The sequence below is a fragment of the Meles meles genome, chromosome 5 (assembly GCF_922984935.1).
Source record: "Meles meles chromosome 5, mMelMel3.1 paternal haplotype, whole genome shotgun sequence".
In the NCBI taxonomy this organism is placed as follows: domain Eukaryota; kingdom Metazoa; phylum Chordata; class Mammalia; order Carnivora; family Mustelidae; genus Meles; species Meles meles.
In genome coordinates, this window is record NC_060070.1 from 84,862,089 (window position 1) to 84,981,679 (window position 119,591).

The window sequence follows — 119,591 nt, forward strand, 5'->3', positions numbered from 1 at the left end:
ATTGGTTTCCGTTCAGGTCCTGATCTCAGGGCTGTGGGATCCCGCCCTGTGCCAAACTCTGTGCTTAGAGGTGAGTCGGCTGGAGATTCTCTTTCTCCTCTTCTATGCTCCTCCCCCTGCTCTCACTCTTTCTCAAATAAGTGAATAAATAAATCTTTAAAAAAAGAAAAGAAAAATGGGTAGAGAATATAAAGACCATTCCAAAGCTGGAAATATATAAAAAGAGACTCAAGGTTATTAAAATCAAAAGAACAGCAAATTAGCCAAGAATAAAGGGATTTTTGTTTTGTTTTGGGGGGTTTGTTTTTGTTTTTTTAATCTAGCCACAATAATGAAGATCGGTGATTCTAATCATTGGTGAGCATGTGAGGAAAGAATCATTCCTTAGTATTTGATGAAGTATAAGTTGACAGATTACAGAAGGCAAGTAGGTAGTAACTAAATATTTGGTAATCAATTAAAATATTTGGACACTTTAATTTGAAAATCCCATTTTTAGAGGAACATCTCACCAGATCAGAAAGTACAGGGAAAGATCTATAAGACTGTGTTACTAATTTAGGGAAAGTAAACGACCATGAATTTCAGAGTAGATGGCAAAAGGGAGAAACTGGAGCATTTTCTTGAAAATCAGTAAGAATAAATTTTTTTTGTATTGATTTAGGCTCCAATGTATCTTTCAGCAACATTAACTACTCTACAACATTGCTTCAAGGGCACCAATCACCCTGTATTCTAAAGAGCACATATTAGGGGGTGCCTGGGTTGCTCAGGCAGTTAAGCATCTGCCTTCAGCTTAGGTCATGATCTCAGGGTCCTGGGATGGAGCCCAGCATTGGGCTTCCTGCTTAGTGGGGAGTCTGCTTCTCCTTCTGCCCTTTCTTGTGCTCGCTTGCTCTCACTCTCTCTCTCTCTCTCTCTCTCTCTCTGTCTCAAATAAATAAATAAATAAATATTTGTTTGTGTTGTCCATAATTATTCACCTAGAAGTAAAAACAGATAAAATTCTTTTCAACTCCTTAGGACTTTATAATAATGACTAACACTAAAGGAATATGCAGTATGGCCATATACCATTCAAACGTCACCTGTGTACCAACTCATTGACCATACTAAATACTTTCACCTAACATTGCTAATAGTGTTGTTATTTTTTTACTGTCTTATAGATGAGGGAACTTAGATACTAAGTGGTTAAGCAGCTTCTCCTAAAACTCAGGGGTGGAGCTATTATCATGATTTCAAACATACCGATGTGGAAAGCAAGGCACAAGGAGGTTCAGCCAAGAGTTCAAGGTTGCCAACTATCAAAACTGGCAAGACGTGGTGACAAACAACTTGGGCACAGAGTTCATGCTTTTTATCTCTTTACCATGTAGGTTATTGGAATTTTATATTTTTTAAATTGTTGTAGAAATAGAAAATGTTTTAATGAATGTACTTTTTATTTCTTTTTCTTTTTTCCCCCTAGAACATGAAGAAGCTGCTATCTCTGAAAATCAGTTTCTAAGGCTTTGAAATCTGATGTGCCTTTTCAAATGTGTTGTGGGAAATGCCTTGTATGAGTATAAGAATCAGTTTTACTATGGAAATTTTACCCTCATATAGTTGCAAGATATTGTATGGTAGTTACTATATTTTCCAGTAAATGTTTTTTCAGAAATCTGAAATAAATCTATAGAAGAAAGTAAAAATAAAAATAGGAAGCAAATAATCTAAAAACATATACATTTAAAAATTGAGCCAGCCAAGCTTTTCTTCATTAGCTCTGAGAAATCTATTCTTTTTTTTTTTTTGAGAAATCTATTCTTGAATCAAATAGATGAGACAATCTCAGAAATTTTAATATTAGGTTAGAACGAGCATATATTTCAGTTAGATAGGTTTTTAAAATCTTTGTGCCATCAAGAAAATGAACTTGTTAAAAGTTTTGTGGTGGGTGTTAAGGAGGGCACGTTTTGCATGGAGCACTGGGTGTGGTGCATAAACAATGAATCTTGGAACACTGAAAAAATAAAATAAAATAATTTTTTAAAAAATTTGCAAATATGGCTTTTCTAAATCGCACATCAAGCAATATGTACAAACTGTGTAACTCACCTGATCAATAGAAAGATGTTAGAGGTTAGAGTTTTGCCGAGTCAGAGTGGAAAATCACTTGTGTTAGAATCATCTGGGTTTCTAGGTGAATGTTCATGGTTCTAGGTCCTACACCAGACTGGTAGAATCAGAATCAGGGGAGTGTGACCTAGAAATATTCATCCTGACAAACTCTCCATGACAACCCAAAAATGAGAAGCAAAATAGTGATAAAGCACTGCCTTGGTTTTAATGAATGTTTTACGTCAACCTCTGTAGGAGCTTTGTGGGATGTTATTTGTCTCCAATTAAAAGATCCAATTAAGTCCCCACTGATCTGCCAGTGGTTCCTCATTTAAGCTGAAATTCAGGAAACCTCAACTAGAGAGAATAGAAAATAGAATAGACTAGCTATAAATCACAAAGAATAGCTTCAATTGAGGTAGGTAGAGAGTTCTTTTGACTTTGGCATCACAAATTTTCCAGGAAAAATCTTGGGAGAACTCAGCCTTTTTGGTGTGGTTGGGAGAATTTATATTATATAACTTGGATAACTGGAGAAACCCGTAAGTAGGAAATACAGTCAAAGTGAAAGGCAAAGGTGAAATTGTGAATCACGGTTCATATTCCTCCTGACACCCCACAATGCTACACACACACATCCCTCCCCACACACACACACACATGCAGGCAAAAAACAATTTCAGAGGGGCGCCTGGGTGGCTCAATGGGTTAAAGCCTCTGCCTTCGGCTCAGGTCATGATCCCAGGGTCCTGGGATCGAGCCCCCCATCAGGTTCTCTGCTCAGCAGGGAGCCTGCTTCCTCCCTTCTCTCTCCCTGCCTGCCTATCTGCCTACTTGTGATTTGTCTGTCAAATAAATAAATAAAATCTTAAAAAAAAACAATTTCAGAGATTCTGAAGGAGGAAAAGAGGAAAAATTTGTCAGCAGCCTGCACAAGCACTCTGAACACCAGTCTTTTGCTACTTATTATGTTTAGTCTGCCTTGCACAGTCTCAGTAGAGAGGAAATTAAAAAAAGCTGCTGTGTCACAGAAACAAGAGAAAAAAAGTGGGTGGATTCATGGAGGATCCATGTTTTTGTTTTTGTTTTAAGTAGACATTACAGAATATTCAGCCCACCTTTTCTGTATTCTACAATAATTGGCATTTATATCAGGACTTTTGCCTGTTCTTCAGTCATTCTGCCTATACAAGCTGCCCTTTGATAATCATTCTTGTGCTTCCACTAAACATAGAATCCTATCCCAGGGTAGAATTTTAATCCTTTCAATGTCCAAATCTTCACCTTTAAGGACATATGGTTTAACCTGTGGATACTTTAAGCTTGGAAAGATCTCATGTTTCACATAGTGTTTGTAAATTGAGACAATCCATTTTGAGGGACTGGCATAGCCTGAAAAGTAGAAATTAATAGGAGTAGACTATATATCAAAAGAAACAGCTCAGTCAAGAATATCTGATTTTTATAACATGAATTTTCATTGAACTGAATGCTTTAGGGCCCTTTTGAGATGTTTGAGATATTTTCCCTGTTCTCTCTCTCTAGACCAGTCTGTAGTGACACCAGAGTTTAAAAGACAGTGCCACATCTGTGACTAGAGGAATTATTTGTTTCATTTCAATACCAAAGAATAACATGGTATATGTAGCAACTAATCTTTTTGTTTTCATGGAAACTTCCAATGCTTAGTGATATCTTAGTTTTCTAACACTTTGGAGGGAGTACCCTATCCTAATAATGGTCTGTCTAATATATAAACTAAAGGCAATTTATATGGCTGATGTCAGCACAGTTAAACTTCTTACCTCTATCAATATGACTAATGACCTACTCTAACAGCAATAATGATCACGTTAAGGATAATGCTAATAAAAATTACAATAAAAAGTTTTAATCAAAAAAATAAACTAAAGGCAAAAAGGAAGAAAAGATTTGGAAATCCCTATTTAATAGTGATACAATAACTTTTCCTCTTCTGTACTCCAAATAATCAATTCATCTTATATTTTTACATCTTTTAAGAGCTCAAAGAATTGAGGGAATTTGGAGCACATCATATCATATTACATTATATCATATCACATCAAATTATATCATGTCATATTTCCTAGCTCTTCTTGCTGGGAGACCCAAAAGCAATGGGAAGTCAGAGCAATTAGCACACCTAAAGCCAAGATCTTGGTTTCTAAATACCATGCTCTATTTAAAGGAATTGGGAGAAATGGCTGACAAGCACTTGCCATGTGTTAAACATTTGTCTTTAAACATGCATTATGTGGTAGGGTAAGTTATGACCTCATCTCCCAAGAAAGTCCCATGGCCTACTCCCCACAGCTGTGGGGAGGCATCTGTGACCTTACATGACAAAAAGGACTTTGAGGAGGTAATTCGTGTTTACTCATTAGTTGACTTTAAAACTGGAAGATTAGCTAACACTGGATTTTCTGGGTGGACCCAGTGTAATCCAAAGACCTTATAAGGCAAAAGAAGAAGGCAGAGGGAAACGGATTAGTCCTCAGAGCCTTCAAGGAGGAAACCCTGCCAACACCTTGATTTCAGCCCTAAAGATATTAAGTTAACTCTGCCATGCCATCCTGGACTTCTGAACTGTAGACATGGTAATCTGTTATGCAACAACAGGAAACTAATACTCATTATATTTTGATTTCAAAGTAACTCGGTGAGTTAGATCTTGCAACATCCCCATGAAAACTGAGATATCCAGAGATTAACTGTCAATCAGACCACTGATAAGTGGTGACCTGGTTTAGAAACTAGATCAGACCATGGAAATCAAACTCAATAATGCTACTTCTAGAATTACTACTATCACAGCAACTGTCCTTGACCTATTCTCAAATTTTAAAAGGCTCAAATCTTTACCTCTTGATGTCCATGTCTATCTGTTTTGAAATATTTTTAATCTTTCAGGTCATTAATTCCAGTCTCAACTGGGATGATCAGTTTTTCCTCCAGTGAAGATAAGACATTCATTAATTGGATAACCATGTTTTTTAAGCTTCAGAGGAACTTTAAAAATATATACACTTTGAGGCTTTTAAAGTGATCTTACTATTTTTTTTTCCAAATTTTCCTCATTTTTCTCTCCTGGCTGCTAGAGTTTCTTACATGAGCTTGAGATCTGGATGCTGGTATGGTATAGTCATTACCTCTGTGGATTAGTGGCTTGTCATTTTGTGTTATTTATGAAATCTTTCTGTGTACAGAAATTTTACATTTTTAGGTAATCATTTCTATTAACCTTTTCATTCATGACATTGAGAGTTGATATCTTGCTTAGAAAAGTCTAACCTAAACGAAGACTGAAAAACAGTGTGTTATATTTACTTATCATTGCTGTTATGATTTTTCAATGTTAGATATTTAGTTTATCAGGAATATTAGTTTCATAATTGATAATGTGTATTATTTAATTTTCTTTCACAACACCAAGTATTCAATAATTTTATGAATAAATCCACCTATGAGTTGAAAACACATATTATTTTCTTATATATAGACTCATTTTTACACTTTCACCTATTTTTGTACTTGTGCTACACTATATTGATATTACTCATTTTATAATATTTTAAATATATAGTAAGATATGTTGCTTATTCTCTACATCACTATTTTTGAAAATGTCCTTGAGTAGTTTTTTTTTTTTAAAGACTTTATTTATTTGACAGAGATCACAAGTAGGCAGAGAGGCAAGCAGAGAGAGAGAGAGGAAGGGAAGCAGGCTCCCCGCTGAGTGGAGAGCCCGATACGGGGTTTGATCCCAGGACTCTGAGATCATGACCTGAGCCAAAGGCAGAGGCTTTAACCCACCGAGCCACCCAGGCGCCCCGTCCTTGAGTAGTCTTATACACATGTTTTCAATGTTTACTTTACATTCAGTCTCTCAAAAAGTTTATTGAGCTTTTGATTGTCATCAAGTGAAATGTATTTTCAAATATAAAAAAAAAACGTTAACATCCTATTTTATCTTATTTCTCTTTCTACAGGAAGTACATCTCACTACAGGAAGTACATTTCAGGCATGTTTTTCTTTTTTTCCAATTCTTTTTATGAAGTTTTTGTAGAATTTTTGTTAAATTTCTTGTGTAGGTTATCTTACAGTTTTCACATCTCTTGTCAGTTTGGGGGTTTTCTTCCCCTATCCTGTTTCTAATTGGTGTTGGTTTCTCTCAACCTTAGAAGTGCACCTCTCTAGTTGCTCTTCAGGAGAACCTATTGTAAAGATGGTAGTTGGTTGAAGGCCTTCAGTTAATAGCTTGGGATCTGCCTCTGCTTCAGTACTGAAGTCACGCACCCCCCCCCCACCCCACACCGGAACCCCCTCTCCCCCACCTCCAGCCCACCCAGTCGCTTCAAGGAAATGACAGTGTCTGGAAGTGGTATAAGTTCCAGGCCATTTCTTCCTGACATAGGGCTCCTGTCATAGAAAATCTTGTCCCTGGCCCTCCCATTGGCCTTGTCAAGAATTTCTCAGAACTTCATGAAAGTTTGAGGCCCTTCTTATCCTTCTTTTCCTTTCTCCTGGCACAGGTATCAGAATTGTGCTACTGTCTGAAGGAACTTCTCACCTGCTCCTGCTCTCTCTCCTCTTCACAGATACATCCCCAGTAAATCATGTGTCTATTTCTTTTTTTTTTAAGATTTTTTATTTATTTATTTGACAGAGAGAGATCACAAGTAGATAGAGAAGCAGGCAGAGAGAGAGAGAGAGGGAAGCAGGCTCCCTGCTGAGCAGAGAGCCTGATGCAGGACTCGATCCCAGGACCCCGAGATCATGACCTGAGCCAAAGGCAGCGGCCCAACCCACTGAGCCACCCAGGTGCCCAATGTGTCTATTTCTGTCCAATTTTTTAGTGATCACTGCTGAGACAACACAAATTGACACACGCCCATGTAATCAATTAATTTTGTATATTTTATTTTCAGCCATCTTACTGAATTTTCTCATTAGTTGTATTACTGTTTTAGCTGAATCTACATATTTTTGTATAAAAGCATTATTAAAATGCAAAGAACATTAATTGATAATTTGGAGGAGCTACCTTTCTTCCCATCAGCTGGTCAGGAGGAAGTACGTGTAAGACAAAGGAAGAGGTAGAACTTGAGGGTACTGGGTACAAAGTTCTCCCTTGGATGTGTGTGTCCAGGACAAGGAATTTTGTAGTAGATGAAAACCACTTAGGCTTCATGTGAGGAATAGCCCTGGTCTAATCTCAGTTCTATGAATTACTAATTGTATGGCAGGTTATCTAAGCTATCTAATCTCAATCTCCAAAACTATAAACTGTTGGGAATTAAAATATATTGTAGGACCAGATGCACAATTCTAAATCTAGCTGTTCTTGGAATCAGTTCTTAGTACTATCCCAAAACTGTATGTCCAAATTTTCTAACAATAAATGGGAACAACTCCACAACTTGATATCTTGGTTATCACTTGGCTTAATTTTTTCACTAGTTTTATTCTACCTACTTGTTTGATTTATTGTTCATTTCAATGATTACAAAATTATTTGGGTGTAGGTTTTAATTTCCTTGAAGGCAGAAACTAGTTTCATGTTCCCAAGTAACCTCAGGGTGTAGCACAAAATGAGCAGTTAATAAATACTTGTTCATAAGAAATAAATAATTCAGTTGTTGTATTCATTGCCTTCTTCTTTTTTTTTTTAATTTCTTTTCAGTGTAACAGTATTCATTGTTTTTGCACCACACCCAGTGCTCCATGCAATTCGTGCCCTCCCTATACCCACCACCTGGCTCCCACAACCTCCCAACCCCCGCCCCTTCAAAACCCTCAGGTTGTTTTTCAGAGTCCATAGTCTCTCATGGTTCATCTCCCCTTCCAATTTCCCTCAACTCCCTTCTCCTCTCCATCTCCCCATGTCCTCCATGTTATTTGTTATGCTCCGCAAATAAGTGAAACCATATGATAATTGACTCTCTCTGCTTGACTTATTTCACTCAGCATAATCTCTTCTACTCCTGTCCATGTTGATACAAAAGTTGGGTATTCATCCTTTCTGATGGAGGCATAATACTCCATGTGTATATGGACCACATCTTCCTTATCCATTCATCCGTTGAAGGGCATCTTGGTTCTTTCCACATTTTGGAGACCGTGGCCATAGTTTAGTTTAGTTTAGTTTTTTCTTTTTTTTTCTTTTTCTTTTTTAATATTCATATAGAGTTAAAATACAAGGTAATCCCCTTTCCCCAATCAATGCTACCCCTATAGGTAAACCAATTTTTAATACCCCTTTATGTTAGGAAAGTTGGTCCTTTAACAAGATATCAGATACATCCAAGAAGAATCAAGATAACCTTCTTCACCCACATTGAGAATTTATAACCACTCTCCCATCTTTTTCTTCCACCAGTTTTTCTGTGTATTTGTGTTTGTCCTGATAGTATATAAATCTTATACTTGGGGTTCTTTTTGATGAGGTTCTTTTTTTTTTTTTTTTGCATATATACATATATATGTGTGTGTGTGTGTGTATATATATATATATATGTATATTCTCTTGTCATATACTTTCATCAGTCTTTTTGTTTGTCTGTTTTTGTTTGTATACTTCATAAATCTTAACTTGGGGCCCATTTGGGCTGAGCCTTCTCTTTTATGTTTCTTTTTATTCCTGTCTCTCTCTCTCTCTTTTCTTTTTTTCTTTTTCTTTTCTTTTTCTCTCTTTCTTTTTTCTTTCATTTGGGTGGGAACTCCTGATTGCTCAGAAGCATTCCAGGGTGCACCTTGACTGCACCACGGTTGATACATCCAGCTACATCTGTTCAGCCATCTCTCACCAAAATAACTAGGAGGAGGAATGCCCAACAGAAGAAAAATTCAGAGGATGGGCCTTCTGCAACAGAGCTAATGGCTATCAACATAGACAATATGTCGGAAAGGGAATTCAGGCTAACAATTATCTAGGCAATAGCTAGGTTGGAGAAAGCCATGGATGACCAAACAGAATTGATTAGGGCAGAACTGAAAGCCACCAGGGATGATGTTCACAATGCTCTCAATGAGTTCCAATCTAATCTGAATTCTCTAAAAGCTAGGGTAACTGAGACGGAAGATAGAATTAGTGATCTGGAGGACAAACAGATAGAGAGAAAAGATCAGGAGAAAGCCTGGAACAAATAGCTTAGAAGCCACAAAAACAGAATCAGGGAAATAAATGATGCCATGAAATGTTCCAATGTCAGAATTATTGGAATCCCTGAAGGGGAGGAGAAAGAAAGAAGTCTAGAAGATATAGTGGAACAAGTTCTTCATGAAAATTTTCCCAATCTCACGAATGGAACCAGCGTTCATGCACTAGAGGCAGAATGCCCTCCCCCCAAGATTATAGATTCTTGAAAGTCCTCGAGACACCTAATAGCAAGAATGAAGAATTATAATTGTAGGCAGGCCCTCTTGAAGGCAGCTAGGACAAAGAAGCTCCTTACTTACAGAGGAAAACCCATCAGAATAATGTCAGACCTGTCCACAGTAACCTGGCAAGCCAGAAAGGGCTGGCAAGATATATTCAGGGCACTAAATGAGAAGAACATGCAGTCAAGAATACTTTACCCAGCAAGACTGACATTCAAAATGGATGGAGAGATAAAGAGTTTCCAAGACCGGCAAGGCTTAAAAGAGTATGCAACCACCAAGCCGACACTGCAGGAAATATTAATGGGGGTTCTATAAAAGAGGAAAAATCCTAAGAATATCATTGAACAGAAATATAGAGACAATCTACAGACAGAAATACTTCAAAGGTAACCAATGTCAATAAAAACATATCTATCAATAATCACTCTCAATGTGAATGGCCTAAATGCTCCCATAAAATGACACAGGGTTGCAGATTGGATAAAACGACAGGACCCATCCATATGTTGTCTACAAGAGACCCATTTTGAACCTAAGGATACACCCAGACTGAAAGTGAAGGGATGGAGAAGCATCTTTCACACCAATTGGGCCTCAAAAGAAGGCCGGGGTAGTGATTCTCATATCAGATAAATTACATTTTAAACTAAAGACTGTAGTCAGAGATACAGAAGGACACTACATAATTCTTAAAGGGACTATCCACCAAGATGATCTAACAATTGTAAATGTCTATGCCCCCAATACAGGAGCAGCCAATTACATAAGAAAACTATTAATCAAGATAAAGAGTCATATTGATATGAATACATTAATAGTAGGAAATCTTAACATGCCTCTCTCAGTAATAGACAGATCATCGAAGCAGAAAATCAATAAAGAAACAAGAGCATTGAATGATACATTGGACCAGATGACCTCATAGATATATACAGAACATCCCACCCTAAAACAACAGAATATTCATTGCCTTCTAATCAAGATCACAAATGTATGAAACATCTTCCCACAAAGATTCTACATCAGTCCATGTCTCTTGAAAGTCTTAAGAATTATTATAGTTAAAGCAATCCATCATGTATTATTCATCTCTAATTCCAACATGTTTTATATTGTTGTCCAGGGTGATTAAGCATGAGGGTTGTGTTCAAATTCCACTTCTGCAAGTCACTGGATCTTGGGTCACCTATTCTTAGCCCCAAGTTTCTTAGTAAGAATTACAAATTATGCTTTTTTAAATGGGAATTATAAGAGCACATATTGTGCTTCCCCCCACAGGAAGTAGATGACACCCTCAGATTGATGAAGTCTCATTAATAAAGACACTTTCCATGCTGATGTGGGCTGGTGGTAAGGAAATCACAAGGGTACCCAAGACTAATTGGGACAAGACGAAATATCTGTAAACAGAACCCAGACAGCTGTGTGTAGAAGGCTTCCTGACAGGACTCAGGGACACAGTTAGTCCTCTGAGATATTCCAAGAGGGGAACCAGGAATAAGCATTCTCATTTCTCCCTCCTACCTCCCTCAAACCTCCATACAAGACCATTGATGAAATTAAACCAGAAGCCAGAAGGTAAGGCTGCCCATTGATATAATGGCTAGCTCCAAGTAAATAGCAGAGTAGAGAATGGTAGAAACACAATTTGAAGGACCAAATGGAAATAATCCAGCCATTTCATGGGATTGTTAAGCATGTATACTTAGAAAATTATCTAGGTCCTCACAAGTGAAACTCTTACACTCAATAGTAAGAAGATAACCAACACTTAAAAAAATGAGCAAAATCAGTATGGTGCTGGCACAAAAATGGATACATAGATTAATGGAAAAGAATAGAGGACCTGGAAATGGACCCTCAATTCTATGGTCAACTGACCTTTGACAAAGCAGAAAAGAAGATCCAATGGAAAAAGACAGTCCCTTCAGCAACTGGTGTGGGGAAAATTACCACATGCAGAAGAATGAAACTGGACCACTTTCTTACACCATACACAAAGACAAACTCAGAATGAATGAAAGACCTAAATGTAAGACAGGAATCCATCAAAATCCTAAAGGAGAACACAGGCAGCAACCTTCTGCGACCTGGGCCACAGCAAGTTCTTGCTAGACACATCTCCAAAGGGAAGGGAAACAAAGGGAAAAGTGAATTATTGGGACTCCATCCAGATAAAAAGCTTTAGCATAGCAAAGGAAACAGTGAACAAAACCAAAAGACAACCAACAGAGTGGGAGAAGATATTTGCAAATGTCTTATCAGATAAAGTATCCAAAATCTATTAAGAACTTATCAGGGATGGTGCCTGAGTGGTTCAGTTAAGCATCTTCCTTGTCTCAGGTCATGATCCCAGAGGCCTGGGATCTAGACTCACATCCCATCAGGCTCCCTGCTCAGCAGGGATTCTGCTTCTTCCACTGCCCCTCTGACTGCTCTCCCTCTCCCACTCTCAAATACATATATAAAATCTTTAATAAAAAAAAATGAAATTGAATTGGGGGAAATTGGAGGTGGAAGACAAACCATGAGAGACTGTGGACTCTGAGAAACAAACTGAGGGTTTTGGAAGGGAAGGAGGGTGGGGGGTTAGGTGAGCCTGGTGGTGGGTATTAAAGAGGGCATGTCCTGCATGGAGCACTGGGTGTGGTGCATAAACAATGAATCTCGGAACACTGAAAATTTAAAAAAATAATAAAACATAAAAAAATTTTTTTAAATGCAAAATAAAACTTATTAGCATACACATTTTCATCCATTAAGAAAAAAACTTATCAAACTCAACACTTCAAAAACAAATAATCAAACCAAGAAATGGGGAAAAGACAGGCACAGATATTTCTCCAAATTTTAAATGTTTTCTCCAAAGATGACATACAAATGGCCATCAGACACATGAAAAAGTGCTCTACAGCACTCAGCATCAGGAAAATACAAATCAAAACCTCAATGAGATACCACAACACACCAGCCAGAATGGCTAAAATTAACAAGCCAGGAAATGACAGATGGTGGCGAGGATGGGGAGAAAGGAGAACCATCCTACACTTTTGATGGAAATGCAAGCTGGAGCATCTACACTGAAAAACAGTATGGAGATTCCTCCAAAAGTTGAAAATAAAGCTAGGGTATGACCTAGCAATTGCCCTATTAGATATTTACCCAAAGGATACAAAAATAGTGATTCAAAGGGACACACGCACCCCTATGTTTATAGCAGCTTATGTTCACAATAACCAAACTATGGAAAGTGCCCAGATGTACATTGACTGATGAATGGATAAAGAGGAGGTTTTAACACACACACACACACACACACACACACACACACACACACACACACACACACAGGAACACTACTCAGCCATAAAAAATGAAATCTTGCCAGTTGCAAAGATGTGGATGGAACCAGAGGGTATTGTGCTAAGTGAAATAAATCAATCAGAGAAAGACAAATATCATATGATCTCACTGATATGCAGAATTTAAGAAACAAGGCAGAGGATCATAGGGGAAGGGAGGAAAGAAAATAAGACAAAATCACAGAGAGAGACAAACTAGAAGATGTTCCTGGGGCGCCTGGGTCGATCAGTCACTAAGAATCTGCCTCTGGCTCAGGTCTGGGATCGATCCCTGCATCAGGCTTCCTGTAGAGGAAGCTTCTCCCTCTCCCACACCCCCTGCTTGTGTTCCCTATCTCACTGTGTCTTTCTCTCCATCAATTAAACAAATAAAAGTCTTAAAAAAAACAAACAAACAAACAAGCAAGCTAGGAGGCACTCCTAATTGAAAGAAACAAACTGAGGATTGCTGGAGGGGAAGAGTTTGGGAGGATGGGGTAACTGGGTGAGGGACATTGAGGAGGACACTTGATGAATTGAGCTCTGGGTTATACATAAGACTGATGAATCACTGAACTCTACCTCTGAAACTAATAATGCATCATATGTTAATTGACTGAATTTAAATTTTAAAAATATGTTGAGAGTAAATAATATTTTAGAGGTATTTGAACTTAAGTTTTAAATAACAGTGCTGTGCAATGTCACCTTGACACCTGAGGTAAAAGGAAAAATCAGTAATATTTTAAAGTTTGGACATTTTATCTGTCATAGATTTTATGTTAATTTAAATATTTTTACTACTGCTTTATAATATTATTCATCCTAATAACTGAATTTGGTCTCTCCTTCAATTGTGCACCCAAGATCAGTGTCTCACTCACAGTACTGTAGTCCTTGGTAGAGCCAAAAAGCTTTCAGTGTTCCCTGGCCTCCATCTTAGGAATACCGGGGAGAAATCTCTGGAGGTGGAACCATGTGGAGTTGTAGGTAAGGGGGCCTTCTTTGTGTAAAGGAAGGTGCTCAGGGGACAAAGAAGATGAAGCCATATTATGGCCCTAAGCAGATAGTTAAGCCAAAGCAATTAAAAGCCTAGAAATCACTCGACTGGGGGCTAATGCCATATGTCAGAGATGTTAAATAAAATAACTGGTATGAGTTGGACCATACCACTCCAAACATATCTCAATCCAGTATAATCATTAAATTAAAATGATTTGGAAAATTGAATTGGGAAAAATCGGAGGGGGTGACATTTATGAGAGACTGTGAACTCTGAGAAACAACCTGAGTGTTTTGAAGGGGAGGGATGTGGAGGGATGGGCAAACCTGGTGGTGGGTATTAAGGAGGGCACGTATATTGCATGGAGCACTGGGTGTGGTGCATAAACAATGAATCCTGGAACATTAAAAAAATTAAATTAAATTAAAAAAATAAAATTAAATGAATTGTACTCTAAGTTTCCTGATATTGTTAATAGAAGGATTTTTGTGGAACTCAGAGTGTTGAGAAGTGTGGCTCTAGGATTTTTCCACCTATATATTTGGGAAAATGTTTTTTAAAAAACTTCTTTACATTAATTTGGATCTATCTTCTGACATTTAAACTTTCTTAATGGTCAGACAGATCCATCTGTATTTATTAAAAGGCCTTTGAACATTACCATCTGTTACTAAAGGTGCTTGTTTTAAAAGGTAAATGTTGACATTACGTCCTTGAAAATTATCTTAAAGGTGAGTGTTAGGCACATTCTCAAAGGTATGCATTAATGTCTGTACTTTTCCTTGTCGTTATAGCTAATTTGGAGGATCCTTCTGAGACAGACGCATCCCTCTGTACATCTTATGAAAGGAGCTTGGGATTCTCTCTGACCTTGGTGCTCCTTTGATAATGAACCAACACACATTGACCAGCCCTAGGAGCTAGAACACCAGAGGATAAAAACGAAGATTTAATGTTTAATACTTCATATTTTAGTTCGCCACTGAAAGTTAATGTCTTGCATAGCATGAAACATGTGAGATGGTTCTGGTGGAAAGCATGAGAAATGGAATAATAGTTTCTTTTCCTAACTGGGAACCTGGGAAATCATGCACTTAGCCTCAGGTCCTCAGTTTCCTCATTTCAAAGGTGAGGATTATAATACTTCCTGAACATGAAAAATTTACTTAAAAATGACTAAAACTAAAAAATGACTACAACTAATAAACGTGTTCAAATTGATGAGTTAACACTGCAGTTATTCATGGGTCCTCGTCTCCAAATCTCCCCACATTTCCCATTCCACCTTGTCCTCCTGTCACACAAACGAAATTGTAGGGGAGAATTGTACTGCCATGGGCTGGTCTTTGTGTTTCCCAGAAATTCATACATTGAAATCATGAGCCCCGTGGTGATGATGTGAGGAGATGGGCTCTGGGAGGGGACAACTGGGATTAGTGTCCTTGTCAAAGATGACTTGAGCTCCCTTGCCACTTCTGCCATGTGAGGTCACAGTGAGATGACCAGGAAGGAAGGGGATTCTCTCCAGACAAGAAATCCTGGTGGCATTGTCTTGCACTTCCCAGCCTCTGAACTGTGAGAAGTGTGTGTCTGCTGTTATAAGCCACCCAGTCTGTGCTGTCCTGTGATGGCAGCCTGAATGTATCAGACAAATACTCTTCATCTTCCCTTTGCCTGTATTTCATCAAAAAAGTGAACCAGGAACAAACAAACCATGTGACAGTGCAGGTGACGTGTCCTTCCACTGTGAGGCCACAGGTGATGCCTTGCATTCCAACTCTACTAGCAAAACTGCCTCAATTTAAAGCAACCTGAAGGGCAGCCCAGCTCCTTAGCTCCCTGCTTGATCACTTGTGGGTCTTACTGCTCTGTCATTGCAGTTCAGTTTCCTCCTCTCCCCAGAGTAGCTGCCATCACTCCCTCACAGGTGGTGTTCCTGAGGGCCCTTCCCAGTCCCCATGCAAATCTCAGTCTCTGTCCTCAGAGGATCCCAAAGGAAAGCATCCTATGAAATGACTTCAGTTAAAGCAGCCTGGGAACCTGATGGGAGAGCAGCACTGGAGTGGATGGGTGTTGAGCCAGGGTCCTTGCTCTCCACAGACCCCAAGTGGTGCTAGGAAACTGGTTCTGAGTGTGGCCTGGAAATATGTGGGTGCATTTCTGTTTGTCACAAGCTATCAGGGTGGGAAGAAGCCAGAGATCCCAAACACGTTCCGTGAGGTGTCAGGACAGCCCCACAATGGGAAGAGCTGTTGCAGAAACAAAAGACACAAAAATAAACAGAAAACTGAAAACCTTATTCCCTTTGATGGCCCCTTGTTCAAGTTATGTCTCCCATACACTCTTTGGTATCTGTGGCTAGTTGTGGGGTTTTGGGTATTTGTAAGCAGTGCAGAGGATCATCGGGGAGAGAAGGGAAAGGTAACTGGGAAGAAACCAGAGAGGGAGACAAACCATGAGAGAGTCACAACTATAGGGAACAAATGGAGGGTTTCTGGAAGGGAGGTGCATGGGGGATGGTGTAACTGGGTGATGGGCATTAAGGAGGGAACGTGATATGATGAGCACTGGGTGTTACATGCAAGTCATGAATCACTGAACTCTACATCTGAAACTAATGGGGTACTCTATGATAGTTAATTGATACAAATTAAAAACAAACAAGCAAAAACCATCAGGGAGATTAAAATTAAAACCACATTGAGATACCCCCTTACACAAGTTAGAATGGCCAAAATTAGCAAGACAGGAAACAACATGTGTTAGAGAGGATGTGGAGAAAGGGGAACCCTCTTACACTGTTGGAGGGAATGCAAGATGGTGCAGCCACTTTGGAGAACAGTGTGGAGATTCCTCAAGAAATTAAAAATAGAGCTTCCCTATGACCCTGCAATTGCACTTCTGGGTATTTACCCCAAAGATACAGATGTAGTGAAAAGAAGGGCCATCTGTACCCCAATGTTTATAGCAGCAATGCCCACGGTCGCCAAACTGTGGAAAGAACCAAGATGCCCTTCAACAGATGAATGGATAAGGAAGATGTGGTCCATATACACAATGCCTCCATCAGAAAGGATGAATACCCAACTTTTGTAGCAACATGGACGGGACTGGAGGAGATTATGCTGAGTGAAATAAGTCAAGCAGAGAGAGTCAAATATCATATGGTTTCACTTATTTGTGGAGCATAACAAATAACATGGAGGATGTAGGGAGATGGAGAGGAGGAGGGAGTTGAGGGAAATTGGAAGGGGAGGTGAACCATGAGAGACTATGGACTCTGAAAAACCTGAGGATTTTGAAGGGGTGGGGGATGGGAGGTTGGGGGAACCAGGTAGTGGGTAATAGGGAGGGCACGTATTGCATGGAGCACTGGGTGTTGTGCAAAAACAATGAATACTGTTACACTGAAAAGAAAGAAAGAAAGAAAGAGTTCAGAAAAAAAAATTTTAAAAAAGAAAACAAATTTTTAAAAATGTAAAAAAGAAAATATATATATATATATATTAGACTGGTGACTAGAACTGGTGACTACACCCACTTCATTTTGGGAGTATTTTGGTCTCTTAGAAGAAACTATCTCCCAAAATTTTAAAGAATGAAAAACATATAAAGGTAAACACAATGAAGGGATGGAATATGCCTATAAAGATGAAAAAATTTTTTTTAATTTCTAAAAAAGGAGTTGATAAAGTAAGTTGGTTGGGAGAATAAAGAAAAAGAAAGTGGAGAAATTTTGCTCGGGCTGTAGACTAGAACAAGCCCAGAGCTAGATTTAGGGCATATTTTGATCTATTAGAAGAAGTTGTACCCCAAATTTTTTAGAAGAAAAAACCCTATGTGTATACAAAAAATAAAGATAGATACAATGAAGGATAAAATATCACTATAATAATGAAGTTTCAAAAAAAATAAAAAAAGGGGCGCCTGGGTGGCTCAGTGGGTTAAAGCCTCTGCCTTTCGCTCAGGTCATGATCCCAGCATCCTGGGATCGAGCCCCGCATCGGGCTCTCTGCTTGGCAGGGAGCCTGCTTCCTCCTCTCTCTCTCTCTCTCTGCCTGCCTCTCTCCCTACTTGTGATCTCTCTTTGTCAAATAAATAAAATCTTAAAAAAAAAAAATAAAAAAAAATAATAAAAAAAATAAAAAAAATTTTTTAAATGAAAGGTATTGTTAAGATAAACTAGTTAAAAAAGTTAAAAGAGGAAAGGGTAAAAGTTAAAGAAATTTAGAAGAAGAAAAAAATAAAATTAAATTAAAAAATTTAAATTAACTGCAAGACTAAGGAATCATGGGGAGAAAGTCATGAATTCCATGCTTTGCTTTTTCCTCCTGGAATTCTGCTGTTCTCCTTGGTATGTGAACTTGATCCTGGCTGGATTTCTTGTTGATCTTCTGGGGGAGGGGCCTGTTGTAGTGATTCTCAAGTGTCTTTGCCCCAGGCGGAATTGCACCACCCTTACCCGGGGCCGGGATAAGTAATCTGCTCCTATTCTCTTTCGGGAGCTTTTGTTAGCTGAACACTTTCCATAGAGTTCTGGAGGATGGGAATGAAAATGGTGGCCTCCCAGTCTCTGGCCCAGAGGAGCCAAGAGCTTGGGGCCCCACTCCACAGTGCACCCTCAGAGAAAAGCGCTCAATCACTCCCATCTCCCCGGCCTCCGGCTGTGCTCCAAGCTCACCCAGCCTGTGACTGGTCCAAGGCAACCCCGAGCTGAGAGCTCACTCCTTGGCTCTGTCACTGTAGCTGGCTTCCCCACTCTAATACCTGCGAGCTCTGGGACACTCAGACATCCCTGATCCTTCTCTGGCCCCGCGGGACCTGGGGCCACGCTGACCCCGCGTGGGCTTCACCCCAGTTTAGCCTCTGGAGTGATGTCCCTCAATGGAGCAGACTTTTTAAAGTCCTGATTTTGAGCTCCCTTGCTCCGCCACTTGCCGGGAGTCAGCCCCTCACTCCGTGGTCTATCTTCCCCTTGCATTGGATTCACTTCACCGCCGGTCCTACCTTTCAGAAAGTGGTCGATTTTCTGTTTCTAGAATTGCTGTTCTTCTCTTCGATCTTCCATTGGATTTGTAGGTGTTTTCAATGTTTAGATAAGGTATCTAGCTGATCTCCTGCTACCTGATGTAGTCTCAGCCTGCTACTTCTCCACCACCTTGACTCCTCCCTCTCACAAATGTCATTTTCAATAGTGAAAGATTTAAAGCTTTTCCTCCAAGATCAGGAGCAAGACAGAATGCCCTCTCTCACTAATCTTTTCCTACTAAAAGCCCTGGCTAGAGCCTTTAGGAAAGACAAAGAAATGGCATCCAAATCAGAAAGGGAGAAGTAAAATAGCCACCACTTGCAGATGATATGACTTTCTATGTAGAAAATCCTAATGAGCCCATCAAAAAACTCTTGAAATGAATCCATAACCAGAGAAAATTGTAGGATGCACAATCAATATATAGAAATGTTTCATTCCTTTAGACTACTAATGAAATATCTGAAAAAGAAATGCAGGTATCTCATTCAGACTAGCAACAAAACCAATAAAATCATTGTAAATGTAACCAGGGAAGTGAAGACCTATACAATGCAAAGTACAAGACATTGCTGAAGGGAGATCAAGAAGACACACACAAATGAAAAAACATCTCATGTTTGTGGATTGGAAGGATGCATATTATTAAATGTCCCTACACCCCAACACCATCGACAGATGCAACGCAATCCTCCTCAAAATACCGAAAGCATCCTTCCCAGAAATAAAAGGACCCTAAAATGTATGTTTTAGTGATTTAACTATGATCCGTGTAATCTTAAATCCCTTCACATTGATGCTGCTTGTTTGTTGAGCTTCATGGATGTGCAGTTTAGTGTTTTCCATCAAATCTGGGAAAATCTGGGCGGTAAGTTCTGCAAAGATTCTTCACTGCCCTTTCCTCTGCTTGCACTTATGTTGGCATGCTTGACATTTCCTCCAGGTCTCCGAGGTTATGTTCAGTTTTCTTCATTCTTTGTCTTTCCAGTCTTTTCATTGTAATTCTTCTCTGTCCTCTTCCTCTTTCCTAATTCTTTCTTCTGTGTGGTCAAACATATTTTTGAGATGGAGTGACTCAAAAAATAGGGTGTATTTTTTATAGCTGTTTTCTTCACTAAGCCCAGGGTTGGGGTCTGTTTAGACACAGTTACCAGGAAGGGCCATCTATCCCTGTACCAATGGATGGAAGATTTCTCCAGACTTTGGTGGGAAAGAGAGAAGGCAAGGAGGGCAGCACTCAGAGAAGAAGCCCCTTTGCTCTTCTTCGCTCCTGCTGTCATTGGTCTTTCAGGATAATTTTTAATTTTATTGTACAATGACTTACAAGAACTAATTCTATGCATAATCCCCAGCATGATGCACACTCTGATGTTACTGCTTAGATTTATTTTTTAAATTCTGGGTTATATTTAAGATGAGACCAATATAGCTTAGCAGTCAGTCAATAGTGGGTCAGAGGTTGTGCTTAAACCCCTTAAGCACATAATTTTCCATTTCTCACCCACATGATTTGGCAAATAATGAAAAGTTGCATAACCTGAAGTTTCAGTTTACTTCCCTCAAGTTAATTATTTTGGGGACTCTCAATGATTGCTTTCTAGGAATGACGACTTTTGCTTCATAGGATGTGTTCCATTTTAATCTAAAGATCACTGTGAGGAGAAGGTTTTCTGAATAACTGCCAGGTCAAATTTCTGTCACATTAAACATTTATTTTCTGGGCAGTAAAACTTCTCCAACAAAAGGGATTAAAGCCTTCCTTAGAGCAAAATTTATTTAATGAATGGAGACAATAGGAAAGATGAAACCAAAGATGAACTCTAAAGTTCCTGAGAGTTGTTCTAAGTGAGAGACACAAGCTACCTTTTCCTGGTGGAGCATTTACAGAAGAGGGGTGAGAAGACATGCGTTAAGAAGGCTTGAGTCATGTTCCAAATCTGATAGTGTGCATGCTATGACGTCAACAAATGCCAGCGTGTAGTGATTTATCTGTGTGGATGTGAAGAGATGTTTATTATTCAGGAAGAGGTAACAATAGAAGAGAAGTAAAATATAGGGTCAATAGTCCACATACATAGAAAGGGAATTTGAATAAACCTTTGAATATCTAGCCTTTATGACCATTCAATTTGGAGGGCAACTAGAGAGAGTGTGGAGCCCCTGAGAAAGAGGACACAAAACAGTCCCTGAGGAGCCAACCCAGGACCTATCTCCCACTCTGTGATATAGTGGTATGAAGACCTCACCAACAGTAAGACTATTGAGGAGTTTAATACAGGCAAGTGGTGATTGGTAGTTAAATGATATTACATTTGTGTCCAACATATTGTGGAATTTGGGAAAGTGCCTAATCCCTCAAAATACATGTACTTTCTTCTTGCAGACATGGATTTCTCCCCTCAACTTCTCAATTCTTCACACTACACTTTCCTCCATTCTGTTCCATAAGACACAACACAAAGAATCAAAGACACCCATACTCCTGCTACTGAATAAGCAGCAACCTTATCCATTGTACTACTGATCTCTGGCCATTAGAGTATCATGAGTGGGACAGCAAGCAAATACATGCATATTTTCTGCTATAATTCAAAAGCATAGGCTTTAAAATCTGCCCAGCATCACTGAGTTGCTTGAAGCATTTATCTTCCATTATTTATGGTAAATGTCTAAGTGCTTTCGACTAGACCTTTGGACGATTGATTGGACAACGCCTGCCTAACCCCTCTGTTAATGATTTATTGGTTCTTGGAACTCTAACTGGCGTAGTGTCAAATCTCTTTGCAAAAAACTTAGTTTTTAACTGTGTCTTTCTCCTTCAGCAGCACACAATTATTCTTCTCACTTGCCTTTATATCAGACGTTCACACTTCATTTCAAAGAACTTTAAAGTGAGTAGCTTCATTCTAGCTTGGGGATGAAACACTTTTCCCTTCTCCCTCTAGGTTCTCTGACTGGTCTCATAATCAAATTGACATAAGTCAGATAAATTCACAGAAGAGAGATGTAACTACATGTGTGTGGGAGACCCACAAAGTCATGATGAGTCAAAGGCAGTCTGAAAACGGAGTCTTATAAATCATCCTAAGGTAAGGAGAAAAGGTTGAAATGCTTCAGAAATGAAAGAAGAGAAAGACAATTCACAGGAAGATGAGGAGAGCCCATATGTGGTAGAGATGTGTACCATGCCACCCAAAGAGTCTTTCTGTAAGAAAAAGCTACATGTGGTAGGAGCTCTATTCCTGACGTAGCTCCCTATCTAAATCCTTTTAGGCGGAAGGTAGAAAGCTGTTGTGAGTCTGCTGGGTCTTAATTGCTTTGAACTAAAACATCTTCCGTGTGCCAAATCAATACTTTTTGATATAACATATTCTCTGCTTCCTTTCTCTTGTCTGTATTTACTACTTATGCAGTTTTAGGTGTTTGGTATTTTTGTAAACACTAGGCTACAAATGTGTAAGGTATCAGCTCCTCTGCAGGAAGCAAAACTACACTGTCCTTCCTGTGCTTTGATTTACAATGAACTGAGCCATTTATCTGATTCTAAATATTTATTTAGAGTTTTTTTTTTTTATGAAATGGCCGGACTTCTTGCAGTCTGACACAAGTTTCTTTTTTCTTTTCTTTTTTTAGATTTTATTTATTTTTGACAGACAGAGATCAGAAGTAGGCAGAGAGACAGGCAGAGACAGAGGAAGGAGGAAGCAGGCTCCCTGCTGAGCAGAGAGCCTGATGTGGGGCTTGGTCCTAGGACTCTGAGATTAGGACCTGAGCTGAAGTCAGAGGCTTTAACCCACTGAGCCACCCAGGTGCCCCTTTATTTAGAGATTTAAGAACATACACTGAAAGAAATATTTAAATCACCACGAGAGTAGTAACTATACTAGGATGTAATATAAGTAGAATATAAGATGGCAGAATTATGTTTCCTTCATGAGAAGGTCAAGATGTTAAGGCTCATTGGTATTGTTTTGATCCCAAGACATGGAAGTGGCTACTGTTAGGGGGCCAGTGCTTCTTGATAATGGAAGTTAACATTAGAGCCTAGTGGGTATGGAGTTGTAAATTAGGTTGTTTCTTTGAACACCAAGGATGGCAAAGATGAGGAACCTTAAATAATAACTCTAGTGGCAGAATAACTTATCTCCTCTCTCTTCCTTTACCCTTCCCTGTCTGGTCCCTCTTTCTTCCCTGGTTACCAATTCATGGTGATGATTCCAACTACTTTGCAGCTTTCCCAAATCTTCTTTGTAAGGAGAGGCTCTCAATCCTCTGTTTTCTAGTAATAGTGTGAGTGTCATATAATTTTTTAAAAATTTCTTATTTCCAGGGAGGAGTCAAGATGGTGGAGAAGTAGCAGGCTGAGACTACATCAGGTAGCAGGAGATCAGCTAGATACCTTATCTAAATAGTGCAAACACCTACAAATCCAATAGGAGATCGAAGAAAAGAAGAACAGCAATTCTAGAAACAGAAAATCAACCACTTTCTGAAAGGTAGGACTGGCGGAAAAGTGAATCCAAAATGACGGGAAGATAGACCATGGTGGGGAGGGGCTGGCTCCCAGCAAGTGGCGGAACAACGGAGCACAAAATCAGGACTTTTAAAAGTCTGTTCCACTGAGGAACATTGCTCCAGACGCTAAACTGGAGTGAAGCCCACGCGGGGTCAGCGTGGCCCCAGGTCCTGCTGGGTCACAGAAGGATCAGGGGTGTCAGAGTGTCACAGAGCTCACAGGTATTAGAACGGGGAGGCTGGTTACAGAGACAGAGCCGAGGACTGAGCTCTCAGCTCGGGGTTACCTTGAACCGGTCACAGGCTGGGTGAGCTCGGAGTGCGGCTGGAGGAGGCTGGGGATACGGGAGTGATTGGGCGCTGTTCTCTGGGGGTGCACTGAGGAGTGGGGCCCTGGGCTCTCGGCTCCTCCAGACTGGAGACTAGGAGGCCGCCATTTTAATTCCTGTCCTCCGGAACTCCATGGAAAGCGGGAACAAAAGCTCCCAAAAGCGAAACCGAGCAGATTACTTAGTCCGGCCCCGGTAAGGGTGGTGCAATTCTGCCTCTGGCAAAGACACTTGAGAGTCACTACAACAGGCCCCTCCCCCAGAAGATCAACAAAAAAATCCAGCCAGGAAGAAGTTCATCTACCAAGGAAAGCAGGTAATATCAAGGACAGAAGTGGAATTCCAGAGGAGGAGAAAGCAAAGCACGTAATTCATGGCTTTCTCCCCATGATTCTTTAGTCTTGTGGCTAATTTAATTTTTTTTTCTTCTTCTGTGAAATTCTTTTAAACTTTTACCCTTTTCTTTTTTAACTTTTTTAAACTAGTTTATCTAATATATATATTTTTCTTTGTTTTTCGTATTTTTTCTTTAGTTTTCTTTTTTTAATTTTTTCTTTTTTATTTTTCTGAACCTCTTTTTATCCCCTTTCTCCCCCCGCCATGATTTGGGGTCTCTTCTGACTTGGTTAAAGTGCATTTTTCTGGGGTCTTTGCCATTTAGTATTTTACTTGCTCCTTAATATACTCTTATCTGGACAAAATGACAAGGCGGAAAAATTCATCACAAAAAAAAAGAACAAGAGGCAGTACCGAAGGCTAGGGACCTAATCAATACAGACATTAGTAATATGTCAGATCTAGAGTTCAGAATGACGATTCTCAAGGTTCTAGCCCGGCTCGAAAAAAGCATGGAAGATATTAGAGAAACCCTCTCTGGAGATATAAAAGCCCTTTCTGGAGAAATAAAAGAACTAAAATCTAACCAAGTTGAAATCAAAAAAACTATTAATGAGGTGCAATCAAAAATGGAGGCTCTTGGGGCACCTGGTTGGCTCAGTGGGTTAAAGCCTCTGCCTTTGGCTCAGGTCATGGTCCCAGCGTCCTGGGATTGAGCCCTGCATGCAACTCTCCCTTCAGTGGGGAGCCTGCTACCTCCTCTCCTCTCTCTGTCTGCCTCTCTGCCTACTTGTGATCTCTGTCTGTCAAATATATAAATTTAAAAAAAATGGAGGCTCTCACTGCTAGGATAAATGAGGCAGAAGAAAGAATTAGTGATATAGAAGACCAAATGACAGAGAATAAAGAAGCTGAGCAAAAGAGGAACAAACAGCTACTGGACCACGAGGGGAGAATTCAAGAGATAAGTGACACCATAAGACGAAACAACATTAGAATAATTGGGATTCCAGATGAAGAAGAGAGAGAGGGGGGAGCAGAAGGTCTATTGGAGTGAATTATTGGAGAGAATTTCCCAAATACAGCAAAACGAACAAGCATCAAAGTCCAGGAGGTGCAGAGAACCCCCCTCAAAATCAACAAGAATAGGTCCACACCCCATCACCTAATAGTAAAATTGACAAGTCTTAGTGACAAAGAGAAAATCCTGAAAGCAGCCCAGGAAAAGAAGTCCGTAACATACAATGGTAAAAATATTAGATTGGCAGCAGACTTATTCACAGAGACCTGGCAGGCCAGATAGAACTGGTATGATATATTCAGAGCACTAAACAAGAAAAACATGCAGCCAAGAATACTCTATCCAGCTAGACTATCATTGAAAATAGAAGGAGAGATAAAAAAGCTTTCAGGACAAACAAAAACTGAAAGAATTTGCAAACACAAAACCAGCTCTACAGGAAATATTGAAAGCCTCTTCAATAAATGGTGCTGGGAAAATTGGACATCCACATGCAGAAAAATGAAATTGGACCACTTCCTTACACCACACACGAAAATAGACTCAAAATGGATGAAGGACCTCAATGTGAGAAAGGAATACATCAAAATCCTTGAGGAGAACACAGGCAGCAACCTCTTTGACCTCAGCCGCAGCAAATTCTTCCTAGGAACATCGCCAAAGGCAAGGGAAGCCAGGGCAAAAATGAACTATTGGGATTTCATCAAGATCAAAAGCTTTTGCACAGCAAAGGAAACAGTTAACAAAACCAAAAGACAACTGACAGAATGGGAGAAGATATTTGCAAATGACATATCAGATAAAGGGCTAGTGTCCAAAATCTATAAGGAACTTAGCAAACTCAACACCCAAGGAACAAATAATCCAATCAAGAAATGGGCAGAGGACATGAACAGACATTTCTGCAAAGAAGACATCCAGATGGCCAACAGATACATGAAAAAGTGCTCCACGTCACTCGGCATCAGGAAAATACAAATCAAAAAAACCACCATGAGATATCACCTCACACCAGTCAGAATGGCTAAAATTAACAAGTTAGGAAATGACAGATGCTGGCAAGGATGCGGAGAAAGGGGAACCCTCCTACACTGTTGGTGGGAATGCAAGCTGGTGCAACCACTCTGGAAAACAGTGTGGAGGTTCCTCAAAAATTTGAAAATAGAGCTACCCTATGACCCAGCAATTGCACTGCTGGGTATATATCCTCAAGATACAAAAGTGGTGCTCCAAAGGGGCACGTGCACCCGAATGTTTATGGCAGCAATGTCCACAATAGCCAAACTATGGAAAGAACCTAGATGTCCATCAACAGATGAATGGATAAAGATGTGGTATACATATACAAGGGAATACTATGAAGCCATCAAAAGAAATGAAATCTTGCCATTTGCGATGACGTGGATGGAACTAGAAGGTATTATGCTTAGCAGAGTGAGTCAGTTGGAGAAAGACAACTATCATATGATCTCCCTGATATGAGGACGTGGAGATGCAACATGGGGGGTTAGGGGGGTAGGAGAAGAAGAAATGAAACAAGATGGGATTGGGAGGGAGAAAAACCATAAGTGACTCTTAATCTCACAAAACAAACTGAGCGTTCCGGCGGGGAGGGGGTGTTGGGAGAGGATGGTGGGGATATGGACATTGGGGAGGGTATGTGCTATGGTGAGTTCTGTGAAGTGTGTAAGCGTGGCGATTCACAGACCTGTACCCCTGGGGATGAAAATACGTTATATGTTTATAAAAAAATAAAAAATAAAAAGATAAATTAAAAAAAAATAGGTAGGGGAATGTTAGGGCTAAATATCCAGAGGTTGGAAGAGGGGTAGCTTAGGCCCAAAGACATGGTAGGAGGGCAGTATTATTGCAACTGCTCATTGAGAGGGTTAGCAGTGATATCTGGGTACTTGGTGATGTAGAAGTTCCGGACTTTGCTGCTCACATAGTTCCCTTGATCAGTGTGGACAGCAAGAAGGCTCTCAGCCTCATTGAGAGAGATGACAGTGGCCTGTAGGTGGCAGGTTCATTGCTCCTTGATGTAATTTGCCACCCTGGCATTGCCAGTGTCATCCAGGGCAGCATCAGTCTCACCCAGGATGAAGGAGGAGACTGGCTTCTAGTTGTAGTTGTGGCAAGGCCTGAGCTGTCCCTGTTCTACCCCCTAACAAGTTGTCCATATACCCAAAGCATTTTCTAGGAGCCACATAGTTGTAGCTGGTGCCATCCCATGATGGGTTGGTTCTATGGGCTCAGAAATGCCTGGACACTCTGTTGCCAGATAAGGCTTGTGGATCTCATTAATGTTGGTGGCCACAGATTCAAAGCAAGCACTAAAGCAGTCAAAGTGCTCCTTCTTGATCTCTTCAAATGCCTGCTTGGCTTCCCTGGCTTGCATTTGGGCTCCCCCCAAACCACCTGACATCTTTTGTGACTTGTCTCAGACACTTCCTAGGATTTCCACGGCTTTCATGTCAGGGGTAGCTAAATGCTGGAGTACACTCACTGCTCATTCAGCTTCTGCTGCAGTGTATTCACCTCCTATTTGATCTCCTCAGCCTGGGCATCCTCGGATCTTCACTCAGGTCACCATAGTCAATCTCAATGAGGGCTTCTCACACAGAGTTACTGGAGGTTCACTGGGAACCACTCACTGAATCCTCCCCCATTAGTGAGGGAAAGCTACACTTTCCCTCACTAATGCCTTCCATAGTGCCCTTAGACAGTGCCCACCTGATGTCCTGCATCTGGCAGGCCTGTAGCAGATTTTCTGTTCAAGCTTGGTCTCAATGGCTGGACATCCTTCTGTAAGTGAGTCATTTCCTTCTTGGTGCCCCAGTTTCTTATGGATCTCATTCATCTCATGATTCTTGTCATTTACCTCTGTTCTTTGTCGTTGTTTTCTTTAGTTAAGAGACTGTTTTATGGTTTCCCTTTCTCTCTTCCCCCCTCTATGTTAATCTCTTTTGTTTCCAAAATTCCTTCTTGTCTCTATGTGGGTGTCCTGGGGACTCCTTTTGGGATTTATAATGAATATTGTTTCCTGAAGTGGAGATGACAGGAACAGAAGCAAATGTGGGGAAGGGGCAAAAGCTGGGAAGTGCCTCCTTACATGGAAATCCTTTTCCCTGGCTTCTTTTGGCTCTTGTTCTAGGAGTGGGATTGGGGAAGGAAGTAGAGAGGCAGGCATAGAAGATCATTTAAAAGTGCGATATATGAAGCAGAAGAAGGCACAGAAGAGTCAAGGAATAAATCTGTGGGACAAATGTGCATGGAGCTTCAAGTGGACCATCTCCTGAAACAGAAAAGAAAGGCCATGTTTGCTTTCTTTCTCCCACACTGCACTTTAGATATCTTAACAATTCCATTCAGATGAAATTATGTTGTACTTATTATAGTAACAAATTCTGATTAAAAATTAATGATACATCACTTCCATTTTGGATCATCATTGAAAACAAAATTATTTCTTTAGAAGAACCATCTGGTTTCAGCAATTATTAAGTCTGATTTATTCTGAGGAGCATTGGAAATGCACTGGAAAACTGGAAACCATGGATCGAGTCCTTTTCTTTGAGTACAAAACTCCAGAAATGGATTTTGGGGAAAGACCATCCCCTCATCTCTTCTCTACCCACCTTCCATACTACTTGGTTCCCAGTGGGCTGAAGAACAAAAAAGCCAAAGTAGGAAATGGACTCTGACTGCTGAGAGCTAACTACTCTTTTGTACTGTTTCATTTCATTTCATGACATTAACACTGTGCACTCATCCACATTCGCAAATGTAGTATTTTACACACCTTAATTTTCTTTTTTATTTTAAAAACTATTTATTTATTTGACAGAGGACGAAAGTACAAGCAAGGGGGATAACAGGCAGAGGAAGAGGCAGGCTCCCTGATCACCAGGGACCCTGGACATGGCTCCATCCGAGGATCCTGGGATCATGTCCTGAGCTGAAGGCAGATGTTAAACCAACTAAGCCACTCGGGCACCCCCTTAATTTTCAATAGCCATCTGTTTTTTATAGTATCAGATTTCTATCTTGCACCCTTTCTTTTCTGATTATGCAAGTAATGCAGACATTAAAAAAGGAAAGAGTATATATGTGTGCATTTAATTTACTGTAAAGTATGTTGTAATATCACATATAATATATATTCATTCTTTTTTTAATGTTTCAAATATCCATTTGTTCATTTTATTACTGTTATGTACAGTTACAAGGTAAATTGCTATTATTTTTTCTTGCTTCTAAAATGTTATATGAAACTTATTCTTTTCCATCGGTAATATTTCATATTATTTTGTAAAATATTTTTAACACTTTAAAATAGTATATTGCTTTATAAACCTATGGTCATTGACATTGCAATGTTGCAGCACTTTTTATTGTTGTTTTTGTTGTTGACATTATTATCACAATTCTTTTTATTTTACATCTTAATTTAATTTTATATTTTTCAATGTTCCAAGATCCATTGTTTATGCATCACACCCAGTGCTCTATGCAATCAGTATGTGCCCTCCTTAATACCCACCACCAGACTCACCCAACCCCCTTCCCTCCAAAGCACTCAGTTTGTTTCTCAGAGTCCAGAGCCTCTCATGGTTCATCTATCCCTCTGATTTCCCCCATTTCACTTTTCCTTTCCTTCTCCTAATGTACTCCATGTTATTCCTTATGCTCCACACATAAGTGAAACCACATGATAATTGGCTTTCTCTGCTTGACTTATTTCACTCAGGATAATCTCCTCCAGTCCCACCCATGTTGATACAAAAGTTGAATATTCATCCTTTCTGATGGCTGCATAGTATTCCATTGTATATATGTACCATATCTTCTTTATCCATTCTTCTGTGAAGGACATCTTGGCTCAGACAACAAAATGAAATAAAAGGTATTCACATTGGCAAAGAAGAAGTCAAAGTCACTCTCTTTGCAGATAACATGATACTTTATATGGAAAACCCAAGACTGCACAGCCAAACTACTTGAACTCATAAAGCAATTCAGTAATGCAGCAGGATATAAAATCGATACACAGAAATAAGTTGCTTTGTTATACAGTGACAATGAAATATAGAAAGGGAAATTAGAGAATCAATTCCATTTACTATAGCACCAAGAACCATAAGATACCTGGGAATAAACCTAACCAAAGAGGTAAATGATATGTACTCAAAGAACCACAGACCACTCATGAAAGAAACTGGAGAATACACAAAAACATGGAAAAGTATTCCATCCTCATAGATTGAAGAATAAACATTGTTGAAATGTCTATACTACCTAGAGCAATCTATACTTTCAATGCCATCCTGATCAAAATTCCACCAGCATTTTTCACGGTGCTGAAACAAACAATCCTAAAATTAATTTGGAACCAGAAAATACACTGAATAGCTCAGGAAATGTTGAAAAAGAAAAACAAAGCTGGGGGCATCATGTTGCGAGATTTCAAGCTTTACTACAAAGCTGTGATCACCAAGACAGCATGGTCCTAGCACAAAAACAGACACATAGACCAATGGGACAGAGTAGGGAGTCCAGATATGGACCCTCAACTCTATGTTCAAATAATCTTTGACAAAGCAGGAAAAAATATACAGTGGAAAAAAGGTAGTCTCTTCAATAAAAGATGCTGGGGAAAATTAACAGCTATGTACAGAAGTATGAGACTAGACCTTTCTCTCATCAAACTCCTTGAGGAGAACATAGGCAGTAACCTCTTCAACATCAGCCACAGAAAATTCTTTCAAGACACATCTCCAAAGACAAAGGAAACATAAGGGAAAATGAACTTTTGGGACTTCTTCAAGATAAGAAGCTCAGCCCGGCAAAGGAAACAGTCAGCAAAACAAAGAGTCAAGGTACAGATTGGAGAAGATACTCCCAAATGACAATACAGACAAAGGGCTGATATCCAAGCTCTGTAAAGAACTCCTCCAACTCAACACCCCAAAAAACAGATAATCATGTAAAATAATGGCCAGAAGGACATGAAAAGACAATATTCCAAAGAAGATATGCTTTCATTTTTCAAACAGCTGTATTAGCAATGATATATACCGTGCTAGCAATTCCTTCTCTTTGCTCTGCGTGCCCTCCCTCTTTCCTTGCCATACTTCCCCTATTTTGCCTACTTCCTCTTCAAATGTACCTTCCTTGGAATTCCAAGGGAACCTCAGAGGAAATCATTCATCTCTACTAAGGAATTTTCTCCCCCTCACCATGGATCATCACCTCTGTCCTTTGATAATTTCAGCTCACATTACCTTCCTCTCTACAAGCACTCCTGTCGATCATGGGAATATTTTTAACTTGATGTGGATGGTGATTTGTCAGCACCAGACAAGGGTGAGCAAAATTGCCCCAGCAGGGTCAATAGGAAGGAGGCACTCATTCTTGGGGTCTTGCAAGTGCAGGATTGCCTCATTCATGTTGACTTCCTCGGCTCTGCACTGGCCTCCCATACCTCTAGGTTTGCCACAACTTTCAGTATTGACATCACCTCCAGCGACATTTTCCTCCACCAACGTCCGGAGTTTATAATGTGGTATAAACCTGCCTTTATTCATGACACCATTTGCCATCTGTGTACCTGTTTATTTATTGTCCATTTCTGGCCAGAGTGTAAACCCATGAGAGAGATGGAGTTTGCAGTACACAGAAGAGTGGCCACAGGGTAATAGATTTGAGTAAATGAACAAAGGCATCACCAGTAAATGAAGCAAAACAAAGGCATCGCCTAACTTGAATCCTGACTTGAAGCACCTTGTTCTCTGAGAGCTGCCTCCTTTGTCTCTTACTTCCTTCAGGTGTCCCTCTAGTGACCAGTCACCACATTCAGGTCTCTGATCCTCTCTCCGCCCCCCACCCCCGACTTCTCTACTCTCTCTCCTCAGTCTCTCATTCATCTCTTCCACTTCTCCGCATCCACCAATGGCTCCTTATTTGACATTCAGATCTCTTTTGTCTCAATTCCCTTGCTCCAGTCAACTCTATTAAGATCAGCTGCCAACCCCCAATTCTGGTGAAACCCAATACTTGTATAATTGTACATATGTTCATGAATCTGATACTGTGGTAGGAAAAAGCCAATACACCTAAAAGTTGTATCTTCTTTTTACTTTTATGCCCTCAATTCCCAAATTTTACCTTTCTTAAGGATTTTATTTTTACTTATTTGACTGACAGAGATCACAAGTAGGCAGAGAGGCAGACAGAGAGAGGAAGGGAAGCAGGCTTCCTGCTGAGCAGAGAGCACGATCCCTGGCTCCATTCCAGGACCCTGAGATCATGACCTGAGCTGAAGGCAGAGGCTTTAACCCACTGAGCCACCCAGGCACCCCTCAAATTTTACTTTTTAAATGTTTTACTCTCTCCATCTTTCTAAAATGACTGCTTGCTATTGTCTTTTGTCTTCTCAAACCTCAATAGTATTCTGCTCCACCTGTCCCAGTAAATGGCTCCCAAAAAACCATTCCCAATCATAGATCTCCACAAAGGAGACTTCCACTCACTGCCTTCCCTCCTTAAGAAGAAAAGAGGAATGGGTTTACCATTTCTGTTCTCATTACAGATCCACCCCTCCACTCATGGTTTGGATCCCATTTTGTATTCCTTTTACCTACCCCACTGTTTCACAAATGGAAGACATTTTGATCTACAGGATATCTGGAATGCTTGAATCATTTTTGGCTAGGGTGGTGATGCTGCTGGTCTTTAGTGGGTTGAGGTCCAGGATGATGTTAAATGCCCTATGATGTTCAATGTTGCCCGTATAACAGGTTATCTGGGGAATATATCTTAGTAAGTTTTTCCTATTGTTATACAATTTTATACTTATGGATCATTGTCGCATGCATTAGCTTGTTGGTCTAGGGACAAGATACTTGTTGCTCTCTGTCAGTGTAAGTTGAGAAGAGGTACCATGGGATATGTGTCTTGAGGAATAATTGATAGTCCCTAGGTCTATCATCAAGGGAGAGGCATGGCTGAGAAGGGGAAACCCAAATACAAAGAGGGCTGAGTATATACATGACATGATTACAAAAGTGTAAAGTGAAGGCCATAGACTTCATCCGACTGGAAGGTAGTAGGGTAAAAATATGAGAGAATGAAAGCCTCAGAAATAATGAATCCCTCCTTTCTTTCCAGATTATCTATGTATATAGAAACCCTAAGGATGTTTTGTGCTCATATTTTCACTTTGCAAAGAATGTGACATCACAATTTACAGATACCTTTGAGGAATTCATGAAACAATTTCTTGGAGAAAGAGGTAACTATAATTTATACCATAAGCAACATGTGTGTCATCCTGTGGTAAATTTTTAGACTTAGTGAATTTGGCAGAAAAAAGATGACTAGATAGAGTCAAACAGGGTCAGTAATCAATGTATCAAGGCAGTTGGTAGGTTGTCTTGGATGACCATGACCAGGCATTGTTACAAATTTTGCTTACTCCTGCTCCCTCTCAGGAGACCATCAAGTTAGTTATATCACCAGAAAATATTTACATCCAAACATGGTAAAGGAGATTCATGAGCTTATAGTTTTCTGTTCTAGCTCAGAGAGAAGCATCTCAATTTCGAACACAGGATTGGGCTGTGCACTGTATGTTACATGGGGGGCTCTATTTGACAAAGTTCTATTCCACATTCCTTTCTCTCTTTTTTTAACTTTTATTAAATTTTTATATATTTTTAATGTCTATGCCCAGTGTGGGGCTCGAATTCACAATCCTGTGATCAAGTGTTTCATACTCTATCCTGGGAGGCAGCCAGGTGCCCCCTGCATTCTTTTCTGAGGTGCCAGTGTGGCTGTTTGAAGAGCAGAAAGGCCTACAGAGATAGGGATGATGATCTGGAACATTAGTCTCTGTGCAGAACTCAAGTGACCCACCAGGGAGCCTTCATGTTGCATGCAGCAGGGAAATAGCTCCCTGTGTCTTTGGGGACAGGGGGAGAAGCAAAAAGGAGAGGATTCCTTCCTCTGTTTGCCAGTTTCAGTTTTTCTCTCCCCATGGGAAGATGATTTGTGTATATGGAATGCATTTTTTAGAGACTGATTGTTCCTTAATTCATGTGATTGTTTCCTAGGGGAAAGGGGGATAGCTCTCCCATAATCAGGTGCTAGGAGAAATCTGAAATTGTGCAACAGACTTCCTTCTCCTTCTTTGTTACTAAAGATTCCTGCACCTCCCACAACTGTAGTTTCTTCTCAACCTATACAACATTTTTACCTAAATATGTATCTGTTTTTCCCAGTGATGGGAAGCCTTTGGTTTGACCACATCAAAGGTTGGTATGAGCACAGAAGCTTCTTCAACGTTCAGTTCATGACCTATGAGGAGATGAAGAAGGTGAGAAACATGACGTCAGAGACTTCATGGCAGCTGAAAGGCACCCTGACCGAGTATATTGATGGTTCATGGGTAGAATACCCAAAAACAATATCAAATTTAAGATCCCGGATTAGGTGTACAGGAGACATTTTTCTTCTACCACTCCTGTACCTTGATTACCAGGTAGTCATTTACAGTTAATTACCTGGACCTACCTTTTCACAAACTGACTGTGTTTGAGGTATTGTCTGTTTACCTGTGTGGGCATGCACATGCTTGACTATTATGAGCAAGATTATTGGTCACACTTCCATGGATACTGAAATCTACTTTTTGCATTATTGATTCTAGTAACATTCTTTTTTTGTTGTTTTTTAAGATTTTATATATTTACTTGAGAGAGAGAGTGAGAGAGAACATGAGAAGGGAGAGGGTCAGAGGGAGAAGCAGACTCCTTGTTGAACAGTGCGCACAATGGGGTACTCGATCCCAAGGCTCCTGAATCATAACCTGAGCTGAAGGCAGTCGCTTAATCAACTGAGCCACCCGGGTGCCCTCTAGTAACCTTCTTAATACTATCTTCATCATTCTGGGATGCATCTCATGAGTAAATTAAATCTTACCTGTACTGTGTATGGTTAAGCACTGCAAGAAAAACTAAATGAAACATTGTATGATTAGAAGGCATCCACATCCCAGTATAGTCATTTATGAACACCATAAAATGGAAGAACTTCTATTACGTGCTGACTGAATCCCAGAGGCAGGCTATTATGATGTTGATTGTGGCAACTCCAACATGTTGTGAATGTCCCAGGCATTTTCTTTCTTTCTTTCTTTTTTTAATTCCTTCCTTAGGATTTTATTTATTTATTTGACAGAGAGACAGAGATCACATGTAGGTAGAGAGGCAGGCAGAGAGAGAGGGAGAAGCAGGCACCCCACTGAACACAGAGCCCAATACAGAGCCCGGCCTTCATTTGAGGCCCATTGGCATGAAAGATGCTTCTCCATCCTTTCACTTCACTTCAGTCTGGGTGTATCCTTACCTTTGAAATGGGTCTCTTGTAGACAACATATGGATGGGTCCTGTCATTTTATCCAATCTGCAACCTTATGTCATTTTATGGGAGCATTTAGGCCATTCATATTGAGAGTGATTATTGAGAGATACATTTTTATTGACATCATGATACCTTTGACGTCTTTCTGTAGACTGTCTCTATATTTCTGTTCAATGATATTCTTAGGATTTTTTCTCTTTTATAGAACTCCCCTTAATATTTCCTGCAGTGTCGGCTTGGTGGTCACATACTCTTTTAAGCCTTGCTGGTCTTGGAAACTCTTTATCTCTCCATCATTTGGAATGCCAGTCTTTCTGGATAAAGAATTCTTGTCTGAATGTTCTTCTCATTTAGTGCCCTGAATATATCTTGCCAGCCCTTTTTGGCTTGCCTGGTTTCTGTGGACAGGTCTGACATTATTCTGATGGGCTTTCCTCTGTACGTAAGGAGCCTCTTTGTCCTAGCGGCTTTCAAGAGATTGTATCTACAATTATGATTTCTCAATTTTACTATCAGGTGCCTAGATGTTTTCTTTAGAATCTATAATCTTGGGGGGAGACCATTCTGCGTCTAGTACATGAACGCTGGTTCCATTCGTGAGATTGGGAAAATTTTCATGAAGAACTTGTTCCACTATATCTTCTAGACTTCTCTCTTTCTCCTCCTCTTCAGGGATTCTAATAATTCTGACGTTGGAATGTTTCATGGCATCATTTATTTCCCTGATTCTGTTTTTGTGGCTTCTAAGCTTTTTGTTCCAGGCTACCTCCTGATCCTTTCTCTCTATCTGTTTGTCCTCCAGATCACTAATTCTATCTTCTGTCTCAGTTACCCTAGCTTTTAGAGAATTTAGATTAGATTGGAACTCATTCAGAGCATTGTGACATCATCCCTGGTGGCTTTTAGTTCTGCCCTAATCAATTCCATTTGGTCATCCATGGCTTTTTATGAAGCCAGAATTACCTGGACCCCCAAACCACACCATAAGGGAGAACTTAAGACCAATATCACTGATGAATATGGATGCTAAGATTCTCAACAAGATCCTAGCAAATAGGATCCAACAGCACATTAAAAAAATTATCCACCATGACAGGTGGGATTCATCCCTGGGTTACAAGGATGGTTCAACATTTGCAAATCAATCAATGTGATAGAACAAATCAATAAGACAAGAGAGAAGAACCACATGGTCCTCTCAATTGATGCAGAAAAAGCATTTGGCAAAATCCAGCATCCATTCCTGATTAAAATGCTTCAAAGTATAGGGATAGAGGGAACATTCCTGAACTTCATAAAATCTATCTATGAAAGACCCACAGCAAATATCATCCTCAATGGGAAAAAGCTCACAGCCTTCCCATTGAGATCAGGAACACGACAAGGATGCCCACTCTCACCACTCTTGTTCAACATAGTATTAGAAGTCCTAGCAACAGCAATCAGAAAACAAAGAGAAATAAAAGGTATCCAAATTGGCAATGAAGAAGTCAAACTCTCTCTCTTCGCAGATGACATGATATTTTAAATGGAAAACTCAAAAAGTTCCACCCCCAATCTACTAGAACTCATACAGCAATTCAGTAACTTGGCAGGATACAAAGTCGATGTACAGAAATAAGTCACTTTCTTATACACTAACAATGAAAAAACGGAAAGGGAAATTAGAGAATTGATTCCATTTACTATAGCACCAAGAACCATAAGATACCTGGGAATAAACCTAACCAAAGAGGTAAAGGACCTATACTTGAGGAACTACAGAACACTCATGAAAGTAATTGAAGAAGACACAAAATGATGGAAGACCATTCCATGCTCTTGGATTGGTAGAATAAACATCGTTAAAATGTCTATACTGCCTAGAGCAATCTGTACTTTTAGTGCCATTCTGATCAAAATTCCACCGGTATTTTTCAAAGAGCTGGAGCAAATAATCCTAAAATTTGTATGGAATCAGAAGAGACCCCGAATTGCTAAGGAAATGTTGAAAAACAAAAACAAAACTGGTGGCATCACGTTACCTGATTTCAAGCTTGTCTACAAAGCTGTGATCACCAAGACAGTGTGGTACTGCCATAAAAACAGACACATAGACCAGTGTAACAGAGTAGAGAGCCCAGATATGGACCCTCAACTCTATGGTCAAATAATCTTTGACAAAACAGGAAAAAATATACAGTGGAAAAAAGACAGTCTCTTCAATAAATGGTGCTGGGAAAATTGGACAGCTATATGTAGAAGAATGAAACTCGACCAATCTCTTACACCGTACAAAAGATAAATTTGAAATGGATAAAAGACCTCAACAGTGTCTCTTTTCTTGCCACTGCTTCTATCAGCCTCTGTGTGTCATCAGGACTCTGTGTCTAGAAATTTAAAGTAAGACTGTTGTTAACCTAAAGTGGGTGAAGAAGGAGTGACTACAGGTGAGCCGATCCAATGTGTAGGACCTCGGGTGGCATTTTCCAAGCCTCTCTGAGCATCTGTGTCCTCACAGTAAATGTTAGCTCATCAATATCTGATTCTATGGAGCTTTTAAAGAACTTCAGAAAACTACCAGAGCCCAAGCTAGCCTGGAACGCAATAGTAACATGTTGCCAGGGTTTTCTTCTTTTCCACCTGGTTGTCAGCTGAGAAGTTGGGCTAATGATCTTCAATTACAGCAGAACTGCCAGGATGAGCTTCCCCCCTGGCCAGGAATGAGACAGTAATGGGCAATGGCCTTGTGCAGGGGTCAGTGGGGGGTCTTAGTGGGGAGAAAAATGAAAATGCCAGCAATACTTCTCCCAACACCACTAAGGTATCATGCCCCCTCTTCCGTGGAATCTTCATTGATGCAATGGCCTTGTTTTTCCTCCCAGGTACCATCGGAGACTGGAAAAATCACCTGACTTTTGACCAGAATGAAAGGTTTGACAAGATTTTCCAAAGGGAGATGAAAGATTTTTCCCTGGAGTTCATCTAGGACATGAATGAAGATGAGAATGCGAGCAAGGCACAGATCCTTTAAGAAAGCACTTTCAGAAGGAAACATATTGAATTGTACACTTTCAACTTTGACTGTCACTGAATCATTGGAAATCATTGGAAAACCTGAGTGATGAATAACTATGAATATTCCAACTCTCCATCAAATGCCATCTGTGCCCTGTTTTCCATTGTTGGGTATCCTCCAGTGTCTGTTCAGGAGGCTGTTTCCTCTTGGTTTTGGCATATAATTAGGGAAGAGTTTTTATTTTATTTCCAGAAATTCCAAAGGTCTTGGGCCAAAAAGGAGGTCATAAAATATGATCAATTTACACCTTATAATAGAAGTCTTGTCATTTACATAAAAGGTACTTATGGCCTTTCTTCATATGTAAGGTTTTAATTTTAATGTACGAGTCAACCTTTCATTTTATTGCTTTTAGGTTTTATGTCTGACATTTTGTGTTGCCATCACAAGCATTTTCATGCATTCATAAATCCTATCTTTCTCTTATGTTGTAAGAAAACTACATTTTCCTACCACATGACAAATTGATCCAAGATCATTTATCCAAAATCCACCATTTTAAATGGGCATTTTAATGAATTCAAAGAGACATGACCTTGTTCCAGTTTCATGCACGTGAGCCGACTTATTTTTCTGCTGGTGTACCTTTCCCATAATCATGCCATAATTTCTTAAATAAGTTAATAAACATCATGACAAGTTGTACTGAAATATTGCTATGTACAAAGTCCAGAGATATCTTTGCCAAGAAGCAAAGCAATGCATTCTTGGATTCAGGAACAAGGAGAATGGGAGTTTTCAATATTTATGTGCTAGCCCATTATTACTGCTACAACACAAGCTTGGCAATGACCTCTAGTAGCTCACAGTGTTTGTCCTTCAGGGATCATACCTATCTGGCAGCAAAGGTAGACACTGTATGATTATATATCAAAACAGGTCACACACTTCCAGAAGAGCAGTGAGTAATTTCAGAGAAACCATTGAGTTCTAACTCCACTGATCTATCACTTTCTGGTAGATAGTGCTCCCTTGATCATGAACCAACACATGTTGCCCAGCCCTAGAGAGCTGGAATACCAGAGGACAAAAAGGAAGATTTTAGTTCACCACTGAAAGGTAATACTTTGCATACTATGAAAACATGTGAGATGGTTCTGGTGGAAAGTGTGAGAACTAGAATAATAGTTCTTTCTCCTAACTGGGAGCTTGAGAAATCATGTACTTAGCCTTGGATCTTCAGTTTCCTCATTTCAAAGGTGAGGATTATAATGCTTCTGAACATGAAAATTTTACTTAAAAATGACAACTAATAAATATGTTCAAACTGGTGAGTAAACAGTGCAGCTGTTCACAGGCTTTGTCTCCAAATCTCCCCACATTTCCCACTCCAACTTTCCCCCTGCTGCCACAGTGAAATTGTAGGGGAGAAGTGTACTGCCATGGGCTGGTCTTTGTGTCCCCCAGAAATTCGTATGTTGAAATCCTGAGCCCCGTGGTGATGATGTGAGGAGGTGGGCCCTGGGAGGGGACGACTGGGATTAGTGCCCTTGTCAAAGCTGCCTTGAGCTCCCTTGCCACTTCTGCCATGTGAGGTCACAGTGAGAAGACAAGGAAGGAAGGGGATTCTCTCCAGACACGAAATCCTGGCGGCATTGTCTTGCACTTCCCAGCCTCTGAACTGTGAGAAGTGTGTGTCTGCTGTTATAAGCCATCCAGTCTGTGCTGTCCTGTGATGGCAGACTGAATGGACTCAGACAAATACTCCTCACCTTCCCTTTGCCTGTATTTCATCAAAAAAGCGAATCCAGGAACAAACAAACCATGCAGCAGTGCAGGTAGTGTGTCCTTCAGCTGCAGGGCCACAGCTGACACCCTGCATTCCAACTCTAGCAGCAAAACTGCCTCATGTTAAAGCAACCTGAAGGACAGCCCAGCTCCTTAGCTCCCTGTATGATCACTTGTGGGTGTTACTGCTCTGTCATTGCAGTTCAACTTCCTCCTCTGCCCAAAATAGCAGCCATTACCCCCTCACAGGTGGTGTTCCTGAGGGCCCTTCCCAGTATCCATGCAAATCTCAGTCTCTGTCCTCAGAGGATCCCAAAGAAAAGCATCCTATGAAATGACATCAATTAAAGCAGCCTGGTGACCCGATGGCAGAGCAGCACTGGAGTGGAGCCCACTGAGAACAGAGTTAGGTGGGATGGGTGTTGAGCCAGGGTCCTTGCTCCTCACAGACCCTTAGTGGTGCTAGCAAACTGGTTCTGTGTGTGGCCTGGAAATATGTGGATGCATTTCTGTTTGTCACAAGCTATCAGGGTTGGAAGAAGCCAGGGATCCCAAACACATTCTATGAGGTTTGAGGACAGCCCCACAATGGGAAGGGCTGTTGCAGAAACAAAAGGCACAAAAATAAACAGAAACCTGGAAACCTTATTCCCTTTGCTGGCCCCTTGTTCAAGTTTTGTCTCCCGTACACTCTTTGGCATCTGTGGCTAGTTGTGGGGTTTTTGGTATTTGTAAGTAGTGCAGAGGATCATAGGGGAGAGGAGGGAAAGGTGAATGGGAAGAAATCAGAGAGGGAGACAAACCACAAGAGATACACAGCTATGGGGAACAAATGGAGGGTTTCTGGAAGGGAGGTGCGTGGGGGGATGGGGTAACTGGGTGATGGGCATTAAGGAGGGAACGTGATGTGGTAAGCACTGGGTGATCTATGCAAGCGATGAATCACTGAACTCTACATCTGAAACAAATGGGGTACTCTATGTTGGCTAATTGATACAAATTAAAAACAAACAAGAAGCTATAGACCAATAGCCCTGACCCGATGTAAAAATTCTCCACAAAAAAGCAAACCAAATTGGGGCACCTGGGTGGCTCAGTGGGTTAAGCCTCTGCCTTTGGCTCAGGTCATGGTCCCAGGGTCCTGGGATCAAGTCCCACATCGGGCTCTCTGCTCAGCGGGAAGCCGCTTCTTCCTCTCTCTCTCTCTGCCTGACTCTCCAACTACTTGAGATCTCTCTTTTTTTTATAAATAAAATAAAAATTAATTAATTAATTAATTAATTTTTTTAAAAAAGCAAACCAAATTCAGTAACACCTTGAAGTAATTTGTGATTTATCTCTACCATGCAAGTTTCATTCAACACACACAACTGAGTAAATGCCCAATACCAATAGAATCAAAGATAACATACAATGATTATCTCAATAGACACAGAAAAAGCAACTCAAAACACACAACATCCTTTCATGATTAAAACCCTTAAAAGACGGAGTGTAGAAGAAATATAGTTCAACATAATGAAGACTATCTATGAGGAGCCACAGCATATATCATTTTCAATAGTGAAAGATTGAAAGGTTTTCCTCCAAGGTCAGGAGAAAGACAAGAATGCCCACTCTCACCACTCTTTTCCTACTGAAAGTGCGAGCTAGAGCCTTTAGGAAAGACAAAGAAATAAATGGTATCCAAGCCAGAAAGAGAGAAGTAAAATAGCCACCAGATGATATGGCCATTGCAGATGATATGGCTTTATACATAGAAAATCCCAATGGGCCCATCAAAAAACTGTTGAAATGAATCTATAATCAGAGTAAACTTGTAGGATATACCATCAATATATAGAAATATTTTATTCCTTTACACTACTAATGAAATATCTGAAAAAGAAATACTGCTCATTCATAGGAGCAACAAAACCAATAAAACCAATAAAATCTTTGTAAATGTAACCAGGGAAATGAAGACCTACACAACGTAAAATACAAGACTTTGCTGAAGGAAGTCCAAGAAGATACACACAAATGGAAAGACATCTCATGTTTGTGGACTGGAAGGATGCGTATCATTATATGTCCCTACCCCCAACACCATTGACAGATGCAACGCAATCCTCTTCAAAATACCAAAAGCACGCTTCCCAGAAATAAAAGGACCCTAAAATGTAGGTTTCGGTGATTTAACTATGATCTGTGTAGCTTTAAATCCCTTCATGTTGATCCTGCTTGTTTATTGAGCTTCATGGATGTGCAGTTTAGTGTTTTCCATGAAATTGGGGAAGATCTGGGCCATAAATTCTTCAAAGATTCTTCTCTGCCCTTTCCTCTCCTTGCACGTACGTTGGCACGCTTGACATTTCCTCCAGGTTTCTGAGGCTTTGTTCAGTTTTCTTCATTCTTTGTCTTTCCAGTCTTTTCATTGTAATTCTTCTCTGTCCTCTTCCTGTTTCCTAATTCTTTCTTCTGTCTGGCCAAACATATTTTTGAGATGGAGTGATTCAACAAATAGGGCACATTTTTTATAGCTGTTTTTTTCGCTAAGCCCGGGGTTGGGGTCTGTTTAGACACAGTTGCCAGGAAGGGCCAGCAATTCCTGCACCAATGGATGGAAGATTTCTCCAGACTTTGGTGGGAAAGAGAGGAGAAGGCAAGGAGGGCAGCACTCAGAGAAGAAGCCCCTTTGCTCTTCTTCACTCCTGCTTTCATTGGTCTTTCAGGATAATCATCAATCTTTAACAGTGATTCTCAAACCCGTGATGTGTGACAAGGGGTCTTACTGGAAGTAGGAGGGTCTGTTTATGGGAAAGATACGATATGCTAATCTGCATGTTTTATGAGTCTGCTCCACATAGCCTAAGGGACAATGCATTCATCTCTCAGATCACAGGGTGGTTGTTTGGCCCAAGAAAGCTTTGGCTAAGAAACCTTTGGGAAAGGCAACTGCTCTCAGCATTCCCAGGGCACAGTGGTCACAGTGGTCTCTGCATTCCAGAGGCCTATGCCCTTCCCAGCAACCTTCCCTGTCCTCAGTGACCTCCGTGTGACCTTTTAGCAAGCCAGTTATTGGGCATGATTTCATGTTTTACATTAAGCCCAACACACAGGTTTGTGTTTTTTGGGGTTTTGTTTTTTTTTTTTGCTTTAAAGTTATATATTTTATTTTATTTTTTAATTTTTTAATTTTTTTATAAACATATAATGTATTTTTATCCCCAGGGGTACAGGTCGGTGAAAACTGGGCACTTTAGGATTCTGAACTGATCCTGGAAGTGGTTGTTCTGCTTTTCTGCTTTATTCTATTTTTAATTTTATTGTATAGTGACTTATGAGAACTAATTCTATGCAGTCTATCTCCAGCATTATGCACACTCTGATGTTACTGCTTAGATTTCTTTTCTTAATTCTTGGGTTATATTTAAGGCAAGGCAAGTATAGCTTAGCAGTCAGCCAATACTGGGTCAGAGGTTGTGCTAAATCCCTTAAGCACCCCTTTTCCCATTTCTCACCCTCATAATTTGGCAAATAATGAAAAGTTGCATAACATGAAGTTTCAGTTTACTTCCCTCAAGTTACTTATTTTGGGGACTCTCAGTGATTGCTTTCTAGGAATGACGACGTTTGCTTCATGGAATGTGTTACAATTTTTTTTTAAAGACTTTATTCGTTTATTTGACAGACAGAGATCACAAGCAGGCAGAGAGGCAGGCAGAGAGAGAGAGAGGAGGAAGCAGGCTCCCTGCGGAGCAGAGAGCCCGATGTGGGACTCAATCCCAGGACCCTTGGACCATGACCTGAGCCGAGGGCAGAGGCTTAACCCACTGAGCCACCCAAACGCCCGGAATATGTTACATTTTAATCTAGAGAACACTGTGAGGAGAAAGTTTTCTGAATAACTGCCAGGTCAAATTTCCTCACAATAAACACTTATTTTCTGGGCAGTAAAACTTCTCCAACAAAAGGGATTAAAGCCTTATGTAGATCAAATTTTTATTTAATGAAAGGTGACAATAAGAAAGATGAATCCAAAGATGAACTCGAAAGTTCCTGAGAGTCATTCTAAGTGAGAGATACAAGCTACCTTTTCCTGGTGGAGTGTTTACAGAAGAGGGGCGAGAAGACATGGGTTAGGAAGGGCTTGAGTCATGTTCCAAATCTGATAGTGTGCATGCCATGACAGCAACAAATGCCAGCGAGTGGTGGTTTATCTGTGTGGATGTGAAGAGATGTTTATTATAGAAGAGAAGAAGCATCTAGGGTCAATAACTCACGTACATAGAAAGGGAATTTGAATAAACCTTTGAATGTCTAGCGTTTATGACCATTCTATTTGGAGGACAAACTAGAGAGAGTCTGGAACCCCTGAGAGAGAGGACACAAAACAGTCCCTGAGGAGCCAACCCCAGGATCTATCTCCTCCTCTGTGATATAGTGGTATGACGACCTCGCCAACAGTAAGACTTTTGAGGGGTTTAATACAGGCAAGTGGTGACTGATAGTTAAATGCTACTACATTTGTGTCCAACATATTGTGGAATTTGGGAAAGTGCCTAATCCCTCAAAAACATGTATTTTCTTCTTGCAGACATGGATTTCTCCTCTCAACTTCTCAATTCTTCACACTACACTTTTCTCCATTCTGTTCCATAAGACACAACACAAAGAATCAAAGACATCAATACTCCTGCTATTGAAAAAGCAGCAACCTTATCCATTGTACTACTGATCTCTAGCCATTACAGTATCATGAGTTTGACAGCAAGCAAATACATGCATATTTTCTGTTATAATTCAAAAGCAGACTTTGAACCTTATCCAGGATCGCTGAGTTGTTTGAAGCATTTATCTTCAAATATTTATGGCTAATGCCTTAGGGCTATTCACTAGACCTTTGGACGATCTAATAGATAAAATCAGCCTAACCCCTCCTTTTTAGTGATTTATTGATTCTGGGAACTCTAACTGGTGAAGTATTAAATCTCAGTGCAAAACGTAGTTTTTACCTGTGTCTTTCTCCTTCAGCAGCACACAATTGCTCTCCTCACTTGCCTTCATATCAGAAGTTCACACTTCATTTCAAAGAACTCTAAGGTGAGTAGCTTCATTCCAGCTTGGGGATGAAACTCTTTTCCCGTCTCCCTTCTACGTTCTCTGGATGGTCTAATAATCAATTGAAATAAGTCAGATAAATTCACGGAAGAGAAATATAACTACATGTGTGTCGGATACCCACAAAGTCATGATGAGTCAAAGGCAGTTTGATATTTTAGTCTTGTAAATCATCCTAAGGTAAGGAGAAGAGGGTGAAATGCTTCTGAAATGAAAGAGGAGCAAGACAATTCACAGGTAGATGAGGACAGCCCATATGTGGTAGAAATATGTACCATGCCACCAAAAGAGTCTTTCTAATAGATAATGTTACATGGGATAGGAGCTCTGTGCCTGATGTAGCTCCCTATCTAAATCCTTTTAAGCAGAGGTAGGAAGCTGTTGTGAGTCTGCTGGGTCTTAATTGCTTTCAACTAAAATATCATCCACATGCTAAATTGATACTTTTTGGGATAACATACTCTCTGCTTCCTTTCTCTTGTCTGTACTTACTAGTTATGCAGTTTTTGGTGTTTGGTGTTTTTGTAAACACTAGGCTACAAATGAGTAAGGTATCAGCTCCTCTGCAGGAAGCAAGACTACACTGTCCTTCTTGTGCTTTGATTTCCAATGAACTGAGCCATTTTCTGGTTCCAAATATTCATTTAGACATTTAAGAACATACACTAAAAGAAATATTTAATTCACCATGAGTGTAGTAATTATGCTAGGATCTAGTATAAGTAGAATATAAGGTGGTAGAATTATGTTTCCTCCAAGAAAAAGTCAAGATGTTAAGGCTCATTGGTATTGTTTTGATCCCAAGTCATGGAACTGGCTACTGTTAGGGAGCCAGTGCTCCTTGATAATGGAAGTTAACATTAGAGCCCAATGGGTATGGAGTCATAAATTAGGTTGTTTCTTTGAACACTGAGGATGTCAAAGATGAGGAGCCTTAAGTAACTCTAGTGGCAGAATAACTTATCTCCTCTCTCTTCTTCTACCCTTCCCTGTCTGGTTCCCCTTTCTTCCCTGGCTACCAGTTCATCATGGTTCCAACTACTTTGCAGCTTTCCCAAATCTCCTTTGTAAAGAGAGTTTTCAGTCCACAGTCTTTTATTAACAGTGTGACTGTTACAATATATTTTAAAGATTTCTCATTTCCTTTTGTCTTATAATGACCCTTCCTGGGTCATCCTGGAATTGCTTTCAAATTGTGGGATGCTGAAGCTCTGATTTTCTCTGCTGTTCCTATGTCCAACTACTTTGGGAATCAGAAAAAAAGTCATCTGAAGAACCCCCAAGTCCACTGGAACCTCAGGATTCATAGCCTTAAAGATTATCTTCCATATGGTTATTGAGGGGTAATAATGAGTGGCAAATAGTACACATAAAAGATGATGCATGAGGCTGGTTTTGCATTTTCTGTGTGTCAACCATTATTTGAGTGTTTCCTCTCAGACTTTTACTTTGTGTGTTTGTTCATTTTGTCATAATGGACAGCTGAATTGCTCAAATGCAAACTGGAAGACAGTTTGTCTTCCAGATAGTCATGTCTGTTAACTAATGCTTGCACTACCCCAATTATTCTAAGCAAGTGGCACGTTAAGAAAGAAAACAAAATTTAAAGTTATCAAAGAGAACATGAATACATAAAAGCTTCCAGAAACCTGCTGGAAGCTAACATATTGTACTTCAGTTATGGGGGAAGTAAAGCCCAGGTCATGAAATATTGCTGGGAGACACGGGTGTCTGAGGCTTGTTCAAGTTCAACTTTTATGTTCATTTGTATGTGAGTGTGTATACATTTATATGTGTGCTTTCTGATTAAAGTATCTTTTTTGCAACTACAAAAATTATTTTTATTTTTTTTAATTTTTTTTTTTTTTATTTGTCAGAGAGAGAGAGAGAGGGAGAGAGGGATCACAGGCAGACAGAGTGGCAGGCAGAGTCAGAGGGAGAAGCAGGCTCCCCGCTGAGCAAGGAGCCCGATGTGGGACTCGATCCCAGGACACTGGGATCATGACCTGAGCCGAAGGCAGCTGCTTAACCAACTGAGCCACCCAGGCGTCCCCAAAAATTATTTTTAAACCATTTTCTCTGTAGCTATAAAAATGGAGCACATACCCATAAAACTAACCTCCAGCCCTTGAACAGCTGGCTCTTGGCATTGGACCAAACTCACACTCAGAATCGAGGACAGTAACTGTCAGAGCCAGCCAGTTTTCAGTGACTGTGTAGAAAACAAGATATCAATTTCTTTTCTCAGCATATGGTCAACAACTGAGAGACAGAAGGGAAGAAAATACAAAATTTTATTAATTTCTTTCTAATCATTTTGTCTCTCTTTTGCAGGTGACTGAAGTATGGGAGACATGGAGAAATTCTTATTCAAATTTAAGGGATATTATTTTAATCGTTCACCACTTGATATTAGCTTTGTAGAAAATTTAGATAATTTTGAAATCAGAGAAAATGATGTCTTCATAGTCACATACCCCAAATCTGGTGAGTTCTCTATTCTAATACTTAATCTAAGAAATAACATGATACTTTTCTAATGTGGGAACTCTGATTTTTAGTAGTATTCTATATGGACATATCACATAATCTATTGGATATTATAGTGTCAACTGAATTTAATATCTTATGAAACAGGTCGATTACAATGTATCTAGAAGGTTTTTGTTTTTTGGGTTGGTTTTTGAGATATTTATTTATTTATTTGTCAGAGAGACAGAGACAGCAAGAGAGCACACAAGTAGGGGGAGCGGCAGGCAGAGGGAGAAGCAGGACCCTGGGATCATGACCTGACCTGAAGGCAGATGCTAAACCAACTGAGCCACCCAGGTGTCCCTAGAAGTTATTTTTGATGTGGACAAGGAAATGGAGAAAATACTGAAGTAACTATGTTGAAGACACCCTATCGAACCCTAAGGTGATAAAATGGGTTTGGAAAGGATGAGGAAATATTTACCATTTAGGCAGCTACTTTGGACAAAGAGTTGAAATTGTATCTAATAACCAAGTGCATGAGAAGGAGGAAAATTAACTTATACTAATTCCATAATGTGTAATAATCCCCAACTATTTGGGTCTACTTTTGCTATAGCACTCAGATCAGACTGAAACATATAGACATATGTATAATGCATATGTTCATCTTTGTGCATGTATATATACATGCACGTCTATTCACAGCCTTTGCTAGTGGTTTTTTTTTTTTTTGGTTATATTCACTGTTGTGTCCTATGAGTTCTTGATACATTTTGATGTAAACCCCTTACCTTAAATGATTTGCAAATATTTTTCTCTCTTCTTCTTCTTTTTTTTAAAGATTTTATTTATTTACTTGACAGAGAGAGATCACAGGAGACAGAGAGGCAGGCAGAGAGAGAGAGAGAGAGGGAAGCAGGCTCGCTGCTGAGCAGAGAGCCCGATGCGGGACTCGATCCCAGGACCCTGAGATCATGACGTGAGCTGAAGGCAGCGGCTTAACCCACTGAGCCACCCAGGTGCCCCCTCTCTTCTTCTTTTTGTGGATAGTTTTCTTTGCTGTATAAAAACTTTTTTGAGTTATGCCTTTTAATATTTATTACATAAATATATAATTAGCACATCAAATCCGTAGTTTTATAGATGTCACTACTTAGGATGAAACTAAAGGAGATAACAATGTTACACTTAAGATAACCTTAAGAAAAATACTGAGTAATAATACAGGAGGGCAATTTAGAAGTATCTATTTAAAACGAAAATAGAGGGGCTCCTGGGTGGCTCAGTGGGTTTAGATCTCTGCCTTCGGCTCGGGTCATGATCCCAGGGTCCTGGGATCAAGCCCCACATCTGGCTCTCTGCTCAGCCGGAGCCAGCTTCCCCCCCTTCTCTCTGCCTGCTTCTCTGCCTACTTGTGATCTCTGTCAAATAAATAAATAAATAAATAAATAATCTTTAAAAAAATAAAAAAAAAAACAAAATTATAAATACCCTATGACTCTGCATTGAACTTCAAGGAAGCAACCATTGGTAAACACACATACACACATGCACACACACACACAGACACATACACACACAATGTTCCTGTGTCATGTTTCGTAATAGCAAAAGCGGAAAACTGTCTTAACTAGTTATCACAAAGGAAATGGTGAAGGTCTGATAGAGCCAAATGATGACACTCTATTAGGCAGTTGCAAAGGATGAGTTGAAGCTCCATTTAGCAAAAACAACATGCATAGATCTCAGAAACAATGTTAAGTGAAGAAAGCAAATTGCAGAATGATTCAATATACCATTTGTATTAAATACACCATAATAGTTTCAATGAACTCATATATATCAAAGTCTTAAAAGAGTCTAGCATATGTAACAGCAGTTTGAGAGGGAAGGCCAATGGTAGTTGAAAGGGGCTAGATGTTTTATAAATCTATGTCTTAGAGAATGGATTCATGGGACACTTGAGTAATTAGATCTCGTTGAACATTTACAAAACAAGAATGCAGTAGACAATCAGGACAAGGTGACGGTCTGACAGTGTACATGAACAAGCAAATGCTGACCTCATGGCAGCAGGCTGTGCTTCCTCTGCACAGTCCCTGCAGCTGACACACCTAGTGCCCAGAGGGAGCGTCACACACATTCAGCCAGGATGTGGCCCAGGCTACCTCTCCTCTACTTCCTCACAACCAGGTTGGAGCCCAGGCACCTGGATACCATACATGACTGAAGCTAGAGGCTTCCTTAGGCCCTTCACTTTCCAGGTAAATCCCAGGTGGGCCCTGGAACTTTCTCAATATCCAAGGCATTTAGCATGTCCCAGATTTGGAGGTTCCTTCTGTCCCCAACAACTGGGATCAGAGCCTCAGGGCTCTACTGATGGGTCAGTAGATAATGGCCTCCAAGCATGGTTAAGGACCCCAGGAAGGAGCTTGACATCATTAAATCCTATGGGGTAGGTCATATTGTTATCTCCATTTTTACAGATGAGGAAATGGAGGCAGAGAAAGGTCAAAAGACTTGCCCAACATCAAACTAGTAAGTGATTTTAAAAAGAGAATAGAATCCACGGCTGTCTTTCCTTAGAGCCCAGGATCTGCTCCTAGTGCCCAACCAAATCCTATCAATTCGTCAAGCTTCAGCTCAGGAAGCCTGGAAGTCATCATCCTCTTCTGTCATTCAAAGCATGTATGAATATGATTCCTCTAACCTGAGAAATCAGGAACCCAATGCATCTCCTCAGTAGGAGGATAGAGATCATATTTGATTCAGCTCTGTATTTCTAGAAAAGTCAAATAAATGCTCAGGATATGCCTGATGGATAACAAATGAATGAAAACACGAATGAGTGAATGAGGGCAGTTTCACCTGACTGATTCCAATGAGTTCCTAAATACCTCTGCCCAGCCCTGGTGTGCTGTCATACAGAGATCTCTTGAGATCAGATTCAACCTAGGCTTTTCTAAGGACTGGTCTCCAATATCTTTATTATTTGGCAAACACATTCATATATACACACGTAGACACATATATACACATATACATACCCATATACAAGTAAGATGCAAGGGGTCCAAGGGACCCATGATTATGGGGGATCATGAGGGGAGAGCGGATGGGCTCTGATGGACAGATGGACCTGTTCAGCTCAGTTCAGCTCAGCACCTCCTTCCAAAGGCCTGGGTCCTCCTTGTAGCTGAGGAATTTTTGCTCCAGACCTAGTATCACCTCTCTTCCACTTGGTACTTGTCAGCGGTGTGTGAATCATGATTATACCAGTTAGGGACAAGAGGTAGGGGAAGGTTGGGGCTAGATATCCAGAGGTTGGGAGAGGTGTAGCATAGGGACAGAGGCAGGGCAGAATTATTGCTACTGTTATTGGGTTAAGGGGAGGCATCTGGGTACTTGGTGAGGTGGAAGGTCAGGATTTTGCTGCTCACAGTTTCTTTGCTCAAGGTAGACTGCAAAGAGGCTCTTAGCCTTGGTGTCGAACTCCTGCTTGTAAGAGAAGACAATGGCCTGGATGTGGCCAGTTGATTTCTCCTTGATATAACTGACCATCTTGCCAATGTTGGTGTCATCCCAGGCAGCATCGATCTCATCCAGGATAATGAAGGGGGCTGGCTTGTTATTGTGGATGGCCAGGAACAAGGCTAGAGCTGCCACTGTTCTCTCAAGCACTGACAAGTTGTCCATAGACCATAAGAGTTTTCCAGGAGCCATATAGTTGTAGTTGGTGCCATCCCTGTAGAACTCCTCAGGGTTCTCAGGGCTCAGAAATGCATGAGTACTCTGTTGTCAGATAAGGCTTGTAGATCTCATTGATTTTGGTGGCCACACATTCAAAGCAAACATTGATGCATCAAGGTGCTCCTTCTTGATCTGTTCAAATGCCTGCTTGGCTTTCCTGGCTTGCATTTGGGCTCCCCCCAACTCATCTGAGGTCTCCTGAAACTTATCTCAGACACTTCCTAGATTTTACACAGCTTTCATGTTAGGGCCAGCTATATGCTGGAGTACACTCGCTGCACATTCAGCTTCTGCTGCAGTGTATTCATCTCCTGTTTGATCTGCTCACCCTGGGCATCCTTTGGATCTTCACACAGGTCACCGTAGTCAACGCCAATGAGGGTTTCTTACACAGAGTTACTAGAGGTTCACTGGGAACTACTCATTAAATCCTCCCTCTGGGAGCTCCACTCTCCCTGACTAATGCCATCCATAGTGTCCTTAGACAGTGCCCACACGATGTCCTGTGTCTGGAAAAGCTTAGCAGATTGTGGTGGTCACTGCATTTCTGTTCAAACTTGGTCTCAACGGCTGGACATCCTTCTGTAAATGGGTTATTTCCCTGTTGGTGTCCCAGTTTATTATGGAACTCTTCCATCTCATCATTCTTGTCATTCAACTCTGTTCCCTGTGGTTCTTTTCTGTAGTAAGAGGCTGTTGTATGCTTTCCCTCTCTCTCTTCTCCCAAGCATGTTAATCTGTTTTGTGTCTAAAATTCCACAATATGAGTGCAATCATATTGTCTTTCTCGGACTGACGTGTTTGTTTAGCATAATATACTCTAGTTCCATCCACATCATAGCAATGGCAAGATTTCATCCTTTTTGATGGTTGAGTAATATTCCATAGTTCATCTTTTTTATCTGATTATCAGTCAATGGATGTTTGGGCTCCACCCATCATTTGGCTCTTGTTGATAATGCTGCTAGAAATATGGGGGGGGGTGCATTTATCCCTTTATTTCAAGATTTTTGTACCTTTGGGTAAATACCTGGTAGTGCAATTGCAGGGTTATAGTGTAGTTCTATTTTTAATTTTTTGAGGAAACTCCATACTGTTTTCCAAGTGGCTGCACCAGTTTACATTCCCACCAACAGTGCAAGAAGGTTCTCCTTTCTCATCCTCACCAGCATATGTTGTTACCTGGGCTGAAATTTCAGCTATCTGACTGGTGTGTGGTATTCTCTCATTGAACTTTTGGTAGGTATTTCCCTGTCTTTCATGTGTCTGTTAGGCATCTGTATGTCTTCTTTGGAAAAAAAGTCTATTCATTTCTTTTGCCCATTTCTTAACTGGATTATTTCTTTTTTGGGTGTTGAGTTAGAAAAATTCTTTAGAGACTTCAGATACTAACCCTTTATGAGATATGTCATTTGCATGTCTCTTCTCCCATTCTGGAGATGGCCTTTTATTTATTTTTTATTTTTTTAAAGTTTTTATTCATTCATTTGACAGACAGAGATCACAAGTAGGCAGAGAAAGAGGGGGAAGCAGGCTCCCCATTGAGCAGAGAGCCCAATGCGGGGCTTGATCCCAGGACCCTGGGATCATGACCTGAGCTGAAGGCAGAGGCTTAACCCACTGAGCCACCCAGGTGCCCCTGAAGATTGCCGTTTAGTTTTATTGATTGTTTCCTTCACTGTGCAGAAACTTATTATCTTGGTGATGTTCATATAATAGGGGACAGAAAGAGAGGAAATATTTGCAATGTTGACAATTTAAAATTATTATCTACAATGTAGTAGGACTACAAATCAAGAAGTAGGGCATAGCAATATGAGTATAAAAAGAGCCAAAGAAACGAGTGGGAAAATGCAGGAAAAAATCACCCTCCACCAATACTAACAACTTCCCCAAACAATGATATGTTCATTTACATCTACTGGACTGACCAATACTGTAGGGGTGGATAACGCTGAATGCTGAGAGGGAGTGCATAGAAATGTGCATGCATTAACATATTCCCCTGTGAGAGTAGATTGAAGCAGCTTCTCCAGAGAGCCATCTGGCACTCCCTGGACAACCACAATCCAGACGTGGCAGGTAATTCCTGTCTTGCTTATTTGCCTCCAAGAAAATCTCATGCAGGTGCATAGGGAACAGGAGTGAGAGTGTTCACTGCAGATTGTTTGGGGTGGGGTGTCAGTTGGGGGTGAGCGGACAGGTCAGTGTGGGAATGCACACCCTGAAACAGCATCTGTTACACACAATGGATCAGACGTAGCATATAAATAAATGTGAAACCACAGTGGCAAACAGAACGATATGATGCCCATGGATTGAAAATACAAACACATACAATACATACTTCATAAGAACACTTTCAGCAAAGAATGCATTTTAAGCCCCAAAGCCTGCTTGTCTGTGGTGGGGATAGGGGTAGAATGGAAGCAGGAGATGAGATAAAGGAATAAACAGATCAGAGAGGGCCTACAGAGAATCAGTGATGTTACTATACGAAGAACTGAAGGGAAAAGTGTAGTATCCCATGCTAACATCTGACCATCAAATAGGTGAGAAAGAAAGAAAGGAAGGAAGGGAGGGAGAGAGGGAAGAAGGAAGGAAGGAAGGAAGGAAGGAAGGAAGGAAGGAAGGAAGGAGAAGAAAGACAGAGAAAGAAAGGAAGAAAGAAAGAGAGACAGAAGGATACTGTGAATGAAAGTGGCATGGGCACTTGGGTGCCTCAGTTAACTTCTGCCTTTGGCTCAGATCATGATCCCAGGATCCTGGGATTGAGTTTCGCATCGGGTCCCTGCTCAGTGGGGATTCTGCTTCTCAATCTACCCTTTCCCCCTATTGTTATCCCTCTCTGTCACTCATGCTCTCTCAAATAAATAAAATCTTAAAAAATAAAAAGAAAGGCGGAGTGGGAGAAGAAGCTGAACACATTTGAATTTTTGAATCTGTGCAGAGATTTTGCATTCTCTCATTGAGTCTCTATAGAACTGTGGCATTCTAGATAACTTCTCAGCCAGCCTGAAACTGTGATCCTTCTGCAGAAGCAGTGTCTGTGATCTGGGAAAGGTGAAGATACCAGAATGCCCTTCAGAGCTTTGTAACAAAGAGTTTTCATTCAGTTTGAGCTCCAGCTGTGGTAACACAAGGGCCTCTGTGTCCTTGGTCTTCCCTGGGCAACACTGGAAGACTACGACACCTATAATAAGGTCCTGGGTGGACCAGATAAGGGGCACACCAGCTGCACCTGCCCCCGGGAATGTATGTCCAACCGTGATCTTGCTCACGGGGTGCTGCTACTTAGCCTGGGTGATGGCATGGTCTCAGGAAGGAAGCCTGGGATGGAATTGACAAGGGACCAGTGGGTTTTCTCATTTCAGAAGCTGATCTGAGTCTTTCTGGGACATGTGACTTTTTGTTGTGGTAAGTCTTTTTAAAGCATTGCCTGGATATGTCAGAAGCATGACCTGTATGAGGTGTATTGTCAACCTTAAAGCCTCATATATGCAGCACATGAACTGTAAGGAAAGTAACCAGGCAATTACACCTACATACTTTGTGACAAATGTACACTCCAAGTGAAATTAGGTGAAATAGTCATCGTAAGAATTGTCACATCCCACTTAAAGCGAAAATGTCCAACATTCTGCATTGTCTTTCCCTTCCTGGCTCCATGTAGGTGTCCAGGAGCCCCCTTTAGGGCCTTATAAAGAACACTGTTTTCTAAAGTGGAGATCATGGATACAGAAGGAAATGTGGGGAAGTGCAGAAAGCTGGGAATTGCCTCCTTACATGGAGTTCCTTTTCCTTGGCTTCTTTTGGATCACGTTCTAGAAGTGGGGTTGGGGAAGGAAGTAGAGAGGCAGGCATAGAAGATCATTTAAAAGTCCTGTATGTGAAGCAGGAGAAAACACAGAAGAGTCAAAGAAAAAATTTGTGGGATGATTGCGCACGGAGTTTCAAATGGAGCACCTCCTGAAACAGGAAAGAAAGGCCATGTTTGCTTTCTTTCTCCCACACTGCACTTTAGATATCTTAACAATTCCATTCAGATGAAATTACATTGTACTTATTATAGTAACAAACTCTGATTAAAAAGTAATGATACATCGCTTCCATTTTGGATCATCGTTGAAAACAAAATTATTTCTTTACAGGAACCATCTGGTGTCAGCAATTATTAAGTCTGATTTATTCTGAGGAACATCGCACAGGAACTGGAAAACTGGAAACAATGGATCGAGTCCCCTTCTTTGAGTACAAAAATCCAGAAATGGATTTTGGGGAAAGACCATCCCCTCGTCTCTTCTCTACCCACCTCCCATACTACTTGGTTCCCAGTGGGCTGAAGAGCAAAACATCCAAGGTAGGAAATGGACTCTGACTGCTGAGAGCTAACTTCTATTTTCATTATTTCATTTCATTTCATTTCATGACATCAACACTGAGCACTCATCCAGCTGTTCGCAAATGTAGCATTTTATACACTTTAGTTTTCTTTTTTGTTTTAAAGACTTTATTTATTTGGGGGGGGAGAGGGAACAAGCAAGGCAGGTTGAGGGAGAAACAGGCTCCCTGCTGTAAAGGACCCCCTCCCACCACCCCTACTCCCATGCAGGGCTTGATCTCAGGACCCTGGGATATTGACCACGGCTGAAGGCAGACGCTAAACCAACTAAGCCGATCAGGCCCCCATTTACTTGAATTTTCAATAGCCATCTCTTTTCTTATCTTATAGTATCAGATTTGTTTCTTGCACCCTTCGTTTTCTAATTATACAAGTAATGAAGCCATTAAGAAATGAAACAGTATATATGTCCATTGAATTTACTTTATACCGTGCGTTATAATATCATGTATAATATATATCCTTTCATTTTTGAATCAGCTATATTAGCAAGGATGTATAAAATGCAAGCAATTCTTTCTGTTTCCTCTCCATGCCCTCCCTCTTTCCTTTTCACACTTCACCTATGTGCCTACTTCCTCTTCAAATGTACCTTGTTCCTTGGCATTCCAGTGGAAGCTCAGAGGAAATCATTCATCTCTGCTGAAGAAATGTATTTCCATCTCCCTGGATCAGTCTCCTCAATCCACTGATAATTTCAGCTCTTGACTCATTTCTTTCTGCTCTCCCTCTACTTCTGTTGCTCATGGGATTATTTCTAACTTGAAGTGAATGGCATTTTGTCAGCACCAGACAAGGGTGAGCCAACTTGCCCCAGCGGGGTCAACGGGAAGGAGTCACTCATTCTTGGGGTCATGCAAGTGCAGGGTTACGTCCTTCATGTTGACCTCCTCGGGTTCTGCACTGGCCTCCCATACCTCTAGCCCTGCCACACCTCTCAGTATTGACATCACCTCCAGTGACCTTTTCCTCCACCAACCTCCAGAGTTTTTAATGTGGTATAAACCTGCCTTTATTCATGACACCATTTGCTATCTGTGTACCTATTTATTTATTGTCCATTTCTGGCCAGAGTGTAAACCCATGAGAGAGATGGAATTTGCAGTACACAGAACAGTGGCCACAGGGTAGTAGATTTGAGTGAATGAACAAAGGCATCACCAGTAATTGCCCTAACTTGAATCCTGACTTGAAGTACCTTGTTCTCTGAGAGCTGCCTCTTTTGCCTCCCACTCCTTTCAGGTGTCCCTGTAGTGACCAGTCACCACATTCAGATCTCTGATCCCCTCCCCCTCCACTTCTCTACTCTAAACATTCTCTCATCCATCTCTTCCACTTGCATCTCTTCCACCAAAGGCTCCATATTTGACATTCAAATCCTTTTTGTCTCAATTCCCTTGCTCTAGTCAATTCCATTATGATCAGCTGCCAGCACCTAATTCTGGTGAAACCCAATACTTGTATATTTGTACCTGTGTTCAGAAATCTGGTAGTGTGGTAGGAAAAAACCAATACACTTAAAAGTTGTATCTTCATTTTACTTTTATGGCCTCAATTCTCAAATTTACATTTTAAATGTTTTGCTCCCCCCTCCCTTTCTAAAGTAACTGCTTGCTATTGTATTCTGTCTTCAAAAAACCTCAATGGCATTCTGCTCCAATTATCCCAGTAAATGGCTCTCAAAAAACCATTCCCAGTCAATGACCTCCACATTAGAAACCTCCACTCATTTCCTTCCCTCCTTAAGAAGAAAGGTGGTTTTGTCGAAGATTATTTCACCATAGATTTGAGGTTCCATATCTGGGCTCTCCACTCTGTTCCACTGGTCTATGTGTCTGTTTTTATGCCAGTACCACGCTGTCTTGGTGATCACAGCTTTGTAGTAAAGCTTGAAATCGGGTAACGTGATGCCACCAGTTTTGTTTTTGTTTTTCAACATTTCCTTAGCAATTCGGGGTCTCTTCTGATTCCATACACATTTTAGGATTATTTGCTCCAGCTCTTTGAAAAATACCGGTGGAATTTTGATCAGAATGGCATTAAAAGTAAAGATTGCTCTAGGCAGTATAGACATTTTAACAATGTTTATTCTTCCAATCCAAGAGCATGGAACAGTCTTCCATCTTTTTGTGTCTTCTTCAATTTCTTTCATGAGTGTTCTGTAGTTCCTCGAGTATAGGTCCTTTACCTCTTTGGTTAGGTTTATTCCCAGGTATCTTATGGTTCTTGGTGCTATAGTCAATGGAATTGATTCTCTAATTTCCCTTTCTGTATTTTCATTGTTAGTGTATAAGAAAGCCACTGATTTCTGTACATTGACTTTGTATCCTGCCACGTTACTGAATTGCTGTATGAGTTCTAGTAGTTTGGGGGTGGAGTCTTTGGGGTTTTCCATATAAAGAATCATGTCATCTGCGAAGAGAGAGAGTTTGACTCCTTCCTTGCCAATTTGGATACCTTTTATTTCTCTTTGTTGTCTGATTGCCTTTGCTAGAACTTCTAATACTATGTTGAACAAGAGTGGTGAGAGTGGGCATCCTTGTCATGTTCCTGATCTCAACGGGAAGGCTGCAAGCTTTTTCCCATTGAGGATGATATTTGCTGTGGGTCTTTCATAGATAGATTTTATGAAGTTCAGGAATTTTCCCTCCATCCCTATACTTTGAAGCGCTTCAGCAAGATCAAAAGCTTCTGCACAGCAAAGGAAACAGTCAACAAAACAAAAAGGCAACCCATGGAATGGGAGAAGATATTTGCAAATGACAGTACAGACAAAAGGTTGATATCCAGGATCTATAAAGAACTTCTCAAACTCAACACACAAAAAACAGATAATCATATCCACAAATGGGCAGAAGATATGAACAGACACTTCTCCAACGAAGACATACAAATGGCTATCAGACACATGAAAAAATGTTCATCATCACTAGCCATCAGGGAGATTCAAATTAAAACCACATTGAGAAACCACCTGACACCAGTTAGAATGGCCAAAATTAGCAAGACAGGAAACAACGTGTGTTGGAGAGGATGTGGAGAAAGAGGAACCCTCTTACACTGTTGGTGGGAATGCAAGTTAGTGCAGCCACTTTGGAGAACAGTGTGGAGATTCCTGAAGAAATTAAGAATAGAGCTTCCCTATGACCCTGCAATTGCACTGCTGGGTATTTACCCCAAAGATACAGATGTAGTGAAAAGAAGGGCCATCTGTACCCCAATGTTTATTGTAGCAATGGCTACAGTCTCCAAACTGTGGAAAGAACCAAGATGCCCTTCAACGGATGAATGGATAAGGAAGATGAGGTACATATACACAATGGAGATTATGCCTCCATCAGAAAGGATGAATACCCAAATTTTCTAGCAACATGGACGGGACTGGAAGAGATTATGCTGAACGAAATAAGTCAAGCAGAGAGAGTCAAGTATCATATGGTCTCACTTATTTGTGGAGCATAACAAAGAACATGGAGGACATGGGGAGATGGAGAGGAGAGGGAGTTGAGGGAAACTGGAAGGGGAGATGAACCATGAGAGACTATGGACTCTGAAAAACAACCAGAGAGTTTTGAAGGGGCAGGGGTTGGGGGGTGGGATGTTGAGGAACCAGGTGGTGGGTAATAGGGAGGGCACGTACTGCATGGAGCACTGGGTGTGATGCCAAAACAATGAACACTGTTATGCTGAAAATAAACAAATAAAAAAAATTTAAAAAAAAAAAAGAAGAAAGGTGGTATGTGTACATCCTAATGGTATTTTGATTTTATCCTCAAACCATTCTGCTTCAAACATGCTCTGTATTAAAAAATGTGTCATTATCTACCTAAGAGAGTTAGTATCAGGACAGGTGGCATAAGTGCCTCAGTTGTACCATTAGGTCTAGGTCACATTTTACTTCTCTAAGCATATAGATTATTGACAAGAAGCCATTTTCAAGGCCAAAGTAGGAGACATGAAGAGTTACTGCAAGGGAATGAAAAGAACTTCTTCCTTCATGTTTAGGAGAATCTTTTCTTTCAATATGGAGATATCAACCACTGCTGACAGTTCTTTGATATTATCAATCACTTTGTTGATATCAGGTGATCCCCATGCGAGAAGGGCTCTATTTCCAGTACAATGGGGCCACTCAGTGCTCACACCCATCTTCCCATCGCCTCGCTTAAGGTTGGCTCCAGGCAATATGCAGGGAGGCAGTAGGTGAATGAAAACTTTCCTAGATGCTTCCAGAAGTAGGAACACACATTCCATTGCACAGTGAAAATACAAGCCTTGGGTTTCATCCAGGGACCCTGAATATTCTTGTACACACAGCGAATAAGCCACTTAAATGTGGGTTGGACAGAGATTGATGATATTTTGTATTCTAATGTCATTGGGTTGCTTAGGTGTTTTATGAAAGTATGTCTTCTGGTTGTTTTAACTTTTAAAAAGAATCCAATAATCCTCCAATACAAAAAATACTGAGGTAAATACTGCATGAAAAGTACCTGTAGTTTATTTACACTATGAAGATATATAAATGAGGACTATGTAAGCCATATGTTGAAGGATGAAAAAGCACACTCTGAATTTTCTAAAATGATTTGAAAATATCTTAGTACGTTTTTCCTATTGATATACAATTTTATGGCTATGGGTCATTGCGGCATGTATTAGCTTGTTGCTGTAGGGACAAGAGACTTGTTGCTCTCTGTCAGGGTGAGTAGAGAAGAGGTATCATGGGAGGTGTGTCTTGAGGAGGAATTGAGAGTCACTAGGCCAATCATAAATGGAGAGGCATGGCTGAGAAGGGGAAACCCAAAATACAAAGAAGGCTGAGTATATACATGACATGAGTAGGAAAGAGTAAAGTGAAGGCCATAGACTTCATCAGACTGGAAGGTAGTAGGATAAAAATATGAGAGAATGAAAGCCTCAGAAATAATGAATCCCTCCTTTCTTTCCAGATTATTTATGTATACAGAAACCCTAAGGATGTTTTGTGCTCATATTTTCACTTTGCAAAGAATGTGACGTCACATTTTACAGGTACCTTTGAGGAATTCATGAAACAATTTCTTGGAGGAAGAGGTAACTATAATTTATAGCATAAGCAACTTGTTTGGCATGGTAAATTTTTAAGCTTAGTGGTAAATTTTTAAGCTTAGTGGTAAATTTTTAAGCTTAGTGAATTTGGCAGGGAGAAGATGAGGAAATAAAGTTGAACAGGGGTCAGTAATCAATGTATCAAGGCAGTTGGTAGTGTGTCTTGGATGACCATGACCAGGCATTGTTACAAATTTTGCTTACTCCTGCTCCCTCTCAGGAGACCATCCAGTTACAGTTATATCACCAGAAAATATTTACATCTAACCATGGCAAAAGGGATTCATGAGCTTACAGTTTTCCCTTCTAGCTCAGAGAGAAGCATCTCAATTTAGATCACAGGATTGGGCTGTGCATAGCATATTGCATGGGGAGCTCTACTTGACAAAGTTCTGTTCCACATTCCTTTCTCTTTTTTAATTTTTTCAATTTTTTAAGTATTCGCTAAGCCCAGGGAGGGGCTTGAACTCACAACCCCATGATCAAGCATTGCATACTCTATCCTAGGAAGTATCCAGGTGCCCCCTGCATTCTTTTCTGAGGTGCCAGTGTGCCTGCTTGAGCAAGAGAAATGCCTACAGAGGTAGGGATGATGATCTGGAGCAGGAGACTTAACCGACATTAGTCTCTGTGCAGAGCTCAAGTGACCATCAGGGAGCCTTCATGTTGCATGCAGCAGGGAAATAGCTCTGTGTATCTTTGGGGACAGGGAGAGAAGCAAAGAGGAGAGGATTCCATTCTCTGTTTTCCAGGTTCGGTTTTTCTCTTCCCATGGGTAGATAATTTTCTGTCTATATGAAATGCATTTTTAAGAGACTGATTGCTCCTTGAGTTCATTTAATTGTTTCCCATGAGAAAATGGATAGCTCTCCCATAACCAGGTGCTAGAGGAAATCGGATATCTGCAAACAGACTTCCTTTTCCTTGTATGTTAATAAGATTCCTGCATTTCCCATAACTGTAGCTTCTTCTCAACCTATTCAACATATTTACCTTAATATGTACCTGTTTTTCCCACAGTGATGGGAAGCCTTTGGTTTGACCACATCAAAGGTTGGTATGAGCACAGAAGCCTCTTCAACATTCAGTTCATGATGTATGAGGAGATAAAGAAGGTGAGAAACATGATGTCAGAATTCATGGCAGCTGAAAGTCACCCTGAACGAATGAATTAATGGTTCATGGGTAGAACACCCAAAAACAATATCAAATTTGAGACCCCAGATTAGGTGTACAGGCGACATCTTTCTTCTATCAACCCGGACTTTGATTACCAGGTTGTCATTTACAATTAATTAACTGGAGCTTTCTTTTCAAAAACTGACTGCATGTGAGGCATTTTCTGTTAATCTATGAGGCCATACATGTGTTTGACTTTTGTGAGCCAGATTTTTGGTCACCCATTGATGGATTATGAAATCAATTTTCTGCATTTTGATTCTAGTAACTTTCTAGATGTTATATTCATCATTGTGGGATGCATCTCATGGGAAACTTTAATGTTGTCTGTACTGTGTATGGTTAAGCACTGCACAAAAAATTAAATGAAACATCTGTGTATGATTAGAAGGAAGACAGCTCCCAGTTGTCAACAATGAATGCATTAAAACAGAAGAAATTCTATTACTTATTGACTGAATAAGTAATAGGCAGTGGTATCCTGATGGATATCAGGAATCCCACAGGCAGGCTATCCTGATGTTGGGTCTGGCAACCTCAGCATGTCGTGAATATCCCAGGCATTTTCTGTCTTTCTTGTGTACCAATGATGTCTCCTCTCCTAGTAGCAGGACGGTTGTTGTAGCTCCAAAGTCATGTCCCCAGATGACAGCATGTATGGCAAAAAGAGAGGGAAATGGGACAAGAAGGACTTCCTTGCCTTCCTTTGTTACCATCTCATCACTAGGAAGAAAATCACTCTTTTAAACTTCTCTTTGACTTCATCTTTCTGTTTCAATACCAAAATTGGGTCATGTGACCACCCTAGGTGAATGTCTCCTAGAGGGCAATGGGATTACCATGAATATCTTGGATCAATCAGGATCATTACAGAACAGGGACTGGGTACTGCTGCCTGAACACCACCAGGGATCTCTAAGGAGGGAAGAGGAGAAAGAGCTGCAAGCCAGGCAAGATTAAGGGCTGCCACCGGCTGAGTATTTGTCCCTGGTTTCTGTTACCCAGCCCCAAGCTCATGACACCATGCCTGGACTCTCTTCTTGAGTCTGTAACACCTACCAAAGAGAGAAATCCAACCGCGATTGGCCTTGTAACCTTCCTCACACTATGGCCCTCCATTGCCTCTAGCCTCTTCTCCCCACTTTCTTACCCCAGCCATGTGCCTGTGAATCTCCACCAGGGAAACTCAAATTCTGACAGTCCCATGACCTGGTATCTCATACCTTCCATGCAACCCCAACACTGCATATATTCTTTCTTTCATCTGGACTCCACCCCATCAGTGTGACTATCTAGAAAATGCCTGTTTTTGCTTTAATTCTCAGAACAAATTTGTCGTCTCGGTTGAGACTTTCTCTGAATACTGTTACACAATTACTCTCTGCTCATAGGTCTGTGTACTGAATTCCCAGCTCCGACTCCCTGTTGTGCCTCTGTGTCCTTGCTCCTTCACGTGGGCAGTGTCTGATGTAGGTGTCTGCTCCCCAATACACTGCTGAGTTAACGCAGATAAAATGAACATGAGCATTCCCAAATGAACCCAAATGTACTCTAGAACTGTACACAGTGAAGGATGAATTTACGAAGAAGGAATAAGCAAGTCACTTCTCAAGGCCCAACTCCATTTTTCTACCCAGCGTAAGCACCTGCATTTTTCAATCCCATGACAATACTTAGCTGTGACTTTTGCTGAGGTCTTCTTTCTTATAATGTGCAAAATTTATCATACTCTGATTTATTTCAGGATCTCAGAGGTTCTGTGTCAAAAATCTGCAAGTTTCTGGGGAAAGAATTGAGTGAAGTGGATATGGATGCCATTGTGAGAAAGGCCACATTTGAGAACATGAAGTATGACCCACTGGCAAATTATGACAATATAATAGCCACTGGATATGGGCCAAATGCAAAAGGTCATTTCCTTCGCAAAGGTGAGGGTGAACAGTGAGCGGCTGTGTTGCACTATGGTAGCAATGGGCCAGAGTGTAGCTTCTAAGCTTGTTGGGGGACTTTCCTAATATCATGGGCCCTCATGGGCCTGTTCATATGGCTAGAAAGATGATTTCCTATGATTTCTTCTGGTGTTCTACAAGGAGACTCTATTATTTGTTCTCTGAATTAATCTAATGAATAACTTACAGTCACGAGGTCTTCCTCAAGGCCCCTGACCATCTACCGATTCCTAGCACAATGTCTGCCACAAAATGGTTGTTCATTTAGTGTTAGACTGCTTCCCCTCATTAGCGTGTGCTCAGCTCCTGATGCAGAGGTAAAGACAGGTCTGCTGGCCCTCACTGGCTACTCTTCCTTCTCTATGCTTTACCCTCAATCTCCTCCAGGAATGACTTAAGAACACACAATCACTCCACTTTTGTTCTTGGGCAGGACTGTTATGTGTCCTCTAGGAAACTAGATTTTTACACCACAGAAAGGTATAGGAAATATCTGATACTTCTGTTGACTGGGATTTTAAATGAATAACTCCTAATATAACTGATACATTGGAACATGTTAAAATATTTTATATTTTATACAATCATTCTAAATATTTTATTTTTTTAAAACATGGAAAATGTATAATACAGATTTAGAGACATAAATTTTGTGCTCAGTCATAGGGTTCTAGGCCTCTATGTCAAGTAGCAAGAAATATTCGCTTTGATTTCTCTAAATTAGGATTTCCTTCACTTAATCTCTTCCTATGTCTTTTCCTGTTCAACTCGAAAATATGACCACTGGTACCTGGAAGCCCACCTGAGGTGGGGACTTGCCTTCCCTTTATGCCCCGCACACCCTACCGTGTTGTTGATGCTAAGGATCTTCTCTATTGCCCCATCCTTGCACATGTAACTTGTTTCTCTTTGAAAAGAGAAAGTGTTCTGTGTTCCTTCATCTTTCACACACCAGAAAATGACAGACTGCGATGGCTAAGAGGAAAACTAGGAGTCAAACTGCCTGTGGAAGTGACACACGTCTCCGTATGTTATTGTGCGCTCACTCACACTCTTCTCTTAGGCGAGGTGCAACGGGGCGGGACGTCATTTGCACTAGTATGAGCGTCCTGCACGGTTGTGGTTTGTGTCTCCGGTTTCCTTAGAGTTTCCATTTGTTTCAGTTATTGGTTTACAGTGCAGTGTGTTTCAAGATCAGTGTCTCTTTCCTTGCCTCTGCTCTGTCAGCCTCTGTGTGTCATCAGGACTCCGTTGTCTAGAAGTTTAAAGTAAGACTGTTGTGAACCTAAGTGGATAACGAAGGAATAACTACAGGTGAGCCGATCCAAAGTGTAGGACCTCGGACGACATTTTCCAAGTCTCTCTGAGCATCTGTGTTCTCATCAGTAAATGTTAGCTCATCGATATGTGATTCTATGGAGCTTTTAAGGGACTTCAGAAAACTACCAGAGGCCAAGCTAGCCTGGAACACAATAGTAAACTAGCTGCCAGGGTTTTCTTCTTTTCCAGCTGGCTGCCAGCTGAGAAAAGGGGCTAATGATCTTCAATTATAGCAGAACTGCCAGCTCTTTTCCAGCTGGCTGCCCGCTGAGAAAAGGGGCTAATGATCTTCAATTACAGCAGAACTGCCAGGATAAGTTTGCCCCCTGGCCAGGAGGTGAGAGAGTGATGGGGCGTGGCCTGTGCAGGAGTCAGTGGGGGGCCTTATGGGGAGAAAAATGAGAGTGCCAGCAATGCATCTCCCAACACCACTAAGGTACAAGCCCCCTCTTCCGCGGAATGTTCACTGATGCAATGGCCTTGTTTCTCCTCCCAGGTACCATCGGAGACTGGAAAAATCACCTGACTGTTGAGCAGAATGAAAGGTTTGACAAGATTTTCCAAAGGGAGATGAAAGATTTTCCCCTGGAGTTCATCTGGGACATGAATGAAGACTAGAATGTGAAGAAAAGCACAGATCCCTTAAGAAAGCACTTTCAGAAGGAAACATATTGAATTGTACACTTTCAACTTTGACTGTCACTGAATCATTATTGGAAATCCTGAGTGATGAATAATTATGAATATTCCAACTCTCCATCATTTGCCATCTGTGGCCTGTTGTCCATTGGCAGGGATTCCCCAGTGTCTGTTCAGGAGGGGGTTTCCTCTTGGTTTTGGCATATAATTAGGGAAGAGTTTTTATTTTACATCCAGATTTCAAAGGTCTTGGGCCAAAAAGGAGATTATAATATGTGATCAATTTACATCTTATAATAGAAGTCTTGTCATTTATAAAAAAGGTACTTACGGCCTTTCATCATATGTAAGGTTTTAATTTTTATGTAGTGAGTCAACCTTTCATTTTTTTTTAAAGATTTTATTTAATTATTTGACAGACAGAGATCACAAGTAGGCAGAGAGGCAGGCAGAGAGAAAGAGGGGTGGAAGCAGGCTTCCTGCTAAGTAGAGAGCCCGATGCGGGGCTCAATCCCAGGACCCTGGGATCATGACCTGAATCGAAGGCAGAACCTTTAACCCACTGAGCCACCCTGGTGCCCCTCAACCTTTAATTTTATGGCTTTTAGGTTTTGTCTGACTTTGAGTGTTGCCATCACATGTATTTTCATGCATTCATAAATCCTATCTTTCTTCCTCTTATGTTGTATGAAAACTTGATTTTTCTCACACATATTTGATCCAAGATCATTTATCCAAGAGCACAATTTTAAATAGGCATTTTAATAAATTCAAAGAGGCATGACCTCATTCCAATCAGTTTCTTGCACACGAGCTGACTTATTTTTCTGCTAATGTACTTTTCCCATAACCATGCCATAATTTCTTAAATAAGTTAATAGACATTATGACGAGTTGTATAGGAATAACATGGAGGGCATTAGGAGGAGGGAAGGAAAAGTGAATTGATGGAAATTGGAGGGAGAGATGAAGCATGAGAGACTGTGGACTCTGAGGAACAAACCGAGGATTTTGGAGGGGAGGAAGATGGGGGAAGTGTGAGCCTGGTGGTGGGTATTAAGGAGGGAACATATTCCATGTAGCACTGGGTGTGGTGCATAAACACTGAATCTTGGAACACTGAAAAAGTAAAATTTTTAAAAAAGAAATGGGGGTGGAGTCAAGATGGCGGAGAAGTAGCAGGCTGAGATGACTTCAGGTAGCAGATCAGCTAGATAGTTTACCTAAACCTTGTGAACACCTACAAATCCAGCGGGAAATTGAAGAAAAGAGCAACAATTATAGAAACAGAAAAATGATCATTTTCTGAAAGGTAGGACCTGCCAAGAAGTGAGTCCGAAGCAATGGGAAGGTAGACTGCTGGGGGAGCGGCCGGCTCCCGGCAAGCGGTGGAGCAACGGAGCACTAAATCAGGATTTTTAAAAGTCCGCTCCACTGAGGGATATAACTCCAGAGGCTAAACCTGGGTGAAGCCCATGCGGGGTCAGCGTGACCCCAGGTCCCACAGGGTCACAGAAGGATTCGGGGTGTCTGAGTGTCACAGAGCCTGCAGGTATTAAAGCGGAGAAGCCGGCTACAGCAACAAAGCCAAGGAGTGAGCTCTCAGCTCTCGGTTACCTTGAACTGGTTGCAGGCTGGGTGAGCTCAGAGTGCGGCCAGAGGCCACAGAAAAGGAAGCAACCGAGCGCTTTTCTCCAGGCGCAAGCGACCTGGCACTTTTCTCCAAACGCAACCAGAGGCCAGAAAAACAGGAGCAATTGGGTGCTTTTCTCTGAGGGCTAAATGAGGAACGGGACCCCGAGCTCTCAGCTCCTCCGGGCCAGAGATCTGGAGGCCGCCATTAGCATACCCATCCTCCTGAACTCTACTGAAAGCGCTCAGGGAACAAAAGCTCCCGAAAGCGAACCCCAGCGGATTACTTAGCCTGGCTCCTGATAAGGGCGGGGCAATTCCACCTCGGGCAAAGACACTTGAGAGTCACTACAACTGGCCCCTCCCCCAGAAGATCAAGAAGAAACCCAGACAAGCCCAGCTTCACTTACCAAGGAGAACAGTGGAATTCCAGAGGAAGAGAAAGCAAAGCAAGGAATTCATGGCTTTTTCCCCATGATTCCTTAGTCTTGCAGTTAATTTTTTTTCTTTTCTCTTCTACTAATTTTTTTTAAACTTTTACCTTTTCCTTTTTTAACTTTTTTCTTTTTTAACTAGTTTATCTTAACAATACCTTACAAAAAATAATAATAATAATTTTTTGAACCTTCATTATTATAGTCATATTTTACCATCCATTGTATCTAACTATATTTTTGTAAATACATGTATTTTCTTTTTAAAATATTTTTTCCTTATGTTTTCTTTTTTTTTTTTTCTTGTTTATCCCCTTTCTCCCTCCCACGATTTGGGGTCTCATTTGACTTGATTAAAGCACATTTCCCTGGGGTTCTTGCCACCCTTTTAACATTTCATTTGCTCGTTTACATATACTTATCTGGAGAAAATGACAAGGAGGAAAAAAGAAGAACAAGAAGCAGTAATGAAGGCTAGGGACCTAATCAATACAGGCATTGGTAATATGACAGATCTAGAGTTCGGAATGACGATTCTCAAGGTTCTAGCTGGGCTTGAAAAAGGCATGGAAGATATTAGAGAAATCCTCTCTGGAGAGATAAAAGCCTTTTCTGGAGAAATAAAGGGACTAAAATCTAACCAAATTGAAAACAAAAAGGCTAATAATGAGGTGCAGTAAAAAATGGAAGCTCTTAGTGCTCAGATAAATGAGGCAGAAGAAAGAATTAGTAACATAGAAGACCAAATGACAGAGAATAAAGAAGCTGAGCAAAAGAGAGACAAACAAATACTGGACCACGAGGAGAGAATTCAACAGATAAGTGACACCATAAGACGACACAACATTAGAATAATTGGGATTCCAGATATTCAGAGTCAAGATGGTGGGGAAGTAGGAGGAGGCACCATTTCAACCTGTACCCTAAAGTGAGCTGATTACCTACCAAAGAACTCTGACCACCCATGAAATCAGCCTGAGATCAGAATTATACACGTCTGGATCTCTACAGGAGCAGCAGACGCCAGTGGCAGGTAAAGCAGACTGGGAGCATCGGACTGATATTGGAAGATAAACAAAAGGGGGAGGGAGCCACCAGAGGCGACCAATTGGAAAGTAATACCCCAATACGAAAGTGCCCTGCGTCTGGGGACCAGCATTAACTTGGAGTCTGACTGAAAGCACTCAAAAAACAAAGAGCAAAGGATCGTGGGGGGAAATAGTGGGAATCTGGGCAGTTAGGGACAGGGACCTAAGTCCCCGGACCCAGGACAGCCTCCCCTGGTGCTGAGAGAGTGCGGCGAAATCAGGTGCGAGAAATCAGGTCTCAGTCCCTGACCCGCCAGTGCACCTAGCCGCCAGCGTGCCAGAGAACAAGTGGGGTCCGGCTCCCATGAGAGGCTGGGAGCCTGGCCAGACGGCAATCCTGAAATGCACACATCCCACACCCTCCCTTGGGAGAGGTGCTCATAGGTGCTAGCCTGGAGCTCTGGCATCCAGAAAAACCAGACATTCCCAGCCTGGGACAGCGGGAAAATCTCAGTGTGCGATCTCTGCTTGGAACCTCTCTGGCAGTCTGGAACTGCCTAGACAGCTGCCGCTGCCCTGGTATTGGGTACAACGAGGAGCTCCTGCATCCCCAGGGACCGTGACTCAGAACCAACTCTGCCAGCAGCTCTGCAGAGCATTCCGAGGCTTCTCTCTGACAGGGAGGTCGGAGTGCAGTTTGCTCTCCTCTAAAACTCCAAAAGCCATCAAAAGCTGTCAAGGCGAGAGAAAACAGATGAAAGAACATAAAAACCCCCAGAGAACAAAAGCCTGAAAAAAACAGTTTCCTCAGAGCCCACCCCCTTGAGGGGAGCGGGAGGATCTAACTCAGGGAACATCATTGTCTGAAAACCCACGTGGCAGGCCCCTCCCCCAGAAAACCAACCAGGAAGGAAGAAAAAAAAAAAAAAGACTACAAGAGAACAACCACCACTACTTCATAAATACAACTTTTATTTTTAACTCTTTACCAATATTCTGGTTCTTTTTTTATTTTAATACATACAGGTAATTTTTTAACCTATCTACCATCACACTGAGATGTCCAGTACATCAAATTCCTTAATAACCTTCTAATCTGAACATTTTGATACATACACCCGTGTTTTTCTTTTGCTTTTCTTTTTTTTTTAATTCTTTTTTAATTTTAACTTAGTTTAGTCTAGTTTATTCTTTTTTAATTTTTATTTTCTACTATACATATAGAGTTAAACTTCAAGGTAATCCCCGATCCCCAATCAATGCTACCCCTATAGGCAAAACAATTTCTAATCCCCCTGTAACTTAGGAAAGTTGAGTCCCTTAACAAAAACATCAAGATACATCCAGGAAGAATCAAAATAATCTTTCTCACCCACACTGAGAATTTATAACCACTCTCCCAATTTTTCCTTCTGCCAGTGTTTCTGTGAATTTGTGTTTGTCCTGATAATATATAAATCTTATACATGGGGTTCTTTCTGATGAGGTTCTTCCCTTTTTTTGCTTATGTATATATATATATTTTTTTCTCTTGCCATATACTTTTATCAGTCTTTTTGTTTGTCTGTTTTTGTTTGTATACTTCATAAATCTTACCTTGGGGCCCATTTGGGCTGAGCCTTCTCTTTTATCTTCCCTTTTTTTCCTGTCTCTCTCTCTCTTTTTTTTCCTTTTTTCTTTTCCTTTTTTTTTTCTTTCTTTCTTCTTCTCTATTTCTTTTTCTTTTCTTTTTTCTCTCATTTGGTTGGGGAACCCTGATTGCACAGAAGCATTCCAGGGTGCACCTTGACTGCACCACAATCGATAAATCCAGCTGCATCTGTTCAGTCATCTCTTACCAAAATGACTAGGAGGAGGAATACCCAACAGAAGAAAAATACAGAGGATGGACCTTCTGCAACAGAGCTAATGGCTATCAACATAGACAATATGTCGGAAAAGGAATTCAGACTAACAATTATCCAGGCAATAGCTAGGTTGGAGAAAGCCATGGATGACCAAACAGAATTGATTAGGGCAGAACTGAAAGCCACCAGGGATGATGTTCACAATGTTAGGGCAGGACTGAAGGCCACCAGGGATGATGTTCAAAATGCTCTCAATGAGTTCCAATCTAATCTAAATTCTCTAAAAGCTAGGGTAATTGAGACAGAAGATAGAATTAGTGATCTGGAGGACAAACAGATAGAGAGAAAGGATCAGGAGGAAGCCTGGAACAAACAGCTTAGAAGCCACAAAAACAGAATCAGGGAAATAAATGATGCCATGAAACGTTCCAACATCAGAATTATTGGAATCCCTGAAGGGGAGGAAAAAGAAGTCTAGAAGATATAGTGGAAGAAGTTGTCTATGAAAAATTTACCAATCTCACGAATGGAAACAACATTCATGTACTAGAGGCAGAGAGATTTCCTCCCAAGATTTTAGATTCTCGAAAGTCCTCACAATACCTTATAGTTAAAATGAGGAATTATGTTTCAAGACAGACCCTCTTAAAAGCAGCTAGGACAAAGAAGCTCCGTACATACAGAGGAAAGCCCATTAGAATAACGTCAGACCTTTCCACAGAGACCTAGCAAGCCAGGAAGGGCTGGCAAAATATATTCAGAGTACTAAATGAGAAGAACATGCAGCCAAGACTGACATTTAAAATGGATGGAGAGATAAAGAGTTTCCAAGACCGGCAAGGCTTAAAAGACTATGCAACCACCAAGCCGACACTGCAGGAAATATTAAGGGGGGGGGGGTCCTATAAAAGAGAAAAATCCTAAGAATATCATTGAACAGAAATATAGAGACAATCTACAGACAGAAAGACTTCAAAGGTAGCACGATGTCAATAAAAACCTATCTCTCAATAATCACTCTCAATGTGAATGGCCTAAATGCACCCATAAAATGACACAGGGTTACAGATTGGATAAAAAGACAGGACCCATCCATATGTTGTCTACAGTAGACCCATTTTGAACCTAAGGATACACCCAGACTGCAAGTGAAGGGGTGGAGAAGCATCTTTCATGCCAACGGGCCTCAAAAGAAGGCCGGGTAGCAGTTCTCATATGAGATAAATTAGATTTTAAACTAAAGACTGTAGTCAGAGATACAGAAGGACACTACATAATTCTTAATGGGACTATCCACGATGATGATCTAACAATTGTAAATATCTACGCCCCCAATATGGGAGCAGCCAAGTATATAAGAAAACTATTAATCAAGATAAAGAGTCATATTGATATGAATACATTAACAGTAGGAGATCTTAACATGCCTCTCTCAGTAATAGACAGATCATTGAAGCAGAAAATTAATAAAGAAATAAGAGCATTGAATGAAACATAGGACCAGATGGACCTCATAGACATATACAGAACATTCCACCCTAAAACAACAGAATACTCATTCTTCTCAAGTGCACATGGAACCTTCTCCAGAAGAGACCACATACTGGGTCACAAAGCAGGACTCAACCGATACCAAAAGACTGACATTATTCCCTGCATATCCTCAGATCACAATGCTTTGAAACTGGAACTCAATCACAAGGAAAAGTTCAGAAGGAACTCAAACACCTGGAAGCTAAAGACCACCTTGCTTAAGAATGCTTGGATCAACCAGGAGATCAAAGACGAACTTAAAAAATTCATGGAAACCAATGAGAACGAAGACACTTCAGTCCAAAACCGATGGGATACAGCAAAGGCGGTTCTAAGGGGGAAATACATAGCCATCCAAGCCTCCCTCAAAAACATTGAAAAATCCAGAATACACCAGCTGTCTCTACACCTTAAAGAACTAGAGAATCAACAACAAATCAAACCAACTCCACATGCAAGAAGGGAAATAATCAAGATTAGAGCAGAGATCAATGAGGTAGAAACGAGAGATACAGTAGAACGTATCAATGAAACTAGAAGCTGGTTTTTAGAAAGAATCAATAAGATTGATAAACCATTGGCCACACTAATCCAAAAGAAAAGAGAGAAAGCCCAAATTAATAAAATTATGAATGAAAAGGGAGAGATCACAACTAACACCAAGGAAATAGAAACAATCATCAGAAATTATTACCAACAGTTATATGCCAATAAGCTAAGCAACCTAGATGAAATGGATGCACTCCTGGAAAACTACAAACTCCCAAAATTGAACCAGGAAGAAATTGACAACCTGAATAGACCGATATCTAGTACAAGATTGAAGCATAGATCAAAAACCTCCCAAAAAACATGAGCCCAGGACCTGATGGATTCCCTGGGGAATTCTACCAAACTTTCAAAGAAGAAATAACACCAATTCTCCTGAAGCTGTTCCAAACAATTGAAGCAGAAGGAAAACTTCCAGACTCTTTTTATGAAGCCAGCATTACCCTGATCCCCAAACCAGGCAAAGACCCTACCAAAAAGGAGAATTTCAGACCAATATCACTGATGAATATGGATGCAAAGATTCTCAACAAGATCCTAGCAAACGGGATCCAGCAGCACATTAAAAAGATTATCCACCATGACCAGGTGGGATTCATCCCTGTGTTACAAGGTTGGTTTAACATTCGCAAATCAATCAGTGTGATAGAACACATCAATAAGAGAAGAGAAAAGAACCACATGGTCCTCTCAATGGATGTAGAAAAAGCATTTGACAAAATCCAGCATCCGTTCCTGATGAAAACGCTTCAAAGTATAGGGATAGAGGGAACATTCCTGAACTTCATAAAATCTATCTATGAAAAACCCACAGCAAATATCATCTTCAATGGGAAAAAGCTTGCAGCCTTCCTGTTGAGATCAGGAACACGACAAGGATGCCCACTCTCACCACTCTTGTTCAACATAGTATTAGAAGTCCTAGCAACAGCAATCAGACAACAAAGAGAAATAAAAGGTATCCAAATTGGCAAGGAAGGAGTCAAACTCTCTCTCTTCGCAGATGACATGATTCTTTATATGGAAAACCCCAAAGACTCCACCCCCAAACTACTAGAACTCATACAGCAATTCAGTAACGTGGCAGGATACAAAGTCAATGTACAGAAATCAGTGGCTTTCTTATACACTAACAATGAAAATACAGAAAGGGAAATTAGAGAATCAATTCCATTGACTATAGCACCAAGAACCATAAGATACCTGGGAATAAATCTAACCAAAGAGGTAAAGGACCTGTACTCGAGGAACTACAGAACACTCATGAAAGAAATTGAAGAAGACACAAAAAGATGGAAGACTGTTCCATGCTCTTGGATTGGAAGAATAAACATCGTTAAAATGTCTATACTGCCTAGAGCAATCTATACTTTTAATGCCATTCCGATCAAAATTCCACTGGCATTTTTCAAAGAGGTGGAGCAAATAATCCTAAAATGTGTATGAAATCAGAAGAGACCCCGAATTGCTAAGGAAATGTTGAAAAACAAAAACAAAACTGGTGGCATCACGTTACCCAATTTCAAGCTTTACTACAAAGCTGTGATCACCAAGACAGCATGGTACTGGCATAAAAACAGACACATTGACCAGTGGAACAGAGTGGAGAGCCTAGATATGGACCCTCAACTCTATGGTCAAATAATCTTCGACAAAACAGGAAAAAATGTACAGTGGAAAAAAGACAGTCTCTTCAATAAATGGTGCTGGGAAAACTGGACAGCTATATGTAGAAGAATGAAACTCGACCATTCTCTTACACCGTACACAAAGATAAACTCGAAGTGGATAAAAGACCTAAACGTGAGACAGGAATCCATCAGAATACTAGAGGAGAACATAGGCAGTAACCTCTTCGATATCAGCCACAGCAACTTCTTTCAAGATATGTCTCCAAAGGCCAAGGAAACAAAAGCGAAAATGAACTTTTGGGACTTCATCAAGATCAAAAGCTTCTGCACAGCAAAGGAAACAGTCAACAAAACAAAAAGGCAACCCACAGAATGGGAGAAGATATTTCCAAATGACAGTACAGACAAAAGGTTGATATCCAGGATCTATAAAGAATCCCTCAAACTCAACACACACACAAAAGAGATAATCATATCAAAAAATGGGCAGAAGATATGAACAGACACTTCTCCAATGAAGACATACAAATGGCTATCAGACACTTGAGTATTTTTTAATTAATTTATTTATTTTCAGTGTAACAGTACTCATTATTTTTGCACCACAACTAGTGCTCCATGTAATTCATGCCCTCTCTATTACCCTCCACCTGGTTCCCCAACCTCCCACACCCCCCCCCCCCCCGCCCCTTCAAAACCCTCTGGTTGTTTTTCAGAGTCCATAGTCTCTCATGGTTCTTCTCCCCTTCCAATTTCCCACAACTCCCTTTTCCTCTCCATCTCCCCATGTCCTCCATGTTCTTTGTTATGCTCCACAAATAAGTGAAACCATATGATACTTGACTCTCTCTGCTTGACTTATTTCGCTCAGCATAATCTCTTCCAGTCCCGTCCATGTTGCTACAAAAGTTGGGTATTCATCCTTTCTGATGGAGGCATAATACTCCATTGTGTATATGGACCACATCTTCCTTATCCATTCGTCCATTGAAGGGCATCTCAGTTCTTTCCACAGTTTGGCGACTGTGGGCATTGCTGCTATAAACATTGGGGTACAGATGGCTCTTCTTTTCACTACATCTATATCTTTGGGGTAAATACCCAGTAGTGCAATTTCAGGGTCATAGGGAAACTCTACTTTTAATTTCTTGAGGAATCTCCACACTGTTCTCCAGAGTGGCTGCACCAACTTGCATTCCTACCAACAGTGTAAGAGGGTTCCCCTTTCTCCACAACCTCTCCAACACACATTGTTTCCTGTCTTGCTACCAACTTTTGCTTCATGGAATGTGTTACATTTTAATCTAGAGAACACTGTGAGGAGAAGTCTTAACTGCCAGGTGAAATTTCCTCACAATAAACACTTATTTTCTGGGCAGTAAAACTTCTCCAACAAAAGGGATTAAAGCCTTATGTAGATTAAATTTTTATTTAATGAAAGGTGACAATAGGAAAGAAGAATCCAAAGATGAACTCGAAAGTACCTGAGAGTCATTCTAGGTGAGAGATACAAGCTACCTTTTTTTGGTGGAGTGTTTACAGAAGAGGGGTGAGAAGACATGGGTTAGGAAGGGCTTGAGTCATGTTCCAAATCTGATAGTGTGTATGCCATGATAGCAACAAATGCCAGAGAGTGGTGGTTTATCTGTGTGGATGTGAAGAGATGTTTACTATTCAGGAAGAGGTAACAATAGAAGAGAAGCAGCATCTGGGGTCAATAATCCACATACATCGAAAGGGAATTTGAATAAATCTTTGAATGTCTAGCGTTTATGACCATTCTATTTGGAGGACAAACTAGACAGAGTGTGGAACCCCTGAGAAAGAGGACACAAAACAGTCCCTGAGGAGCCAACCCCAGGATCTATCTCCTGCTCTGTGGTATAGTGGTATGACGACCTCGCCAACAGTAAGACTTTTGAGGGGTTTAATACAGGCAAGTGGTGATTGTTAGTTAAATGATATTACATTTGTGCCCAACACATTGTGGAATATGGGAAAGTGCCTAATCCCTCAAAATACATGTACTTTCTTCTTGCAGACATGGATTTCTCCCCTCAACTTCTCAATTCTTCATACTACTTTTTCTCTATTCTGTTCCATAAGACACAACACAAAGAATTAAAGACACCAATACTCCTGCTATTGAATAAGCAGCAACCTTATCCATTCTACTACTGATCTCGGGCTATTAGAGTATAATGAGTGGGAAAGCAAGCAAATACATGCATGTTTTCTGCTATAATTCAAAAGCAGAGACTTTAAAATCTGCCCAGTATCGTTGATTTGCTTGAAGCATTTACCTTCAAATATTTATGGCTATGCCTCAGTGCTATTCACTAAACCTTTGGACGATCTAATGGATAACATCAGCCTAACCCCTCCCTTTTAGTGATTTATTGATTCTGGGAACTCTAACTGGTGAAGTATTAAATCTCAGTGCAAAACGTAGTTTTTACCTGTGTCTTTCTCCTTCAGTAGCACACAATTGTTCTTCTCACTTGCCTTTATATCAGAAGTTCATCCTTCATTTCAAAGAACTCTAAGGTGAGTAGCTTCATTCCAGCTTGGGGATGAAACTCTTTTCCCTTCTCCCTTCCAGGTTCTCTGGATGGTCTAATAATCAAATTGTCATGAGTCAGATAAATTCACAGAAGAGAAATATAACTACATGTGTGTGGGAGACCCACACAGTCATGATGAGTTAAAGGCAGTCTGATATTTTAGGCTTATAAATCATCCTAAGGTAAGGAGAAGAGGGTGAAATGCTTCAGAAATCAAGGAGGAGGAAGACAATTCACAGGAAGTTGAGGAGAGCCCAGATGTGGTAGAGATGTGTACCATGCCACCAAAAGAGACTTTCTGTAAGAAAAAGCTACATGTGGTAGGAGCTCTATACCTGATGAAGCTCCCTATCTAAATCCTTTTAAGCAGAAGGTAGAAAGCTATTGTGAGTCTGCTGGGTCTTAATTGCTTGCAATTAAACATCATCCACATGCCAAATTGATACTTTTTGGGATAACATACTCTCTGCTTCCTTTCTCTTGTCTGTACTCACTAGTTATGCAGTTTTAGGTGTTTGGTGTTTTTGTAAACACTAGGCTACAAATGGGTAAGGTATCAGCTCCTCTGCAGGAAGCAAGACTACACTGTCTTCTTGGGCTTTGATTTTCAACGAACTGGGCCATTTTCTGATTCTAAATATTTATTTAGACATTTAAGAACATACACTAAAAGAAATATTTAATTCACCACGAGTGTAGTAATTTTGCTAGGATCTAATATAAGTAGAGTATAAGGTGGTAGAATTATGTTTCCTCCAAGAAAAAGTCAAGATGTTAAGGCTCATTGGTATTGTTTTGATCCCAAGTCATGGAACTGGCTACTGTTAGGGAGCCAGTGCTCCTTGATAATGGAAGTTAACATTAGAGCCCAATGGGTATGGAGTCATAAATTAGGTTGTTTCTTTGAACACTGAGGATGTCAAAGATGAGGAGCCTTAAGTAACTCTAGTGGCAGAATAACTTATCTCCTCTCTCTTCTTCTACCCTTCCCTGTCTGGTTCCCCTTTCTTCCCTGGCTACCAGTTCATCATGATTCCAACTACTTTGCAGCTTTCCCAAATCTCCTTTGTAAAGAGAGTCTTCAGTCCACAGTCTTTTATTAACAGTGTGACTGTCACAATATATTTTAAAGATTTCTCATTTCCTTTTGTCTTATAATGACCCTTCCTGGGTCATCCTGGAATTGCTTTCAAATTGTGGGATGCTGAAGCTCTGATTTTCTCTGCTGTTCCTATGTCCAACTACTTTGGGAATCAGAAAAAAAGTCATCTGAAGAACCCCCAAGTCCACTGGAACCTCAGGATTCATAGCCTTAAAGATTATCTTCCATATGGTCAGTGAGGGGTAATAATGAATGGCGAAAAGTACACATAAATGATGACTCTTGAGACTACATTTGCACTTTCTGTGTGTCAACCATTATTTGAGTGTTTTCTCTCAGACTTTGACTTTGTGCCCTTGTTTACTTGTCATAATGGAGAGCTGAACTGCTCACATGCAGTTTGTCAGACTTCTTGGATGACAGTCACGTTTGTTAACTCATGCTTACACTACCCCAATTATTCTAAACAAGTGGCATGTGAAGAAAGAAAACAAAATTTAAAGTTACCAAAGAGATCATGAATAGACAACTCCCACCCAGAAAATATATAAAGAAAAGCTTCTAGAAACCTGCTGAAAGTTACCAATTGTACTTCAGTTATGGGGGGGAAAATGCCCAGGTATTGAAGGAGTGCTGGTAGACAAGTGTGTCTGAAGCCTGTTCAAGTCCAACTGTTTGTTCATTTGTATGTGTGTGTGTATACATATATGTATGCTTTCTGATTAAAGTATCTTTTTGCAACTACAAAAATTATTTTGAGGGGCGCCTGGGTGGCTCAGTGGGTTAAAGCCACTGCTTCGGCTCAGGTCATGATCCCAGGGTCCTGGGATCGAGTCCCGCATCGGGCTATCTGCTCAGCAGGAAGCCTGCTTCCTCCTCTCTCTCTGCCTGCCTCTCTGCCTACTTGTGATCTCTGTCTGTCAAATAAATAAATAAAATCTTGAAAAAAATTATTTTCAAATCATTTTTCTTGTAGCTATAAAAAAAACCCAAAAACTAACCTCTCGCACGTGAACAGCTGGCTCCTGGCATTGGAGCAAACTCACACTCAGAACCCAGGACAGTAACTTTCAGAGCCAGCCAGTTTTCAGTGACTGTGAAGAAAAGAAGATACCGGGGCGCCTGGGTGGCTCAGTGGATTAAGCTGCTGCCTTCGGCTCAGGTCATGATCTCAGGGTCCTGGGATCGAGCCCCGCATCAGGCTCTCTGCTCCGCAGGGAGCCTGCTTCCTCCTCTCTCTGCCGGCCTCTCTGCCTACTTGTGATCTCTCTCTCTCTGTCTCTCTCAAATAAATAAAATCTTTAAAAAAAAAAAAAAAAAAAAAAAAGAAAAGAAGATACCAGTTTCTTTTCTCAGCATATGGTCAACAACTGAGAAGAGGTGGTTTTAAGAAAACATAAAATGTTACCAATTTCTTTCCAATCGTTTTGTCTCTCTTTTGCAGGTGACTGAAGTATGGAAGACATGGAGAAATTCTTATTCAAATTTAAAGGATATCATTTTAATCGTTCACTAGTTGATATTGGCTTTATAGAAAATTTAGATAATTTTGAAATCAGAGAAAATGATGTCTTCATAGTCACATACCCCAAATCTGGTGAGTTCTCTATTCTAATAGTTAATCTAAGAAGTAACATGATACTTTTATAATGTGGGAACTCTGTTTTTGTAGTAGTATTCTATATGGACATATCACCTTATCTATTGGATATTATAGTGTCACCTGAATATCTTCTGAAGTAGGTCTTTTACAATGTAGCTAGAAGTTATTATTTTAAGATTTATTTATTTATTTATCTGTCAGAGAGACTGAGACAGCAAGAGAGCACACAAGCAGAGGGCGCGGCAGGCAGAGGGAGTGGCAGGGCCCTGGGATCATGACCTGACCTGAAGGCAGATGCTTAACTGACTGAGCCCCCCAGGTGTCCCTAGAAGTTATTTTTGATGTGAACAAGAAAACGGAGAAAATGCTGAAGTAACTATGTTGAAGACACCCTGTCAAACACTAAGGTGCTAAAGAGGGCTTGGAGAGGTTGCAGAAACATTTACCATTTAGGCAGCTACTTTGGACAGAGGGTTGAAATTATATCTAATAACCAAGTGCATGGGAAGAAGGAAATTAACTTAGACTATTTCCAAAGTTTGTAATAATCCCCAACTATTTGGGGGTACTTTTGCTATAGCACTCAGATCAGACTGAAACATATGGACATGTGTAAAATGCATACGTTCATCGTTGTGCGTGTATATATACATGCACGTCTATTCAGAGCCTTTGCTCATGTTTTAATTGTCTTTGTTATATTTGCTATTGTGTCGTATGAGTTCTTGATTTGTTTTTATATTAACCCCAATCATAAATGATTTCCAAATATTTTTCCCTTTCAATAGGCTGCCTTTTCATTTTGTGGATAGTTCTCTTTGCTGTACAGAAAACTTTTTCCAGTTATGCCTTTCCATATGTATAAGAAAAATATATGATTAGCACATCAAATCCGTGGGTTTACAGATGTCACTAGGTAGGATGAATCTAAAGGAGATAACCATGTTACACTTAGGACAAGCTCAAGCAAAATATAAGTCACAGTACAAGGGAGCAATTTAGAAGTATCTGTTTAAAACAAAAGTATGAGTAGCCTATGACTCTGCATTGAACTTCAAGGAAGCAACCCTTGGTAAACACACACACACACACAAGGTTCCTGTGTCACATTTTGTAATACCAAAAGTGGAAAACTGTCTTAACTAGTTATCACAAAAGAAATGGGGAAGGTGCGTTAGAGTCATATAATCACACTCTATTAGGCAGTTGCAAAGGATGAGTTGAAGCTCCGTTTAGCGAAAACAACATGCATAGATCTCAGAAACAATGTTAAGTGAAGAAAGCAAATTGCAGAATGACTCAATATACCATTTGTATTAAATACACCGTAATAGTTTCAATGAACTCATATATATATCAAAGTCTTAAAAGAGTCTAGCATATGTAACAGCAGTTTGAGAGGGACGGCCAATGGTAGTCGAAAGGGGCTGGATGTTTTATAAATCTATGTCTTAGAGAATGGATTTATCTGACACTTGAGTAATTAGATCTGGTTGAACATTTACAAAACAAGAATGCAGTAGTCAGTTAGGACAAGGTGACGGTCTGACAGTGTACGTGAACAAGCAAATGCTGACCTCATGGCAGCAGGCTGTGCTTCCTCTGCACAGTCCCTGCAGCTGACACACTTAGTTCCCAGAGGGAGCGTCACACACATTCGGCCAGGATGTGGCGCAGGCTACCTCTCCTCCACTTCCTCACAACCAGGTTGGAGCCCAGGCACCTGGATACCATACATGATTGAAGCTAGAGGCTTCCTTAGGCCCTTCCCTTACCAGGTAAATCCCAGGTGGGTCCTGGAACTTTCTCAGTAACCAAGGCATTTAGCATGTCCCAGATTTGGAGGCTCCTTCTGTCCCCAGCAATTGGGATCAGAGCCCTCAGGGGTCTAGGAATGAGAAGGCTTGTCTTCTGATGGGTCAGCGCATACTAGGCTCCAAGCACAGATAAGGCCCCCAGCAAGGAGCTTGACATCATTGAATCCTATGGGGTAGGTCGTGTTGTTAGCTCCATTTTTACAGATGAGGAAATGGAGGCACAAAAAGTCGAAAGACTTGCTTGCCCAACATCAAACTAGTAAGTGATTTTTTTTAACTTTTATTTATTTATTTATTTACTTTTTATTTCTTTTCAGCATACCAGGATTCATTGTTTTTGCACCACACCCAGTGCTCCATGCAATACGTGTCCTCCTTAATACCCACCACCTGGCTCCCCAACCTCCCAACCCTCCCCTCTTCAAAACGCTCAGGTTGTTTTTCAGAGTCCATACTAGTAAGTGATTTAAAAAAGGGACTAGAACTCATAGCTGTCTGTCCTTGGACCCCAGGCTCTGCTCCTAGTGCCCAACCAAATCCTATCAATTCATCAAGCTTCAGCTCAGGAAGCCTGGAAGTGATCATCCTCTTCTGTCATTCAAAGCATGTATGAATATGATTCCACTGACCTGAGAAATCAGGAACCCACTGCATCTCCTCAGTAGGAGGGTAGAGATCATATCTGATTCAGCTCTGTATTTTGAGAAAAGAGTCTGACAAAGAATGCTCAGGATATGCCTGGTCAATACACAGATGAATGAAAACACGAATGAGTGAAGGAGGGCAGTTTCACCTGACTGATTTCAGTGAGGTCCTGAATACCTCTGCCCAGCACTGGGGTGCTGTCACATAGAGCTCTCTTCAAATCAGATTCAGCCTGGACTCCTTCTAAGATGGGTCCCCAGTATCTTTACTGTTTTGCAAACACATTCATATATGCACACGTGGACACATATATACACACATACATACCCACAAACAAGTAAGATGCAAGGGACCCAAGAGACCCATGATTATGGGTGATGGGGGGGAGGTCGAGGAGACGGGATGGGGTTAATGGACAGATGGCCCTATTCAGCTCAGTTCAGCTCAGCACCTCCTTCCAAAGGCCTGGGTGCTCCTTGTAGCTGAGGAATTTTTGCTCCAGACCTAATACCACCTCTGTTCCACTTGATACTTGTCAGCAGTGCCTGAATCCCATGATTATACCAGTTACGGACAAGAAGAAGGGGAAGGTTGGGGCTAAATATCCAGAGGTTGGGAGAGGCGTAGCTTAGGGCCAGAGACAGGGCAGGAGGGCAGAATTATTGCTACTGTTCTTTGGGGTTGGCGGTGGCATCTGGGTACATGGTGAGGTGGAAGGTCAGGACTTGGCTGCTCATATAATTCCCTTGCTCAGGGTAGACAGCAAGAAAGCTCTCAGCCTCCTTGATAGAGATGACAGTGGCCTGGAAGTGGCAAGTTCATTGCTCCTTGAGGTAATTTGCCACCCTGGCAATGCTGGTGTCATCCAGGGCAGCATCGGTCTCACCCAGGTTGAAGAAGGAGGCTGGCTTCTAGTGTAGTTGTGGCAAGGCCTGAGCTGCCCCTGTTCTACCCACTGACAAGTTGTCCATAGACCAGAAGCATTTGCCAGGAGCCACATAGTTGTAGCTGGTGCCATCCCAGTAGGGCTCCTCAGGGTTCTATGGGCTCAGAAATGCCTGGACACTCTGTTGCCAGATAAGGCTTGTAGATCTCATTAGTGTTGGTGGCCACAGATTCAAGGCAAGCATTGAAGCAGTCAAGGAGCTCCTTCTTGATCTGTTCAAATGCCTGCTTGGCTTTCCTGGCTTGCTTTTGGGCTTCCCCCAACGGATCTGAGGTCTCCTGGAACTTGTCTCAGACACTTCCTAGGTTTTCCACGGCTCTCATGTCAGGGGCAGCTAAATGCTGGAGTACACTTGCTGCTCATTCAGTTTCTGCTGCAGTGTACTCACCTCCTGTTTGATCCCCAAAGCCTGGGTGGGCATCCTCGGATCTTCACTCAGGTCTCTGTAGTCAGTCTCAATGAGGGCTTCTCACACAGAGAACTGGAGGTTCTCTGGGAACCACTCACTGAATCCTCCCCCATTAGCTTTCCCTCACTAATGCCTTCCATAGTGCCCTTAGACAGTGCCCACCTGATGTCCTGCATCTGGCAGGCCTGTAGCAGGTTGTGCTGGTCACTGCTTCTCTGTTCAAGCTTGGTCTCAATGGCTGTGACCTCCTCCTGTAAATGGGTCATTTCCTTGTTGGTGCTCCAGTTTCTTATGGATCTCCTCCATCTCAAGATTCTTGTCATTTACCTCTGTTCTTTGTAGTTGTTTTCTGAGTTAAGAGACTGTTTTTTGGTTTCCCTTTCTCTCTTTCTTCCCTCTCTATGTTAACCTGTTTTGTTTCTTAAATTCCTTCTTGTCTCCACGTGGGTGTCCCGGGGCCTCTTTAGGGATTTATAATGAACACTGTGCCCTGAAGTGGAGATCATGGGTACGGAAGGAAATGCGGGGAAGTGCAGAAAGGTGGGAAGTGCCTCCTTACATGGAGTTCCTTTTCCTTGGCTTCTTTTGGCTCATGTTCTAGCAGTGGGATTGGGGAAGGAAGTAGAGAGGCAGGCATAGAAGATCCTTTAAAAGATCCCATATATGAAGCAGAAGAAAACACAGAAGAGTCAGTGAATAAATTCGTGGGACAAATGTCCACAGAGTTTCATATGGAGCATCTCCTGAAACAGGAAAGAAAGGCCATGTTTGTTTTCTTTCTCCCACACTGCACTTTACATATATTAACAATTCCATTCAGATGAAATTACATTGTACTTCTTATAGTAACAAACTCTGATTACCAAAATTAATGATCCATCACCTCCATTTTGAATCATCATTGAAAGCAAAATTATTTCTTTACAGGAACCATCTGGTGCCAGCAATTATTAAGTCTGATTTATTCTGAGGAACATCGCAAAGGCACTGGAAAACTGGAAACCATGGATCGAGTCCCCTTCTTTGAGTACAACATTCGAAAAGTGGATTTTGGGGAAAGACCATCCCCTCGTCTCTTCTCTACTCACCTCCCCTACTACTTGGTTCCCAGTGCGCTGAAGAGCAAAACAGCCAAAGTAGGAAATGGACTTTGACTGCTGAGAGCTAACTGCTCTTTTTCATTATTTCATTTCATTTCATGACATCAACACTGTGCACTCATCCAGCTGTTCGCAGATGTAGCATTTTACACACTTTAGTTTTCTTTTTTGTTTTAAAGACTTTATTTACTTGAAAGAGAGAGAGAGAAGGAGAGAACAAACTGGGAAGGTTGAGGGAGAAGCAGGCTCCCTGCTGCTCAGGGACCCCCTCCCCCCACCATACCCAGGCTGGGCTTGATCTCAGGACCCTGGGATCATAACCTTGATTGAAGGCAGATGCTAAACCAACTAAGCCACTCAGTCACCCCTTTACTTCATTTTTCAAAAGCCTTCTGTTTTTCTTATACTATCAGATTTGTATCTTGCACCCTTTGTTTTCTGACTATACAAGGAATGCAGCCATTAAAAAAATGAAAGTATATATATATGTGCATTTAATTTACCTTATAGAGTGTGTTATATTATCACATATAATATATATTCTTTCATTTTTTTATGTTTCAAATATGCATTTGTTTTATCACTGCTATGTTCAATTACAAGGTAAACTGCTATTATTTCTTTCTTGCGTCTAAAATGTTATTTGAAATGTATGCTTTACCATCAATAATATTTCATATTAATTTTTAAATCTTTTTAACATTTTTAAATGGTATATTTATTTAGAAACGTATAGACATTGACTTTGCAATTCGTAGCACAATTTATTTAGTTCTTGAAGTTCTATTCAAAATTCTTTTTTCTTACGTTTTTACATCTGAATTTTACTTTACTTTTTTCAGTGTTCCAAGATTCATTGTTTATGCACCACATCCAGTGCTCCATGCAATTCGAGCCCTCCTTAATACCCACCACCAGGCTCACCCATCCATCCACCGCCCTCTCCTCCAAAACCCTCAGTTTGTTTCTTGGAGTCCACAGTCTCTCATGCTTATTCTTCCCCTCCGATTTCTCCCACTTCACTTTTCCTTTCCTTCTCCTAGTGTTATTCCTTATGTTCCACAAATAAGTGAAACCATATGATAATTGACTTTCTCTGCTTGACTTATTTCACTCAGCATAATCTCCTCCAGTCTCATTCATGTTGATACAAGAGTTAGGTATTCACTCTTTCTGATGGCTGCATAATATTCCATTGTAGATATGTACCATATTTTCTTTATCCATTTATCTGTTGAAGGGCATCTTTGCTCAGACAACAAAATGAAATAAAAGGTATTCAAATTGGCAGAGAAGGCAAACTCTCTGTCTTCACAGATGACATGGTACTTTACATGGAAACCCCAAAAGACTCCACACCCAAACTACTAGAACTCATACAGCAATTCAGTAATGTGGCACGATAAAAGATCAATACACAGAAATCAGTTGCTTTGTTATACACTGACAATGAAAATATAGAAAGGGAAATTAGAGAATCTATTCCATTTAGTACAGCACTAAGAACTGTAAGACACCTTGGAATAAACCTAACCAAAGAGGTAAAGGATCTGTACTCAAAGAACTACAAAACACTCATGAGAGAGAAATTGAAGAAGACACAAAGAGATGGAAGAGCATTCCATGCTCATGGATTGGAAGAATAAACATTGTTAAAATGTCTATGCTGCCCAGAGCAATCTATACGTTCAATTGCATCCCAATCAGAATTCCACCAGCATTTTTCACAGTGCTGGAACAAGCAATCCTAAAACTTATTTGGAACCAAAGGAGACCCCGGACCAATAAGCAAATGTTGAAAAGGAAAAACAAAGCTGGAGGCATCACGTTGCCTGATTTCAAACTCCTACAAAGCTGTGATCACCAAGACAGCGTGGTACTGGGACAAAAGCAGACACATAGACCAATGGGACAGAGTAGAGAGACCAGATATGGACCCTCAACTCTCTGGTCAAATAATCTTTGACAAAGCAGGAAAAAAAATACCCAGTGGAAAAAAGAAAGTCTCTTCATTAAATGGTGCTGGGAAAATTGGACAACTATGTACGGAAGAATGAAACTCGACCATTCCCTCACACCATACACAAAGAAACTCAAGATGGATGAAAGACCTCACTGCGAGGCAGGAATCTATCAAAATCCTTGAGGAGAACATAGGTAGCAACCACTTTGACATCAGCCACAGCAATTTCTTTCAAGACACATCTCCAAAGACAAAGGAAACAAAAGGGAAAATGAACTTTTGGGACTTCATCAAGAGAAAAAGCTCAGCCCAGCAAAGGAAACAGTCAACAAAACAAAGAAGAAACCCACGCAATGGGAGAAGATATTTGCAAATGCCACTACAGACAAAGGGCTGCTATCCAAGATCTGTAAAGAACTCTTCAAACTCAACACCCTAAAAATAGATAATCGTGTCAAAAAATGGCCATGAACAGGACATGAACAGATACTTCTCCAAAAGACGTTCTTTTGTACTTGAATCAAGCTGTAGTAGCAATGATATATACGATGCTAACAATTCTTTCTCTTTGCTCTGTGTGCCCTCTCTCTTTCTTTTTCACACTTCCCCTATTTTGCCTATTTTCTCTTCAAGTGTACCTAGTTCCTTGGAATTCCAAGGACACCTCAGAGGAAATCCTTCATCTCTGACTGAGGGATTTTCTCTCCCTCTCCCTGGATCATCACCTCTACCCATTGGTAATTTCAGCTCTTGACTCATTACCTTCCTCCCTACTAGCACTCCTGTCATTCATGGGATTATTTCCAACTTGATGTGAGTGGTGTTCTGTGAGCGCCAGACAAGGGTGAGCAAAATTGCTCCAGCGGGGTCAACGGGAAGGAGGCCCTCATTCTCAGGGTCATGCAAGGGCAGGGTTGCCTCCTTGACATTAACCCCTCAGAATCTGCACTGGCCTCCCAAACGCCTAGCTCTGCCACAACTCCCAGTGTTGATGTCACCTGCAGGGACCTTTTCCTCCACCAACCTCTGGAGTTTATAATGGGTGATAAGCCTGCCTTTCTTATGACACCATCTGCCATCTGCTTACCTATTTATTTATTGTCCATTTCTAGCCAGAGTGTAAACCCATGAGAGAGATGGAGTTTGCAGTACACAGAACAGTGTCCAGAGGGTAGTAGAGTTGAGTGAATGAACAAAGACATCACCAGTAATTACCCTAACTTGAATCCTGACTTGAAGCACCTTGTTCTCTGAGAGCTGCCTCCTTTGCCTCCCACTCCTTTCAGGTATCCCTGTGGTGACCAGTCACCACGTACAGATCTCCAGTCCCCTCCCCCCTCCACTTCTCCATTCCCTCTCCACACTCTCTCATCCATCTCTTCCACTTCTCCGCGTCCACCAATGGTTCCATATTTGACATTCAAATCACTTTTGTCTCAATTCCCTTGCTGTAGTCAACTCTATTAGGATCATCTGTCAACCCCTAATTCTGGTGAAACCCAATACGTGTATATTTGTACCTGTGTTCATGAATCTGGGAGTGTGCTAGGAAAAAAACCAATACACTTAAAAGTTGTATCTTCGTTTTTTACTTTTATGGCTTCAAGTCTCAAATTTTACTTTTTAAATGTTTTGCTCCCTCTGCCTTCCTAAAACGACTCCTTGCTATTGTCTTCTGTCTTCTCAAACCTCAATAGCATTCTGCTCCACCTGTCCCAGTAAATGGCTCCCAAAAAACCATTGCCAATCATAGATCTCCACAATGGAGACTTCCGCTCACTGCCTTCCCTCCTTAAGAAGAAAAGAGGGATGCATTGATCATTTCTGTTCTCATTACATAGCTGCCCCTCCATTCATGGGTTGGATCCCTTTTTGGATTGCTTTTATCTACCACACTGTTTGACAAATGGAAGACGTTTTGCCCCACAGGATATTTGGAGTGCTCGGAGCATTTTTGGTTAGGTTGGTGATGCTGCTGGTCTTTAGTGGGCTGAGGTCCATGAATATGTTAAATGCCCTATGATGCTCAAGGTTGCCCTTACAGCAGATTATCTGGGGGAAAATAACTTAGCACATTTTTCCTATTGTTATATAATTTTATACTTACAAGTCATTGTCGCATGTATTAGCTTGTTGCTCTAGGGACAAAAGACTATTGTTGCTCTCTGACAGGGGGAGTTGAGAAGGGGTATCATGGGAGGTGTGTCTTGAGGAGTAATTGAGAGTCCCTAGGCCAATTGTAAAGGAAGAGGCATGGCTGAGAAGGGGAAACCCAAAATACAAAGAGGGCTGAGTATATACATAACATAATTAGGAAAGTATGAAGTTAAGACAATAGCCTTCATCTGACTGGAAGGTGGTAGGGTAAAAATATGAGAGAATGAAAGCCTCAGAAATAATGAATACCTCCTTTCTTTCCAGATTATTTATGTATACAGAAACCCTAAGGATGTTATGTGCTCATATTTTCACTTTGCAAAGAATGTGATGTCACATTTTACAGGTACCTTTGAGGAATTCGTGAAACAATTTCTCGAAGGAAAAGGTAACGATAATTTATAGCATAAGCAACATGTAAATATTTACACTTAGTGAATTTGGCAGGGAGAAGATGACAAGATAGAGTCAAATGGGGGTCAGTAATCAATGTATCAAGCCAGTTGGTAGGGTTGTCGTGGATGACCATCACCAGCCATTGTTACAAATCTTGCTTACTCCTGCTCCCTCTCAGGGGACCATCAAGTTCCAGTTATATCATGAGAAAATATTTACATCTAACCATGGCCAAGGGGATTCATGAGCTTAGAGTTTTCCGTTCTAGCTCAGAGAGAAGCATCTCAATTTAGATCACAGGACTGGGCTGTGCACAGCATATTTCATGGGAAGCTCTATTTGACAAAGTTCTGTTCCACATTCCTTTCTCTTTTTTTTAATTTTTATTAAATTTTTATTTATTTTTTAAGAGTTCTCTGTGCCCAGTGTGGGGCTCCAACTCACAACCCCATGCTCAAGAGTTGCATACTCTATCCTGGGAGGCAGCATGTGCCCCCTGCATTCTTTTCTGAGGTGCCAGTGTGGCTGTTTGAGCAGGGGAAGGGCCTGTGGAGGTAGAGATGATGATCTGGAACAGGAGAGTGAACTAACATTAGTCTCTGTGCAGAGCTCAAGTGACCCACCAGGGAGACTTCATGTTGCATGCAGCAGGGAAATAGCTCTGTGTGTCTTTGGGGACAGGGGGAGGAGCAAAAAGGAGAAGATTCCTTTCTCTGATTTCCAGTTTCAGTTTTTCTCTCCCCTTGGGAAGATGATTTTCTGCCTGTATGAAATGCATTTTTAAGGGACCAATTGTTCATGTAATTGTTTCCTAGGGGAAGGTGGCTAGCTCTCCCATTACCAGGTGCTAGGCAAAATCTGAAGTGTAGCAATAGACTTCCTTTTCCTTCTTTGTTACTGAAGATTCCTGCACCTCCACAACTGTAGCTTCTTTTCAACCTGTTCATGTATTTACCTAAATACGTATCTGTTTCACCCACAGTGATAGGAAGCCTTTGGTTTGACCACATCAAAGGTTGGTATGAGCACAGAAGCCTCTTCAACATTCAGTTCATGACCTATGAGGAGATGAAGAAGGTGAGAAACATGACGTCAGAGGCTTCATGGCAGCTGAAAGTCACCCTGAACGAATGAATTGATGGCTCATGGGTAGAAGATCCAAAAACAATATCAAATTTGAGATCCGGATTAGGTGCACAGGAGACATTTTTTTCCTATCACTCCTGTACTTTGATTACCAGGTGGCCATTTACAATTAGTGACCTGGACCTTTCTTTTCAAAAACTGCCTGTGTGTGAGGCATTGTCTGTTTATCGTTGTGGGCATGCAAGTTTGCCAGATTATTGGTCACCCTTCCATGGATTCTGAAATCTACTTTTTGCATTATTGATTCTAGTAACATTCTTTTTCTTTAAGATTTTATATATTTGGGGCACCTGGGTGGCTCAGCGGGTTAAAGCCTCTGCCTTCAGCTCAGGTCATGATCCCAGGGTCCTGGGATCGAGCCCCGCATCGGGCTCTCTGCTTGGCTGGGAGCCTGCTTCCTCCTCTCTCTCTCTGCCTGCCTCTCTGCCTACTTGTAATCTCTATCTGTCAAATAAATAAATCTAAAAAAAAAAAAAAAAGATTTTATATATTTGCTTGAGAGAGAGAGCATGAGAGGAGAGAAGGTCAGAGGTAGAAGGAGACTCTCTGTTGAGCAGGTAGCCTGATGTGGGACTTGATCCTGGGACTCCTGGATCATGACCTGAGCTGAAGGCAGTTTCTTAATCAACTGAGCTACCCAAGGGCCCTCTCAGAGGTGGAAGCCAGGCAAGATTAAGGGCTGCCACCTGCTGAGTCTTTGTCCCTGGTTTCTGTTACCCCTGCCCCCAGCTCGTGACACCATGCCTAGACTCTCTTCTTGAGTCTGTAATACCTACCAAAGGGAGACTCAGGTCCATGATCGGCCTTGTAACCTCCCCATATTATGGCCTCTCCACTGCCTCCGGCCTCATCTTCTCACTTTCTCACCCAAGCCGTGTGCTTGTGAAGCTCCACCAGGGAAACTGATATTCTGATAGTCCCGTGACCTGCTATCTCATACCTTCCATGCAACCCCAACACTGCATTTATTCTTTCTTTCATCTGGACTCCACCCTTTCAGTGTGACTATCTAGAAAATGCCTGTTTTTGCTTTAATTCTCAGAACAAATTTTTCATCTCTGTTGAGACTTTCTCTGAATTATGTTAGGTCTGCGTACTGATTTCCCAGCTCCGATTCCCTGTTGTGCCTCTATGCCCTTGCGCCTTCGAACAGGCAGTGTCTGGTGTCGGTGTCTGCTCCCCAACACTTGCTGAGTTAACGCAGATAAAATGAACATGAGTGTTCCTAAACGAACCCAAATGTGCTCTAAAACAGTGCACAGTGAAAGATGAATTTACCAAAAGGAATAAGCAAGTCACTTCTCATGGTCCAACTCCATTTTTCTAGCCAGCATAAGCACATACCTTGTTCCCTCCCATAATAATACTTAGCTGTGAGTTTTGTTGAAGTCTTCCTTCTTAGAATAGCATAATTATCATACTCTGATTTATTTCAGGATCTCAGAGTTTCTGTGTCAAAAATCTGCAAGTTTCTGGGGAAAGAATTGAGTGAGGAGGATATGGATGCGGTTGTGAGACAGGCCACATTTGAGAACATGAAGTATGACCCACTGGCAAATTATGACAACGTGATAGCCACTGTATTTGGGCCGAATGTAAAAGGTCATTTCCTTCGCAAAGGTGAGGGTGAACGGTGAGCGGCCGTGTTGCACTGTGGTAGCAATGGGCCAGAGTGTAGCTTCAAGTTTGTTGGGGGACTGTCCTAACGTCATGGGTCCTCATGCGTCTGTTCATTTGGCTAGAAAGATGATTTCCTATAATTTCTTCTGGTGCTCTACAAGGAGACTCTAGTATTTGTTCTCTGAATGAATCTAATGAGTAACTTACAGTCACAAGGTCTTCCCCATGGCCCCCTGACCATTTACCGATTCCTAGCAAAATGACTCCACAAAATGGTTGTCCATTTAGTGTTAGACTGCCTCCCTTCATTAGCGTGCGCTCAGCTTGTGGTGGAAAGGTAATGACCGGTCTGTGGCCCTTCTCACTGGCTGCTCTTCCTTCTCCGTGCTTTACCCTCAAGCTCCTCCAGGGATGACTTAAGAACCCACATTCACTGCACTTTTGTTCCTGGGCAGGACTGTCATGTGTCCTCTAGGAAACCAGAATTTTACATCATAAAAAGGTATAGGTATATCTCATTTGTCTCAATACCTCACACTTCTGGTGACTGAGATTTTTTTTATTTATTTTATTTTTTTTTTTAAAGATTTTTATTTATTTATTTGACAGACAGATATCACAAGTAGGCAGAGAGGCAGGCAGAGAGAGAGGAAGGGAAGCAGGCTCCCTGGAGCCTGACTCAGGGCTCCATCCCAGGACCCTGGGATAGTGACCTGAGCCCAACGCATAGACTTTAACCCACTGAACCACCCAGGCGCCCCTGGTGACTGGGATTTTAAATGAATAACTCCTTATATAACTAATTCATTTGAACATGTTAAAATATTTCTTTTATTTTATACCATCATTCTAAGTGATATTTTTCTGATTTTAGTACACAGAAAATGTATAATACAGAATTAAAGACGTAAATTTTGCACTCAATCATAGGGTTCTATGCCTCTATGTCAAGTAGCAAGAAATATTCGCTTTGATTTCTCTAAATTAGGATTTCCTTCACTTAATCTCTTCCTATGCCTTTTCCTGTTCAACTTGAAAATATGACCACTGGTACCTGGAAGCGCGCCTGAGGTGGGGACTTGCCTTCCTGTTACGCCCCGCACACCCTACCGTGTCGTCGATCCTAAGGCCCTTCTCTACTGCCCCTGTCCTTGCACCTGTGACTTGTTTCTCTTTGAAAAGAGAAAGTGTTCTGTGTTCCTCTGTCTTTCACACGCCTGCAAATGACAAACTGCGATGGCTAAGAGGAAAACTAGGAGAAGTCAAACCGCCTGTGGCAGTGACTCAGATCCCCTTGTGTTTACTGTGGGCTCACAAGCACTCTTCTCTTAGATGACGTGCAGCGGGGCAGGACGTCATTTGCACTAGCTTGAGCGTCCTGCACTGTTGTGGTTTGTGTTTCCGGTTTCCTTAGTGTTTCCGTTTGTTTCAGTTATTGGTTTACAGTGCAGTGTTCTTGAAGATCAGTGTCTCTTTCCTTGCCTCTGCTCTGTCAGCCTCTGTGTGTCATCAGGACTCCGTCGTCTAGAAGTTTAAAGTAAGACTGTTGTGAACCTAAAGTGTGTAAAGAAGGAGTAACTGTAGGTGAGCAGGTCCAGAGTGTAGGACCTTGGGCAGCAGGAGTCAGTGGGGGGCATTATGGGGAGAAAACTGAAAGTGCCAACAATGCTTCTCCCAACACCACTAAGGTATCGTGTCCCCTCTTCCCTGGAATCTTCACTGATGCAATCGACTTGTTTTTCATCTCAGGTACCATCGGAGACTGGAAAAATCACATGACAGTTGAGCAGAATGAGAGGTTTGACAAGATTTTCCAAAGGGAGATGAACGATTTTCCCTTGGAGTTCATCTGGGACGTGAACGAAGACTAGAATGCGAAGCAAGGCACAGATCCTTTAAGAAAGCACTTTCAGTAGGAAACATATTGAATTGTACACTTTCATCTTTGACTGTCACTGAATCATTATTGCAAAGCCTGAATGATGAATAACTATGAATATACCAACTCTACGTCATTTGCCATCTGTGGCCTGTTTTCCACTGGCGGGGATCCCCCAGTTTCTGTTCAGCAGGGGGTTTCCACACCATAATTTCTCAAAGAAGTTAATAAACTGTCATGACGATGTGTGTTGGGATGTTGCTGAGTACTGCTTTATTCCTAAAAAGTCATTTAAAAATCGGCATCACCACTAATTGAGTCTTCCCATTCAGAGATATTGTACCCTCAGCATCAATTTGTGTTTTCCTTCCTGTCACTTGAAACAGATGCATGGGCCTAATATGAGCTGCGCTTATTTCCTGTGGAGTTTATCCTAAGCAAGACTCTGTGACGTTTGTAGCAATTCGGAGGAGGAAATTTTTGAGTTACGTTTTCCAACTGTTGATCGCTACTCCCAGAGTTTTGCCTGCTCACGCACTCCTGGGTTTCTGGTAGTAAGGCTGGCTGAGTGGAAGCAGGGCAGTCAGTGCAGGCCCGCAGGGGTGTGGGGGTGTGGGTGCGGCCATCCAGCAGATTCTGCAGACCCGCTGACATATGTCTGTGTGTTTGTGCCCAGCTTGGGGGTGCTGGCTACCTCGCGTGCCTTGACTTCCGCTGACCATCGCTCTGTTTATTGTTCCTAAGAAACACACCTCATTTCTTTCCTGAGCTGCAGCTTTGCACAAGGATATAAAGGGCCCTGGTCCTTGCATTGGGAGGGATTTCTCCTCTTCCAGGGCAGCTCCTGGTATACCACTTCTTGCCTTCTTGAATCCTTTCTTCCGAGGGCTTGAAAATTCCACAGCTATGGGGCTTAGGAGGGGGATATGTGACTGGAGAGAGACCTCCCTTTTCTCCTCCTTTCTCCTTATTTCTTCTCAAACTAGGATTTGTGTGGGGGAAAGGGAAGGAAATCTTGTGCTTACAAGTAAATGAATATCGACACCTTCTGCATGCAAGATGTTGCCTTTAGAATTACATATGGATTATCTCCTTTATGATTAGCAAAACCCTGATGAGGGAGGTGCTCTTTCAGAACTGGGAAAGCAAGAGGTGTGGAGTAGAAAGGGAATTTCCCCTGGGCGACTAGCTAGTGTTAGCACTCTGATTCAGAACCTGCTCTGTCTCACGTTAGAAGTGAAAAATCCTTAATACCCCTCTTTCAGCTTGTAATTTCCCAATAGGGATTGAACTGGGTTGAAACTGAGTCGTCAATTTAACATGACTGGAGTCTGTCTGCTTCATCCCCATTCCACTAAGACACCAGGAGATCTGTTTCTCCTTAGCCCTTAGATATGCAACTGTGTGAAGGAAAGACCTCAGTGTGAGAGAGGAATCCTCCAAAATCCTTGAGGACAACAGAGGCAGCAACCTCTTTGACCTCAGCCCAAACAACCAAGGAATGCAAGGGCAAACAAGAGTGAACTACTGGGACTTCATCAAGATCAAAAGCTTTTGCACAACAAAGGAAACAGTCAACAAAACCAAAAGACACCTGGCAGAATGGGAGAAATCCTTGGCAAATGACATATCACATAAAGAGCTAGTATCTAAAATCTGTAAAGAACTTATCAAACTCAATACCCAAAGAACAAATAATCCAATCAAGAAATGGGCAGAAGACGAAAGCAGACATTTCTGCAAAGAAGACATGCAGACGACCAACAGACACAGGAGAAAGTGCTCAACATCACTGGGCATTAGGGAAATACAAATCAAAACCACAGGGAGATACCGCCTCATACCAGTCAGAATGGCTAAAGTTAACAAGTCAGGGAAATGACAGATCTTGGTGAGGCTGTGGAGAAAGGGGACCCTCCTACACCGTTGCTGGGAATGCAACCTGGTGTAGCCACTCTTGGAAACGGTACAGAGGTTCCTCAAAAAGTTGAAAATAGAGGTTCCCTACGACCCAGTAATCGCACTATTAGGTATTTACCCTAATGATACAAATGTAGTGATCCAAAGGGGCACGTGCACCTAAATGTTTATAGCAGAAATGTCCACAGTAGCCAAACTATGGAAAGAACCTAGATGTCCATCAACAGATGAATGGATAAAGAAGATGTGGTATAGACATACAATGGAATTCTATGCAGTCATCAAAACCCCGAAGTCTTGCCATTGGCAATGACGTGATTGGAACTAGAGGGTGTTATGCTGAGTGAAATAAGTCAATTAGAGAAAGACAATTATCATATGATCACTCTGATATGAGGAATTTGAGAGGCAGGGTGGGGGGTCATGGGGGGTAGGGAGGGAAAACATGAAACAAGACAGGCTCAGGGAGAGACAAACCATAAGAAGACCAAACCTTAATCTCACAAAACAAACTGAGGGTTGCTGGAGGGTGAGGGGTAGGGTTAGGGTGGCTGGGTTACGGTCACTCAGGAGGGTATGTGCGATGGTGAGTGCTGTGAAATGTTTAAGCCTGATGATTCACAGCCCTGCACCCCTGGGTCAAATAATACATTATATGCTAAAAAAAATTAGAATGACTTTAAATCACTGTAAGATTTGCTCCTTTAAACATATGAATTTTTAAAAAGATTTTATTTATTTATTTGAGAGAGAGCGAGAGCGAGAGAGAGATCAAGCATGAGCCGGAGGGAGGGGCAGAGTAATAGGAAGAAGAAGAATCCTTGCTGAGCAGGGAGCCCAACCCTGAGGTCATGACCTGAGCTCAAAGCAGACGCTGGGTGGCTCAGACACACCTTAAACATATTGATTATATAAGAGCTAGCCATTTTCAGCTATATAGTCAATATGTGCCATGCTCAAGCATGAATCCTTCCATGTGCTTTGCTGTCCTTGTACCTTCTAAGTCCATAACTTCTACTTTTGGCTACTCTGAATGATAACGCTTGAACGTTCATGAACAAGTCGTTGAAGGCACATAGGGTTTCATTTCTTTTTGGTAGACACCTCCAAATTGAAATGCCAAACTGCTTTCCAAAGAATCTACCTTTACATCAGCACCATTGGGAAGGATTCCCAATACTCCATGTCCTCACTAATGCGAGTTACTTCCAGTCTTTGTGATATAGCCATTCAGTATAGTAGGAAGTGAGATACCATTTTGCTGGAGGAAGTTCAAGAATATTAGAGGGGCGCCTGGGTGGCACAGTCAGAGGAGTGTCAGCTTCCTGGTTTTAGCTTGGGTTTTGATCTCAGGTGGTGAGATGGAGCCCCATATGGGCTCTCTGCTCAGCAGGGAGTCTGCTTCAGATTCTCTCTCCCTCTGCCCCTCCCCAACATGCTCTCTCTCAAATAAATAAGTAAATCTTAAAAAAAATATACTGGAGAAGGATACCAAGTTAGAATTGCAAATCATAGTGACAAAGGATATTGTCTCCTGAATCAAACGCACTGTCCAATCTAATATGTAGACATTTTATTTACCATGGATTTTATCTACATTAATTTTTATTTTTTTAAGGCCTGCATTAAAACATTATTTATCCCAGTTACTGAGAAATGGGTGCCCCCTTACATTTGGCACCAGATATAGGTGACTCAATCCCTTCACCACAGTCCTTGGGAGTTCAACAGGGCTTTCCAAGTTTCCTGGCCTCTACCTCCCAAAGTATTTGGTATTTGCCACCAGCAGCTTTGCCCGATGCCTCTAGATTCTGCATTACCTCATATTTTTGTGCCAGCAAGGATGCCATAGGAAAAAAGTGGATACATACTCACCTAAGGCAAACCCAAGGAAAGGGTTACATGAACATTTCCTACTGGAGGTAAAACCAGGAAGAGTGATGCATAACAGCTCTTATGGATACCAATTATGAGTTCATGGATTGTACTGTCCCAAAGTCCAAAGATATCTTTGCCAAGAAGCAAAGTGATGCATTCTTGGATTCAGGAAAAAGGATTATGTGGGTTTTCAATATTTATGTGCTAGCCCATTATTAGTGTTGCAACACAAGGTCGGCGAACGACCTCCAGTAGCTCACAGTGTTGTCCTTCAGAGATCATACATATCTCGCAGTTTCTTCTAACAAACAGACCAAAATATACCCAGGATACAGTGTATTGCTCTGTTCTGTTCACCTGTCCATTTAAAGTCCTTCTTTTTTTTTCTTTTTTGTCTTTTAATCTTCAGTTTTACAGTTGCGTTCTTTCCAATCACCATATTTAATTTTACTTTTGTACATATCTACTTTTCTCTTTCTTTACAATTTTGGGATCAAAATAGATCAAAATACACATAGGATCCAGTGTATTTCTCTGGATGATTCAACAATTTGATTGTATTTTTTTTCCAGTTTTGATCTCCACTGGTCTGTTTAGTGTATATTTCTCTGGTGTATTTACTCTTGCCATTTTAATGTTTCGTTCTGTCATTCATCTGTTCTTCTCTGGACAGAATGACAAGATAGAAATACTCACCTCGAACAACAGAACAAGAGGCGGTCCTGCTTTGCCAGGGACCTAATCAGTATACAAGTGCGAGATTCCAGAACTAGAGTTCAAAACAACGATTATAAAGATACAGGCCAGACTTGAAAAAAGCCCATAGAAGGCAATAGGGAATCCTTTTCTGAGGCAATAAAAGAACTAAAATCTAATACCTATGCTTCTGAAGCAGTTTGTAAAAATAAAAATGGGAGAAACCCTCCCATACTCTTCCTATATAAGGCCAGCATTACCTTGATGCCAAAACCAGACAAAGACCCCTCCAAAAAGGAGAATTACAGACCAGTATCTCTGATGAACATGGATGCAAAAATTCTCACCAGGATCCTAGCCAATAGGATCCAACTGTACATTAAAAGGATTATTCATCAGGACCAAGTGGGATTTATTCTTGGGAGGCAAGCATGGGTCAACATCTGCAAATCAATCAAGGTGATACACTATATTAGTAAAAGAAAGGACAAGAACCATACGATTCTCTCAATAGATGCAGAAAAAGCATTTGACAAATTATAGTTTACTTTCTTCATCAAAACTGGAAGTCCTAACCTCAGCAATCAGACAACAAAAAGAAATAAAAAGCATCTGAATCGGCACAGATTCAAACTCCCACTCTTTGCAGATGACATGATACACTATGTGGAAAACCCAAAAGACTCCACCCCAAAATTGTGAGAACTCATACAGGAATTCAGCAAAGTGGCAGGATATAAAATCAATGCCATACAAATCAGTTGCATTTCCACACACTAACAATGAGACCGAAGAAAGAGAAATTAGGGAGTCAGTCCCATTTACAATTGTGCCAAAGAAACCCACAAGATACCTGGAAACAAACCTAACAGAGGAGCAAAGGATCTATATTCAGAAAACTATAGAACATCCGTGAAAGAAATTGAGGAAAAAACAAAGAAACAGAAAAATGTTCCATGTTCACCTACTGAAAGAACAAATATTGTTAAAATGTCCACACTACCTAGGGCAATCTATACATTCAAAGAAATCCCTGTAAAATACCAACAACTTTTTTCACAGAGCTGAGCAAATAACCCTAACATTTGTATGGAAGCAGAAAAGACCCCTGGAAAGCCAAAGGAATGTTGCAAAGGAAAACCACAGCTGGTGGCCTCACAATTCCAGACTTCAAGCTCCATTACAAAGCTGTCATCATCAAGACTCTATGGCACTGGCACAAAAACAGACACAGAGATCAGTGGAACAAAATAAGGAACCCAGAAATGGATCCCCCAACTCTATGGTCAACTGACCTTTGACAAAGCAGGAAAGAATGTCCAATAGAAAAGAGACCATCTCTTCAACAAATGGTGTAAGGAAAATTGGACAGAGACATGCAGAACAATGAAACCAGACCACTTTCTTACACCATACACAAATTTAGACTCGGAATGGATGAAAGACCTAAATGTGAGACAGGAATCCATCAAAATCCTGGAGGAGAACACAGGCAGCAACCTCTGTGACCTTGGCCGCAGCCACTTCTTGCTAGACACGTCTCCAAAGGCAAGGGAAACAAAGCCAAAAATGAACTATTGGGACTTCATCCAGATCAAAAGCTTTAGCACAGCAAAGGGAACAGTGGAGAAAAACAAAAGACAACCAACAGAATGGGAGAAGATATTTGCAAATGTCCCATCAGATAAAGGGCTACTATCGCAAACTATATAAAGAACTTATCAGGGGCGCCTGGGTGACTCAGGGTTAAGCGCTGGCCTTTTCTCAGGTCATGATCCCAGGAGCTTGGGATTGAGCCTCTCATTGCACCAGGCTCCCTGCTCAGTGGGGAGCTTCTTCCTCTGACCTTCCTGGTGCTCGTTCTCCCCCATCCCCACCTCTCTCTTAAATAAATACATAAAATCTTAAAACAAGAAAGAACGTATCAAACTCAACACCCAAAAATAATCAAGTCAAGACCTGAGCAGAAGACGTGCACAGACATTTCTCCAAAAAAGACATACAAATGGCCAACGGACACATGAAAAAAATGCTCAACGTCACTCAGCATCAGCAAAACACAAATCAAAACCACAGTGAGATACCACTTCACACAGGTCAGAAGTCAAAAGTGAACTACTGGAACTCCACCCAGATAAGCAGCTTTTGCTCAGCAAAGAAAACCGTGGACAAAACCAAAAGACAACCAGGGCACCTGGGTGGCTGGTAGGTTAAAGCCTCTGCCTTCGGCTTTGGTCATGATCCCAGGATCCTGGGATCGAGTCCCTCTCAGCAGGGAGCCTGCTTCTCTCTCTCTCTCTCTCTGCCTGCCTCTCTGCCTACTTGTGATCTCTGTCTGTCAAATAAAGAAATAAAAATTAAAAAAAAAAAAAAAAGACAACCAACAGAATGGAAGAAGATATTTCCAAATGTCTTACCAGATAAAGGGCTGGTAATCTAAATCTATAAAGAGTTTTTCAAATTCAACACCCCCAAAACAAATAATCCAGTAAAGAAATGGGCAGAATACATGACAGAGACTTCCCCAAGGAAGACACAGAAATGGCCAACAGACCCATGAAAAAATGCTCCACACCACTGCGCATCAGGGAAACACAAATAAAAAACACAATGAGATTTCACCTCCCGTCATCAGAATGACTCAAACTAGTAAGTCAGGAAATGACAGGTGTTGGTGAGGGTGAGGGGAGAGGGGGACCCTCTCACACTGGTGGTGCTAATGCAAGGTGGTGCAGCCACTCTGGAAAACAGGATGGAGGTTACTTGCAAATTTGAAAAAGGAGTTATCTTCTGACCCAGTAATTGCCCTACAAGATATTTACCTGAAGAATACAAATAGCGATTCGAAGGGACACCTACACCCCAATGTTAATAGTAGCAATGTCCACAATAGCCAAACCATGGAAAGAACCCAGATGTCCATTGACTGTTGAATGGCTAAAGAAGAGGTGGTATATATGTATGCAGTGGAGTACTACTCAGCCACCAAAAATGAAATCTTGTCCCGTGAAAGAACATGGAGAGAACTAGAGGGTATTGTGCTAAGTGAAATAAGTCAATCAGTGGAAGACAATTATCCTAGGACCTCATTCATCTGTGGAATTTAAGTAACAAAACAGAGGATCATAGGGGAAGGGAGGGAAAAAGAAAATAAGACAAAACCAGAGAGGGAGACAAACTATAAGAAACTTCTAACTGAAGGAAACAAACTGAGGGTTGCTGGAGGGGAGGAGCTTGGGAGGATGGGGTAACTGGGTGAGGGACATTAAGGAAGGCACTTGATGTAATGAGCTCTGGTAATATATAAGACTGATGAGTCACTGAACTCTTCCTCTGAAACTAATAATACATCATATGTTAATTGACTGAATTTAAATTTTAAAAATCTGTTGAGGGTAAATTATATTTTAGAGCGATTTGAACTTAAGTTTTAAATAACAGTGCTGTGCAATGTCACCTTGGCATTGGAGGTAAAAGAAAAAAATCAGTAATATTTTAAAGTTTAGACATTGTATCTGTCACAGATTTTATGTTAATATAAATATTTTTGCTACCGTATTACAATATTATTCATCCTAATAACTGAACTTGGTCCCTCCTTCAATTGTGCACCCAAGATCAGTGTCTCACTCACAGTACTGTAGTCCTTGGTAGAGCCAAAAGGCTTTCAGTGTTCCCTGGCCTCCATGTTAAGAATACCGGGAAGAAATCTCTGGAGGTGGAACCATGTGGAGTTGTAGGTAAGGGGGGCTTCTTTGTGCAAAGGAATGTGCTCAGGGGATAAAGAAAATGAAGACATCTTATGGCCCCAAGCAGACAGTTAAGCCAAAACAATTAAAGACCTAGAAATTACTGGACTGGGGGCTAATGCCACATGTCAGAGATGTTAAATAAAATAACTGGTATGAGTTGGACCATACCACTCCAAACATATCTCAACCCAGTATAATCATTAAATCAAAATGATTTGTACTTTAAGTTTGGTGATATGGTTAATAGAATGATTCTTGTGGAACTCGGAGTGTTGAGAAGTGTGGCTCTAGAATATTTTCCACCTATATATTTGGGAAAATGTTTTTTAAAAGAACCTCTTTACATTAATTTGGATCTATCTTCTTCAACTTTTTAATTTTTCTCAATGGTCAGACAGATCCATCTGTATTTATTAAAAGGTTTTTGAACATTACCATCTGTTACTAAAGGTGTTTGTTTTAAAAAGTAAATGTTGACGTTACGCCCTTGAAAACGACATTAACATGTTAGGCACATTCTCAAAGGTACCCATTAATGTCTGTACTTTTCCTTGTCGTTATGAGCTAATATGGAGGTTCCTTTTGAGATAGACGCATCCCTCTCTGTACGTTTTAGGAAAGGAGCTTGGGATTCTCTCTGACCTTGGTGCTCCTTTGATCATGAACCAACACACATTGCTCAGCCCTAGGAGCTGGAACACCAGAGGATAAAAACGAAGATTTAATGTTTAATACTTCATATTTTAGTTTGCCACTGAAAGTTAATGTCTTGCATAGTATGAAACATGTGAGATGGTTCTGCTGGAAAGCATGAGAACTGGAATGATAGTTTCTTTTCCTAACTGGGAGCCTGGGAAATCATGCACTTAGCCTCGGATCCTCAGTTTCCTCATTTCAAAGGTGAGGATTACAATACTTCCTGAAGATGAAAAATTTACTGAAATATGACAACTAATAAACATGTTCAAATTGGTGAGTTAACACTGCAGCTGTTCATGGGTCCTTGTCTCCAAATCTCCCCACATTTCCCATTCCACCTTGTCCTCCTGTCACACAAATGAAATTATAGGGGAGAATTGTACTGCCATGGGCTGATCTTTGTGTCCCCCAGAAATTCATATGTTGAAATCCTGAGCCCCGTGGTGATGATGCTAGGGGGTGCGCACTGGGAGGGAACGACTGGGATTAGTGCCCTTGTCAAAGCTGCCTTGAGTTCCCTTGCCACTTCTGCCATATGAGGTCACAGTGAGAAGACCAAGAAGAAAGGGGATTCTCTCCAGACACGAAATCCTGGTGGCATTGTCTTGGACTTCCCAGCCTCTGAACTGTGAGAAGTGTGTGTCTGCTGTCATAAGCCACCCATCTGCCCTCTTGTGATTGCAGCCTGAATGGACTCAGACAAATGCTCCTCATCTTCCCTTTGCCTTTATTTCATAAAAAAAAAAAAAAAAAAAAAAAAGATCCAGGAACAAACAGAACATGTAGCAGTGCAGGTGGTGAGTCCTTCAGCTACGGGGCCACAGCTGACGCCCTGCATTCCAACTCTAGCAGCAAAACTGCCTCAAGTTAAAGCAACTTCAAGGGCAACCTAGCTCCTTAGCTCCCTCTTTGACCACTTGTGGGTGTTACTGCTTTGTCATTGTACTTCAACTTCCTCCTCTGTCCAGAGTAGCTGCCATCACTCCCTCACAGGTGGTGTACCCAAGGGTCCTTCCTTGTCCCCATGCAAATCTCAGTCTGTGTCCTCAGAGGATCCCATAGGAAAGCATCCTATGAAATGATTTCAATTAAAGCAGCCTATTGACCCGATGGTGGGACAGCACTGGAATGGAGCCCACTGAGGACTGAGTTTGGTGGGATGGGTGTTGAGCCAGGGTCCTTGCTCCTCAGAGATCCCAGATCTAGGTGCTAGGAAACTGGTTCTGGGTATGGACAGGAAATATGTGGGTGCATTTCTGTTTGTCACACCCTATCAGGATGGGAAGAACCCAGGGATCCTAAACACATTCTGGTGTGAGAACAGCCCCAAAACTTGAAGGGCTGTTGCAGAAACAAAAGACACAAAAATAAAGACACAGAAACCTGGAAACCTTATTTCCTTTGCTGGCCAAGTGTTCAAGTTTTGTCTCCCGCACAGTCTTTGGTATCTGTGGCTAGTTGTGGAGCTCTTTTGCATTTGTCAAGAATCTAGGGATGAAAGATGGACGGGAGGGGGTTTGTGCCATTATTCTGGAACCAGAGCTAAAGTGACAGAGTTATGATTCCAGGAGGTTAAATGGAGTTTGGGCAATTATGGGTTGCTCTAGAATGGATTGATCTCAGATAAAGTCATGGTGTCCTGGAAAGGTTCTCACTGTTCCAGTGTTAGTCATATATTTGTAGAGAAAAACAAGCACCTGTGGTTGTCCTTGGAACCTGGCCTTTCTCGGGTTCTTTCCTACATTTCCTGTATGCCTTTTTTTCCCAAGTAACACCGGTATTGCATTTCAAACTCATCTCAGTTCTCATTTAGATAAAACACCAGACAGAAGAAATTCCTCATCCAACATTTCTCATTCCAGTCTATTGAAATGAGAATAAGAGGGGTGCCATCAGCATCTTGGCAGTGTGAGTTGTGCATTTTCTTTCCCTTTCCATCTGCATCTTTTTTTTTTAATTGTGTTATGTTAGTCACCATTAAATACATCATTAGTTTTTGATGCAGTGTTCCAAGATTCATTGTTTATCTACAACACCCAGTACTCTATGCAATATGTGCCCCCCTTAATATCCACCAGCAGACTCACCCATTCCCCCACCCCCACCCTTCTACACTCTCAGTTTGTTTCTCAGAATCCACAGTCTCTCGTGGTTCTCTCTCCCTCTGATTTCCCCCAATTCACTTTTTCTTTCCTTCTCCTAATGTCCTCCACTTTATTCCTTATGTTCCACATGTAAGTGAAACCATGTGATAATTGACTTTCTCTGCTTGACTTATTTCACTCACCATAATCTCCTCCAGTCCCATCCATGTTGATGCAAAAGTTGGGTATTCATCTTTTTTGAAGGGCATCTTGGCTCTTTTGGGGTACAGATGACCCTTCTCTTCACTACATCTGTATCTTCGGGGTAAATACCCAGTAATGCAATTACTGGGTCATAGGGTAGCTCTATTTTTAATTTTTTGAGGAATCTCCATACTGTTTTCCAATGTGGCTGCACCAACTTGCACTTCCACCAACAGTGTAAGAAGGTTCCCCTTTTCCCACATCCTCTCCAACATTTGTTGCTTCTTGTCATGTTAATCTTTGCCACTCTGACTAGTGTAAGGTGGTATCTCAATGTGGTTTTGATTTGTATTTCCCTGATGGCTAATGATGATGAACCTTTTCTTATGTGTCTGCTAGGTATTTGTATATCTTCATTGGAGACGTGTCTGTTCATGTCTTCTGCCCATTTTTTGACTTGATTATCTGTTTTGTGTGTGTTGAGTTTGAGAAGTTCTTTATAGATCTTGGATATCAGCCCTTTGTCTCTAGTGTCTTTTGTGAATACCTTCTCCCACTCTGTGGGTTGCCTCTTTGTTTTTCTTTGACTATTTCCTTTGCTGTGCAGAAGCTTTTGATCTTGATGAAGTCTCAAAAGTTCATTTTTGCTTTTGTTTCCTTCACCTTTTGAGACATGTCTTAGAAGATGTTGGTGTGGCCAGTGTCAAAGAGGTTACATCCCACTGACATCAAGAACACGGCAAGGATGCCCACTCTCACCACTGTTGTTCAACATAGTACCAGAAGTCCTAGCAACAGCAATCAGACAAAAAAAAAAAAAAAAAAAAAAAAAAAAGAAGTAATAGTAATTCAAATTGGCAAAGAGTGAAATTCTCTCTCTCTTCACAGATGACATGATATTTTAAGTGGAAAACCCAAAAGATTCCACTCCCAGATTACTAGAACTCATACAGCAATGTGGCAAGATACAAATCAATGCAAAGAAATCAGTTGCTTTCTTGTACACTAACAAGGAAACTGTAGAAAGGGCAATTAGAGAATCGAATCTATTTACAATAGCGCCAAAAGCCATAAGATACCTTGGAATAAACCTAACCAAAAGTGGTAAGGAACTATAGTCAAGGAACTAGAGAACACTCAAGAAAGAAATTGAAGAAGACACAAAAAGTGGGAAAACATTCCGTGCTCATGGATTGGAAAAGTAAATATTGTTAAAATGTCTACGCTGCCCAGAGCACTCTGTACTTTCAATGCCATCCTGCTCAAAATACCAGTGGCCTTTTTCAAAATGTTGGAACAAACAATCTTAAAATTTGTATGGAACCAGAAAAGACTCCAAATCACTAAGGAAATGTCGAAAAATAAAAATAAAACTGGGGGTGTCATGTTGCGTGATTTCAAGCTTTATTACAAAGCTATGATCACCAAGACAGCATTGTACTGGCACAAAAACAGACACATAGACCAGAGGAACAGAGTAGAAAGTCTAGATATGGACCCTCATCTCTATTGTCAAATGATCTTTGACAAGGCAAGAAAAAATATCCAGTAGAAAAAAGACTGTCGGGACGCCTGGATGGCTCAGTTGGTTGGATGACTGTCTTCAGCTCAGGTCATGATCCCGGAATGCCGGGATCAAGTCCCGCATCGGGCTCCCAGCTCCATGGGGAGTCTGCTTCTCTCTCTGACCTTCTCTTTGCTCATGCTCTCTCTCACTGTCTCTCTCAAAAAAAAAAACAAAAAAAAAAACAAAAAAAAAACACACAAACCCAAAAACCCCCAGTCTCTACAATAAGTGATGCTGGGAAAATTGAATAGCTATGTATAGAAGAATGAAGCTCAACCATTCTCTTACACCATACACAAAGATAAACTCAAAATGGACAAAAGACCTCAACAAGGGACAGGAATCCATTTACATCTAACTGGACATTCGTGATGATGAAAGTGTCCCTACAGAGCATTAAAGGACACTGAGAGATCTTCCATCTGCATCCCAAAGTGGGTATACTGGGGATCAGAGAGGCTGTGGGGCCAAGGAAGTTACAGCAGCAACAGTGGTAGTGCTGGTCCTGGCAGAAGAGACTGAGGAGGCAGAAAGCAGGGTAAGTTGAAGTCCCCCTGGCTGCTCAGGTGCATGTGAGGACCTATTGCTCTTCAGCAGCACCTGTATTTCTGAGGAGAGCTCTGTGACTGGCGCAAAGGAAGAAAAGAGAAGAAGGAAGACTAAGAGAATTGAAGGAAGGTGTTTTCTGCTGTGTGCCTTGGGATTTCAAGAAGTCTAGGACTTGTGAGACCCCACCCTCCCATCCCACTGGCCTTGAGCACTTCCATGACTCAAGTGCAAAAACCCACAACTCTCCTGCCACTCTACCACCAACACTTTCCCCCCCTTAATGTCAGGTCTCTTAGGTGTGCTCCTAATTTCTGTGGTGAGTCAGCTCTAGCAAGAGAAAATGAAATATTGTGCAATATCATGACTTTCTGGGAACCAAAAGCAAAGTTTCTGATTGCCAGTGTGCTTAATTCTTTTTTTTATTTAATTCTTACAATCAAAATCAACAAAGACTTTCCTAAATAAGAAAGATGCTTGAACATTCAAGTGAGTTGACAAAGGCACATTTCATCTGGTATGGAAAATTATAGCATGATGGCATCATAAAGAAAATGATGACAACTAAATTCAAAGACAAAGAATATTGTGATCCTTTTCATATATAATTAAAAACAGATTTCATGATGAAACTCAGTGAGCTACAGAAAATTTAGAAGGCAGTTCTGAGAACTCAGGCATTAAATTAATGACAGGAATACTTTACTAAAGAGACTGAAATTATGTAAAGGAACTTAGCAAATTCTGGATCTGATGGACTCAACAAATGAGATGAAAAGTGAATTAGCACTGGAAATATAGCAGGTCAGATGGAAGGAAAATTGGCTATCTGGATGATAGGAATTTAAAAATGATTCAAGGAGAAGAGGAGAGAGACTAAAATTTTCAACATGTCAAGAAACCTTTCGTGAGTTATCAGGCACTGAAAAAAGCCAATATAAGAATAATGAGTATACCAGAAGAAGAAAAGAAGGAGACAGCATTTATTTAAAGAAATAATTGCTGGAGGAAAGACAAGATGGCAGGGAACTAGGAGGAGGCACCATTTCAACCTGTACCCTAAAGTGAGCTGATTACGAACCAAGGAACTCTGATCACCCATGAAACCAGCCTGAGATTAGAATTATACACTTATGGATCTCTACAGGGGTAGAAGATGCCAGTGGGCAGGTAAAGCAGAGTGGGAACTTTGGACTGATACCGGAAGATAAACAAAAGGGGGAGGGAGCCACCAGAAGCCACCCATTGGAAAGTAATACCCCAATACGAGAATGCCCTGCGACTGGGGACCAGCACTAACTTGGAGTCTGGTTGAAAGCACTCAAAAAGAGCAAAGGATCATGGGGGGAAATTGTGGGAATCAGGGTAGTTTGGGACAGGAGCTTAAGTCCCCAGACCCAGGACAACCACCCCTGGTGCTGAGCCAGAGAGAGTGCGGCGAAGAAACCAGGTCTTGGTCCCTGAGCAGTGAGTGTGCCTGAGAGCGCCTGGGTGTCAGCTCCTGTGAGGGGCTGGGAGCCTTGCCAGCCAGCAGAACCACAGCCCTTGGCACTCTCCATGCATGCAGGCTGCACGACCAGAGTCTGAGTCGCACCCCACACCCACCCTGAGACAGCTTCCGCTGTTGTGGTTTTGGGTACAAGCAGGAGTTCCTATGTCCCCAGGGACCACACGACTGGGAACATGCTCTGCCTGCCAGCAGGAAGGGGGCAATTTATGTGCTCTGGAACACCCAGAGGGGAACAGACTGAGGCTTCTCTCTGAGAGGGAGGTCTGGGTGCAGTTTGCTTTCCTCTAAACCTCCAAAAACCATCCAAAGCCAACAAGGCAAGAGAAAACAAATGAACAAACAAATTAAAAAACCTCCAGAGGACAAAAGCCTGAAAAACCAGTTTCCTCAGAGCCCACCCCCTTGATTAGGTGGGAGGACGTAACTCAGGGAACATCACTGACTGAAAACACACACAGCAGGCCCCTCGCCCAGAAAGTCAACCGGGGGGAAGAAAAAAAGACAAGAGAACAACCACCACTACTTCATAGATACAACCTTTATTTTTAATTCATTCCCACAATTCTAGTTCATTTTTTTAAAGATTTTTTATTTATTTATTTGACAGACAGAGATCACAAGTAGGCAGAGAGGCAAGCAGAGAGAGAGGAAGGGAAGCAGGCTTCCCGCTGAGCAGAGAGCCTGATGCAGGGCTCAATCCCAGGACCCTGGGATCATGACCTGAGCTGAAGGCAGAGGCTTTAACCCACTGAGCCACCCAGGTGCCCCTCAGGTTCATTTTTTTTATATAGATAATTTTTTAACTTATTTACCATCACAGTGAGATGTCCAGTCATCAAATTCCTTAACAACCTTCTAACCTGAACTTTTTGATACATATACCTGTGTTTTTCTTTTGCTTTTCTATTTTTTAATTTTTTTAATTTTATTTTATTTTAGTTTAGTTTATTCTTTTTTTTATTTTTATTTTTTATCTTCATATAGAGTTAAATTCAAGGTAATCCCCTTTCCCCAATCAATGCTACCCCTATAAGTAAACCAATTTTTAATTCCCCTCTATCTTAGGAAAGTTGAGTCCTTTAACAAAGATATCAAGATACATCCAGGAAGAATCAAAATAACCGTCCTTGCCCACGCTGAGAATTTTAACCACTCTCCCATCTTTTTCTTCCGCCAGTGTTTCTGTGTATTTGTGTTTGTCCTGGTAGTATATAAATCTTATACTTAAGTATACTTGTATACTTATACAAGTATAAGAGATATATAGATATATATATATATCTATATATATATAGAGATATATAGAGATATATATAGAGATATATAGATATATAGATATATAGATAAGATAAGAGATATATAGATATATAGATATATAGATATAAGTAGATTGTCATCTACTTTTATCAGCCTTTTTGTTTGTTTTTGTTTGTATACTTCATAAATCTTACCTTGGGGCCCATTTGGGCTGAGCCTCTCTTTTATCTTTCTTTTTATTCCTGTCCCTCTCTCTCTCTCTCTTTTCTTTTCTTTCTTTCTTTTTTCTTTCGTTTGGGTGGGGACTCTTGATTGCTCAGAAACTTTCCAGGGTGCACCTTGCATGCACCACAGTCAACACATTCAGCTACATCCGTTCATTCATCTCTCACCAAAACGACTAGGAAGGGGAATGCCCAACAGAAGAAAAATTCAGAGGCTGGGCCTCTTGCAACAGAGCTAATGGCTATCAACAGAGACAATATGTCAGAAAGGGAATTCAGGCTGACAATTATCCAGGCAATAGCTAGGTTGGAGAAAGCCATGGAAGACAAAATGGAATTGATTAGAGCAGAACTGAAAGCAACCAGGGATGATGTTCACAATGTTCTCAATGAGTTCCAATCTAATCTAAATTCTCTAAAAACTAGGGTAACTGAGACAGAAGATAGAATTAGTGATCTGGAGGACAAACAGATAGAGAGAAAGGATCAGGAGGAAGCCTGGAACAAACAGCTTAGAAACCACAAAAACAGAATTAGGGAAATAAATGATGCCATGAAATGTTCCAATGTCAGAATTATTGGAATTCCTGAGGAGGGGGGGAAAGAAAGAGGACTAGAAGATATAATGGAACAAATTCTCCATGAAAATTTTCCCAGTCTTGTGAATAGAACCAGCATTCATGTACGAGAGGCAGAACAGTTTCCCCCAAAATTATAACATCTAGAAAAACCTCAAGGCACCTGATATAAAAACGAGAAATCATAATTGTAGACAGGATCCCTTGAAAGCAGCTGGGACAAAGAAGCTCCTTATGTACAGAGGAAAGTCCATCAGAATAACGTCAGACCTGTTCACAGAAGCCTGGCAAGCCAGAAAGGGCTGGCAAGATGTATTCAGGGCACTAAATAAAAACATGCAGACAAGAATACTTTATCCAGAAAGACTGACATTCAAAATGGATGGAGAGATAAAGAGTTTCCAAGACCAGCAAGGCTTAAAAGAATATGCGATCACCAAGCCAACACTGCAGGAAATATTAAGGGGGGTTCTATAAAAGAGGAAAAATCCCAAGAATGTCTTTGAACAGAACTATATGGAGACAATCTACAGAAAGAAAGACTTCAAAGGTAACACGATGTCAATAAAAACATATCTCTCAATAATCACTCTCAATGTGAATGGCCTAAATGCACCCATAAAACGACACAGGGTTGCAGATTGGATAAAACGACAGGACCCATCCATATGCTGTCTAAAAGAGATCCATTTCGAACCTAAGGATACACCCAGACTGAAAGTGAAGGGATGGAGAACTATCTTTCATGCTAATGGACCTCAAAAGAAGGCCGGGGTGGCAATTCTCATATCAGATATATTAGATTTTAAACTAAAGACTGTAGTCAGAGATACAGAAGGACACTGCATAATTCTTAAAGGGACTATCCACCAAGAAGATCTAACACTTGTAAATATTTATGTCCCCAATATGGGAGCAGCCAATTACATAAGAAAAGTATTAATCAAGATAAAGAGTCATATTGATATGAATACATTAATAGCAGGAGATCTCAACACACCTCTCTCAGTAATAGACAGATCATCGAAGCAGAAAATCAATAAAGTAACAAATCATTGAATGACACATTGGACCAGATGGACCTCGTAGATATATACAGAACATTCCACCCTAAAACAACAGAATACTCATTCTTCTCAAGTGCACATGGAACCTTCTCCAGAATAGACCACATACTGGGTCACAAATCAGGGCTCAACCTGTACCAAAAGACTGAGATTATTCCCTGCATATTCTCAGATCACAATGACTTAAAAATGAAGCTTAACCACAAGGAAAACTTTGGAAGGAACTCAAACACCTGGAAGCTAAAGACCACCTTGCTTAAGAATGCTTGGATCAACCAGGAGATCAAAGAACTTAAACAATTCATAGAAACCAATGCAAATGAAGACACTTCTGCCCAAAACCTATGGGATACAGCAAAGGCGGTCCTAAGAGGGAAATACATAGCCATCCAGGCCTCCCTCAAAAAAATTGAAAAATCCAGAATACACCAGCTATCTCTACACCTTAAAGAACTGGAGAATCAACAACAAATTAAGCCAACTCCACACACAAGAAGGGAAATAATCAAGACTAGAGCAGAGATCAATGAGGTAGAAACCAGAGATACAGTAGAATGTATCAATGAAACTAGAAGCTGGTTTTTTGAAAGAATCAATAAGATTGATAAACCATTGGCCACACTAACCCAAAAGAAAAGAGAGAAGGCTCAAATTAATAAAGTTATGAAGGAAAAGGGAGAGAACACAACTAACATCAAGGAAATAGAAATAATCATCAGAAGTTATTATCAACAGTTATATGCCAATAAGTTAAGCAACCTAGATGAAATGGATGCATTCCTGGAAAACTATAAACTCCCAAAATTGAACCAGGAAGAAACTGACAACCTGAATAGACCAATATCTAGTACAAGATTGAAGCAGTGATCAAAAACCTCCCAAAACACAAGAGCCCGGGACCTGATGGATTCCCTGGAGAATTCCACCAAACTTTCAAAGAAGAAATAACACCTATTCTCCTGAAGCTGTTCCAAAAAATTGAAACAGAAGGAAAACTTCCAGATTCTTTTTTTTTTTTTCTTTTTGGCATAACAGTATTCATTGTTTTGCATCACAACCAGTGCTCCATGCAATACGTGCCCTCCCTAATACCCACCACCTTGTTCCCCCAACTGCCCACCTCCTGCCTCTTCAAGACCCTCAGGTTATTTTTCAGAGTCCATAGTCTCTCATGGTTCACCTCCCCTTCCAATTTCCCTCAACTCCCTTCTCCTCCCCATCTCCCCATGTCCTCCATGTTCTTTGTTATGCTCCACAAATAAGTGAAACCATATGATAATTGACTCTCTCTGCTTGACTTATTTCACTCAGCATAATCTCTTCCCGTCCCATCCGTGTTGCTACAAAAGTTGGGTATTCATCCTTTCTGATGGAGGCAAAAAAACTCCGTAGTGTATATGGACCACATCTTCCTTATCCATTCATCCGTGGAAGGGCATCTTGGTTCTTTCCACAGTTTGGCAATCATGGCCATTGATGCTATAAACATTGGGGTACAGATGGCCCTTTTTTCCAAACTGTGGAAAGAACCAAGATGCCCTTCCACGGATGAATGGATAAGGAAGATGTGGTCCATATACACTACGGAGTTTTTTTGCCTCCATCAGAAAGGATGAATACCCAACTTTTGTAGCAACACGGATGGGACGGGAAGAGATTATGCTGAGTGAAATAAGTCAAGCAGAGAGAGTCAATTATCATATGGTTTCACTTATTTGTGGAGCATAACAAAGAACATGGAGGACATGGGGAGATGGGGAGGAGAAGGGAGTTGAGGGAAATTGGAAGGGGAGGTGAACCATGAGAGACTATGGACTCTGAAAAATAACCTGAGGGTCTTGAAGAGGCAGGAGGTGGGCAGTTGGGGGAACAAGGTGGTGGGTATTAGGGAGGGCACGTATTGCATGGAGCACTGGTTGTGATGCAAAACAATGAATACTGTTATGCCAAAAAGAAAAAAAAAAAAAGAATCTGGAAGTTTTCCTTCTGTTTCAATTTTTTGGAACAGCTTCAGGAGAATAGGTGTTATTTCTTCTTTGAAAGTTTGGTGGAATTCTCCAGGGAATCCATCAGGTCCCGGGCTCTTGTGTTTTGGGAGGTTTTTGATCACTGCTTCAATCTTGTACTAGATATTGGTCTATTCAGGTTGTCAGTTTCTTCCTGGTTCAATTTTGGGAGTTTATAGTTTTCCAGGAATGCATCCATTTCATCTAGGTTGCTTAACTTATTGGCATATAACTGTTGATAATAACTTCTGATGATTATTTCTATTTCCTTGATGTTAGTTGTGTTCTCTCCCTTTTCCTTCATAACTTTATTAATTTGAGCCTTCTCTCTTTTCTTTTGGGTTAGTGTGGCCAATGGTTTATCAATCTTATTGATTCTTTCAAAAAACCAGCTTCTAGTTTCATTGATACATTCTACTGTATCTCTGGTTTCTACCTCATTGATCTCTGCTCTAGTCTTGATTATTTCCCTTCTTGTGTGTGGAGTTGGCTTAATTTGTTGTTGATTCTCCAGTTCTTTAAGGTGTAGAGATAGCTGGTGTATTCTGGATTTTTCAATTTTTTTGAGGGAGGCCTGGATGGCTATGTATTTCCCTCTTAGGACCGCCTTTGCTGTATCCCATAGGTTTTGGGCAGAAGTGTCTTCATTTGCATTGGTTTCTATGAATTGTTTAAGTTCTTTGATCTCCTGGTTGATCCAAGCATTCTTAAGCAAGGTGGTCTTTAGCTTCCAGGTGTTTGAGTTCCTTCCAAAGTTTTCCTTGTGGTTAAGCTTCATTTTTAAGTCATTGTGATCTGAGAATATGCAGGGAATAATCTCAGTCTTTTGGTACAGGTTGAGCCCTGATTTGTGACCCAGTATGTGGTCTATTCTGGAGAAGGTTCCATGTGCACTTGAGAAGAATGAGTATTCTGTTGTTTTAGGGTGGAATGTTCTGTATATATCTACGAGGTCCATCTGGTCCAATGTGTCATTCAATGATTTGTTACTTTATTGATTTTCTGCTTCGATGATCTGTCTATTACTGAGAGAGGTGTGTTGAGATCTCCTGCTATTAATGTATTCATATCAATATGACTCTTTATCTTGATTAATACTTTTCTTATGTAATTGGCTGCTCCCATATTGGGGACATAAATATTTACAAGTGTTAGATCTTCTTGGTGGATAGTCCCTTTAAGAATTATGCAGTGTCCTTCTGTATCTCTGACTACAGTCTTTAGTTTAAAATCTAATATATCTGATATGAGAATTGCCACCCCGGCCTTCTTTTGAGGTCCATTAGCATGAAAGATAGTTCTCCATCCCTTCACTTTCAGTCTGGGTGTATCCTTAGGTTCGAAATGGATCTCTTTTAGACAGCATATGGATGGGTCCTGTCGTTTTATCCAATCTGCAACCCTGTGTCGTTTTATGGGTGCATTTAGGCCATTCACATTGAGAGTGATTATTGAGAGATATGTTTTTATTGACATCGTGTTACCTTTGAAGTCTTTCTTTCTGTAGATTGTCTCCATATAGTTCTGTTCAAAGACATTCTTGGGATTTTTCCTCTTTTATAGAACCCCCCTTAATATTTCCTGCAGTGTTGGCTTGGTGATCGCATATTCTTTTAAGCCTTGCTGGTCTTGGAAACTCTTTATCTCTCCATCCATTTTGAATGTCAGTCTTTCTGGATAAAGTATTCTTGTCTGCATGTTTTTATTTAGTGCCCTGAATACATCTTGCCAGCCCTTTCTGGCTTGCCAGGCTTCTGTGAACAGGTCTGACGTTATTCTGATGGACTTTCCTCTGTACATAAGGAGCTTCTTTGTCCCAGCTGCTTTCAAGGGATCCTGTCTACAATTATGATTTCTCGTTTTTATATCAGGTGCCTTGAGGTTTTTCTAGATGTTATAATTTTGGGGGAAACTGTTCTGCCTCTCGTACATGAATGCTGGTTCTATTCACAAGACTGGGAAAATTTTCATGGAGAATTTGTTCCATTATATCTTCTAGTCCTCTTTCTTTCCCCCCCTCCTCAGGAATTCCAATAATTCTGACATTGGAACATTTCATGGCATCATTTATTTCCCTAATTCTGTTTTTGTGGTTTCTAAGCTGTTTGTTCCAGGCTTCCTCCTGATCCTTTCTCTCTATCTGTTTGTCCTCCAGATCACTAATTCTATCTTCTGTCTCAGTTACCCTAGTTTTTAGAGAATTTAGATTAGATTGGAACTCATTGAGAACATTGTGAACATCATCCCTGGTTGCTTTCAGTTCTGCTCTAATCAATTCCATTTTGTCTTCCATGGCTTTCTCCAACCTAGCTATTGCCTGGATAATTGTCAGCCTGAATTCCCTTTCTGACATATTGTCTCTGTTGATAGCCATTAGCTCTGTTGCAAGAGGCCCAGCCTCTGAATTTTTCTTCTGTTGGGCATTCCCCTTCCTAGTCGTTTTGGTGAGAGATGAATGAACGGATGTAGCTGAATGTGTTGACTGTGGTGCATGCAAGGTGCACCCTGGAAAGTTTCTGAGCAATCAAGAGTCCCCACCCAAACGAAAGAAAAAAGAAAGAAAGAAAAGAAAAGAGAGAGAGAGAGAGGGACAGGAATAAAAAGAAAGATAAAAGAGAGGCTCAGCCCAAATGGGCCCCAAGGTAAGATTTATGAAGTATACAAACAAAAACAAACAAAAAGGCTGATAAAAGTAGATGACAATCTACTTATATCTATATATCTATATATCTATATATCTCTTATCTTATCTATATATCTATATATCTATATATCTCTATATATATCTCTATATATCTCTATATATATATAGATATATATATATATCTATATATCTCTTATACTTGTATAAGTATACAAGTATACTTAAGTATAAGATTTATATACTACCAGGACAAACACAAATACACAGAAACACTGGCGGAAGAAAAAGATGGGAGAGTGGTTAAAATTCTCAGCGTGGGCAAGGACGGTTATTTTGATTCTTCCTGGATGTATCTTGATATCTTTGTTAAAGGACTCAACTTTCCTAAGATAGAGGGGAATTAAAAATTGGTTTACTTATAGGGGTAGCATTGATTGGGGAAAGGGGATTACCTTGAATTTAACTCTATATGAAGATAAAAAATAAAAATAAAAAAAAGAATAAACTAAACTAAAATAAAATAAAATTAAAAAAATTAAAAAATAGAAAAGCAAAAGAAAAACACAGGTATATGTATCAAAAAGTTCAGGTTAGAAGGTTGTTAAGGAATTTGATGACTGGACATCTCACTGTGATGGTAAATAAGTTAAAAAATTATCTATATAAAAAAAATGAACCTGAGGGGCACCTGGGTGGCTCAGTGGGTTAAAGCCTCTGCCTTCAGCTCAGGTCATGATCCCAGGGTCCTGGGATTGAGCCCTGCATCAGGCTCTCTGCTCAGCGGGAAGCCTGCTTCCCTTCCTCTCTCTCTGCTTGCCTCTCTGCCTACTTGTGATCTCTGTCTGTCAAATAAATAAATAAAAAATCTTTAAAAAAATGAACTAGAATTGTGGGAATGAATTAAAAATAAAGGTTGTATCTATGAAGTAGTGGTGGTTGTTCTCTTGTCTTTTTTTCTTCCCCCCGGTTGACTTTCTGGGCGAGGGGCCTGCTGTGTGTGTTTTCAGTCAGTGATGTTCCCTGAGTTACGTCCTCCCACCTAATCAAGGGGGTGGGCTCTGAGGAAACTGGTTTTTCAGGCTTTTGTCCTCTGGAGGTTTTTTAATTTGTTTGTTCATTTGTTTTCTCTTGCCTTGTTGGCTTTGGATGGTTTTTGGAGGTTTAGAGGAAAGCAAACTGCACCCAGACCTCCCTCTCAGAGAGAAGCCTCAGTCTGTTCCCCTCTGGGTGTTCCAGAGCACATAAATTGCCCCCTTCCTGCTGGCAGGCAGAGCATGTTCCCAGTCGTGTGGTCCCTGGGGACATAGGAACTCCTGCTTGTACCCAAAACCACAACAGCGGAAGCTGTCTCAGGGTGGGTGTGGGGTGCGACTCAGACTCTGGTCGTGCAGCCTGCATGCATGGAGAGTGCCAAGGGCTGTGGTTCTGCTGGCTGGCAAGGCTCCCAGCCCCTCACAGGAGCTGACACCCAGGCGCTCTCAGGCACACTCACTGCTCAGGGACCAAGACCTGGTTTCTTCGCCGCACTCTCTCTGGCTCAGCACCAGGGGTGGTTGTCCTGGGTCTGGGGACTTAAGCTCCTGTCCCAAACTACCCTGATTCCCACAATTTCCCCCCATGATCCTTTGCTCTTTTTGAGTGCTTTCAACCAGACTCCAAGTTAGTGCTGGTCCCCAGTCGCAGGGCATTCTCGTATTGGGGTATTACTTTCCAATGGGTGGCTTCTGGTGGCTCCCTCCCCCTTTTGTTTATCTTCCGGTATCAGTCCAAAGTTCCCACTCTGCTTTACCTGCCCACTGGCATCTTCTACCCCTGTAGAGATCCATAAGTGTATAATTCTAATCTCAGGCTGGTTTCATGGGTGATCAGAGTTCCTTGGTTCGTAATCAGCTCACTTTAGGGTACAGGTTGAAATGGTGCCTCCTCCTAGTTCCCTGCCATCTTGTCTTTCCTCCAGCAATTATTTCTTTAAATAAATGCTGTCTCCTTCTTTTCTTCTTCTGGTATACTCATTATTCTTATATTGGCTTTTTTCAGTGCCTGATAACTCACGAAAGGTTTCTTGACATGTTGAAAATTTTAGTCTCTCTCCTCTTCTCCTTGAATCATTTTTAAATTCCTATCATCCAGATAGCCAATTTTCCTTCCATCTGACCTGCTATATTTCCAGTGCTAATTCACTTTTCATCTCATTTGTTGAGTCCATCAGATCCAGAATTTGCTAAGTTCCTTTACATAATTTCAGTCTCTTTAGTAAAGTATTCCTGTCATTAATTTAATGCCTGAGTTCTCAGAACTGCCTTCTAAATTTTCTGTAGCTCACTGAGTTTCATCATGAAATCTGTTTTTAATTATATATGAAAAGGATCACAATATTCTTTGTCTTTGAATTTAGTTGTCATCATTTTCTTTATGATGCCATCATGCTATAATTTTTCCATACCAGATGAAATGTGCCTTTGTCAACTCACTTGAATGTTCAAGCATCTTTCTTATTTAGGAAAGTCTTTGTTGATTTTGATTGTAAGAATTAAATAAAAAAAAGAATTAAGCACACTGGCAATCAGAAACTTTGCTTTTGGTTCCCAGAAAGTCATGATATTGCACAATATTTCATTTTCTCTTGCTAGAGCTGACTCACCACAGAAATTAGGAGCACACCTAAGAGACCTGACATTAAGGGGGGGAAAGTGTTGGTGGTAGAGTGGCAGGAGAGTTGTGGGTTTTTGCACTTGAGTCATGGAAGTGCTCAAGGCCAGT

At 40.9% G+C, this 119,591-nt stretch overlaps 3 protein-coding genes and 1 long non-coding RNA gene across 6 annotated transcripts; 3 read left to right on the forward strand and 1 right to left on the reverse strand.

The window, feature by feature from the left end:
* The first annotated feature begins 21,667 nt into the window (after window positions 1-21,667).
* On the forward strand, window positions 21,668-94,447 carry LOC123942701 (amine sulfotransferase-like). Of its 3 annotated transcripts, none has more exons than XM_046006794.1 (7): window positions 21,668-21,772; window positions 79,963-80,115; window positions 84,866-85,074; window positions 89,423-89,546; window positions 90,537-90,631; window positions 92,137-92,320; window positions 94,070-94,447. In XM_046006794.1, the coding sequence occupies exons 2-7, from the start codon at window positions 79,974-79,976 to the stop codon at window positions 94,189-94,191; spliced, it is 876 nt and encodes a 291-aa protein (XP_045862750.1). In that variant the 5' UTR covers window positions 21,668-21,772; window positions 79,963-79,973; the 3' UTR covers window positions 94,192-94,447. The 3 variants fall into 3 exon arrangements, with proteins under 3 accessions (XP_045862750.1, XP_045862749.1, XP_045862751.1); XM_046006793.1 differs by lacking the exon at window positions 21,668-21,772 and adding an exon at window positions 77,274-77,399; XM_046006795.1 differs by lacking the exon at window positions 21,668-21,772 and adding an exon at window positions 77,274-77,399 and having other exon boundaries at window positions 89,423-89,504.
* LOC123942702 (amine sulfotransferase-like) lies at window positions 28,596-38,833 on the forward strand. Its single transcript, XM_046006796.1, has 4 exons — window positions 28,596-28,768; window positions 33,252-33,375; window positions 34,364-34,458; window positions 38,369-38,833. Exons 1-4 carry the CDS (start codon window positions 28,637-28,639, stop codon window positions 38,396-38,398), a joined length of 381 nt encoding a protein of 126 aa, XP_045862752.1. The 5' UTR covers window positions 28,596-28,636; the 3' UTR covers window positions 38,399-38,833.
* Window positions 45,244-66,996, forward strand: LOC123942700 (amine sulfotransferase-like). Its single transcript, XM_046006791.1, has 7 exons — window positions 45,244-45,375; window positions 47,728-47,880; window positions 55,770-55,978; window positions 60,973-61,096; window positions 62,132-62,226; window positions 64,035-64,218; window positions 66,056-66,996. The coding sequence occupies exons 2-7, from the start codon at window positions 47,739-47,741 to the stop codon at window positions 66,175-66,177; spliced, it is 876 nt and encodes a 291-aa protein (XP_045862747.1). The 5' UTR covers window positions 45,244-45,375; window positions 47,728-47,738; the 3' UTR covers window positions 66,178-66,996.
* LOC123942703 lies at window positions 94,106-117,562 on the reverse strand. The gene is made up of 3 exons (XR_006818459.1): window positions 117,520-117,562; window positions 100,412-100,424; window positions 94,106-94,226 (listed from the first exon to the last, which is right to left on the reverse strand). It is a non-coding gene; the product is annotated as an uncharacterized LOC123942703 (long non-coding RNA).
* Between the last annotated feature and the right edge of the window lie 2,029 nt (window positions 117,563-119,591).

Excerpts from the sequence above, each read along its gene's own strand:
- LOC123942700 (XM_046006791.1), top strand. The coding sequence starts at position 47,739 with ATGGGAGACATGGAGAAATTCTTATTCAAATTTAAGGGATATTATTTT. Across the intron at positions 55,979-60,972 it reads TGAAGAGCAAAACATCCAAG|ATTATTTATGTATACAGAAA; the intron begins GTAGGAAATGGA and ends CTTTCTTTCCAG. Across the intron at positions 62,227-64,034 it reads TGTATGAGGAGATAAAGAAG|GATCTCAGAGGTTCTGTGTC; the intron begins GTGAGAAACATG and ends GATTTATTTCAG.
- LOC123942702 (XM_046006796.1), top strand. The coding sequence starts at position 28,637 with ATGGATCGAGTCCTTTTCTTTGAGTACAAAACTCCAGAAATGGATTTT. Across the intron at positions 28,769-33,251 it reads TGAAGAACAAAAAAGCCAAA|ATTATCTATGTATATAGAAA; the intron begins GTAGGAAATGGA and ends CTTTCTTTCCAG. Across the intron at positions 33,376-34,363 it reads ACAATTTCTTGGAGAAAGAG|TGATGGGAAGCCTTTGGTTT; the intron begins GTAACTATAATT and ends TGTTTTTCCCAG.
- LOC123942701 (XM_046006794.1), top strand. The coding sequence starts at position 79,974 with ATGGAAGACATGGAGAAATTCTTATTCAAATTTAAAGGATATCATTTT. Across the intron at positions 85,075-89,422 it reads TGAAGAGCAAAACAGCCAAA|ATTATTTATGTATACAGAAA; the intron begins GTAGGAAATGGA and ends CTTTCTTTCCAG. Across the intron at positions 90,632-92,136 it reads CCTATGAGGAGATGAAGAAG|GATCTCAGAGTTTCTGTGTC; the intron begins GTGAGAAACATG and ends GATTTATTTCAG.